This window comes from Trifolium pratense, linkage group LG7 (genome assembly GCF_020283565.1).
Source record: "Trifolium pratense cultivar HEN17-A07 linkage group LG7, ARS_RC_1.1, whole genome shotgun sequence".
In the NCBI taxonomy this organism is placed as follows: Eukaryota; Viridiplantae; Streptophyta; class Magnoliopsida; order Fabales; family Fabaceae; genus Trifolium; species Trifolium pratense.
In genome coordinates this window covers 39,876,062-40,020,240 of record NC_060065.1, presented here as the reverse complement: position 1 = coordinate 40,020,240, position 144,179 = coordinate 39,876,062, and the positions used below count along the sequence as shown (strand labels likewise).

Sequence of the window (144,179 nt, the reverse complement as noted above, 5' to 3'; positions counted from 1 at the left end):
TAGCTAAGTGACAAATTACAGTTTCATTATATATTTTTTAGTAGTAATATTAAATTATTAAATTTCTTGGGACGTTAATGGAGATGCAAGAGAGGAAATGACTCTCTGGCTAAGTGGTCGGTGGTCCAAACCTGAGATGTTAATGGAAGATTGAATTGAGTGGGACAAGTTCCTCTTCTTTTAATCAAAATGTGTACTTTGATTGGGGACATAGTATGAGTTCCCAGAAGGGATTATCAATCTTCAATCAATTATTTAATTCAATTTCTCTTTTAAGTTTTTTCTCTTTGGTTGGGAAAGAACATCCACAAATGAGGTCGACACCGGACTCAAGTGGTTAATTTAATTTTTTTAAGATGAATTGTTCGGGAGAATCTGAGTTTAATTAATTGTGAGAACAATTCTTAATTATAGTATACTTTACTTACTTGTGACAGAATCTAAATTATTAAATTTTTTGGGACGTTAATGGGAGATGCAAGAGAGGAAATGACTCTCTGGCTAAGTGGTTGGTGGTCCAAACCTGAGATGTTAATGGAAGATTGAATTGAGTAGGACAAGTTTCTCTTCTTTTAATCAAAATGTGTGTACTTTCATTGGGGACATAGTATGAGTTCCCAGAAAGGGATTATCAATCTTCAATCAATTATTTAATTCAATTTCTCTATTAAGTTTTTTTCTCTTTGGTTGGGAAAGAACATCTACAAATGAGGTCATAAGACACTGGACTCAAGTAATTAACGAGTCATTCTAAAATGAATTGTTTGAGAGAATCCAAATTTGATTCATAATCAGAACAATTTTTAGTTATACTTTACTTACCTGCAACCGAATCTAAATTATCAGGTCTCCTTCTCTAGACAGAGGATTAAAAACTCATAAAAAGAAAAACGAGGTCATATCTTTGTCCTCACAACAACACCCTTTTTGTTGGGGATGAAGTAATCTTCTTTCAATTCTTCTTCTATTTCATTCATTCAAGTGAAAATATTTTTCCATTATAGACATGATTTATTCATGTATACGGGTCCGTCTTTAATTAGATATATGGTAGGTCCATTTCCTATTTGTTGTAAACAATTTGATGTGTTAAACCAAAGTGCATAATTGAAGGAATGATTTTCTCAAAAGTTCATTGCCTTTGGACCCCTTTTTACATATTTTTATCGTATTCTCTCTTATACAGTGATAGATATGTTTCTAGTTCCGTGGTACTATATGTATATAGACACAACCCCTACTCTCATGGAAACGTTACTATCTCATCAAACTACTAACTTGATATTAAACCCAATTCGTTAGCCGACTCGGTGACTCGGTTTATGTATGTTTGGACTAGCGATAAATTTGACAAAATCACAGTGACGTTATAATTTTGTAGGAAACTTGACGTGATTCTAACGAATTTACCATCAATTCAAGCATGCACTTATTTTCATTGCAAACATAAATCCAACAACTCATTAGAAATAAGAGAAGATGAGAATATGAACTACTATAAGCTATAGGAATAGATTATTTTATTGAAATAGAAGATTAAGATATGGTGAAAGCATGTGATTAACATCAAGTTGGCATAATAAGTACTTTTGAGGTTGCCAATGGCAACCATAAAATCCAAATTCCATGTGAGAGCGTGGTTTTTTAGTTGCCTTACTTGATTAAACAAATGAGTAGTCTCGTGTCTGGACTTTGGTAGTGTAACGGATGGAGATGGGACGAGACAAGTTATTTTCCAATTAATTTAATGATAATACAACTACTAGGTCATGCTAAATAATAATTAATGTATCTTAGACCTTCGTTAAGAAAATAACAATAAAAAATTAACTGTTTTAAATAACATTTTTTATAATTTTAAAAAATTAATTATATAAATTTTAAGATAATTTTATCATTTTTTTATTTATTTATTAAATAGCATTTGTCTAAGATTGATTGAACATATGCAACACACTTGGCGTGGAGGTAATATTCCAGCTCATAGTGACTTTTTATTTTTTGCTAATAAGTTCATAGTGACTTTGTTGTCTTCTATGAAGGCCTCATAACATATCATCATAAATTATTATAGGTGTGAGCAAATGTGTTAAAAATTTGAGTTAGACTAAATTCAATTTTATAAAATAAAATAAGCTTGTAGCGTAAGAATTATCATCACTTTTAAATATATTTTTAAATCAATTTTTTTCAATAAAATGAGATTCTTAATATATCGTGTATGTTTAATACGATTGAGTTTGATTCATAGATATAAATAGCATGTTGATCCAAGGTCACACATTCCTGCTTAACGACCACAAAAATTGTCACTTATGTAATAGCCGACATCAATATATTCTTCCCATGCAGAAAGGTCAAATATTATATTCTCAAATCTCTCATTTCACACATACACTAACTTAAGCATTGAAGTATCTTATGGATAATATCCTTCTTCACCACCACTGTAAAGAAGAGATGTTTCAGCGACCACAATTGTCCTGATCAAATAATATCACATATTTTAAGTCATCACTTATTCTATTTTAATGCGGGACTCTTATGAGATGCAATATAATATAAGCCTAAGTTTGTTTGAGTATACTCCCTCCGATTCTCAATATAAGAGAGATTTCAATGATCTAGATATATTAAATTTTTAATGAATCTAAAAAGTAAAATATCTCTTATATTAAGGACCGAATGAAGTAGTTGAGACCTCTTCCTTTTTTATTTTGTTTATTCTTCTATTCCCTTTTATATTTATAATAATAAGTCTTTACGGGTTAAAATGAATTTCCCAAATTTGCATTAAAAATATCTTATGATTTGGCAAATACTACACGGAGGTTTATCCTGCAGAAATTATAGTTGTCGTTGTCGACTGAGTGGCGGGGGTTTGTCGTGGCAAAGTTCCGTCCCGTCCCGTCCCATCTTCTCTATCACGCAGCCAGACTTTGGGTTTGGAGCTGTACCTTATCCTATATTATTGATTTGCCACTTTCTCCTATTTTTCTTACCCAAAAAATAAATAACTTCCTATATTTTTTTTTTCTTTTTAGATTCACAATCAGTTTTATTTTCTAGCCTCCAAACAACTTGATAAAAAGAAAAGTTTTGCATGAATCCCTTAATGGTATCTTCGCTAGCCAAAAAGTCTCATCTATTAATATTTGACTCATATTTTATTATATGTAATCGATGTGAGACTCTAGTGACAAATACAAGCTTAACATAGTGTTACCAGTAGGATTTGCAAATGTTAAAATCATATACTTTTTAATTTTAAGTTCACTTAACAAGTGAAATTACTACTTCTATTTGGTTAAATCATCAAAACTTATGTTGAGATTAAGTGTTCAATGTAATTTAATTTATGGTGTAACTTCTGACTACTTGTATAGTAAATATGTCTTAAACTTTCGACTACTTTTTTTTCTTTTCATAAATATTATGAAAAGCTTATTGAAATTGGCGGTTTATGAACATGTATGAAACTATTTTATACTAACATTGATGCTTATGATAAAAGATTAGTCTAACTAAAGTGCCATAAGCAAATATTAGCCAAATATTATACGGGACAAAATTCAAAAAATTATAAAATACGAGGGTTACAATTCGTTATTTTAAAATAGGGGGATAAAATTCCGATTCAATCAAAATAGCGGTAAAACTGTATTTAAGCCTATTATTTAAATTTTAAATATTTAATCTTTTAGTCACAAAGGATACCGTTGGATTTTTTAAGTGTATTATATCTAAAGTGAACCACCACCGACAAATTTTCTTACTTTGCTTCATTTTTTCTTTCTTCGTTTTCATCAAGGAAAATTCTATGGTACATTCCTTAGTTGGAATGTATCAAAACATTCCTAATCTGACCAATCAGAATACAGTGTTGACTAGCTTTGAATTATATGATACAAACAACATATATGGTACTTACCATGTATCCTTACATCTATTAATATTTCAACTAAGTCCCTAACATATTAAAAGTTACAAAATTATCCCAATATTTAATTCATTTTTAATTAAAACAAAATTACAACTAGAATTAAATCAAAAAACAACAACTTCACAAAATCATGGTTCTTTTCTTTTTTTTAAGCAAACATCGTGATTTTCAATTTCTGAACTTCTGTTCATCATGTTCATCACCAAAAAAAAAAGTTCAAATGGCTTCTTCCACTCATATTACAAAAAAAAAAAAAAAAAAAAAAAACTTGTCTTCTACCATCATAATCATTGATATGGGTTTACAAATAAATCAAAAGAATATTTCTTCATCCTCATCCTAATTGATTGGATCTGATTTATTAAAGGAAAAGTTCATGGTGTAGATCTAATAATCCAACTAGTTGTAAAAAAAACGTAAAAGAAAGTTACACAAAATAGATTTGAGTTTATTATAACATAACAGATCTGGATTTAAAGTTGCAAAATAAGAACGAACATATCACTGCATCAACAAATCAAATGCAACAACTTTGTTAATGTTTGGGTAACTTCTGAGTTGTTTTCAAGTTTTTGAAAAATATGATTTTAGGTTTTTTATTTTAGACCATTTGAATTAAAATTAAAATCATAAATATATTGTAAATGATTTTTGTGATGCTTATGGGTAATTAATTGTTATTTTTGACGTTTAAATGAACATGAAATCGTCGGGTTAAATATTGGATTCGCGGGTCCGATACTGGGTCAGAGTGACCCGGCTGGAGGTTGAAGATGATGATAAATATTTCTATCAATACTAGTTGTGTATATAACACATATCGCAAATAATGTGAATATATATCATGCGGCCGAGTGGTTCACAACCTTGCCAATTGCACACCATGTGCAGGGTTCGAGTCCCTGTTGCAATATTTTTTGAATTAATTTTTTTTAACTAGCCTTCAAATTACAGAAAAAGAAAAAAATCGTAACAAGGGCTTTGAACCCATGACCATTAGAAATTGGGCAAATAACACAAACACTTAGCTATGATCACTTTTTTTTAATTTAGAACATATATATATCTCTTTACTAGAACTTTGACCCATGCGATGCATGAGTCTAATTAGGTGTAATATGTAACAATAAAAAATAAAATACAAAAATTTTAAGAGCATTTTCAATAAGAGTAGTATAGGAAATTTCATGGACTAATTATTCTATATTTGTTAATGTGCTTATTTTATATTTTATATATTTTTTAAATAGTTTTGGAACCCCATCATTTTGTTTACTTATTAAAAAAAAATTGCTGATAACTAAAGGTTAAAAAATTGATGATAATTAAAGGTTAAAAAAAATTAAAGACATAATCAAGAACATAAACTTAAGTAGACATCCATAAATAAATAAAAATTGTGATTAATTCCGCCGTTCAAATTTATTGAAAACAGGGTTAACATATTAGGATTCCTAAATTCTTTCATAATTGAAGCACATGTTTTAGCGGTTGAAAGGTTTTATTGTAAGTAAGGGATGCAGGTTCGATGACAAATCTGTATTTTTTTAATATAAAGCTACAATAAAAAGAAAGAGAAAATGAGAGGGGGAAAAATTTGGTTTAGGGTTAGCTTATGTTAGCAAGTTTATAATATAAGAGATTATCGGTTTTTAATTGTTTAAATTGTGCAATGAAAATTGATGGTGCTTAATTGTCGTATGAAATCTTTCCTATGAAAGTTGATGGAGCTTAACACTTTGTGGACATAATTTAAATCACAATTGGTCTGCTAGTGCATATTGTATCAATTGATCATCGGTTAATATTAAATCTGCAATGTTAAAATCAAAATAATGAATGTGATTAGTGACATGACTATGGTTGTGTTTGGTTGTATTGCAAAAAAAAATTGATTTAGCAGAATTGAGTTTGATAATAACTTTCTAAATTACACGTGATAATAACTTTCCAAATCTCACATGATAATTATTCTCTAAATTTATGATCCGGTAGAAAAAAAATCATTGATCAAGAAAGACATAAAAATATTTCGTGATGAAAAATATAGTCAACAATAATTTTGATATGATATACTTTTAAAATTGATGGTGCTTATCAATTATTGCACACAATTTTAATCACAATTGATATACTTGTCATAATGGTTGAAAATATTGCCTTGCACCGAAGGGTTGCGGGTTCGAATCATAGTCAAGACAAAATTGTATTATTTTTTAATAAAAATTGGAAAATAAAATGGAGGGAAAACATGGAAAACAAATTAGGGTTTAAAGTTTGCTTATGTATACAAACTTATAATATAAAAGATATGTGGTGTTATCATTTTAATAATGTATAATTATATGAATTAAAGTTTTTTTTGAAGGAATTATATGAATTAAAGTTAATTGTTGTTAATATTTATGCAATTTAATTATCTATCTACATCTAATATAATAAAATCAATTACTATCAAATTTACTAATTTATCTTTAGTAGTTTTAACCACGTTTAAAGTTTTATATTGTAATTTTACTAAAACAATATTTAAAAAAAAAATATAGAAAGAATATAAGATCAATACAACAAAAAAATGATATGCTTAAAAATGAGAATAAAATAGATTATAAATAAGAACAAAATAGAACAATCTATATGCGTAAAGATTTTATTTTTTTTTATAAAAAAAATAAATATAGAAAAATATAGATATATACAATAAAATTGATTACTACCACCTGACAAAAAAAAATTGATTACTACCAAATTTATTAATTTGTCCATATCAGTTTTAATATATTCCAAATTTTTAATCATTCATCACAATTTTACAAAAAGAAAAAAAAACTACAACACAAATGTAGAAAGAATAAAATAAATACAACAAAAAGATTATATATTAATCTATGCATAAAAATATGAACAAAACAGAAATAATAAAAAAAATTATATAAAGTTTAGTTAATAAATTTTTTTATAGAAAGAATAAGATGAATACAACAATTTTTTTTTACTTGAGATTATACTTTGATTTAACTTAAATGATTAAAGAGTAGCCGCAACAATTTTAATTAAATAAAATTATTCTGAAGCACTATTAATTGTGGTTTTCGATCGAGAGTTATCTACTTCTAATATATTAAAATTAATTACTATCAAATTTATTAATTTTTTTTTTTAGTTTTAATCACGTTCCAAGTTGTATATCCTTAATTGTAATTTCACAAAAAAAATATTAAAAAAATAAAAAATATAAGATAAATACAATAAAAAATAGGATATGCTTAAAAATTAGAATAAAACATAGGAACAAAATATAAAAACCTATTAACTATAGTCTTTGACTGAAGATTGTATTCAGGTTCAACTGAAGCACTATTAACCATAGTCTTTGACTGAGGGTAATACTTGGTTGAAGTTAATGACTTATGAATCATATAAAAAAAATTAAAAATAAAGTATAATTTGAGTTAGATTATACTCCAATTCGATTGAAACACTATTAACTACAGTCTTTGATTGAAGATTATATTTTGGTTCAATTGAAGTAGTGTTAACCATAGTTTTTGACTCGGGGTAATACTCCGGCTGAAGTTAAAAAATAAAGCATAATTTGATTTTAGATTATACTTCAATTCAGTTGAAACACTATTAATCCTAGTATTTGATTAAAGACTATACTCTGTTTCAACTGAAGTACTATTAATCATAGTCTTTGATTGAGTGTTTTACACCGGTTGAAGTTAATAACTTAAAATTTTTAAACATAAAGTATAATTAAGCTTAAGATTATACTCCAGTTCAATTGAAACACTATTAACCCTAATATTTGTCTAAATATTATTATCAGGTTCAACTGAAGTACTATTAAGCCTAGGAGTTATACTCCACTTAAAGTTAAGGACTTAAATTATAAAAATTAAGTAAAACTTATAAACCTTAAAAATTAAGTATAGTTTGACCTAAGATTATACTCACGTTTAACTGAAACACTATTAACCTTAGTCTTTTAACTTTTAATTTTTTTTAAAATATCAAATTTACATTTTAATTAATTAAATTTAAACTTTTACTCTATTTATATAATTTGTAAGTCATTAACTTCAACTGAAATATAACCCTTAGGGTTAATAGTGTTTGAGTTCAACCGGTGTATATTCTTAAGTCTGACATATAATTCAGAATAATTAAATTGCATAAACAATAAGCAAATAATTTTAATCCATATAATAAGTATTATTACAGCCAGATAAACTGAAATATATAATAAGGCAATGTAACAAATAGTAAGAAATTGTCATAGCCCAGTGGTTAAGTTACCCTTTACGTGCTACACTACAGCCTACAAGTATTGTGTTCGAAACTTGGCAATGTGCTTTTAATTTTTTTTTGCATTTTCAATTCTGTTTTTATAAAATATAATCGACAAAAACTTGCTGCAAATGGGATTCGAACCCACAACATGATAGGTAAAGATATAACCATCAACCGCTACGACCGATTAACGAATTGTAATTACTTGTGCGTTATAAAATGTTTATGCAATTTAATTATCCATCTACATCTAATATAATAAAATCAATTACTACCAACTTTACTAATTTATTCTTAATAATTTTAACTACGTTTCAAGTTTTATATTGTAATTTTACTAAAAAAAAATATATAAAGAATATAAGATCAATACAACAAAAACACTATTAACCCTAGTTATTGAGTAAAGCTAATACTCTGGTTGAAGTTAATGACTTTAAAATTACATAAATAAAGTAAAATTTAAAAATAAAGTATAATTTGACTTAAGATTATACGTCGGTACATTTGAAGCACTATTAATCCTAATGTTTGATTGAAGATTATAATGCGGTTCAATTGAAGCACTATTAACCTTAGTCTTTGATTGCGTGTTTTACTCCGTGTGAAGCTAATACCATAAAAATAAATTAAAATTTAAAAATAAAGCATAATTTGACTGAAGATCGTACTTTTGTTCTACTGAAGCACTATTAACCCTAGTTTTTGACTAGAAGTAATACCTGGTTGAAGTTAATGACTTTAAATTTACATAAATAAAGTAAAATTTAAAAATAAAGTATAATTTGACTTAAGATTATACGTTGGTACATTTGAAGCACTATTAATCCTAATGTTTGATCGAAGATTATATTGCGGTTCAATTGAAGCACTATTAACCCTAGTCTTTGATTGCGTGTTTTACTCCGTGTGAAGCTAATAACATAAAAATTATAAAAATAAATTAAAATTTAAAAATAAAGCATAATTTGACTGAAGATCGTACTTCTGTTCTACTGAAGCACTATTAACCCTTGTTTTTGACTAGAAGTAATACCTGGTTGAAGTTAATGACTTTAAATTTACATAAATAAAGTAAAATTTAAAAATAAAGTATAATTTGACTTAAGATTATACGTTGGTACATTTGAAGCACTATTAATCCTAATGTTTCATCGAAGATTATATTGCGGTTCAATTGAAGCACTATTAACCCTAGTCTTTGATTGCGTGTTTTACTCCGTGTGAAGTTAATAACATAAAAATTATAAAAATAAGTTAAAATTTAAAAATAAAGCATAATTTGACTTAAGATTATACTCTGTTTCAACTGAAACACTATTAACCTTATTATTTGACTGAAGATTGTACTCCAGTTCAACTAAAGCACTATTAACCCCAGTCTTTAATTAAGTGTTTTACTCCGGTGGAAGTTAATGACTTAAAAATTATAAAAATACCTGAAAATTTTAAAATAAAGTATAATTTTTTTGAAAACTAAAAATAAAGTATAATTAGGCTTAAGATTATACTCCAATTCAAATGAAGCACCGTTAACTATAGTATTTATCTGAAAGATTATACTCAAGTTCAAATGAAGTACTATTAACCCTAACGGGTTATACTCTAGTTAAAGGTAATGACTTAAAAATTATAAAAACTAATCAAATAATTTTAATTCATATAATACAAATTATTACATCAACCAAAAAAAAAAATTACAGCATGATAAACCGAAATATATAATTAGGGAGTGCAATAAATAACATGAAAGTATCATAGCTCAGCGGTTAAATGTTTATTTATGGCTCGTTGGTAGTGTGTTCGAATCCTGTGTATGTGGCTTTTATTTTTTTTAGTTTTTCTGTATTTTCAAGGCTGTTTATATGAAATTCAGTATTTTTCACAAAAAGTTGGAGAAAATGGGATTCGAACCCACGACGTGATAACAATAGAATAAAGTCTCAACCACTACGACACATTAGCAAGTTGTGATTATGTGTGCGTTATATGATATTTATAAAACAAGTGTTGATAAAAATATATTAAACCGGCCTTCATCTTCAACCTTCAGCCGGGTAGATGCGACCCGGTTTCATACCCGCGATTTTTATTATAAAACCCGACGGTTTCTGGCCATTTAAACGTCGATAATAACGATTACTTACCCAGAAACATCACAAAAACGATTTGGAATATATTTATGATTTTAATTTTGATTTAAATGATCTAAAACAAAATACCTAAACTTAAAATTTTTAGAAACTTCAAAACGAGATCTTGCTACCGCCGCATATTCCACCAATAATACTACTCGATTTAGATGAATCAAATCCATTAATACTACTCGATTTTATTACTCTGTTTCAAAATCTTATGAGTTTGATAAAATTTTCTGGAAACAATGAATTCTGAGATTGAAATTTTGAGTTTGAAATCTTATGGGTTTAAGATTTTCTGGTATTATACAGCAAAGTTGGGTGTTGAGGTTTGATTTATTTAAGATTTTGCTTGGTGTTAAGGTGCTAGTTTATGTAATTGTCTTAGATTTTTTGTTACCTGCTTGTGTTTCTCCTGTGTATAATGTATCGCTGCTTCTAAAAGAAAACAATTACAATATATACTTAATATTAACTTAATGAAGGACTGATGTGCAATAAATTAAAGTTTCATAGGGTTCACCATGGACTTGCGCTGATGTGGTATAAGTTGATATTCTATTGGTCAATTAAATGGACTGCACCAAAACATTCCAAAACAGGAATGCACCATAGAAGCTCCCTTTCATCAATCATCCCTCTCTCCATCCAAAAAACTCATAAAATTAAGAAATTTAGAAATAAAATTTTGGATTTCTTTTTGGATGAAAAATTAAGTATTTGTATCTAAGAAAATCCCATCCAAATTCATCGCAACGAGGAACAACAACATCAAGTCTAAACTTAACTCCATTTAAGTTCTACTCAAAACAGGGCTTTGATTGCTCCATCAATTTTACTATATTGAGTTTCTTTAACTAGAGTTCTAGGGACATTAGTCAGCATTTTTTGCCTTCTAACTTTTAAAATAATATATTTGGCTCTCAAACTATCACAAATTGCGAGTTTGACCCCTAACTTTAGCCCCTTTTACAAAATGTCGGTTCCCACTTATTTTGACCAAGTCAATGCACATGTGGCAAGTGACTCACATGTCACGTCAGCATTTTTTGCCACGTGGACAATGACTAGATCACATGTCATGTTAGCATGACTTCTCACATATATGTTGATGCGGAAGGTTAATCATTGTCCATGTGGCAAGACATCCTGACATGGCATGCGTGTGAGTCATTTGCCACATGTGTGTTGACTTGGTAACTGAGTTAAAATCGCAAGTTTGTGAAAGTTAGGATGTCAAAAGTGTTATTTTAAAAGTTAAGGGGTCAAAATTGCAAGTTTGTGAAAATTAAGGTGTTAAAAATACTTTTATTTTAATTTTTAATTTTGTTTTTACAAGAATTTTTTCAATAGTACAAATAACTTGTTGGTATTTCAAGTGTGAGTTGAGTCCCACATCGGATGATACAGTGAATTTTGAATGGTTTATAAGTGAGAGAACTCATAAACCTAATGGCTTAAGGTTTTGAGTTAAAGTCTGGGGTTCAACTCACTTGTGTAGTTGTTCAAGGCTCGATGTGATGATCCCCCAGACCCTGTTATGACCCAACATAACTTGCATTTATCTTCCATCAGAGTTGCATAAAAGGCCGCCACTACCTGAAGACTCTTCACATCCTTTGTAAGCACCATTGTTGTTGAGCTTTATCCAACCTTCAGGGTTTTTTTTTCAGCCTACGTAGATCGTCTCTTTTATCTGATGATTTTGATGGAGTAATTGGGTTGAACACAAGTCCATCCCTCTAATAAAATTCTGTATTGTCAAAATAGGGTCGTTTGGCTCTTGAAAATAATATTTATAGATTTGTTTGTCCACTTCCATAGAAACGAGCAAGTGATCGTGAAAGTTGTCTTTTAGCTCGCAATAATAGCTTTAATCTCAAGCTTGTTAGTGTTATTAAAATTCCAATTCCTGCAATCAAAGGTAAGAAAATCAGTGATAAAATTAAATAGAACCAAACATAACAATACTTTAGTAGCATAGACACAACCACAAAGCATGTGGATTGTAGTATCGTCACCTCTCCCACATCTAGTGCATAACGGGGATATGCCCACCCCTACTTGCTTCTTCGAAAATTGGTAAGGATGCTTTCTTGGACTACCAACCAAATGAAAGTTCGTATACAACGAGATCCTTTCCAGTTCAACATTGACTTCCAATCTCCCTCTTGGACATGGATCTCCCCATATTGTAAAATATAAGCACTATGAATTGTAAACTTGAGAGTATTAGTGCCTTCACATCCCATGGAATCAGACCTATCAGCATCTTTGCAGGTCGGTAAAGCTAACACCCGATTTACCATATTAGTTGGCAAATTATCACACATAAAACCAAGGTTCAAATTCCCCTTTGTATTTATGGCATCTCTAAAAGAAAAGAGTGGTAACAATGAGGTTTTGGGAGGCCTGGCTAAAAACACGTCCCATCGAAAACCTATTTATCCAACCAAAAATTAGTTTATCTATCATCTCATATTTGCCAAAACACATGGCGTTGAAATTTTTCCCAAACTCCGGCAATAGGTTTCCATAAAGGTGAATCATACGATCGAATGAAGAGAATTTACTTTCGGTTTTTAATAAATTTATGACAAGGATTACTTACCCAAAAAAAAAACGACATATTCATGAAGGTGAATGAGTAAATACAAGAAAAAGAATTTGAATTTTGTTTACTATTTTTAAACGTTTTTCATTTCTTTCTAATATTGAAACACTTATTTAAATAATAAATAAAATAGTTTTTTTTTAATGTCTTTCTCTTCCTCACATTAATCCATCTCAAAATTCATCATTGCATCTAAACCCATAAAGAACGCATAAGAAGAAAATAAAATTTTCAGAATCCATTAAATCAACACCCTTTATTGATGCATTTTCCATCGTCACTACAGTTGAAGGAACAACGAACAAGAAAGATCCCTCACCTCTCTTCCTAGAAGAGGAGGCGGGTGTGAGAACTCCTCATCACCCCATAGAAGAGGCGATGGTCGTGGAGGGTCCCCATCCCCTTTTAGTGGAGGACATGGATATGAGAGCGACTTTTTTTTGAAGCAAAGACAATCTCATGATCCGAGAGGTCTTGAGAGTTTATAGTTTATAAATTGTCATTTTTTCTTTCAATTTTAACTGTCATCTTATCTGAAAAAATTAAATATTAATTAAACATGTCTTTTTTACGTCATTTCATACTTATAAACTAATTTAAGCACTAATTTTATCAAACACTATAGATTAAATCAACTAATTTATTTGCTATAAATTCATCCATCATAAACTAACTATTCAGTTATCCACTATTATTTATCCTCTATTATTTAGGATACTCTTAATCCATATACTCAAATTTCATTTTTATTTTTTTAATGTTTTTCAGTTCGGATTTTGATGCATATTATGAAATTGTCACATTGTGATATGATGTGGTGTTTGACCAGTCTTTGAATAGGTAATCCCTCCCATAAGAGTTTGGGTTTTGTGACTACGTGGAAATGGATGCACATCACAACTTTTTCTTGACATACTCACTCTTATGCTGACCTGTTCAATGTGTTAAGACAACTGTGCAAGGGCATTTACGTCTTTTCATTTTGTATTGTGTGGCTTTTGTAGGGTCATGTACCCCAAAATGATTCCCTAAAATCCAAATAATCCCCGGATTCTTGCTGCTAATTAATTGAAGATTTTAATTGACGATCTTGCCATGTTCAAAAATAAATAAATTATTTTTTTAAGAACCTAAAGAATTGAATTAAAACATTCTAGTACAAAATGTGCCTAAAATGACAAGGATACAAGAGTTCAAACACAATACTCCCTCCGTCCCAAATTATAAGGGAAAATAAAAAAATCACACTTATTAAGAAAAAGTAAAACATGAGAATTTGAAGTATGATTTTGTGGGTTTTCCTTGGAATAAGTTGCATAGGAAGATGTAAAAATAATTTTTATTGGTTGTTGTTTATTGAGAAAATGAGAGAGAGAAGAAATTAAATGCAATTTGCATTTAATTTTATGAAAATAAGGAAAAAACATTCTTGAAAATGATTTTTTCTCTTATAATTTGGGACAAAAAAAATGGCATTTTTTCCCTTATAATTTGGGACGGAGGGAGTAGGTAACTAAAACATATACAAACAAAATAACTAACAAATTAAGGTGTAAAGCTAGCAAAACACCGGATGAGTCTATCACATATTAGCATCATAATTGAAATTTGGTTTCTTAGTTTTGAGCCTTCATCAAACAATAATCTTAACTTTGTCCAACAATTGAGCCTGAGATAACATTTGATTATTGAAGATAAGATTATTTCTTAATCTCTTTCCCAAACATATGAACACCCCCAAACTAAAGAGCATGCTCTTTAAGATTAATCGGTAAAGCACAACAAATACCCAACCAATTTAACACTTTAACCCGACAAAAAAGTAAATAAATAAATAAATAAGAGTTCTTGGAACACTTGCAAAAATAGTCATAAATTGTATTGAAAAAAAAAATTGTACTACTATGGAAGCCATGTTGCTAGAGATAGAGTGATGTTTATTTATCAATGAGTTGATTCTAAAATTTTAATGGTAGGAGATTTGAACCTCTTGAATAAAAATCAATGAGTAAAAATCAATGAGTTCTATTATGATTTTTGTGTATGGAAAAAATAATTGGTTGAAAGATGAGAGCTCATTTTTTTATGTGTTTCACATTTTTTTTTTAACTTTGTAAAAGAAATGTTTATTTACTCTGTCAATTATTCTTTATCTTAAACATAAGTAAATAACTCAATTTTACTCCGAGATACTCCTCTGGTCCTTTTTATAAGAGATAATTGACTTTTTAGATTCATTCAATAATTAATGTACTTGGGTTATAATATGGACCTAATACATTAGTTATTTAATTATTCTAAAAAGTTAATTGTCTCTTATAAAAAGGAGCAGAGGGAATACAAAGAAATATGAAAAATGTTAATCAGCGCTTCTGGAATACTAGTTAAGAAACTAAATATAGTAAAATAATCTTGGAACATGTGGAATTAGCCTTTTTTTTACTAAAAAAGATAATGATATTCATTCATTCCAATAATCGACAGAGTACATCAGATCCAAATACAAATTCAACATCGCTAAAAACAAAAAGGATGAATCTGCGAACAAACTCACAACATCCGTGTTAATAGCATACAATGGTAAAATGCCTACAAATAATAATATGATAAAATTAAAGTCACCGAAATGTCCATGCTTCCGGATCTGCAACGTTGATGCCCAAATCATTGATTGAATCTGCAATTGATTGAAGAGGATCTTTCAATATGAACTAAACGAACACCGTAACAAGACGGAGAAAATCAACAACGTCGTAACAAGACGACCACCAACACAAACACCGCACTCAAACAACGATATCACAAATAGAAAAGAAAAACAACTAAAAGATTCAATCTATGTGAAAAATCAACTTATTTAGATTAAAAACAACAATAAAAAAGATGCAGAGGGGTGATTTTAGGCCAAATATGACCTAAAATCACCCCTAACTGATAGAGGAAAAAGAAACTCAAAGAAAAAAAAAAATAGAATATTAGGGCCAGCGGGGGGTTTTTTTTTTTTTTTTTAGCCTTTTAAAAATATAAAAAACACAATTTTCAATACAAAATTTACTTGTTTTTCTTAACTAATTATCCCACCGATTATCATGACCAATTTAGTACTCTCTCCTTTCTTTTATTGTCAATTACTCCTTCCGGTCTTATATATAAGAAACATTTAACTTTTTAGGTTTATTGTAAAATTTATATATTTAGACTATATTATTGTCTAAATACATCAATTCTACAATGAATCTAAAAAATGACATGTTTCTTATATATAGAACCGGATGGGGTATTATGGTAGTTTTTTACACATTTCAATATAATTAATAAATTTTGCTATTTTTAATAGAATTATTTATCATTTTTATAATATTTTTTTTATTATCTCATTTCATCTAATTTTATTTCTCCAATAAATAATAATAATTAAGAGTACATCAACTTTAAAATAACAAATAAATAGAAATAAATTTTTCTAAATGTGTCAATTAATTAATTCATAATTTAAGATTTAAATAATATTTACTTTCATAAAACCAGTTCAAACCAAAGATAGCTTAAACAATCAAAATATTTTTTTACTAATTTCTTTATTGGCACAAATAATTTTTTTATTAATAGATTAAAAAAAACCTTATTTAACAATTTCTTCTTTAAAAAAATGCATGCTTATTAGTACTCCATCCGATCTTTAATATAAGAAAAAATTTATTTTTTAGATATATTAAAAAATTGATGTATCTAAACTATATTATAGATTAGATACATTCACTTTTCAATGTATGTATAAAATGAGCAGGAGTTTTGGTTGTTTTTGGTTAATGAGCTCAACTTTGTCATTACTTTCTCTTCACTTTATATAGGTTTGAGGAAACGTGCAATCATTTCTATCTAGAGGTAAATCAGCTGAAAAGCAAGTATCATGTTAATTAATGAGCACAATTAAAAGCCTACTAATAAAATATTCAAATTAGCCAGTTGAATTGAATAAATATTGAGACATTGTTGTTGGTGTTGTAGTATTTAAAGCATGATCTTATTGATTTGATTTTCTGTGTCTTAAAAAAGAAAACAATTTTTGTTTGTTGATGAATAATGAGAGAGAGCCTCTGCAAAAGACTGAGGGAAGTTTTGGGGCATCAAAGAAAGAACGTGCTTATGTACAGTAGGGACTCTGAATAGATTCCTCTTCATCCAATCCCTTTAATCTTTATCATATGCAAATGCTACACCCTTCAACCTCTCTCTCTCTTGGTATAGGGAGCAGTGGGTCAGTGCACAAAAAGGGATGAAAAAGGGTAGGGTGCTCTTGCCAAAATGCTAACGGCTAAGAAAAGTTGGTGTTGTGTTGGTATGTATGTGATGAGATGAGGGGGGCACATAAAAGTAACAAAGATTTTATCCATAGTAAAGTACACTATGTAGAAAATGAGCTGTGAGTAAATAAACTAATCATTCACTTTTTTTTACTTGTAAAAAACTCCAAGTTGGTTCCTCTGAAATTTTAAGAGGATGATGGATTAAATTGAACCTTTTTTAACATGTGTAAATTTGCATGCACATGATAGGAAAATCCTAGATCATATTATTGTCGTCTATTAGTAAATATTTCAAATTGGTCTATTAAAGTTGAATATTTTCAAAGGGGTTATTAGAAACACTTTATCTAACCCGTAACTTTTTTTTGTTACATGAGATAAAGCGAAAGAGAAAAGAAAGATAGGAGTAAATAAAAAAGAATAATTAAGCCTATGTTTGGTATTTACGTTTGATACGCCTGAATCACAATGATTCACCGTGATTTCACAGAAGTTATACTCTATAACTTTTAAAAAATCACAGCGAACGCCATGATTCTGACATATTTACCATGATATCAAACATAGGCAAAATATGATGGTAGAAAACACTGATAACATCTTCAAGAGTTGAGCAAAACTCAACTATCAGTGTTAGTAACATATTTCTACTTTTTAATCAAAAGAAAGTGTTGATCAAAATGGTACTACCTAAAAAATTACTCCTACCAATGAATATGAAATTAATGGTATACTGTAATTTTCTAACAAACTCAAAATGTTACTCAGATGATAAATTTGACTAAATGATTGAGAATTTCAAAAACCATCATGATGATAGCACACTACTATAACCCTACAATTTCAAGAAACAACAAAATAGGTATGACTCTACTTTTACATTAACTAGCAGGATACCTTACTTTGCAAAAACTTTTAGACCTAAAACTTGAGGCTAGGACATGGCTGACTTAGGAAAATATCTATATGCAGGCATCATAATCTACATACAGTGTCTTGTTATAAAGATTCAAGGCTAGGTTGCATAGATGAATGTTTATAGAATAGAATAATGGTGGTATATGGAGTACTACGTACTACAGTGTGGGGGCATGTGATCACACTACAAGAGAGTTCACATCACAATATCTATATGAGCTGGACTGGGAAGGATAATTTGTTGTTGTTATGTTAGACTATGTCATAAACTTCAATAGGGTTTGTATTATTCATTTTGGAATTTAGTACTGTCATGACAACAGCTTTTTTACGGTTTTACTGTAGCTCAACTAGAAGGTTTGGAGCTTTGATCTCAATATAGCATTTTCCTTCCATTTTTCTTTACTTGTGCAACAAAAGGACAACAGAAAACCAAGATATGATTTGGGCCAATTGATTCGGGTACAAAGTGTTGGTAATAATGCTTGGGAAAATTAGTTCGTGTCACCAAATCGTTCACATATTTGGCGTTTATGTATACACTATATACAGTGTGTGCATTAATAATACACATAATTACAAATAGGGAGTCATGTATTATTGAGTTTATACCAACCAAACAGTTTCTCTCTTGTAACAAAAAAAAAAAATACCAACCAAACAGTGAGCCTAAAATAAGTGAGATCTAAGAATGTAAAAATTAATAATGTGACTAGTTGTTTGAATAGTGGAAGGAATAAAAGAAAGAATGTTGAGGGGTGAAAGTAGGAGGAAAGAAAAGCATTATATTCTCTTATTTGAATAGAAAGCGTGGAAAAAATGTGTACTATAAAATGATATACATATCCTTTTATTTATATCAAAAGAGGGTCTAAACAAGATTACAACGAGATTAAATGGGAAAAAAAAAAATCCTCAATAACAATACATAAACAAGCAACAAGTCACCAAAAGCAACCGGACACTCATAAAAAACACAACTAAAGCCCATCGAACAACCAAGATTAGCTAATGCATCAGCAAATTGTTAGGAGTGGATTCTTGGTTTAACTAGATGAACTACCGATTGGGAAATGATATTTATAGAGCCCACCCCTCTGTTTAAGACTATCCTTCTTCCATAATAACATTTCAAAGAAAGCAGAATCTCTCCCAATTTTTCAGCTTTCCATCCATTCTCCCATATATCTTTATTCTCCCTTTCTCAGCATTTAAACACAACACTAAAGTTAACATAAGAGTAACTTTTTTACTTTACAGTAAATGAACTCTAGGTTGGATCCTAAGTGAGAGACATCGTTTTACATTCACATCGCAAAAATTCACTTTTTATATAACTAATCTACTATCTCATTAGACGAGATATATCAATTATTCAATGACCTAAAAAATAATTTTTTTTGCTTATGGTAAACCAGAGGGATTATTAAGAAACTTTTTTTAGACCTCAAGTCATTATTTCAATAGCCTTATGACTAGGACAGGGAGTTGAGTGGACCCAAAGAGTTTGATGGAACTGGGCTGCTGTGCCACTTTTTTCCTCAGAAGTTTCAGAAAATTAATGGGCCAACTTACTACTACAAACCAACCAACAAGGATTGCTACTTTAGATGGGGCAAGTGCATATATAGCCCCACTGTGCTATGGCTTTATTGTTGTCCTAATATCTGTTCATTTTCCAAATATAGGGTGGCTCCTTGTTGATGTAGTAGTTTTGTAGTATATATAGAAAAGCATAAATTTAAAATCAGCAGTTCAAAATAAAAAGCATAAATTTAAAATAAAATGATTTCTCCTGTAAAAGTAAATTAAAATGACATTGATTATAAAATAAAAAAAATAAAAAACTATCCTTGTAAAAAAAATTGACAATTTATAAATCATAAAAGAAACTTTTATCCTTTTCAAAAAAATAAAAGTAACTTTTTTGGGTGAATAAATTGTTTTATTCCCTCATTTTCCAGAAGTTTAAAAGTTACAACAAGAATTCAGTGGGGGTTGATTTTTGTTTTTTTGATTTCAAACAAAAGTTAAATGATGATTAAAAATAACCTTTAATACAGCTAGTAACTGGATGCCAAATTTGATGTCCTGAACTGTGACACCAAGCAAATTTGATTTTTTAGGGCTCAAGGGTGCATTGCATGGTAGTGGTACATACACGAGGAAAAAGTGGAAGTTGATTGAGCTGATGATAATTCACCCAGAACCTTCGGTGGTTGCTTTCTCTGCAAATTTATATAAAAAACTTTGTCATAATAGTATGAACAGAAAAAGGGTTAGAAGTAGAACCACCAAAGTATTAATCAAATCTATGCAAACTAGGATTAAGATGATAGATAGTCCATATTTTCAAGTTATTAGATGTGATACGAACTTCTTATCATTGCTTGAATCAGTGTCTGTAATTACTAACCATCATAACAGCAAATAGTATCACTATTTCATCTGATTGTTAGAAAATATCGCATGCATGCTTGATTCTCTTGTGATCTAAAAGGCATAGCATCATACACTTTGGCCAGCTATAGATATTCTAAATCAGATTACCATCTCTGATAAGTTTGTCTAGTAGTCAACCCTTGCTGCAAGTAATATACCTCCAATCCTTTGGTTCTCATTAGAATCGTATCTTAGACAATTTTAACTATAATAGGGTTGTCAAATTCTTCTACGGCCCTAGCAGCAGATTTGGCTTGTTTGGTTTTGCATTTGGTAAGCTAAAATCCCATTTGAAGAATGAACTTACCTTGGATACTGCATAGCATGTTTGACATTATTGAGGCGAAACAAGTCTGGTTTCCAAACTTGATTTTAACATCCTAAACATGAAAGCAATAATTTGTTTCTTTTGAGGTGATAAACTAATAAAAATATGACCGTTTCACAAATATAAACTGAAAACTCACATCTTTCTTGGTAATTATATATCGAAATCTATAAAAGTCATTTTCATTAATACCAACTAAATAATATTCATTACGTCAAAATTAATTGACAAAATTTCACTTTGAATCAAAACCAAGTTTCCATATCAAATATCAAATTTATTCAAAATCAAATTTTCAAAATAACACAAACACACATTCCATATCAAGCCACATCAGCCATGATACTTCTGGGCAACCTGATAAGATAAGTGTTTTGATATGCAGCATGCCAGCTAGAATGATTGATTTCAATGTTTTGTACTAGTGGGAAGTGCATGTGGGTTCAAGAGTGTCCTTAAAGGATAAAACATAATTGTTGAGCACTGAGTAGTGAAAAAAGTTGACAATGTACTTTCTCCAAAAGGAAGTCAATCAGGTCAAGGTTGGCTAAGAAGAGAAGTCTCTGAAATTGTCCATGACGATGCACTGATGCAGTTCTGCTAATTAGCATGCATGTGATGGAAGACATGAATAATAAATAGTATTAATTAAAGCACAAAATATGGTTTTCCAGCAGTATTTGTACGGAAGGAGTATAAATGATTTATTTGGTACACTACACAGAAACTCATAGTATTAAGTTCCAACGTAGCTGGCAGGCTTGTAAAATCCAAACATCTTATTCAACTTGGTTATACAACACAAGCACAAATGCTGTATCCAGTTGAGATGATACAAGCAATTAACAGTCAGAACCAAACTACAAATAACAATGTAACTTGCAAAACAAAAAGAACAAATATGCCAATATATACAATATTAGAATAAAATTAAAATCATTTTACCAGAGTCACTTGCCCACAATTAAAACAAAGGGGGAAAATTATAATAGATTGCTCAGGTAATCAGAGCTTATGTGCCATAGTTTTAGACATTTTCCATAATTAAATACATGTAACAGCAAGCGACTACTTTTTTTAATCACGTAACAGTGACTACTTATTAAATCTAGAACTGTACAGCCGATGAGATGTTAGCTCAGTGGTAAGAGTTTGACCTTATAACCTCAAGGGATGGAATCTAAATCCCCTTGGGGACAGTTGTAAAATGATTGTTAATGTCACTTTATTTAATAATAATTTTTCCCTTCCCCAAAATTTTTAAAAATAAAAATCTAAGAACTGTACAAGAATAGATCAATCACAACAAAACAGAACAGACAGCTGATCAAAGGAAATTCAATTTTAACTCTGCAGAGTAATAAAACTGTGTACTGGCTAAACAGAGACCACTGGAAGGGGAGGGGGTGGAATTCCAACACCAGCATGTTAGACCTCTAATTAGTACTGTTATTAGGCTGCAGTTATTGTTTGATTAGGCAGCAGTTAATATTAGGCAGTGCTTGAACATATAGGTAAATGGAAGGATAAGTCAGTAGGCATTTATTTGGAATTGGATATTGATAGGAGACCAAGCTCTCTAATTCTTAGGGGAGGAGAGACCAAGACTCTCAAATTTCTTGGATAGGAATCCTTTATCTTTTAATATTTATGTCAAGATTGTGAGTGTTTTGTCTGTATATTGTACTACAACTTCCTCTGTTTTTGAGAATCATTCTCCAGAGAGTTTTTTGAAAACACGTTTCGCCGTCCAGTAGCAACAACGGTCTATCTTAACCCATTTAAAAAACTGAATGGGAGGACTAAAACAATGATACCAAATAGGAGAAAGAGGAAGAGATCAGATAATCAAAGTTAAAACACAATTTATCCAGCTACCGAAGAACTTAGAAACCTTATAAGTATAAAACAGGTTAGGATAGCTCAACTTATTAGATATGCAAGAAATAAACCACTAGAGTTCCTATATTTCTTTCTCATTTGTTTCTTAAGTCAATTGGATTGAACTGCTTGAGCAGGAGCTTTTGACTCGTCGTCCGCTAATAGCCTATGCTGCTGGCCCCAACAATTGTTGGACTGGCGACCCGGACGAGCGGCTCTTACGGGCTGTGGACAAAAAGTTGTCCCGTATAAGGGAAAAACTAAATGCCTTATCCGAAAAGGTTTTTCGTGTCATTCCAATTTAGGTCCAATTCGGATCCCTTCGTTGTTTTCTTTTCCTCCTGCACCTTTTCCTCGAATTAAGAAAGAAGTTGGTACACTCGAATTGTATTATTTAGTGCTTTTTGCTTGCCAAAGATCCTACGTCTACAATTGGTAGGTCACCAGGTTATTAAAATAAGTTGTGTTTTATGTGGTTTTCCCATGTCACAACTTCCGTACCAATTCGGTTGATCCGGAATGGATCGGTTAAACATTCTATTAGGCAGCCTGGTCTTTACTCTTCAGTGTAGTATTGATTCTCGTTTGGCTCTTGGAAGTAATAAATTCTGTGATTATTCATTTATTTTCTGAACCATAGATACCAGTTTCTATCTTAATTAACAGTAACTATTAGAAAAAAATATAATATTAAGCCTTTGGAGACATGTCTATACCCTGAGTAGTGCCAGTTGACATAATGCGGTCTATATTATCAATCCGCCCTTGTATGGATTTTAGAAGTGAATTCAGGGATGAAACTCTTTTCCTAACACTGGATATCTTGGCTGCATGTTGCATTATGAATGGCAAAGGTGCATCTTCTAGTAACTGATCAAGTTCTGCCCAAAAAACACAAATTTCAAGTTACCTAATTGTAGACCTGGAGTAATTAGAAATTATAACATCCTCGAGTTATAGGAGAAACTTTAGCAAAGACATTAATATTAGGCATAACTGAACTGAAATTTTAGCAAGTTAACAAAGGCAACCCATATTAGCACACTACAGCAGCAATAATATTTTTATTTTTATTGTATAGCTCGCAGAATATCTATGAAGCTCTATGGTGCACCAAACTTTTGGATCCAGCACTCTCACTTCATGGTAACACACTCTTTGGTGGAGGCTAATAAATGGCACTTTCATAAAATTTGCTACACTAGACCATATGGTAGCCAACTATCTTATTCAACAGATATGAATGGAATGTGTCATTGTATTTTCAAATAAAATGGTTAAAGCAATTTGTTTGTTCAAACTAATATTCACACTTCCTGGTAAAACACTATCAAGCCAGGAGGCTAAGATGCGGACCATAATAGAACTTGCCCCTCTGGACCATATAACTTACTCCCATATGTGATTCTTTTATGAGGGTTAAACCAAAGGTATCATAGAAAATTAATACCATAATCATGAACTGCAATAGCCAATTGAAAGCCTCCCACTGAATGTGGCAGCACCATAGAGAAAAGCTTCTTCTAAGTTGAGAGAATTATATAATTGTATCCAGTTTTTTTCCTTAGGGTTGAATATTCTTATATAGGAAAAGAAATGGAAAAGCAAGATAATGGCAATAAAAGCTTTACTTATTTAACCTTAAATTAGCAATATAAGGTTACCAGAGCTACAAGAAAGAAAAGAGTAAAGACTACAACTGCTACTTGCCCAATGGTACAAACACTCTTTTCAACTTTATATTCCAGCTGCAAGAAATCCATTGTACAAATGTTTATGAGGAGAACAAAACCTCTAACCACAGAAAGCAAAATCTTCCTGGTACACCTTAAGTCACGAATTTCACATTTTTCTTTCTTTCCAATATAGAATAAGTAACAACATCTTATATCATCTTTTTAAGCATTTTCTGCTTTCCCTTGGTTTTATAGTAGGTTAAACAGAATAGTCCCAATGTCACTACCTGCTTCACCGGTTTAAAGAGTAGCACACAAAGTAACTCCTTATTGTAACAAGATGACAAACCTAGAAGATCTTGGACCTTATGGTCTATCTATAAACTTATAAGGACTTTTCAGCAAGTGAAGAACCATGAAATTATTTTAATTAAGAAGTTCCTGACCTAAACTCAGCCATAGATTATTTTGGCAACTTCATAAAATAATTATTATTTCCACACAAAAAAACTATTAGCATGTAGGTAAAGTCTACGCTCAGTCAAACTTCATCAGATTTCAGAAACCATAACAAAACTCACCCTTATGAACCAAACGTGGTAAACATTCCTACCCAGTAAGGTAGCACCAGCCTGACTAGAATCACTATAGAAGGACAAATATGGAAAAGAGATCATGACATTTAGAGGGCACATCCTACCTTTTTGGCTTGACGGGTCATTGGTAGCCTCAAGCCGAACTCCCCCCCCCCCCCCCCCCCAAACACTTCAATGCAAGACTAGTTTGTATAAGACCACCTCCAATAGTGCAACCTATCATCAGTGGTTTAAGTGGACTCCACAGTGTCACATCACTTTCAAGTAACTCGTTCATTTTTTAGCAACCCTTGAGAACTCATGATGAGTCCAGCAACTTACACAACATATTGCTAAGGACAAGTTGCTTCAGCAAGCAATTGTCCTTGCAAGTTGTCGCCACATCAATCTTCTCCAAACTAATTAAATACACACCTTTTGAACTTAAGAACTCTCTAAGGACTACTGTTTGAGGTTCTCTAAGGACCTCAGCCTCCTAATGTGCACTATCTCATAAACTCCTACTCTTAATTAAAACACTCTCACTAACTTGCGTCGGAGTGCTTTCGCAATTACATATCACGGCATACCATCCAACGACCCTACGGAGGAGGTACCATCACTGTAGTTGGACGATCCTACATTCCTACCCGTTTGGATTTCACAGAGCATTAATAATGGAAAACACAACAACAAATTCATCCAATATTAATAATAATAACAACAACACAATGACGATCAATAATAAACAAAAACAAAATCTACTTGCAAATTGCATCACAAAACATATACATAATTTGAGTCGCTTTTTGGCAATTTTGGTATCAGGCACGAAAATTTTCTCAAAAACCAAACAACACAACAGTTAATTTTGAAATTCGAGCACAATGTTGTGAAATCAGCAACAGAGAGAAAAGAGTAACCAAAAGATATACCTCCGGTGAGACGATCGATAGAGGAAGAGAGATGGTTTTGGCTGATGAGAGTTTGTTGAGCTCTGAAATCGAAATCCCTAATTACGGAAGAGAGGATCGACGACAAGCCTTTAGCCAACACATCGGAGCTTTTCGTGAGGGGATCGGCGGCGTTATCGGTTTCAGAACCGTTCTCGCCGGCGTGAGAAGTTGAAGGTTCCGTTTGAACAACGACGGTGTCGTTTTCATTTGCTGAAGTGGAGTGAGTGTCACTCGAAGTTTCCATTGTCGTTGGGTTCAGTTAATTCATCGAGCTTTTCACGACTAAACTGAATTTAGGTCTCCATTTTGAACCAAGATCCTCTTTTTTTTTTTACTTTATCCATTTTAAGTTTTTTACAATTATTATTAAAGTTTTTAATGAAATTTCGGTAAAAAAAAAAAGGAATGCAATTATTTAATAGGTCCAATTATTTATTGGTGAACACTCCGACACATATCATGTGGATATATACCGATACACGGCTTAGATGGATGATTGTGATGTGTCCACAAATAGTATTTAATATAGAAAAATTAAGGCTTAATTAGTAAAATGGTCTCTTAAAGACATTTTTGGTTTCATGTTGTTGGTCCTTTAAAGAAAAAAAAGTCTGAATAGATCCTTTAAAGACAAATTTGTTAACAGGTTTAGTCTTATTCAAACCTTTTTTTAGGGACCGAACTGATTAACGGAGATGTCTTTAAGGGACCTATTCGGACCTTTTTTCCTTTAATTGACCTATTTGGACATTTTTTTTCTTTAAGGGACCAATCTGAAACCAAAAATGTCTTTAAAGAGACCATTTTACTAATTAGGCCAAAAATTAATAAATATTATTTATAACCTAATCAGAATCATTCACCTCAATAAATGTATATACCGGTACATATTCACGTAATATATAAATGAAAGAATTCACTTTATTTAATATATATTGTAAAACTTTTCAAAGATATAGTAATGGATAGAGAAAATAAATAGTAAAAATGGAGAGCATCCAAATTCCTCCATTTTCTACTCGTATGCTATTATACTGTTTATGGGTTTAAAGGTACGTTTGATTTACAAATACCGAACAAAACAATACAAGTGTTTTCGCATTTTTATAGTTTTACTAGTCCCACACCCGTGCGATGCACGGGTGTTATGCGGTATTTTATATTATAATGTTGAAAAATCATTCGTATAAATTGAAACAATATGTATTATGAAAATTATAATAATAACATCAACAACAACAAAATAATAATAATAATAATAATAAAAAAAAAAAATGATGTAAATATAAGATAGATATTAAAGATATGTTTATACATTTCAAAAAGATTACAATGGATCATATTGCATCTACCAAAATAAGTTGGTAATCCATAAATTGTTATGTCACTATGAAAACAGTTTGTGTTCATACTACTCATACATTGTGGTTAGATTAGTGGTTGCACAACTATCTAGGAATTATATATATAGATGTTTATATATTTAAAAAACTTATTTATACATGACATTTGAAGTTACTTTGGTATCTTCTTCATTAACATTGATTAACAATATCTTTAACTCATTTTTCAAAATAACTATGGAAATGACAATATATCATTGACCATGGAAAACAATCGATGTTGAAACATAAGTTTTTATTTATATTATAAAAAAATAAACCAACTTAACTCATACTCAAATATCGAATATGAAAAAGATCATACAGGGCATAACAACCATTAGTAAATTTTATTTTATCTATTTTTTTTTACTAACATTAGAAAGTAGTCCTGACAATCGACCAACTCCTTGTATTTACAAAGATTGGACAAAAGATTATTAGCAAAAACATTAACTTTTTTGAAAAAAAAAATAATAAAATACACAAAATAATAAAATGAACAAAAAAATTTAAAATAAATAATAACCCAAAACAACAACAACAACAATAATAATAATAATAATAATAATATTAATAATAATAATAATAATAATAATTACAAATAGTACCCCACATTAAATGGATGTAAGTGGATAATGTGGCTAAATGAAAAGTTTTAATTGGTTTGTGGATTAGGGTTTAGATAGACAATTCCACAACTATCTAGGATTTATATATATAGATTATGAAGCGAAAAAAAAAAAGTTATCTTATGTGAGAGACAAAAAATCTTATTTTTGTTTGGTCGCTTACTACGTATTTTGTTCAGTTTCATGACTAGTTTCTAAATCAAACAAAGTAATAAAAGTTGTTCGGTCCCCATTTTTTAGCGGATCAAACACACGCTTAATGTAACTAAATTATTTAATATTTATTTTTTCTCTTTTGTGTGTGCCCCTAAATGTATTTTTTTGGGTTGTGTCAAACTAACAACTGATCAATAAATAAATATTGTGATTTTAATTTGAAAAGTTGTTATTAAATTTGAAAAATAAATAAATGTTGTGCTTTTAATTTGGAAAGTTGTTATTAAGCTTGGGAAATAAATAAATTCATCAGTGACCGGTTTGGTTTTAGTCACAATATTTTAGTCTCTAAATCCGCGTCTAAAAAACTTTAGTGGCCGTTTTGGTTTTGCTCACAATATTTCAGTTTTCAGACTAGTCACTAAAAAAAAAATAGCAACCGATTTAGTTTTGGTCACAACATTTTAATTAATCTCCAAATTGGTCACTAAAAATCATATTCTAAAAGTTCATCAAATTACTCTCTAACAACACAAATATATCGACTAAAAAGTTCATCAAATTACTCTAACTTTTAAACCCGTGACACCTCTTCGATATATTTTATTCAATTCAATAAATAAATGGCAAGTCTCCATTAAATCTAAAAATACACCTTAGATTACATGTATGTGTGGGTGTAGATTGAAGATTTCAAGGGTTATATGCGTGAGTGTAGATTGGAGATTTGAAGGGTTATAGCGATTTTTTATTTTTTTTAAATAAGGGTTATAGTGAACTTAGTTAAGTTGATTAAGAAATTACATTATATATAGAGTTTGGGATTTTAGCCACTAAATTACTTTACTTATACATTTTAAAGGTGAAATTTTAGCCACTAAATTACTTTTAAAAACAAAACATTGAAGATTAGTAATAAAAAAATAGACTTAATTATACTTTTGGTCCACTAGTTTATTAAACTCACAAAAATAGTCCCCTTATTTTAAAATTAAACGTTTTTGTCCTCCCATTTTCACATTTGTTGCAATTTTGGTCCTAACTCGTTTTTGTTTTCCTTTTTTTGCCTTAAAAATGTCAACTTTTAATGCCTAAAAAGGTTGAATTTTGGTCTCAAATGTAATTTTTTATATTTAGATTAAATGTTAAAGACAATAAATCACTTTTTACTATGACGCTAAAAAACACAATTTTTAGATTAAAAATATGGGTTGAGAGCAAAATTGCAACAAATATGAAATAGAGGACCGAAAAGTTCAATTTTAAAATAGGGGACTATTTTCGTGAGTTTGATAAATTAGAGGGATCAAAAAAAGTGCAATTAAGCCTAAAAAATAAAAGAACTCTCATGAACCAAAGGTGAAATTTTAGCCATATGGACTACTTTAAAAAATAAAACATTGAAGATTTGTAACAAAAAATAAAGAACTCTCGGGGCCAAAAGTGAAATTTTAGCCACTATACTACTTAGAAAAACAAAACACTTACAATTTATAATATAAATAAAGAACTCTCATGACCAAAACTAATTTTACATGTTATCTTTTTTTATCGTCAAGTAGCCTAGTGGCTAAAAATTTCACCTTAAAGGTGAATAAGTGGAGTGTCTGAAATTCGAACTACGGCTCATGCACATATAGTATGACATCCCTACGAACTAAGCCGCCGAACTATTAGACCCAAAAAATTAAAAAAATTCAATATGAAAAAATAGCACAACTCCTGCATTTGATATACATTGATTTTGATCTAAGATACTTTTAATTCTAACATAAATTTGTCATCATTTAATTCACGAGAGTTATTCATAAAACTATATTTTCCACCGTTCATCACTATTACATCCCTTGGGATGTTTCCATACTCTCATGAAAGGATAAAAAAGAAGGAAAAAAAAAAATCATAATAGAGTGTCTGTATTAAAAAATAATGAACTCTCATGACCAAACATATTTTTATTTCATCTTTTTACTATATGTGATCAATTGAGTGAGTTAAAGATACATATGATACATCAATGTGTTTAAGAAACAATATTTATTATTTTACTAATAATTTTTATTGTGAAGGAAATTTCTGACAACATTGTACGTACTAAAACTATTTAATGGGTGTAAACGTTTATAAAAAGATCATACAATTTTCAATTTGTTACATGCTAAAAGGAAAAAGTATGACTAAACTTATATGTTGTGTTTATGTTATAATCCTCTTTCTTTCTGTATTACTTGCTGTTAGTGGTAAGACATTTTTTTTTTCTCGTATTTTTAAAATTTTATCTTTGAATTTTACATTTAAGCAACACTCATTTATTCTTGTTTTAAATTACAGCTGATTTTTGTGAGGAACACTATGATTGCATATATAAGGAGTGTTCTCATAGTTTTGCGAAGTGCATTTATAATAAGTGCCAATGCATGTAGTGAATCAGTTAAGTTTAAATTAGTGTTTTATGTTACTTCTAATTCTATAATAATTTTATTTTCACATCATAAAGATATTCATATGATTAACGATTTCTCATGCTCTTGAATATATTTCTTTGACAGACTCAAAAGCATATTAATTATATCATGCAAATGTGATGACGATAAATCAAGAGCATGGAAAGAATTCATATTTTAAATATATTAGAATGGACTTTACTTTTTATTTTAATGTGGTTGTAATAATTCTTAGTTTGTTTTTAATTTAGTTGATGTCATGTGAAAGTGAAAGAACATTGATTCATTATATTTAGTTTATTTTAGAAAAAGATATGTATGTCCAATATGAGACTATAATGGTGTCACTTATGACCTATTTAAATTTATGGTAAATTTTGCATTAAGTAATCATTTGTAATCTCATTTGAAACAATTTTTAAAGAAAATAAAATTGTTCTCTTGTGAGAATGATGAGTGAGTTAGGTTTTCTCCTCTATTTGGTTTTTGGATTGAAATCTTTATTGGACTTATAAATGACATTCCCATTATGACAAATCGTTAGTGGTTTATCAGCCACCCATAGTTGTGGTGTCTTTTTCTATCTTCTCAATATAATTCATTTTTTGTTTATTTCTTTTCTCCTTTTACTTGTTATTGTTACTTTGTTTGAAGAAATCACTGGATTATATAATTTTATAATATGGAATCAACTATTGTGATGTCCATATCATTTGATATTTATATCTTGTCACATCATGCTAATTCAATCTCAATCATTAATTTTTATTTTAACTTTTTTGTATTTTTTATGTTCTTGAGAATTTTAGTTTTTTTTTTTTCCATTCAAATTTGTGTGAAATCTTAAGTTGTTAATTAATTATAAGGGTTATAATATGCGTGAGAAAAATTAGTTTTCTCCCCAAATAAGGCAATTAACATTGCAACATTGTAAATGGCAACAGTTTTTTTCATCATATTTTGTAGCAATTTTTGTGCTCCGCAAAAATGGTTGGAGTATCTTGCAAATTTTGATGTCATAAATATTTTTTTTATTCTCACGTCTGATTAACATCGAGAGACTTTCAACACATAAGTTGAATAAATAGAGCAACAAAGGGTATGTTTGATGAAGACCTCTCCCTAGAATGATAGGTCCCACCATATCACCATTAACAATGACTAAATAATTCGTCTTAACACAAAGAATGATCTAACCTATCCACTTATGAGATGACCCTATATTTACCAAAACATATATAAGGTACTTCCAATTAATTATATAATAAAATTTGCTAAGATCCAGCTTAAGAGCCACAAGTTCGTATAATGTACAAGTTCAATAACTGCCAAAGGTGTTGCAGACCACTTGTAAAGGAAGTAAATAATTTTACTATTTTCCTTGTAGTTGCAGCAATATGGAAGTAATGAGTATTTAAATCATCATCCCTATACCGGAAAGTATTTTCTCTTTGCTTTCATAACATATCATCTTTAACGAAACTAGATGTCAATCGGTTTCTAAGTGAAACAAGAGTGGTCTGTTGCTCGTACGTATCTCCCGGTGTGATGGAGAAATCAAAGCTACGTAGTTTTTGGGTAGAAAATGCTTGTACGTTGGTTTTTTTTTAAAAGGTTTGTGTTTCAATGATCGCGAGAGAAAAAAATGTGAGTTTGATTAACTAAAAGGTAATGAATACGAAAAGTTGATTGCGATGATTTGAAAATGAGTTTGAGAACAATCAAGTTGTACAACTTGTGTCCTACTAACTTGAGGATTAAAAATATGTCACATCTAGTTAACCCTGTTAAAATGATTTGTTTTGATGAAAGCGAGTTTTATAACTATCAAGTTGTCACAACGTGTGTCCCAAAGACTTGATAAAAGATATGTGAAAGATACTCTAATATTCTAGATCTATTTTAATTCATACTTCTTATCAACTTGATCTATTATTGTTTTTGAATTTACAAATTTAAAACAAATCAACTGCATCTTACCCTCTTTGTTGTTCATTTATATGACCTGATACCCGAATAAACCGAAGATATAGACGATCAGAACTGAGTCAAGATTAAGTGGTTGCAATCTTTTATATTATAAGCTTGTATACACAAGCAAACCTTAAACCCTAATTTGTTTTCCCTGATTTCCCTCCATTTTATCTTGCAGTTTTTATTAAAAAATAATACAATTTTGTCTTGACAAGAATTCGAACCTGTAACCCTTCAGTGAAAGGCAATATTTTCAACCACTATGACAAGTATACCAATTGTGATTAAAATTATGTGCAATAATTGATAAGCACCATCAATTTTAAAAGTATATCATATCAAAATTATTGTTGACTATATTATTCATCACGAAATATTTTTATGTCTTTCCTGATCAAAGATTTTTTTTCTACCGGATCATAAATTTAGAGAATAATTATCATGTGATATTTGGAAAGTTATTATCACGTGTGATTTGGAAAGTTATTTTTTTTGCAATACAACCAAACAAAATCATAATCATGTCACTAATCACATTCATTATTTTGATTTTAACATTGCAGATTTAATATTAACCGATGATCAATTGATACAATATGCACTGACAGATATTGAGATGATGTTACGTAGTTGTGGGAAGAGTTTAAAATATTATCCTCCAATGCCTAGAGCAGCCACATCATTAGTTCATGATATACAAAATAGTTTAATACACAACAAATTGAATTATAACAGACAATCATTAGCTGAGAAACATGTTAGATTGATGTCAACTATGACTTCAGAGCAACGTAAAGTATATGACACAATCATGACAAGAGTAAACGAAAACAAACCTGATATGTTTTTTCTTTATGGTTATGGCGGTATAGGGGAGACATTTATCTTGAGGGCCATGTCAGCCGCATTACGCTCAAAAGATGAGATAGTTTTAACAGTTGCCTCAAGTGGGAACGCTGCATTGCTTATACCTGGCGGTAGAACAGCACATTCAAGATTTTATATTCATCTAAATGTTGACGAGTTTTCAACATGTACCATAGTTCCTAAAAGCCCTTTGGTGCTATTAATACAAGAGGCAAAGCTCATTATATGGGATGAAGCACCAATTATGCACAAACACTATTTCGAAGCTGTTGATCAAACTTTAAAAGATATTCTCAAATCTGTTGATGAAAAAAATAAACACATTCCCTTCGGTTGAAAAATTGTTGTTTTTGGCGGAGATTTTAGAAAAATTCTACATGTAATACCCAAAGGTACAAGGCCAGAAGTTGTTCATGCTAAATTCTTCGGTTCTTTGGAATTTTTGTGAAGTTTTAACATTGAGTAAAAACATTAGGCTTCTCGGTGGTGCTTCGAGAGTAGACGTTGAACAAAGAAGATTGTTTTTTGAATGAGTTTTGGGTTTTGGCGATGGAGAAATTAGAGATGAAAACGACGATGATTCAGAACTTGACATTCCATCAGATTTATTGATTCCAAATTCAGATGATCCTCTTGCCTCTATCGTTGAAAGCACCTATCCTCAACTTTTACAAAACATGAACGATATAACGTATTTCCAAAATAGAGCTATACTGGCTCCTAAAAATTTAATAGTCGACACAATAAATGATTATATGTTGGATTTCATTCCTGGTGAAGAAAAAACATATTTGAGTTATGATATTCCACTCACACAAAATGTAGACGGTCAAATAGTGGATGATGTTCATACTCCCGAATTTTTGAACACGATTTCTACGTCTGGACTTTCAAATCACAAGTTGAGACTTAAAGTTGGAGTTCGAGTTATGCTATTAAGGAATTTGAATAAAAAATTAGGATTATGCAATGGAACAAGACTTATTATTACGAGATTGAAAAAACATGTTTTTGAAGGAAAAATTATTTCATGAAGTAACATTGGTGATCAAGTTTGCATACCTAGATTTTCTCTGACACCATCTGACGTGAGAATTCATTTTAACTTTTAACGGAGACAATTTCCTATAATGATTTCTTTTAAGATGACTATTAATAAGAGTCAGGGATAATCTTTAAAGCATGTTGGGATATATCATATGTCGCCAGTGTTTTCACATGGTCAGTTTTATGTTGCAATTTCAAGAGTTACTTTTAGAAAAGGATTAAAAATATTGATCATCGATGATGACGGTGAAGATACAACTAAGACTTCGAATGTGGTATACAAGGAAGTCTTCCGTAATAAAACATAATTTTCTTTGTATGAATATTTATCCAAAATTATTGTTGAACTATCGTTTAATGTTACTAAATTTTTTTCATATTATATTATTTCAATTATCATATCGTAATTTATAATTACATATCTTACAGCTAATTAGACCCGTGCACCGCATGAGTTGATGTTATAGTTTTTAATGGTTTGGTGATTTTCGAGCCAAGTTGACTGAAACCAACCAAAACCAAGTGATGCTCAACCCTACTTTTCACATGTATTCATGTTTCAAAACTTTCATTATGTTATAAATAAATAATATAATGAATTAACTTGTGTATATTATAAACCCACTTGGGGTTGGTCGAGTGGTGTTGGCTTGGGCCCTTGGAGTATGCTCCTCTCAAGGTCTCAGGTTCGATTCCCACTGGTGCCAATTTCGGTGGGCTAAGTCCATACAGAGCAAAAAAAACTCTGGCTTTAAATGGGGCCCCCGCAAGTGGGCGGTGGGATTGGTCCCCTTGGATTAGTCGGTCCTAAGGTCGGATACCAAGTTTTTTTTTTAAAAAAAAAACTTGTGTATATTATAAATATAAAAAACCTGTATGAAAAAAATAAAAATGAAGAATGAATATGGAGTAATTAGTCAATTTAATCCCTAAACTATCACTCTCTCACCAACTTAGTCCCTAAACTATTAAAACCAACTAAAAGGTCCCTAAACTATATTCACATCCTTCAATTTAGTCCCTAAACTATTAAAACCAACTAAAAGGTCCCTAAACTATATTCACATCTTTCAATTTAGTCCCTCGGTTAACTTTTCCGTTAAGTGACTGTTAGTAGTCCCTAAACTATAAAAAATACTTCAATTTAGTCCCTAAACTATCTTAAAAAACAACAAAATAGTAACAACACTGCTAAATCATTACTGCTAAATCAAATTACTGCTAAAACAAATAGTCTCTAAACCATACTGTTAAATCAAATTCATTTTTAACATAATTCATTACTGCTAAATCATCCTTTGTCTCGTTCACTACCTAGTAACAACACAAATTCGTTAGTGCTAAACCAAATGAAACATTACTACTAAATCAACAAAAACCAAAAATCAAACTTAACCATAATTTAAACCATAAACCATAATTGTCCTCCAAAATAACCCTTTAAAAAACAACCATCCATTCAATTCCAACTTCTCAATAACCCACTTTCTATCAGCCTGACTATTCGTGAATGTTCCTGGACATGAGTGAGTTGTATTTTCAAAAGTCTTGATTTGAAAGCTATTTGTTATACTACTACACGAACAAAGTATCTCCCATTTGCAATGCTCAAACACACATTTTGCTCTTGCTCTTACCTTGTCATTCTTTATCCATTTGATTTGTCTTCCAATATGGATGGTATAGTCTTTCACAGCTTTTTTAAATTCAGCCAAAGTTGCAAACTCCATCTCTACAGCCAACCTAACTTCCCCAAATTGAGCTTCAGCATTGAATTGTGGATATATAACTCTCACTGATTCATTCTTTTCATCAGATGAACTAATAGACCCTCTAAGTTCTTCTAAGTGATAAGAGAACCTTCCTCCATCACTTGTATCATCATCACTTTCAGCCATCTAATATAATATAATGTATAGTATTAACAAGGAGCACAAATTGAGAAAACATTGAGGAGACAAAATAGGGACCACAATAGGACCACTATAGAGAGGCAATTGCATAAAAAAGAAACAAATTAGGACCACTATAATACTTAAACAAATTAGGACCACAAAGCAACATAAACAATAATATAGATGGTAATAATATAAGAGATACAAAAGCTTCAAAATAGCAGCAACATGAATAAGCCAAAAAGGAAGCAACAACAACATGGTTCACGCTAAAACAAATTTGGTTCAAGCTAAAACAACACGGTTCGTTGCACTAAAAAACACAAATTTCATTCCTGAAAATTAACAAGTGAGAATAAACCCTTACAAATTTATAAAAGTTAGAACGAAAAACAGTGAAAAACGTACCTTAAAACAACGACGACAACCGGAATTGGAGCGTATAGGTGGCGCTAGGGTTTTCAGATTGAGATGATTTGAGAGAGTTGATCGAGAAGAGAGATATAAGCGTAAAAGTAGCTTTTGGATTTTAGGGTTTTAAAGAACAGTTAACGGAAAAGATAACGGAGGACTAAATTGATGGATGGAAAATAGTTTAGGGACCTAATTGATGGATGAAAAATAGTTTAGGGACCTTTTAATTAGTTTTAATAGTTTAGGGACTGAGTTGGTGAGAGAGTGATAGTTTAAGGACTAAATTGACTGATTACTCAATAAATATGTTACAACTAAATAAAATAAATGCCATAAAAAAAACCTAAATAAAATAAAAGACCTCCGGTGTGTATATATATATATTTACTTTTTTTTTATTTTGTAGGCGAGGGATAAAAAACAATTTATTTAATATTTTTATTGTTGCTAATTACCAATTGGCCCCGGTCATAACCCGACCCATATATTGAGATTATTAGGGTTCCGCGTTTTAGCACTATAAATACCCAAACGAGGATTTTGTATTCTCAGATTCAGTTCTCTGCTGCGGAGGAAAATTGCCACTGTTTCTTGAGAGCGTAGCGTTTATCAATCATCCAACATGAGAGCCAAGGTAATTCATCTTTCTTCGATTGCTTCTCGTTTCATTGTTCTTGCAGATTAGATACAATTATGATATGGTTTAGGTTTAATGTTTAATCTGGAACTGGAAATGTTTTTTATTTTTATTTTTTCAATGTTAGATTTTCATCAGTGAAATTATTTGAATAATTGGTGTGTTTGTTGTAAATGGTACAAGCATGATTGTTGTCTAATTTTGTTTGTGCCAATTTGATGATTTTTGTACGCTTAAATATACTTTGTTTTATGTTTTATTTTTACAACCTAGGTTTTTAGAATCCAAAATGGATTAAAATTTTAGTAATTAATGATTTCATGCTGTTGATTTTGGTTTTGGAAATTGATCTTGTTCTTAATCAGAGTTGCATTGGTCTTGGTCAGAAATGTAGTGCAAATTATTTTAAAATTGATTTGTTAAGTTTGCCAGCAAGATGGTGGTGTAATTCTGTGATTTCTTAAGGAATCAAACTAAGGGTGTGTTTGTTTAAGCTTTAAAAAAATGATTTTGTTTTGAAAATATCTAGGATTCTTTTTTAGAGATTTTTAAGCTCCTCTTTCTGTTTGTTTACTATGATATTTTTTTTTTAAATGTGAAGCTACTAAGGTTCTTTAGTTTTAAAAAAATAGATTCTGGAGAAGCTATTTGGATTAACTTTTCATTTTGAGATTAAAAATGATTTTTTTACTAATAATTTTTAAAAAAAATCTATAACAAACACTATTAAAATGACTATAAAATTGTTTTGTTTTGTTTTTTTTTTTAAATGTAAAACAAACCGATCATGTCATTTATTAAGGAATTTTGTGATCTATAACAAACACTACTAAGTTCATCTCTGATAATAACTAGTAAGGAATTTTGGGATTTATTAAGGAATGAAATTAGGTCCATCTCTGAATAATATAATATTTACTTGTTTTAATGTAATCAAGTTGAAACATCCTTGAATGATACTATGATTTGGTTGAACCTTATGTCATGTACTTTGACGACATCATGCTGTCACAACCCTGTAGAGCCTGATTTATGCAGTGCTGTGGATAGAATATGAATGATGATTTATTTTTGTTTGAGTTAGCATTGCTTGGCTTTTAAGTAAGGGTAGTGGCATAGAAGATAATGCAGAAAAATGTAACTTTCTTGATAGTCATTCTTAGTGTAGTAAGTTTGTGTGCATAAACTATGAACATTGCTTCATCAAGAGTATCGTGTTTAGCAAATGATGTTATATATTCTTTTCCATTGTGGTTGTGTTGAGTTTTTGTTTTTCATGTTAGTCTAACTCAATGATGTTATGTATCAGTGGAAGAAGAAGCGCATGAGGAGGTTGAAGAGGAAGCGCCGAAAGATGAGACAGAGATCTAAGTAGGTGCATGGGCAGGAGACTAGCTTTCCATCTTGCTTGATGGCTTCATGACATTTTAGCCAGTTCTGGTGTAATGATCTCGAGGTTTGATTGAGAGGGGAAGTTTCTATCGAGACATAGTTTAGCTGTGTTGGTCTAAGACAATCTTTTTTGAGTGTTTTGTAGTATCAGTGCATGTACTGGTTTGGTATACTTACTGATATTTATATTTATGTCTTATATATAAGCATTTTAAGACTTGCATGAAAATGTTATCCTTCTATTTATGCTTCAGTTTGCCCTTTACCCTTGATCATTAGGCATATCAAATATCAAATCATGTTTTATGACATCCTATATAATATGATATGCCTTCACTGTGTTTGCTTAAAACATGACTTTTCTTTCTCACTTTTGTGATTAAATTGATGAAAGTCATGTGGATGAGGGGTATAACTTGGTAGTTGTGAGACCATTTTTATGTGATTTTGGTTACATATAGGAAATTATGTGCTCAAGCTTTGCCTCCCTCTTCCTATGGAAAAAGTAAAGCCCTGATGAGCATTTTTTGCACCTTGTCCACTTTGGTGATAATACAACCAACTCTAGTAGATGTAGGATTTGCAACAGGCGTAGGTGTTCCTTGTCTCTTTTTTATACTTTCAAACTAAAGAAAATGATAGTCACAAATATTTTTCTTTCATCTTATGAAAAAAATACTTTCAAAATCGGTGAAATTGACATTTAGACCAACCATTCTTTGTCAACTCTTCTAAATAGTTTTAACTTTGGTAATGTTCCAAAATTCTTGGTTGATAGAGAATCAAAGTAGATTTAGCAATGAATCACGGAATATGGTTTGTGAGATCATTTTTATGTGAATTTTGAAATATATATGAAAGAATGAATTATGTGCTCACACTTTGCCACGCCATCCTCTTCGTGTCGAGGGACAGTTTTGCACCTTGTCCCGTTGTTGTGATACAATTAACTCTAGTAGATGCGGGATTTGAAACAGGCTTAGGGTTCCCCATCTCTTGATAATACTTTCAATCTAAAGAAAATGTTAGTCATAAGTATTTCCTCTAACCCTATGCAAACAATACCCGCTCTTAATCCTGATATGGTGTAAGCTTTTTTTTCTTATATATATGTAGCTCTTAAGGATATGCAAGGTTGTTGGGGTGATATAAGCATGTGGTTTTTTGTTTTTTTTTCATCAAGGCATGAGAAAAATTTAATAGGAGGCTAATTTCAAAACATTTATTTATAATTGACACTTGGACCAAACATTCTTTGGTAACCCTTAAAAATGTTTTTTTTAACAAAATTTTCTAAAATATCTATAACAAACACTATTAAAATAATAAAATATTTTTTCTTTAATAAAATCTAAAACAAACGCATTCTGATTGAATTGAATTTTATTAGCTTTTCATAAATAAGAAAAGCTAATTTTTTTTTTTTTTTTTTTACTAAAACCAATGGGTTAGTTAACCCTTACTTTCCTGTTCAAAGCCAAACAAGCACTCTTGCGAGCAATGACCCTTCCATCTAAGCCATGAACTGAAAAATTTGGAGGACAAACTTTGTTGATTGTTCACAACTTCACATCTTTAGGACAACTAGTTGCTTTACACTCCCTAGAACCACCTTGTGGCATTACCGAAACTGGTAGGTTAAAACCATCAACAAGACTAACATCACAGAAATCTTGTCCATTGTTTGATGCAAGAGTGAATTCAATTAATGCAACAGTGACTAACATCATAGAAACCATCAATAAGACTGAGTTTTTTTCAAATAAAAGGAGGACTTGCTCTTATTGCTCTATCGCCTTTCATGTAGCAGGATACATGTGAATTTTATACTTTTCACAAGACATTGGGATCCATCATCACCATGTAGCTAAGAAAATCTAAATGAGTCAGATCCATTGGACAGCTATGTTGGCAGATATATGGATTCACAAAAATCAGTGACTCGATGTCAAGATCCTGCTCCTGTGCCCGATTTCTGCTGTGCATAATAATCACTCAATATGTCTCTCTTTTGTGAAAGTCCAAAAAAGGGATTTAAAAAGCTAACTTGCTAAGTAGTACTTCTGTTTACAATTTAGTAGCATTTTAAGTCACATTAAGGTCTAACTTATCAAATTAGCTATGTATTAAGTGCTTAAGATATTTCCAAAGCACTTCTGAGAAAATAAAAGTAAGGGTTAATAACATGCCAGATTTGAGCATTGTAATTGCCTTAAATGATATATATTTGAACAGGAAAGTGTAATAATATGCTAATAGCAGATGAGATAAGAAATTTTTATTCCAAGAAGCAAATAAACCAATGACAAAATTATGTTAAGAATCCTCAATTAACAAAGGCTGTGTTAAATTTAAAGCATAAGAAAAAGCACGGTCAGCATAAAATTCTCTGCATTGAAACTTTCATACTTTCATAACTCATCTCTAAATTATAAATTCAACAAAAATTTCAGCATTCAAGAACTTAGTTTCACTAACAAATAAACAATATATAAGAAGTTCAAGTACGGAAGCTGAGAAAACTACTTTCATATCTGAAAGAGGTAAAATCCCTACTTTGATTGTGTATATTTCTCTACCCTGTTAACTCCTTGAGGTCGTATAACATAGAAAGTCTTTCGACAGTACTTTGACTCAGAACCCCTTTCGAATACAACTCTTTCAACAGGTTAGCTGCTAAATCCATTTCTTCTTCAAAACAAAGCCCTTCAACAAGAATGGTATAGGTTATCTCATTTGGCATGCATCTTTTCTTGACCATCATCTGAAATATCTCTATTGAAAGGTCTACTTGTTGAGATTTGCTAAATCCAAGTATAAGTGTATTGTAGTTATCAACATCAGGAACATAGTGATGTTCTACCAAAATCCCGAATATCTCGAGAGCCTCATCAAGCATTCCTTCTCTACACAATCCTCTTATCAAAGACGAGTAAGTATAGGAATCTGGTGTAAATCCATGCATTGTCATTTGATATAATAACTGAAAAGCTGGATAAGTTTGGCTTTGCCTACACAACAATGTAATCACTTTGTTGTAGAAATCATTAATAGGGTAGTTTAGTTTTTTACCCAATTTTTCAAATATTAAGAAAGCCTCCTTCACCTTCCCTTGCTCACAAAGCAAGGCAATAGCACAGTACGTTACTCCGGTATGACGAATGCGCCGATTAGTCATTTCGTCTAGACACTGAACTACAAGACCCACCTTCCCTTCCTTGCAGAGACTGGCAATAATCGGATTATAGCTATAAGCACTCAACTTGAATCCACTTCCTGTCATTTCATCTAAAACTTTGAAAGCTTGTTCAATTCTTCCTTCGATAGAAAGAAAAGTGATTAATATATTGTAAGTAATGTCAGAAGGAGCCTGACCCTCTTTATCCATCACTGCTAAAAGCTCGTACGCTTCCTCCCATCGCCCTTCAGAGCATAAACTCCTTAGCAAAATGTTATGACTCACAACTGAAGGTTTAAACCCTTTTTCCGGCAATTCTTTAAAAAGCTTAATAGCTTCTTCGGTTCTACCTTCCTTACACAACCCCGTCAACAACACATTGTAGCTAAACAAATCAGGCTTACCACCCTTCGCAATTATATCATCTAGCAGATTCATTGCTTCATCTACTCCCCTTTCCTTGTAAGCAACTTCGAGGAAGATAGAATATGTAACTTCATTCGGTACAAGACCCTTCTTTATCAACCTATCTAAAATCTGCATACACTGATTCAATTTCCCGTGCCTACAAAGCCCTTTAACCAAAGTGTTATAGGTAGCAGTATTAGTTGGATAACCATTCCCTTCCATTTTTTCAACCAATTGGATTGCATACCCAACATTACCTCTCCTACACAAATAATTAATAAAAAATGTATATGAAGCAGGATCAGGTCTAGTACCTGAACTTACCATAATCTCCATAACCCTAATAGCTTTTTTAGCTTTACCAGACTTGCAAAGATCATACAAAAGATGAGTTGCTTGAGTCACCTCAGGCTTATGACCCTTACCAACCATGTGTTCTAAATGAAGAAATGCTTCATTCAGTTTATTTCCTTTTCCCTTTAGGTCATTCTTCCCAGCTTTCCAATTGGGCAGGTTAAAAACTGAATCTTTTGAAGGAATAGTGTTGTGGGTCGAAACCAAATCTCTAGAAAAACAATTTTTCTTGAAATGGAAAGTGTGAAGATTTGGAAAACTGGTATATAAGAAACTGTAACCATTTATCGTTGACTTTGCATGTAAATTTGAAGTTGGAGAAACTGAATTTAGTAGTGTAGCCATGGTTTAAGGATTATGTAATGTAATGATGCTAAAGTTACAATACATTAATCATTTCATGTACTACTTGATAATGATGAATTGAGTGAGAATATAGAGAGAGAATGAAAGAGAGATATACCAGTGAGGAAATTTTCTAACGAACATCAGAGACAAAGATTCTGTGTTGCGAAATGAATTCTGCCAACGTTTTTATTTTATGGTTTATTTTATCCTAACATCTCATAATGTTGTAATGAAACATGTTGATTGATTTGTGAAGGCGATTCCGGATGACAATCTCCTTTTCCATTCATAAGCAATTGACATGTGGCAAAATAAAAATGAACGGCTCCGATTTAACAATAATTAATAGTAAAATAGTAGAAGGAACTTCTTAATATTGTTGGGCTATCTATGATTTTTTCACCACAAAAAAAAAAAAAACTCCAATTTTTCTTTTTTTACTCGTTAATTAATTATGAGCGGTTCAATATAATGAAAAATGTCAATTAGATCACGGATGTCAATTTCATCCGAAAATGAGGAGAATAGATCCTTTCGATTAATTTTTCTTATCTCTTATAATATAAGCTTAGATACACAAGCAATGAAATCCTAAACCTAATTTTTTTTCCCTCAGCAGGATTCGAACTCATGACGCTTTAGTTACACTTTATATTACATTTATCACTAAGTCATATCAATTAATTTAATATATTTTATAAACAACACATAATCAATATAAGTTAAATGTACAATTGCAAACCCAAAACCTCGTTTTATTTGTTACTTCTCCCTTTTTCTTTTCTTTCTTTCTTTTATCCTCAAACTCCCACGTTTTTGTTATTCATGTTATTTACAAATTCAATTTTTTGTATGTAACCAAAATTCAAATGACATCACTTTATTTGTTACTTCTCGCACGTTATTTTTTTTTTATCTATAAATCCAACTTTTTGCATGTAGCTAGATTCAATTTTCTTTTATACAAATTCAATTTTTTTATTAAATGAGAATCAATTATTAAAAACACATCAATATATATATATATATATATATATATATATATATATATATATATATATATATATATATTTATTGTCTTATATCATCTATCTTTCATCTATATATGCCTGATCAAAATATCGAAACTCAACTTGCGATACGTTGTTTAAAAGGTTGTTATTGCTTTATTATCTCTTTTATATGTTCTAACTAATCATTTTCGCCACGTTTTATATTTATTGACATTTTTATTGTATTTATTAAACAAATTGACTTATGATGAGTTGAATTATGACAAACAATCTCTAAAAAATTAGCATCATAAATTGATGTCGACAATGACTGTTGAACAAAGAAGTATATACGAGAAAATTATGAAAAGGGTTGAGGAAAAAAGACCGGGTCTTTTTTTTTCTTTATGGATAGGAGGAACTGAAAAAACATACATTTAGAGAGCTATGTCTGCAGCATTAGGATCAAAGGGCGAGATTGTTCTAACTGTAGCGTTAAGTGGGATAGCTGCTTTGCTAATTCCTGAAGGTAGAACTGCACACTCAAGGTTTACAATCCCTATAAATGGACTGCTCAGATTTAATAATAATTAATAGTAAAAATAGTAGTAGTTAGTAGATTGAATTTCTTATTGTTGGGCTATCTATAATTTTTTCACAAAAAAAAAACTCTGATTTTTTTTTAAGCAAATATACTTATAGCATCGTTAATTAATTAAGTGGTGTTCAAAATAATGAGAAATGTCAATTAAGATTTGGCTAGGGATGTCGATTTCATCTGAAAATAGGGATCTTTACGGGAATTGTCTCGTTCGAGGATTTGAAATGGAGAATTTTTTCCCGTGAGGATGGGGATAGAGGAGAAAGTCCCCCGAGAGAGGTTTCAGAATAGGGATGAATTTTTCTCCCTAGAAATAGGCTTTTAAACAGGCTAACATACCACATTAGGCTTTCAAAATGTCAGACTTATGTCTAAAAGATTAGCCTATGATAGGCCACAGGTTAGGCTCATGCCTTCTATTTTTGACAGGCTAGGCTCAAGCCTGGCAAAACCTAACTCGGCCTAACCTATTCTCACCTCTATGCCCCGCATAGACTTCGTCCCTGAAAACTTTATTAAAATTATATTTATAAATGTGTATTTAATTAAGTACTTTATAAATTATTTTTAATTATATTTTCACACAATATGTGTATACATTTGTTTATATATAATGTTTATTAATGTCACAAGACTCACAATAATATTTTCTGTAAAAAAAAAATCACAATAATGTTTATTGATAATTAAACTTTACTATTTTTTTTCAACTAGTTTGATTGAAAATAATATAAATTTGATACTTTTTTTAATGTTGCTAGAGCTCCGCGGGAACTGGCCCTCCTCTCCAATCACTAATTAAATAAAAAACCAATCAAAGCGCGCTTAAGGTAACGCTGGCTGTTAGCTATCGATTCGGTAATAGGAAAAGCAAGACCTTTCTGAGTAACTTTCTCTCTCATAGCAAAGAAAGAAGTAAAACAATGCTTGTCAAACGTTAAACGTTAGAGAAGGAAAGGAGCTGGCCTGTATAGGACATCAGTAGCTTCAACTAAAGAATCAGTCGAAACAGACACTTGAGCTAAATCTGCAACTGTCTTGAATCGAGGATTTATTTCCTTCCCTCCCTCCAACTCTCTAGTTCCTTTGCCTTTGGCTCTCTTTTAAGGTATTCCACTGGTGTCTATTCACTCATCTCTTAAAAAGTATAACTCGGGGAAGGAAATAATAAATTTAAGAAGAAGCCTAGAATAGGATCCTATCCGCTCATGGAAGCTAGTCACACAGCTCTAAAACCAAGAACTCCAGAAAGAATGAATAGGGATCTGCGGGGATAAGAATGGACGAAGAATACTCCTCGAAGGAGGAATTGAGACGGGGATGAGGAACATTTTAGATGGTGGGGCAACAAGTGGTAAAGTATACATTGACCATCTAGTTAAATTATAGACAACCTCATTTGTCTATCGCTGAATAAATTTAACACTAGTTATATTATAAAAAATAGAAAAAAGTTGTCTACAATGTCAACTAATATCTCTAAGCTAAGTAACACCACATTTGTTGGAATGAAAACTATCTACCACAACTTTCGAGTCAAGTTTAAAATCAACAGGCCCTAAATTAAATTCATGCACCTAATTGAGAGCTGAAAGTAGGCCAAGAGATTCGTCAATCCGCCCATCACATAAAAGTGAGAATTGCTCATATTTTGCCAATACATAAATTAAGCATCGTCCTCATCTCTAAAACATATATACCTGTTGTGACAATTTTGATGTGAGTTAAGTCTCATATTGCTTAGAAAGATGAAGATTGAGTATTTTATAAATGAGAAGACCCATAAACCTAATGCCTTAAAGTTTTAAGTAAATAATGTGGTGTTCAACTCACTTGTATAGTTGCTCTTAAGCCCATGTGGAAGATCTATGTGTGGCCTCCTCATGACCCAACAATTGTATCAGAGCCGATGGTTCAATCGGCTCTACGGCGGTGCATGTGGCGTATCTCGTTGACTGTAGCGATAACGGCGGTGCAAGTGTGAATGAATAAAAAAGAAAGCTTCCGCTTGAGGGGGAACAATATTGAATTGAATGACTCACACTTGAGAGGGAGATAGTTGTGGCAAGAGTGAGGTGGGTTAAGTCCCACGTTTAGAAAATGTGGAAGTTGAGTACTTTATAAGTGAGATGACCCATAAACTTAATGCCTTAATTTTTTGGGTGAAAGTGTGATTTTTAACTCACTTGTATGATTACTCTTAAGTTCATTGTAAATTATCCATCTGACTTACACATGATGAAAACGCAACATCAATATTGCATTTTATCCACCCCTCAACGGTTTCTTCCATCTATTAACTTGTGTAACATGTTGGTTGAAGCACATCAATCATTTTAGATATGATTGTTTCTTTGCTTATAAGCTCCAAATGATGCAGGCCAAAAGAAAAGAACCACTTGCATTAAGCTGCTGGGTTATCTATGTTTGACTAGTTTATGTTTGTTGGTTTATCCATACATAACAGCATAAGTCGTTTATGTTTGCTGTCATTTACTTGTCTTGGGTTTGAACTTTGAAGAACAACATTCTTAGAATAGTGGCGAATGTATGTAGAGTAGTATGAAGGTACTGCACAAAGTTTTCATAATTTTTTGAGTAGTATATATGTCACATTGAGTAGTATAGATTTTACCATGAAGAAGCATATGCCTAATGCCCTCACACCCTTCATAAAACCTTTCTATCTTGATTTGGCCAATCATACAAGTTGAGCTCTACATGTTGCTTCCCAATATAAAAATAGCTTATTCAAATAAAAATAAATTGTCAATTTAATCTCTAAACTATCATTTTTTTTTAAAAAAATTTAGTCCCTAAATTATTGTATACAGAGTAAGTATAATAAATTGACTCTTTGAGCTTGGTAGGGACATCGCACTATATGTGCAGGAGCCCGGGTTCGAACCTGGGACACTCCATTTATTCACCTTTAAGGTGGATTTTCTAGCCACTAGGTTAATTGACAAAAAAAACATTTGTCTCTAAAAAGCTATAACTTGCTGAGTAGTACTTCTGTTTACAATTCAGTAGCATTTTAAGTCACATTGAGGTCTAACTTATCAAGTTAGCTATGTATGCATTAAGTGTATTTCCAAAGCACTTCTAAGAAAATAAAAGGTAAGGGTTAATAACATGCCAGATTTGAGTATTTGTAGTTGCGTTAAATGATACTATATTAGAACAGGGGAGTGTAATAATATGCTAATAGCAGATAAGAAATTTGAGTTCCAAGAAGCAAATAAACCAATGGCAAAATGTACGTATATTACAAAATCCTCAATTAATAAAAGCTGTGTTAAATTTAAAGCATGAGAGAGAGCACAGTCAGCATCAAAATCTCAGGCTCTCAGAATTGAAACTTTCGTTGTTCATCTCTAAATTTCAAATTCAACAAAAATTTCAAGCATTCAGGAACTAGTTTCACTGGAAAATCAACAATCTTGAAAACATCCATGTACTCAAGCCGAGAAAGGTACTTTCATAACTGAGGAGGTAAAATCCCAAATAACATTCTTTTGTTATATATAATTTGATTGTATATATCTCTCTACGCGATTAACTCCTTGAGGTCGTATTGCATATAAAGTCTTTCGACAGTACTTTCACTCAGAACCCCTTTCAAATACAACTCTTTCAACAGGTTAGCTGCTAAATCCATTTCTTCTTCATAACAAAGCCCTTCAACAAGAATGGTATAGGTTATCTCATTAGGCATGCATCCTTTGTTGACCATCATCTGAAATATCTCTATTGACAAGCCTATTCGTTGAGATTTGCAAAATCCAAGTATAAGTGTATTGTAGTTATCAACATCAGGAACATAGTGATGTTCTTCCAAAATCCCAAATAACTCGAGAGCCTCGTCAAACATTCCTTCCCTACACATTCCTCTTATGAAAAACGAGTAAGTATAGGAATCAGGTGTAAATCCATGCATTGTCATTTCATATAATAACTGAAAAGCTGGATAAGTATTCCCTCTCCAACACAAGAGTGCAATCACGTTTTTGTAGAAATCCTTAATAGGGCTGTTTTGTTTTTTACCCAATCTTTCAAATATTAAGAAAGCCTCCTTCACCATCCCTTGCTCACAAAGCAAGGCAATAGCATTGTACGTTCCTCCATTAAGATGCAAATGCTGATTAATCATTTTGTCTAGACATTGAACTACAAGATCCACCTTCCTTTCCTTGCAGAGACGGGCAATAATCGAATTATAGCTAATAACACTCGCCTTCAATCCACTTCTTGTCATTTCATCTAAAACTTTGAAAGCTTGTTCAATTCTTCCATCAACAGAAAGAGAAATGATAAATATGTTGTAAGTATCTACAGAAGGAGCTTGACCCAGTCTATCCATCTGTGCTAAAAGCTCGTACGCTTCCTCCCATCTCCCTTCATAGCACAAACTCCTTAGCAAAATGTTATGACTCACAACTGAAGGTCTAAACCCTTTTTCTGGCAATTCTTTAAAAAGCATAATAGCTTCTTCGGTTCTACTTTCCTTACACAACCCTTTCAACAACACATTGTAGCTAACCAATTTAGGTTTGCCACCCATCGCAATTATATCATCTAGCAGATTCATTGCTTCATCTACTCCCCTTTCCTTGTACGCAGCTTTAAGCAAGATAGAATATGTAACTTCATTCGGAACAGGACCCTTCTTTATCAACCTATCTAAAATCTGCATACACTGATTCAATTTCCCGTGCCTATAAAGCCCTATAAGCAAAGTGCCATATGTAGCAGTATAAGTTGGAAAACCATTGTCTTCCATTTTTTCAACCAATTGCATTGCATACCCAACATTACCTCTCCTACACAAATAATTAATCAAAAATGTATATGAAGCAGCATCAGGTCTAGTGCCTGAACTTACCATAATCTCCATAACCCTAACAGCTTTTTTAGCTTTACCAGACTTACAAAGATCATACAAAAGCTGAGTTGCTTGAGTAACCTCAGGTTTATGACCCTTACCAACCATGTGCTCTAAATGAAGAAATACTCCATTCAGTTTATTTCCTTTGCTCTTTAGGTCATTCTTCCCAGATTTCCAATTGGGCAGGTTAAAAACTGAATCTTTTGAAGGAATAGTGACATGGGTCGAAACCAAATCTCTAGAAAAACTTAATCTTTTGAGGGAAGTGTGACTGTGAAGATTTGGAACATGGGTATACAAGAAACTGCAACTGTTTCTTGTTGACTTTGAATGTAAAATTGAAGTTGGAGAAACTGAATTCAGTAGTGTGGCCATGGTTTAAGGATTATGTAATGTAATGATGCTAAAGTTACAATACATAAATCAACATTATTGAATTGTTCTACTTGGCAATTTTACAAACACTTAGAGTGCGCTTTAACTATGATGATGAAGCTAAAGATTGGTACTACTTGACAATGATGAATTGAGTGAGAATATAGAGAGAATGAAAGAGAGATACCAGTGAGGAAATTGTCCAATGAACATGGGAGACACAGATTCTGTGTTGCGAGACGAATTTAGCAGCGTCTGCCACGTTTTTAAGGTTATCCTAACTTGTCATCATGTTGAAATGAAACTGTGAATTTGTGGATTGAAGGCGCGATTCAAATCACTTATATATTATATTTATTTATATTTTCACATGATATATGTATAAATTTTTTTTTTTTTGAAGGAGTATAAATTTTGTTTATGTCTCTATCAATTATCAAAAGCCCAAAATATATATTTTTTGTTTATGATTAAGCTTTAATATTTTGAACAATAAAATTGATTAAAAATAATTGAATTTTTACATTTACTTTAATAATGTCAATAGATCTCGCCGTAATTGTGGAGATTCGCAAGGATGAGGATGAGGAAATAATTTTCTTCAAATTGTGGAATGAAGACGAAGATGAGGAGTATTTTAGATGTTGCGAAGGGAGTAAAAAAATACAATTTGCTCGATTTCCGCCTCGTTGACATCCCTGGTATATAATAAGATTCACAATAATTTTCTAAGCTTTTTTTTTTTTTTTTATGATTAAGCTTTAATATTTTGAACAACAAACTTGATTAAAAATAATTGAATTTTGATATTTACTTTAATCATGTTAATAGATCCTCGCTGTAACTGTGGTGATTCACGGAGATGAGGATGAGGAAAGAATTTTTTTTCAAATTGTGGAATGAAGACGGAGATGATGATTTTTTTTTTCAAATTGTACAAAATTCTAAAATTGTGTGATATGTTTTTGAGATTGATCAAGATTAGCAGTATTCAATAAAAAAACCTAAACCATTAATTTTGTCGAGTCTCAAAAACATATCAAATGATTTTAAATTTTTATAAAATTTAAAATGGATGATCTATATGATATAATCTTTCAATCCAACGGTGGATTTTGTAAAATTTCAATTCGTTAAAGCGTTATTGAGCAGTGTAACATTACTCAAACGATACACCGGTGTAATTTGATCCCTCCCCATATATATATATATATATATATATATATATATATATATATATATATATATATATATATATATATATATATATATATATATATATATATATATCTTTACTACTTAATTTTTTTTAAAAAAAAACTACATATTGTTATTTCTTTGAATATAAAAAATTAGTTTCTAAAATTAAATTGCATTTTTTTTTTAAAATACACTATCAGTTTTTAATGAATATTAGCTCGAATGCGTATTTTGTTATTAATTGTTAGAATATGGCTATTTTTTTCCTAAAATAAAAATAGAATATGCCTATTTTTTTTATATTATTGATGTTATTTATATTTTAAATAAAAGATTATATTTTAAGAAAACATGTATTAATTTTTTTGTAAAAAAAACATGTATTAATTTTATGAAATTCTTTTCCTCTTTATTGAATTCACCTTGGGCCTCCAAATGTACATAGGAACGACCCTGGACAACAGTCACGTATTTAAAGGGTGTTGACTTGACAAATTACATGGACGAAAACTAAAATTCGCTCAAATTATAGGGATGAAATTTAAAATTCAAAAATGTGAAAATCCATTCTCCAAGTTTTCATGTTCTACCTTGCCACCACCACCATTAGAGAATTCTTCTCACCTTCTTCAAACTACATACCCCATAAATTCTAAGGGAAAGAGAAATTAATTTTATTACAAAGCAAAAATTATTTATTTACTTCTCTATTTTTTAATTTTTTTTTTTACTTTTCCTTCTTGTTTTTGAGTTAATTTGTTTAAACTTTTATATGAGGATAAAATCAATATAATGTTTTATATGAGGATAAACTTTTATTAAAAATCATATGTTGAAGAGATTGTAAGATTTTTTCAAAATGATACTATAATTTTATTTTTTTTCAAAAATTGTCTTTTGAAGAGAAGAATTTATGGGGTTTGTAGGTTTAAAAAAGTGAGAATAGTTCTTTAATGGTGGTGGTGGCATGGTAGAAGATGAAGAATTACAAAATAGGGTTTTCACATTTCTAGATTTTAAATTTAGTCCCCGCCATTTGAGCGAATTTTGATTTCCGTCCTTGTAATTTGCCACATCAGCACCCTATGAACATGTGGCAGTGGTCCAATCAAAAGATTCTGGCCATGCAACGTTTTTTTGTGACATGATCACATTAGGGACTAAAACGAAAATAATTTGAAATTACAGGGGCAAATTGAAATGACTTTTTCAGGGACTAAAACTAAAATTTGCTAACATTACAGGGACTAAAAGCACATTTTACCCAATAATATATTCAACCACTCTATAAGAAGACAACAATCAGTGGGATGTCAACCAAAATAAGCGGGACCATCCCTTCTCCACCATATAAAATGATCCTCATTTCCGTTTTTCGCTTTGGTGAGTATTCTTCATTCATCATCATTCCCAGATATCACCACAGTTTTTGGGGGGATCCCATAACATTAACAAATATACTAAATTTCTATTATTATTATTATTATTATTATTTAAAAACAAGGCAATGGTGCCTTTTTATATTTAATTAAAATAAAAATAGAAATTATAAGAAATGGGGGACTAGGTCACAACCCACATTAAGAGTCAAAAGCAAATTTCTATTATTTTAAATCAAATTAGTTCTAAAATAAATAAAAGTTTAATCATAAAACAATTACAAAATTAAGGCATTATTGTGAGTCTTATGATAATAGTAATAAACATCACATATACACAAATTTATATACATATTGTGTGAAAATATAAATAAATATAATATATAAATTACTTGAATATGTACACATATAAATATATTATTTTCATCGAGTGTTTGGGACGGAGTCACCACATGGCGTGGGATAAAATTTTGTCCCCATCACCAAATCTCCCTCGTAGGAACATTCTCCTACATCCCCATCCTCATGTGGAAAAATCCCCGCCTTCAAGCTCCCAAACGGGACAATCCCCAATAGAATTCCAATTTACTGATCAAATTGACATCTCTATAAGTGACTCAATGTCAAGATCCTGCTCGGGTGCCCCATTTCTGCTCAATATTGTCAACTGTCTCATTCGTAAAAGTCCAAAAGGGGATTTAAAAAGCTAACTTGCTAAGTAGCACTTCTGTTGACAATTGAGTGGCATTTTAAGCCACATTGAGGTCTAACTAAAAAAGCACTTCTAAAAAAACAAAAGGTAAGGGTTAATAACATGCCAGATTGGAGCATTTGTAGTTGCGTTAAATGATTATATTTGAACAGGAGAGTGTAATAATATGCTAATAGGAGATAAGAAATTTGAGTTCCAAGCAGCAAATGAACCAATGACAAAATGAACCTATATTACAAAATTATTGAATATCTAAGAATCTAATATGCTAATAAAAGCTGTGTTAAATTTAAAGCGTGAGAGAGAACACAGTCAGCATCAAATTCTCTGCATTGAAACTTTCATTATTCATCTATAAATTATAACTTCAACGAAAATTTCAACAATTCAGGAACTTAGTTTCACTAATAAATCAATAATAAATAAGAAATCTACTTCCATAACTGAATGAGGCAAAATCCCTACTTACATTCTTTTGTTATATATACTTTGATTGTATATATCTCTCTACCCTGTTAACTCCTTGAGGTCGAATTGTATAGAAAGTCTTTCGACAGTACTTTGACTCAGAACCCCTTTCGAATACAACTCTTTCATCAGGTTAGCTGCTAAATCCACTTCTTCTTCAAAACAAAGCCCTTCAACAAGAATGGTATAGGTTATCTCATTAGGCATGCATCCTTTGTTGACCATCATCTGAAATATCTCTATCGACAAGTCTATTTGTTGAGATTTGCAAAATCCAAGTATAAGTGTATTGTAGTTATCAACATCAGGAACATAATGATGTTCTTCCAAAATCCTGAATATCTCGAGAGCCTCATCAAGCATTCCTCTTCTACACAATCCTCTTATCAAAGATGAGTAAGTAAGGGAATCTGGTGTAAATCCATGCATTGTCAATTCATATAATAACTGAAAAGCTGGATAAGTATTCCCTTTCCAACACAAGAGTCCAATCACGTCTTTGTAGAAATCATTAATAGGGCAGTTTCGTTTTTTACCCAATGTTTCAAATATTAAGAAAGCCTCCTTTACCTTCCCTTGCTCACAAAGCAAGGAAATAGCATTGTACGTTCCTACATTAAGGAAAAACCGCTGACTAATCATTTGGTCTAGACACTGAACTACAAGATCCACCTTCCCTTCCTTGCAGAGACGGGCAATAATCGGATTATAGCAATTAGCAGTCACCTTGAATCCACTTCTGGTCATTTCATCTAAAATGTTGAAAGCTTGTTCAATTCTTCCATCGTAAGAAAGAGAGGAGATCAATATGTTGACTGTAACTACCGAAGGAGTCTGACCCTCTCTATCCATCTGTGCTAAAAGCTCGTACGCTTCCTCCCATCGCCCTTCATAGCACAAACTCCTTAATAAAATGTTATGACTGACAACACTAGGCTTAAACCCTTTTTCCGGCAACTCTCGGAAAAACTTAATAGCTTCTTCGGTTCTACCTTCCTTACACAACCCCGTCAACAACACATTGTAGCTAAACAAATTAGGCTTACCACCCTTCGCAATTATATCATCTAGCAGATTCATTGCTTCATCTACTCCCCTTTCCTTGTAAGCAACTTCGAGCAAGATAGAAAATGTAACTTCATTCGGAACAAGACCCTTCTTTATCAACCTATCTGAAAGCTGCATACACTGATTGAATTTCCCATGCACAGAAAACCCTTTAACCAAAGTGTTATAAGTAGCATTATTAGTTGGAAAACCACCCCCTTCCATTTTTTCAACCAATTGCATTGCATACCCAACATTACCTGTCCTACACAAATAATTAATCAAAAATGAATATGAAGCATCATCATGTCTAGTACCTGAACTTACCATAATCTCCATAACCTTAATAGCTTTTAAAGATTGACCAGACTTACAAAGATCATACAAAAGCTGAGTTGCTTGAGTCACCTCAGGCTTATAACCCTTACCAGCCATGTGTTCTAAATGAAGAAATGCATCATTGAGTTTATTTCCTCTGCTCTTTTGGTCATTGCTCCCAGCTTTCCAATTGGGCAGGTTAAAAACTGAATCTTTTGAGGGAATTGTGATATGGGTTGAAGCCAAAACTCTAGAAAAACAAATTTTCTTGAAAGGGAAAGTGTGATTGTGAAGATATGGAACATGGGTATAGATGAAACTGCAATCATTTCTTGATGACTTTGCATGTAAATTTGAAGTTGGTTTAACTGAATTCAGTAGTGTGGCCATTGTTTAAGGATTTTGTAAGGTAATGCAATGATGCTAAAGTTACAATACATAAATCAACATAACTGAATTGTTCTCTTTGGCAATTTTACAAATACTTTGTGTGCGCTTTAACTATGATGATGAAACTAAAGACATTTCTTGTACAACAATACATAAATCATTTCATGTACTACAATACATAATGATGAATTGAGTGAGAATATAGAGAGAGAATGAAAGAGAGATATACCAGTGAGGAAATTTTCGAACGAACATCAGAGACACAGATTCTGTGTTCCGAGATAAATTCAGCAGCGTCTGCCACGTTTTTATGGTTATCCTAACATCACGTGGAAATGAAATTGTGAAATGGGCTTCCCTTTACACAAGACACACAAGCTCATGGGCCATGTCAAATGGGCTTTTTCTACTTTAAATAGTTGAGAGTTTCTTTTGGCGCCCTCTGTACTTTTCACGCGCCTTTTTAATTTTTTTATTTTATTTTTTCGCTACTTAAATAAAGAATGTTATAAAAATCATAAGTTTGAAGGGAAAAAAACACTTTATAACATGATTTTTTCAAAATTTTACACCGTTTGTGTCTGCAACTTAAGTAACGAACTGAAAAGAGACATTTTGGTGATTTCAAGAGGCGCGCAAGAAAACTCAGAGCATCAAAAGAAGCTCTCTAAATTGTAGAGTAGTTTGTGTTTAGGGCACTTTCAAGATACGTAAGTTGAATTGAGAAAAATTATAGGATTTAGACTTGAACAAAAAAAATAAAATGGATTTAGATAAATACAACTCTCAAATGATGCATGGAAATATAGATTTCAAATAAAACATCAATCGTATGTCAAAAAATAAATCGTATGTCAAGAGGCGCGCAAGAAAACTCAGGGCATCAAAAGAAGCTCTCTAAATTGTAGAGTAGTTTGTGTTTAGGGCACTTTCAAGATACGTAAGTTGAATTGAGAAAATTTATAGGATTTAGACTTGAACAAAAAAAATAAAATGGATTTAGATAAATACAACTCTCAAATGATGCATGGAAAGATAGATTTCAAATAAAACATCAATCGTATGTCAAAAAATAAAACATCAATCGTGATTTAAGGTTGCTATTGCATCAGTAGCTACTAATCTTGTGGCTTCTGTGAGTTCTGTCGTTAGAAAAAAAAAAACATAGCAATTAATATTCACCATTCTGGCACATGGCTTTATTGCTAACCGGAAACCGGATAAAAAAAATTATAGATCAATTATATATATTTTTTGTCATAAGTGTAGCTCAAATAATAGCTACCATGAACATTATTGGAGTGGCCTGGTTCGAACCCCGGATACCATATTTCTTCACATTTATATGTGTGAGAGTCTAGCCACTAGGCTACTTGACCAAATTTTTATTTTTCTTGAGTTTTCACCACCAATATCCGGCCCACTGGACCGCCTAACCTGGTTCGAAGTCAGTTCTGACATTAAATAATTTCAGCTTCCTCTCGATCGCAGTTACGGAGGATTGAACTGTGATCCTCCAAATCAAGTTGAGCGTCAATCATCTCGCTACCAAGTAACTTAGATCAATTATATTTTAAACACATGCACCTCTAACTAACCAAAAGAGTTGAGCTTTGCTCCATTTACATTTGCATGTAAGGATTTATCCACACTTAATCTAATTTAAAGTATCATTTACTACGTACACATGTAATTTTGATAATAGATTTTTCTTTATTTTTTAATCACATCATACCATACATCAAAATGCATTAATATTAAGAAGCATCAAATAATTTCTTTCATATATGGAGAAATTTCCTATCTAGTAGTTATGGTACCTAGATAGTTCTTTTTCTATCTCACATATTGGTTCAAGGGCAAAATGTAATGGAATAATTTCCCCCACCAGAACAAGTAAAAGTGCTAGATTTATCATCATAAGCATAACTATAAGCTTGAGGACATTGATTCTTAAAAATCATTGAATAAGCATTTGGTGGACACTTATCAGGTGAAGCATAATCTCCAGTGCAACAATACTCAGGTTGATTCAAAGCCAAACAAGCACTCTTACAAGCAATGACACTTCCATCTGAACCATGAACCGAAAAATTCGTAGGACAAACTTTATTCACGTCATTAGGACAACTAGTTGCTTTACACTCCCCGGAACCACCTTGCGGCGTTACTGAAACCGGTAGGTTAAAACCATCAACAAGACTAACATCATAGAAATCTTGCCCATTGTTTGATGCAAGAGTGAATTCAACTAATGTAACCGGTGGGATTCCACCGGTTCCATTGCAAGATATTTGACCAGATCCACAATCACCGGTCGCACAAGTGAATTTGCCAGTTGTGTCTGTTGAACATTGTGATCTTCCCCAAAATCTACCTGACCATGGAGCCATGATGTTGAGAGTGGTTGAAGCTTTCGAGGCTAGCTCGAAACCTGTTGAAGTTGACTGTGAGCCTCCACCTCCGGTTAGTGTAGCTGGCCATATGTTGAATGCACAATTGTTTGTGATTGTGAATGTTGTTGAGTGAGCCACTGCATCCATGAAAATTTGTTAATAAGTTATTCAAAATCTAAAATTCTCTAATATATATAGAGAAGATGTGTTAGAAAAATTAGAGCTTAATTACCTGAGAGGAAAAGGGTTGATAATAAAAGCATAAGCATACCAATTTCCATTGTGAATTATATTGATTTGCTACTTGGGTGTGATAGACTTTTAATTCAATGTGTATGTATATATAGAACTTTCTTGATGGTTTGATGGTTTTAGAGTATTTGCCCAACAACCAATAAGAACAAGTCACATAAGTAAATTTACACGTGGTACCCACAACTAACTTGTAATCAACTTTTATTTCACATGTATATAGATTATTCTTATTGAATTATGGGTAAATTACTCCAAATTATCAAGGGTAAATTAAATTAGAAAAAACTTTTTTCAATTCATTGTAAAAGCAAATTATTATTCATATTTTATATTAAAATATTATTTTATTTGCAAAACTTTATATTAAATTATATTTTGACAGGTAAATAAAAAATGATGTAATACTTTGTCAAAAAGAAAAGAATTCTTTTTGACTAAAAGAAAGGAATGTTGTAATATTATAATGATAAATATGTATTCATTGTAATTGCAAATTTATAATTATTAAATTTAATAGTACATAATTGTTTTGGGTACATAATATATATTATGTAAATGTAAATAAAATGGACTTGATCATTTGTACAAGAAAAAAAAGTGAACTTGATCATAAATTCGTAAGCTTCTTTTTTAATAGGTTGAATCGTTTTGCAAGTTCTTCCATTGAAAGTTTGAAATGAAACAAACGCCGCCATGACAAAATAGGACAGACGGAGACATATTGTTTTGGGCGTTGATGGGATAATGGATGGTCATGGCGACAAGAAGGTAAGAGGGTGAAGCAAAGAAGACCGAAAAACAAGGGTTGTTGTTGTTGTATTCTCTATGACAATAAATATTTGGTATTTTTAATCTCAACGGTTGGAAAACTAAACTGTCACGTGTCATCCATCGGTGAAAAAACTGGAAGAAAAGGAGGATAATAAAATGGAGTGGATCTGAACTCCATAACTTCATAAACTTCTCTTTTCTTTTCTTTGTAATTAATGCCGCAACATATCATAATAATGAATTGATTTTTTTTAAGAAAATAGTTTGTTTTGGATAGAAAACTTGAGAAAATAGATTTAAAAAAAGTATTTACAAACTTAATTGGTAATTAATTAAACGTAGTTAATATTTATTACAACAATTTAGGAATGTTTTTTTTACTAAATAAACAACTTTTCTTTTGAGGGAAATATTTTACTAAACAACCATTTTTTTACTAAACTAAACAACTTTGTAATATTGAGTTATTAGATATTTGACAAATTATTAATATCTTGTTGGATATACACGTGAAATTAGATAACATTTCAATTTTATATTTTTATAATTCATAATATTAATGTTTTTTCAGATTTTATTTATAAGAAAATAAATATTTTATTTGAATATATTTATATATGTTTAATATATTACTTAAAATATATTTTTATTTCTTTTCTATTTTCTTTTATTTTATGTGCGGTTCCCACCTGAGAAGGGATCCATCGGACAAGGGATTTTGAACAAGTCTTATTAATATTAATGTTATAGACAATAAATTTATATAGAATATAACTAAACACTAAAATATTCATAACTTTCTCATCAAAAATTGATTTCAATTTCATTTGTTGTTGAATGATCATAGAAACAAAAGTTAGAATTTAATAAGCCACTAGATTTAGTCTAGTGGTAAGGGGTTTGGATAATACGTTATAGGTCCTGGTTCGATTCTCAGCTCATTGTAAATAAATAAAAAATGTTAGAATTTAATGTATTTATTTATTTATTCGTTTTTCAAAATTTATTTGTTAAGACAAAAAGAAGTTAGAATCCACCGAATTTAATGTATTTATTCATTTTTCAACTCGTATACATGATTCCTCCAATGTCTCTAATTTTTTCTTAGAAACTTTGTCCTAACCACCGTTATTATTTCATCATTGTTTGAGGTTCAAATATCAAGTATCATTCTCTTCCTTGATCATCGTTCGAGAATCGTGCACACTATTTTTGTAATCTACTTTGATCGTAATTTTTTTATTATAATATATAAAAATAAATATAAGATATTCAATTTGTCTCGACAAATATTTTCAAAATTTAAAATTTTTAAAATTTTTTATAATTGATAATAATATATTAGTGATCAAAGTTATACATTAACCCATAAAACGACACTTAAAAAGAAAATAACAAGTATTCTTGTGGAACATATTTCTCTTCATTTCCACAATCAAGCACTTGTCACCACCATAGAACATCCTCAACCTTGCTCATGCACACTTGTCACTTCATTACGCATCACATTACCCTCTATAGCCTATAAAAGTCCACACCCTTTTTCATCTTCATCACTCAAAATTCCACTCCCAAAAAACATAAAGACTTGAACTAAAATCAACAATGGCAAAAAGCAAGGATGATATAAAATATGGAACATCACAAGCAAGATTATCAGAAGATGAAGCAGTGAGAGTAGTTTATAAACATGGTACACCACTTGAAGGAGGAAAAATATCAGATTCTGAAAAAGTTGATTTGTTTTCAAGTGCACAAAATATTTCAAAGAGTGATCAACAACAACAAAGTGTAGATTCTAATCAATCTCAGTTGCAACATGATAATGATGATACAAAAGGAGAAGAAGATTTCACTACTGGTGCTCCTTCTTTACCACACAAGAATAAGCCTCCAACACTTGGTCATAAATTTTGATTTTAAAATAAGAATAGAGAGAAATAGTAATAGTGATTACTTTTTTGAACGGGCAGTTATAGTCTTCTATAATGTTGAAGTATCCCTTGTACTCGAAGTTAATAAAAAAATAAATTATGTTTTCTATGTATATTAATTTTAACTTTTGTGTTTTCTACTTTAGTTGTTTCCTATATGTTCTCTATGTGGCATGGCAGATATTATGTAGCAATACTGAAATTTTATCTAATACTCCTTAATTTTGTTGTTTAGGATTGAGTTAAAACATAGATTAAAAATATAATAATTGATATATATCTGTATTAAAATGCTTTCATTTTATTCCTATACATCATCTTTGTTAACACCTAGGAAAAAAACATTTCCTATAAATTATATGCCTAACATTATTTATTCCATGCTTAAATGATTAATTCGTTCCCGTAAGTTCGTAAGATTTTGGTATTCGTCCCTCTTAAGTGTCGTTTAAGAAATGATGACATGGCAAACGGAGACTGACGTGGTAATGTGTGAGTGGCAAACGAGAATGATGTGCCAATGATGCTCTGTAATCAAAAGACCATATTAATTTCCTAATATCATCATCTTCAAAATTTGACATGAATAATTTTTAATCAAACTTTATATTGTTAAATTTGAGTTCCATTATATCCTCAAATGTCAACCAAAAACTTCACAAACTTTTAAAATAAAATGACTTGTTTAATCTCTCAAATCACATCTATTGAAACATGTTTTGCAATTTATGGGTTTAGAGAAATATGAGTCATTTCCGAGTTTAGAGAAAAAAGAAGAAAAATATGTTTTTGAGTTTAATTTTGTTTTTTGGTTTTGTTCTCTCTTTACAATTTTATTTTTGGATTTGGTCCATCTAAGTACATGGTCGGGCATCATCGTTGAAACATCATCCTTATTTACCATGTCACGTGTTGTCACGTCAGCCTCTGTTTACCACGTCATCATTTTTTAAACGACATTTAACATTAGACTATATACAATGGGGTGTTGAATATGAGATTCAACAGTTTAAACCATTGCATGTGCCATGTTGAAACCTATGTGGAAGAAAGAGATGTTGAACAAGTTCAACATGTTGAAACCTGAAAAAATCTGACGCAGGAGGGACACTTGCTGGCTTGCGGTTGGTCCAGCACAGCGCGTGCATCACACGCACCCAACTGTGAGAGTTGCCTTTGAATCACGCGGAGAGAGAAGGATGAATGGGAAAAGTGGCAGATTCTGATTGGTTCCTGCGATTTTTATCTTATCAAAACTTTGAACTCAATTATCTCATTGCAAATTAATTTTTATTTTTTTATTTTTTTACCAAAATTCGTGATTTTTTTTTCTCTATAAATAGAGACTTGGTTCATTTCATTTGGACACAGAAAAAAAAACCAAGTTTTTCACTATCTTAATCTATTATTATCTTTCTAATTAGTGTTTCTTTTGAAGTTTTAATCTTTTTTTAGTGAAATGAATCTCAACAATTCTTCTAATTATCCCAACAATTCTCAAAATCCCAACAATTATCAAAACTCTAACAATTATCAAAACCCCAACAATTATCAAAATTATCAAAATCTCAACAATTATCAAAATTCAAATCAATTTTTCAATCAACATCCTCAAAACACACCTAATTTTGGTTTAACACCAAATTTCAACCTAATTTTGTGTGATGTATTGCATTTTAAATTAAGAAAATAAAAAAAATATTTAAATACATTTTGTTAAGTGTATTATTTTAATTTAATTTTAATCGATAATTATAATGTTATTTAATCATAAAAACAAAAATTAAAATTTAAATAAGAATATGAAATAGAAAGTGGTGGGGTAGAGAAAGTGGTGGGGTATGGTGTTGAATATAAAAACCATTGGAGAGGGTAAAAGTTGAATGTGTGTTGAATGATTAGGTGAAAGAAAGAGAAAATGATGTGGAGTGAAAAAGTGGGTGTTGAATATTTTTTTGTGTTGAAACCATTGTATGTAGTCTTAGAGACTAAAACCAAAAGAATTTAGAAGGAACTATTTTAAAACCAACAAAAAATACAGGAATGAAAACCAACCAAAAACTTGCAAATTTACACGAATGAATTGATCATTTGAGCCTTTATTCCATGATAAAAAAAATTGACCGTTTGTTAAAAATGACATGAGATTACTATGATGGTTGATGCACTTGCATCATCACAATTTCCAAACCCAAATTTAACCGGAGGAGTAGAGTCAATACGCGACAATCATCAATCACCGTTTTTTGAGTTTGGATTATTTTGAATTACTACTTCGTATAAGCGATTATTGTGTTGTGGCGGTGTTCAAAACTTGTTCAACTTAGCTTCTCCTCCACAACAACGAAATCATCATGATTCATACGACGACGACGACGAAATCATCAGCAAGAGAGAAAGAAAACGATCGGAGCTTGAGTTCGCACATCCTCACCCTCCACCGCCGTCTTCTCCACGCCTTAAACCTTGGCACCAGGTATCGCTTTTCGATTATACTTTTCTCTTTCAGATTTCCACAAACTATCTATTGATTTTTTTTTTGTTAATTTCTAAAATTTTCACAGATATTTTGATGACAAGACAAATCAATGGAAATGGCAGTGCGTTAACATTGAAGTGCAGAAAAATGTACTTCGATCAATTACTGCTTTTCTTCATTCTATATCTTCTGATGCACGTGCCACACGTCATACCATTGTTAAGGTACATTTTATTTTTGCAGCTTTTTTTTCTTTCCAATTTATAAACATTATTGCATAGAACCTAAATTTCGAGGTGTGTGTAGTTTTTTAGTGTATGAAGGATATAAATTTAACAAATTATTACTTGGACTTAATACACTAAAATCATAGTAATGACATTTTTTTTTTCTTTTATGAAATGAAGAAGTTCTGTACTGGTATAATTTTATAAATTTATTGTTGGAATTTTAAATATGTAACCTGCTATTTAAGTTGTCACGCCATTAATATATACTCCCACTTCACTTTTAGATGTGATTGGTTCGAGTAGTAAGGGACTCGGACAACTTAATCAAGTGGTCAGGGGTTCGGCCAATCACTCTTGCTCTGGAGAAAACCTTATTGGGAGGGGTTTGACCCTGGCGGAGATTAGCCATTGCTTAACTGTTGTGGATACTTCGTACCTCTAACAAAGTTAACAAAAAAAGAGTATGTTAGTAAGTTACATACAATTTTGAATTTGTCAACTTTCCTACTAATAGTGTAACCTGTTAACAAACTGATTTTAAAAAAAAAAGTGGGAGTATATAAGCAATCACACACATTTACATATAGAGAGAGGAGAGAGAGAGAGAGAGAGAGAGAGAGAGAGAGAGAGAGAGAGCGGGGGGGGGGGGGGGAAGGGACTTATATAGATGAATTGACCTTTTTGTCAGATTTAATGGCATTGGAATATGTGTTTTACTTCATTGTTTTAATTCATCAGGAATCTGCTGCTGATATTTTGGGAGCATTGTTATGGATTCTTCAATGCAAAAATGAGCCCTTGTTAAGCATGGCATCAAATGTGGCAGTGAAGTTAGTTAGCGTTTTACCTAGTTCACTATTACAATTGCGTATGTTGGATCTTGTCTATTGTCTATCATCCTTGCTATCTTCACATCAAGTAGAAGTTGCAATACCCTGTGCTACTGCTTTGAATTCGATTATCTCGGGTCTGAGTGCTACAAGCGAGAAGGCAGTTATTGAAGCATTGAAAGAAACAGAGATTTCCATTTGCATAGTTCGAAATATAAAAGACTGCAGTGCGAAGAAAATCGAATATTTTGTCGAGATGGCTTCACTTTTAAGCACAATTCTGTTAAGGTGGCCTTCATCTAGGTTCCCTGTTTGTAATGATGTTGAACTTATGAAAGTTTTAGCAAACATGCATACAAAGACAGATAGTTCTATTAAACTTGTTCTTCTAAAGCTGTACACATCTTTAGGTATTAAAATATCCATCTCTTACCATCCCCCCTCTTGTTATCTTCCACATATTTTGTCAATTATTTAAACCAACTAATATATCATTTTTGTTACTAGCTTTATGTGATTCGGTAGCGCAAAAACTTATAGAGGATGGAAAAGTGTTTCTACAAATGATTGTGCAGGCGATGGGAAAATCAAACCCTCATGATGTTCGAATAGAGGGGTTTCGACTTGCTCAATGTCTATTGGTAAGAGTTGTTTTATATGATAAACATTGCATATATATAGCTTTGTACTAACCAACATTACTTTTATTTTATCTACTTAGAGATCCCAAGAAAATTGTTTAAAAGTGATGGATTTGTGTGGTGAAGCTCTTGTTGATGCCATAATATGTGGGATGAGAGAGACAGGGCCGTGTTCCAAAAAAATTGAGAACAATTATGGTTCTGTATTAGTGGAAGCATGCAAGTTGGCTCTAATTACTCGTTGGGCTGGCGATCATCATATCAAGTTTTGGAAACAAGGAATTGATAAAGTCCTCCTTAATCTTCTGATTGAAAATATTCATGACCAATCGTCTGAATTTGTCTTGTCATTGGAAAAACAAATATCCATGGTGAAGGAGGGACTGAAAGTCAATTATCATGTTGCTCTGAGGAGTTATGTGTGGGACATTCTTGGGTGGCTTACAATTCATTGTGGAGAAAATTCAAACCCTTATGGTAATACACAGGAGAGTGAACTCCACATCAACTTACTAATTCTGTGTGCATGGTAAGTTGTATTTCTTCCATTATCATTTTTCTACGACTTCAAATGTGTGTATACATCGGTATTATGATGTATTCTATGGCATAGTTTCTTACTACCACTCTGATTATATTCTAAAATTTCATAGCTGAACATTTATTACACCGTCATAGCATTGATGTTGTGCAAATTTCTCCTTTTTCTACAGCTTCACTTTTGTGGATGTAATTCAAAAATGGTGCCGGATATGTCTAAATGATTTTGATGATAATTTTCAAAGTGAACCAGTATCAAGGACTGTTCTAATGATGATATATTCTCCATGTAATTATATTTCCTCACATGCTAGATTTGTATTATCTGATATACTGAAGGTCAAAGGAGATCCGTGCTTGAAAAACTCACTACATACCCTAGATTATATATCATCCCTGAAAAGCTATAGTTCATTTGATAAACTTCAACTTGTTATCAACTTAATTGGGTTAACTTGTTTTTCAAGTTTACCACAGTATCAAAGATGTATCATAGAAAGCAGAGGGATACAGGCTGTTGTTCGTCTCGTGCAACGATGCTTAAGTAATGATATTCATGTAGAAAGGCCTGAAGTTGCTCCTCATTTGCATACTGTATTCCATAAAAGGTCTTGTTGCTGGATTTGTAAAGGAGACTGGGAAGGTTCCAATGTTCTCTTATTTTATGGTCTGTGGGGATTAGCTGAATTTCTTCATCAGTGTGGCCTTTTACTAGACAACCCTCAGCAATTTACTAGAGAGGTGACAAACATTAAAACTCAGCTAGTTAACAAACTTCATGAGATCTGTAGTAACACCTCTTTCAGTCCTGGAGTGAAATGGTATGTTTCTTATATTCTAAGTTATTTTGGATTTTACGGTTTCCCAAATGAATATTCCAAAAGGATTGGGATGGCTTTTAATAAGGAAGAATATGCAGATTTGCGACTCATTGTAGCAAATGGGGATTCTGTGGGTGTTCATGGTGTTATTCTTGCTGTTCGATGTCCATCAATTCTACCTTCTAAAATGTTATCTGGTAGTAAGAGTTCTAAACAAATAACAAATAATTTTGTTGGAGAGACCATGCGAGAAGTTCGCTATTCTTCCCACGTTGATTATGAAGCATTGTTGTTATTGTTGGAATATGTATATCTGGGGCGCTTGCATGCAGCAGAAGAAGAAACTGTGAAGAAGCTCAAAATTCTTGCTAAGCGTTGCAATCTACAGCCTCTCTTGCAAATGCTTTGCAGACAATCTCCAAAGTGGGGCATACCTTTCCCCGGCTTTACTCTTACTTCATCTCTTGATTCAGCTGGAAGTTATTTTTCGTACGGTTTTCTTCTTGACCAGATTTCTTCTAGATATCTAGAGGCTGCATGTGATTGTGGACTTTGTGTTTTCTTGTTGATCCATATTTATTTCATTTCATATACTTGAGTAGCTTCCTTGACTTTGATATTTTACTAGGTTCATTCCGTATTTTTCAAATGAGAGTTACTTTTCTGAAAGGAGTAAAGGACTATAAAACTTGGAAACTTTTGCTGTGATTTGCTGTTTTCCATTGTATTATCCAGCTTATAGTAAAACAACTGTTAGTTAAATCCTTATTGATTGGAGCTTCCTTATTGATTAGGAATTTATTGACTTGTCGTTTTGGGAAAGTAGAAGGTTTTTACGCAATGAAAAATGTTACCAGTGATTTTGCAAACATTTGCTTAAGTAGTTTGGGAGAGAAATTCTGATTTTGTTAATTTCTGTTTTCAGAGATGTCATAATGGAAGCTAAATTGAATGAGCCTGTTGGATGGGCATGTAATATCTGTTCTCATCCAGTACCACATTTGCATGTTCACAAAGTCATATTGCAGTCTGGCTGTGACTATTTACAGGGTTTGTTTCGATCAGGAATGCAAGAAAGGTGATTATGATTTAAAAAATTGTTAGTTTATGTAGTTTACAGTTTTCCTGATACACAAGTGATGAAGAGGACACCTAGATGTTCAAATTAAAAGCTGGAACTCATGAAAATTGAAGAACATTGTCAAAAGACAAACGTGCATGTTTGTTTATATCTTATCTTAATCAACGTCTATGTAACCTGTTGTGGTTAAATTGTGATTAAGGCCCAAGATTCAAATCTTCTCTTTACAAGCTTGATTTGATGAAGTATTTGTTTGGAAACTCATTGGTGCATGTTCTTGAGTCTTGATTTCCAAACTTAATCTAAGAATTGGTTGAAAGCTACCTGGAACCAAGTCCATCTTTATGAAATGTTAAATGTGTTTAATTTCTCCATTTTTTATGGAAACTGTCCATCCCTTATCTGTTTCCCTTGTTATTTATTTTTGCAGTCATTCACAAGTCATAAAGGTTGATATTAGCTGGGAAGCATTGACTAAACTGGCACATTGGTTTTATTCTGATGAGCTGCCGAATCCCCCTTCTGGTTGTTTGTGGTTTAACATGGATGATCAAGAAAAGCTATTCAATTTGCAACCATATGTGGAGCTTTGTTGGCTTGGTGAGTTCTGGATTATGGAAAGTATTCAGGAAGCCTGCTGGAATGTGATTATGTCTTGTCTTGACTCTTCTAAGCAGTTGTCCATTAAAATAATCAAAATGGCTTATAAGCTCTCCTTGTGGAAGTTGGTTGACATCGCCGCAAATCTCATGGCTCCTTCATATAGGCAATTACGGGATTCAGGTGAACTTGAAGAATTTGATGATGCACTAGTTCACTTCATTTATTCTGCTTCTATTGAACTTAACCACGAAGGTGAAAAACGCTTTACATGATGTAATACCCTTCAAGACGATTTACAGTACAGGAGATTCAGGTGTGTTGTAAAATTTTGTAGGAGCTGAACATTTTTTGGTCATGTTACTTTTTCTGACATTTCAAAATTATTTTAGTTTTAAGATTTAGTAGACCTAGAATATGAAGTTTTTCAAAGCAACCCTTACTTTGAGCTGTTAGACTCTGTTACAGTTTTTGTTAGGTAACTGTTACAGTTAGTTAGGAGTTTTAATGTTGTAGTTCTGCAAAGTCCTGTCGGTAGGCTGCACGAAAAGCTTTGGATTCATGTATAGATACGGTTGTAAACTCAAAAATCATTATAGAACGAAAATATTATTTTGAAGTGAAACTTTTATGCTTTGTTGATTATTAGTACTTAGAAGTATATTTTTCTTGTGTTTCACATGAAGTTATGGGTTTGCCAAGCACCCTGACCAACACTCAATGTCCATCCTGCAATCATAGTATACACAAACAGAAAAACACAAATGTTCCCATAATTAGTTGTAATTGAAAGTGTGCCTCGATATCCAAACAAGTAACATTACAATTATTGAATAATCGACTTGCACTGATTAAGTGGATCTCAATAATGTGATGACAATCACAAACTCTTCAGTTTTAAGTTTATATACCAAACCTTTAATTGCAGTTCATGTACTGTAGTCACCTTGAAATATGGTATAAGATTCAGTCTAGTCATGTGGCACCCGAACTATTGATTTTTTTTCTTCCTTTATTGCCTTATAAGAGATTTTACACCTAAATTGACTGATATTGTCTCTTAGGTTATATCAATGATAATGAGATTGATGATCCTTTGCTCACATAAAGGATGTCAATCCACTTATTTGATTTCTTTGGTAAGATCGTCTTCACCTGTCATGGACAACCTTTTATAACAGTTTATGGACTTCATATTTAATATCGTTGGCTTCAATTCAATAACAGAAAGCATGTAAATCTCTTATTTAGCAATGCAATATATTAGATACAATTTCTAACCTATTTATAATACCAAATCAGATATGGGGATACCAACTTGGCCTTCAGACATTATGTGGTTCTTTATTTCATTTTAACAGTATATTACTCTATTGGAAGTTACAATTTTTAGATAAAATAATGAGAGAAATAATAAGAACTTGGATATTATTGGTAATAAGAGCTTGAAACAAAAACTTCAGCATGCAGTTTTCAGAACTAGACACTTGATGTTATTTTATGCTTAGTGCAAGTGGGAAATGAGGTTCTAAGGGAATCCTTGATGTGTTCAAGTTAATGATGGATCTAAATTATGTCTATGTGAAAATGAGCTTAATTCTTCTCTGGTCTGTGTAAGTCCTTTGTCTTTTGACCATTCAGTTGTTATCCTATTAGTTAATAGTACTCGATCAATTTAGAGTTTTGACCTTAAGCTTTTTTAAGGTTTTGAATTTTGATTATATTCGTTGATTTGGAATTAAGAGAAGATCCAATCAATTTGAACTGGCTCCAATGTGAAGAGTTTTGTCAAGATATGGTAACTCGTAATTGTTTGCCTCATTCGATGGAACCAAAACTCAGAATAAATGCCCCAAATAATTGATATGCTATGTTCTGTATATTTTAATTTATCACTATGTTGTCAATAGTGCCGCTATAGCAAAATAGCATAGCGGTCAGTTGTAGGGTTTGGTGAGATGCTTTTGACCTGCGAGCCTCTGCCAGCAATAGCAGTTGTTGCGGCCGCTGATTGCATCAAAATTGTGGCCCCAGAGTTCTATCACGTCCACCCACTGAGATAATATTTCTCAACCAGACCCCACAACTTGTTCAACCATGATTTCAACTTTAACCACTCATGGACTTCCAAATGAGACTATTATAAAGATCTATGCTTTGTTGCAGGCCTGTGGGATCAAACCCCACAAACCTGTGTTCAGGGATGATGTCAAGGTTTGTGCTGTTTCTGGTGATGCCTTGCGAGCCAAAGAAGTTCATGATGATGCAACTTGGTGCGGGTGATATCTGATGTTTTCCTTGGCAATGCATTAATTCACGCCTATGGTAAATGTAAATACATTGAGGGTGTGAGATGTGTTTTTGATGATTTGGTTGTTAAGATGTGGTTACTTGGAACTCGTGTTCCTCGTGCTATGTTAATTGTGGATTTCCCCTGAAGGGTCTGACCGTTATTCGCGAAATGGGTTGGAAGGGGATGAAACCGGATCCGGCGACTGTGTCTAGCATCTTGCCTGCGTTCTCAGAACTGAAAGATTTGAAATCGGGTAAAGCAATTCATGGATTTGCAGTGAGACAAGGGATGGTAAAAAATGTGTTTGTTTGCAATGCCCTTGTGACCTTGTATTCAAAATGTCTGTGTAAGAGAAGCTCAAGCAGTATTTGATTTGATGCCTCATCGAGAAGCTGTGTCTTGGAATGGTGTTTTAACGGCAAACTTCACAAACAGAGATGTGGTTACTGGGACCTCGTTGGTCTCATGCTATGTCAAATGTGGATTTCCCCAGAAGGGTCTGACTGTTTTTCGAAAAATGAGACGGAATGGGGTGAAACCAAATCTTGTGACTGTGTCTACTATCTTGCCTGCGTGCTCAAAATTGAAAGATTTGAAATCAGGTAAGGCAATTCATGGATTTGCAGTGAGACATGAGATGGTAGAAAATGTGTTTGTTTGCAATGCCCTTGTGAGCTTGTATGCAAAATGTCTATGCATAAGAGAAGCTCAAGCAATATTTGATTTGATGCCTCATCGAGATTGTGTCTTGGAATGGAGTTTTAACTGCACACTTCACAAACAGAGAATACGAGAAAGGTCCTTCCCCTCTTTTCTCAGATGAGCAGAGGTGGAGTCAGAGCAGATAAATCCACGTGGAATGTTGTTATTGGTGGATGCGTGGAGAATAGGTGAACAGAGGAGGCAATGGATATGAATAGGAAGATGCAAAGTATGGGATTTAAGCTTGATGAAATTACAATTAGTATCTTAAAAGCTTGTTCTCTTTAAGATGATATGTCTTCAGCCATTGAAAAGTTGGGGACTTGACAAGCACAACAGCTCTAGTAGATATGCATGACAAATGCGGTGATTTGAGTGTTTCAAGGAATGTCTTCAGTATGATGCCTATAAAAGATGTTGTTACTTGGAGCACAATGAGCTTTGCAAATGTGATGCACGGCTATGGAAAAGAATCACTTTTCTCTTGGAGAAGATGCTACTATCAAGGGTCAAGCCCAATTATGTTACTTTTACTTGTGTCCTATCTGGTTGTAGCCATTCAGGGCTGAAAGAGGAAGGAGTCCAGATATTCAATTCAATGAGTAGGGATCATCTTGTTGAACCTGATGTTAAACACTATTCATGTGTGATAGCCATGCTGGTCACATCGACGAATCATGAGTTTATTCAGAGAATGCCTATGGAACCAAATGCTTGTTCTTGGGGAACACTCCTTAGTGGCTGTAGGGTTTATAAGAATGTGAAGTTTGCGAAAATTTCAGCGAAAAAACTATTTGAGATTCTGCCAAAAGTCCCAGGATATTATGTTACTTTATTCAACATTCTTGTTACAGCCAAATTATGGGGTGAAACTTCAAAAATCAGAATGTTGATGAAAGAGAGGGGAATTACAAATACCCCAGGATGTATTTGGCTTCAAGTGGGAAATAGAGTTCACAATTTTGTTGTTGGAGACAAAAGTAATAGAGTGTTAAAATCAATAACTTTTTGGATGAGTTGGTTGAGAAAATATAAGCCTGGTACTGATCATGTTCTGCATGATATTTTCACCATGGAGTAGTCTCTCCCGGTGTTGTTGGTTGTTTCTTTTTCCTTTTCTCTTCATGTAACCAAAAAAAGTCATCTTAGTTGAATCGTGTATAACTTTGATTAGATGCCACTACTTCATTATTATCCATATTTCTTTTTTTTTCGTTGACTAACAATTTGACAAAACTTGCAATTATTTTCAAAAATTTCTTTTTCAAGATAAGCCAATTTAATTAGTAAGGTACTGTTTGATCTAGCCTTTTTAGGTGTAGAAACTATTTTAATCATAAAGCTAAAAATAATAGCTTTAAAACTAAAATTAAAGTTGTTTGGTAAATCTTACTTTTTTTATAAAAAAAAAATTAAAAGGCTTTTTTTATTATTATAAATAGGGTTAAAAGATATGTTTGATAATATATTATAATTTTTCTTAAAATATAAAAGCTGTTTTTTTTCTTACTAGAACTTTTAAAAATTGTTGTTTGGCATAGCTTCTTCCTTCTATAGAAAAAGAAGAAAAAAAAAGTTAGGCCAAATCATACATGAGTATAATTCACTTAGTAGTTATTAATAACATTATTATAGTGTTGAAAATCAAACTTTGGATTTTCTTTTTTTTTTACACTTAAAATGTGCAATTACTAAGCCCCTTAAAAAAAATTAGGGTTAAATAAAATGTTTGGTCCCAAAAAATATCTTCAATTTTGTTTTTAATTCCTATAAAAAATTTCAACAATTTTTAGTCCCTCAAATATTTTCTATCACAACTTTTGATCCTACTTTTAATCAAACTCTTGTGTATGTTCATATTTTTGAATGGGTTTTCAATTCATGTTTCTAATATTATAAGAACATCTCCCATAAAAATTTATAATTTTTTAATATAAGATGAATTATTTAAGAATTTTTATGTGCAAAAAACTTTAAAAAATCATATTTAATTTATCTTTTGTTAAAAAAATTAAACTTTTGCAAGAGAGATTCCTATAATGTAATAAACATGTCCGCGAAAAAAAAAATTAAAAATTTCAATGATATGCACAAGTTGACTAAATTTTATAGGAAATATTTTAGGAACCAAAAGTTGTTGAAAAATTTTATAGGGACTAAAAACGAAATTTGAGATACTTATAATGGAGACCAAAAATATATTTTACACAAAAAACTATGAGATTAAAGGATATAAGCAGACAAAGTTAAAGAATGATACACAAACAACCAATAATATTTTATCTTTCTGTCACATCACCTCACTCATGTATGGTTATTTTAAAACTACTTATATGACATGAAAGAGTGGTGATTTCTCATTGGATATATGTGTAAACTTTCATTACACTGACTGCTTACCATCTTTAAACTCAAAAACTATTACCGATACTTTTACAAGATAAAGGTTTTTTTTTTGTCCAAAGATAATGCTTATTGATTGTTCTCCTTCATTTTCTTTAAAATTTTGGAAATTATTATTGTTTCGTAAGTGTAATTCAGTTAATAGCTATCACTAACATATTATAAGGTCCCGTTTGGCCCTACTTATTTTCTATTTTTCTGCTTCTCCTTCAAAGAAATGGATAAGTAAAAAATTGTATTTGACCATATTTCTCCTTAAAAGAATTAGAAAAATAAAGTAAAGAATTAGAAAATAAGGTGAAGTTTGGTCAAACACAATTTTTTACCTCTTTACTGCTTTTAAGGAGAGGAAAAAAGTAGAAAAAAAGGAGGGTCAAAGGGACCCTAAGACTGAAATCGAACTTCGGATTTTTCACTATTTTACACTTAAAATGTGTGAATCTAATCACTAAACTAAAAAATAAAAAAACTATTTTTGAATATTTCTACTAAGATAATACTTTATTTTTTTGTTCCAGAGATAATACTTATCGATCGTTCTCCTTTATTTTCTTTAAAATTTTGGGAATTGTTTTTCTGTCAATCACTAAGTGGACTTTTCATAAGACCAACTATACCCTTGATTTTTTTTTTAGCTGCAAAAAAAATTTATTAACAAATTCAGATTCACCATAATATAAGGCATGTCCTGTCTGGCCGCTAGATTTTTTATTCGTCTTTAGCAGCAAATTTTTTTTATTACCAACCATAATATTTTATTTTTTATATAAATTTCCATAATAGACACAAACAGGCGCAGAACGCGCCCTGTTTGGCTGCTAGTTTTTTATAAATAAACTAAGCGCATCTAAATTGACATATCTAGAAATTCTCATTGTCTACCTATAATTTATAATAATATATAAAAAAGAGGGGGGGAAAATATGTACAAAAGAGACTTGGCCTTATCCCAAAAAACAAGGAAAAATAAAGTAAAACAAACGGGCAAGATATAGCTGAATAGCCTTCGGTGGAGTGGATTTACAGTATCCCCTCCCCTCCTCTCTCTTAGAGTGCCTGCCAAAACCAAGAGCAATTGACTGACCCACGAGAAAAGGCGTAGGAAGCACTGGTCAAAGAACCAGCACTCGCCTTGGAGATCGAACAGGTTGATTCAAGTCTAAGTGCTTGTTTGGATGAGCTTTTGAACACATCAAACGTGCGTCTACGGGCTTAACGTGATTTTACTCATTTATAAAGTTGTTTGGTTTGCAAAATTTAAAGCAATTCTATAGCTCAAAACGTGATTCTAAGTGAAGCTGGAATATGGAGCTTCTGCGTCATTTACAATCGATTCCAATAAATTTATTGGTGTGTGGGACATCTATATTTCCTTTATTCCGTAATTATCCTCAATATCTTCAATGCATATTGCTTATTTCTCCTAAAGTATTTGTTGACCTTTGATGTGTTATATATAGCTTGAATAAATGAGTACTTTTTTACAATAATTAGTATGACTATTAGTGCATTATTAATTTTTTTTTACGTAATATTTGTGGATTAATAAGTGTTGCATAATTATTGTCAAAAGAAAAATAAGTTTTGTATAATTCTTTTTTAACGAAAAATATATTATTAATGAGTTCGTCAAAAAAAAATTTATTAATGAGATCTCTGCACAAGACGAACAGAGATCGGTATAAAATTAAATATATAATAGGGCGCCGTATATATACGGAACGCCAAAAATAAGTGTTGCATAATTTTGTACAATATGTAATTTTTGTGGACCGCTTCGATGTCTTTATTTTATTTTTTTTTTATCAATTTGTCTTGTGGCTAGAATTTTACCTTTTAAGGTGAATTAGTAGGAGTATCATGATTCGAACTCTCGTCCTTGCAATGTCCCTTTTCAATTGAGCTATACTTACGAAGATATGTCTCTACTTATTATTTATAAGGGTCTGATTATAATTAAATATTTAACTATTAGTAATTTAGTTTTATGTTTTATGAAAATATACATATTAAAACCCAATATGGTAATTATACATACAAAAGCAATTTTGGTTCAAATTGTCCAAACAACATCAAATTTTGAGAATCACTTCTACATTAATGTAACCAAACATAAATCAATTATGTTCAACTCACTTTTAATCAAACTCAATTATGTCAAACTCAATTCTATCAAAATCAATTCTATCCACCACAGAACCAAACACATACTAAGTAGCATAAAAAAAAAGTGAGATGCAGTGGTTTATCCCCATTGACCGAGTGAAGTAACGGTTTGTCTATATTCAATTTTCAAAATAGCAGCTGCAATAAAAAGAATTACAAATGCAATAAAAAATAGATTGTTTATTATAAAGTGTGTATGATTTCCGAAAGATAAATACTAAAGTTTAAAATATTGAATAACTCTCTTATAAGATATTTAATGGATAAAAAATTATATTGATATTTTAGATAACTTATATTTGAAACAAAAAGTTGCCTTTGCAAACAAGCGAGGGATGAAAATTTCAATTTTTGTTCAAATTCTTGCCCTCTGGATTTGCTTAGTTTCAGAAACAATTTAAATTAAAAAAAAAAAAAAAAGAGTCAAATACATCTAAGTAAAATTTTCCGTTTATAACAGTTACGTCATTTACAAATAGATCCTTTAAATTTTTTAGCTAATAAATTGATCATTTAAGTTTCTATATTATTGCAATGTTACTCTTCTTCCGGTTACCCTCCCTTTCAGTCGGCCTCAATTGTCTAAGCCCCATGGTTCATATCAGATTGAACCTTAAATTTTTATTTTTATTTTTTTGAACAGTAAAATGATTGAACCTCAAATTCATCAGAGTTAACACTAAAATTAACATTCATGTAAGTGTTTTGTAAACAGAAAATAACTGAAAGGGTAACAATGCAACAAATTAAAAATTTAAATGACTTATTTGTCACCTAAAAAACTTAAATGACCTAATTGTTACAAACGCAAAACTTAAACACCCCATAATATATTTGACTAATAAAAAACAATACAACTATAAATTATTCTTTCTAATCTCTTATTTTACTCTTGGATGCATCAAACATCAAGGAATAAGAAAAATATACATCTACAAATATTCAAAATATTTCCTCTCAAATTTCCATCGAGAATATGCAATCGAATGTACCAAAATAATATAAATCAACTGGATTTAATTGACATACACCGCCAATCATAACGATCATTACAAGTATTTAACTTTAATCTTGTCTACCTTAAAAGTCATACAACTGAAGATTTGTAATTATTCAACTTGACAGTGTATAGTTTTACAATGACAGCGCGCATTAAAATTAATCTCTAAATCAAATAACTAAATCAATCCAAGCCAATTTAATCTATTGGTTTACAAGATATAAAATAAACTCGCCATTCAATAAATTAACAATAGGATCATGTACTATTACTAATCATAGCATCTCCAAAACAACATTTGCATTATTTCCAATGATATCAAAATTCCCTACATTGCTTAAATATACCTAGCAAATGCATTATCAAACTGCCACATTTTCTGTTTAACATGAGATGAAATCTATGAAAAACTAAAGCAGAGACAAGAAAGATATACCGATTAATAGTCAAATAGACTGAGAACAAGAAATGGTACAAAACTAAACCGTGTATAGCAATTGAATAGTGTCAAGAGACGACCAGACGAAACGAAACTAAAACCATAACACCAGGAAACAAGGTTGACATAACTTATTATTAGGCATGCCAATACCACCTTGTCCGATGGTTAAATTGGCCTACCCCACAATGCTACATCAATTTGGACATGTGAAAGTGAAACCTATTAAGGTAAATATTGAGGAATAATAGACAAAATCAATCCCATGCCTGTATGATAATAGTAAAGGAACATTAGGATTAAGCTTAAACCTAACCCTAGACATTCTACCCACTAAAGTTCCCTAGAAACAACAAACTGAGTAACAAAATGCTCCCGCTGTCAAAAGAAAATAAAAGACAAGAGGAACAGATCAAGCCAAGTCTATCATAATACACAATGGGCCTGATTGCAAGTTTCTCACAAAGCTACATGGCATTAACAAGTAAAAAGATATGAAGGTGCTAAAAAATTTCAAGGTAGATGCACCTGATACTTCCACATAAAACTGCTCCAAAGTAACCAGAAACATAAGGCTGTTGTGAAATTTACTGTCATTCTAATTTGTAAACAGACCCATAGATGAATGCCTCTCGTTATCTAATTATCTCATCACTGACTGGACTGTGAGTTTACTTGGTGACCATTACCACCAGAATTACTATTATATCCAACTACAGAGCGCTGAGCAAAGTCGAGTAATATTTTTTTCTGGCGATCATCAGTGTGAGGTAGACTTGCACGCAAGAGATCAACTGGTATCTCACTGCTAATAGCTCTAGCAAAATCAGGCCCAATGACCGCCATATTTGATGCCCCTTGAGCAAGGAATGCTTGCACGATGCTATCATATTTACTGAAACAATACTTGGCGAGAAGAGCAAAGAATTCATCAAATGAAGCTTGCCAAAGAGAACGATTTCTAATGGTATAGTTGCTAGCCGCATGAGGATCAGTTAAAAGTTGAGTAGCCCTCTGAAGCACTGATACTAAAATAAGGGAAGTCCCATCTCCAGCAGCGCTTCCAAGGGGACGCAGAGGCGGTGGCTCAGAAGAACAAACAACTGAAGCAAGGCAAACACTAAGTGCAACAAGATCCATCTCACAGATGCAATTTGAAACCACCTTAGCAAGGTTAATTACAGTTTCTGATGCAGTTGGATCAGAGGGAAGACTGCCAAATAAGAATCTTAAATGACGACAAATGGCCATGCAGACTACCCGCATAAGATCCCCACCTGGAAAAAGTAGTTGAAGGTACCTAGCAAGTAGTTTTCGACCTTTGGGTAGAGAAACTATCCTGAGAAAAACAAAATCATCTTTTGCAGCAAGTTCAACTGTATGTCCATTTCTTCCAAGTGGATCAACTAACTGAAGTGTGGCTGAAAGACCTTCCAAAAGACCCTGCCTTTTACGTTTTAAATGATCTCCACCATCTTGAAGCTGCTTATTAAACTGTAGGAAACGGTCAATATCATCTACATCCAGAAGAACACAAAGACCATCCTCAATTGTGACCCTTGATACCAACATTGGCTCCTGTTCAAGGGGCTTTTCTGAAATCTTTTGCTCAGGATCACCAGCACGTGAGGAGTTAGGTGGATCAACTTCCAGTAGAGGACGTGGCCTGCGAATTGATGAGAATGGAACCCTCCCTAGAGCATCAACCTGAAGAAAAGCATGTGGTTCATTAGAAGAAGCCCGCTGAGGGATTTCCCTTATTTGAGCTGGTGAAAAGTGACGCCTATCACTTGAATCTTTTTTTGCACGACAGCCTTGGTTATAATAATCATCTACATATGGATCATTAGTATGGGTCGCTGCAAGCTGCAATCTAAATATATTCTCAAGTTCCTCAGTCGACATATACTTAGACCTAAATCGGGGAAATCCATTATTGAATTTTTGGTTACTCATATCAAAACCCTGAGGAGAAAATCGGATATTCTGTCTACCCATTTGGGCAGATTTTGGCATCTGATCCCTCAGTTCCATCATCCCAAGCATCTGATCATATTTGTTGATCATGGCTAAACCAGAAGAAATATTGGGATGAACTCCATTATTATATAGGCCTGCCTGATTGACCAATTGATTCGGTATTCGTTGATTAAGAGGGGAACCCATAGGATATTGGCGCATGTTTCCACCAACAGGTGATCCATGGTTTAATCCACCCAACTGTAGTGCAGAATTGGATAGATGAGAACGGTTTTGAGGAGACAGTGCCATCTGAGCTCCTACAGCATGATAAGGAATGTTTAAGGGACCTGTATTATGACTTGGAGAAGCCTGCTGAGATCTACCACCGGGTGGAGGAAAAGAAGTAAATGAAGAATTTGGTGCCAAAATAGAATCATTAGAAAAATGAAGAAGCTCCTGTGGTTTCTCAGGATATAGAGAAGTACTGTACAAGGACTTCGATTCTTCTACGTTTGCAATGGAGGAATGTGGCTGTGATGACCATCGTTTGGCATCCTGTGTTCCAGAATCACGAAAAGGCTGATCAAACCAGTTTGAAATTGATTCACTTGAGCCATGTTGGATGTAGGGTTGTTGTTGTTGCGGCCTTGGCTGCTCAGGATATGAATAAGTTCTATACAAAGAATTTGATTCTTGTAAAGGGGCAAGAGAAGAATAAGGCTGTGATGACAGTCTTCTACCATCCAGAGAACCTTCACTATCATAAGGATTCTGGTCAAACCAGTTAAGATCATCATTCCTTCGTGTCCATTCAGCCGTAGAATCTGAGTATAATAAAACAATAAATAATTCAGTCAAGTGAGAAAAAAATATCAAACAGTAATAAAGGATGAATGCTCGAATAGAGCAGCTAAAATGTGAATACAGTAACTTTTAAGACAAAAAACAACACCTCGTCTTAATCCATCAAACTTCAGAAATGGATTATACACACACAAGTAAACAACCAATTGTTATAAAACGGCAGCAGTCATGACATGTGGGAATTGCATTCACCTGCCATAAACTCTGCCCTGTGTAACAGCTTTCTACGGAAGGGATTATTATCCCTGTGGATAAAAAAACCTATAATGCTGTACCAATCCCTTTAGCAGGAGCCTCCTATGCTGCATTCTTCATTGCTCTCTTCTCTCCACCTATTATCATTGGCAATTTTATATGCCCTTCTTTCATTACATACCTACTCCAACAACCTCTATTTCCAAGCAAGCTTTCCTCTCAAAGTGAACAATCTCTTATCTACATTTGTTTTACATCCTCTCCTATTTGCTCTCCAATGACCTCTTTTTAACTTTCTTCTCTTACTTTATCATCTCCATTTCACTTTTTCCATTTTTTGTTCTATTCCATTTTATCTCCTCACTTATGATGTCACCTTTTTATCCCTGTGGTCATTACACGTTCCGAATTGTCATTCTTATTATCTTTTTCCTTCCATATCTCAAGTTCTCAAAAACATTAGCTTTCCTATTTATTCTCTGCAGCTTTTTGTTATATTAGTTTGAGAGTGTATGTGTGTATAAATTTTATTTTTACTATAACTGCCACGCTTCCACCATATGCCACAATGCCATCTTCCATATTTATGAAGTAATTCAGAAAATTTATCCCTTTCTAAAGCATTAATCCATAATACAAACTGCTAGATTATATTGAATAAATAATTAAATAAAATTCAGAAAGTGAACAACATTTAGTTTTGATAAAATGCAAAATGGTGAAATGTTTAATTTTGTTATACTCACTTTCTCTTGATCCCCGTTCACTGATAATTGCTGTGCTTTGTGGTCCAATTTCAACCTTGTTCAACTGAAATCAAATGAGAAAATATTAAACCACATATTTGTATATATACATAGGGAAAACACTCACCGAGAAAAGCATCATTATAAAAACAACGACTATATATATATATATATATATATATATATATATATATATATATATATATATATATATATATATATATATATATATATATATATATATATATATATAGAGAGAGAGAGAGAGAGAGAGAGACACACACAGAGAGCAAGCAATATAAAAGTACTGGCTACTGTGTTTGAGACAACTTTTAGGTTTAGTTGATGACAAATATTGAAATAAGCCAGAAATGCCAAAGGAACAATCAAATAACCTTCAATTCGAACTAGATTTTCCCTCCAACTTTCTTTTTTGTATTGCCATTACAGAAGGAATTATGAAAGAGATTGTCGAAATATTTTCATAAATAATGATGGAACTACCACCATTAATGCAGTTTCAAAACCAAAATTCATTGATAAATAGCGGATCAAAGAAAATAGTGGAGGGTTGAAAATTCACTATGTAAAATACGATAAATTTGCGAGCAAATAGTGTAAGCCACATAACGGTTTAAAGAAATCAGTTATGTAAAAGGTATGCTACGTACAAATAAAAAGCTGCATAATTTTTTTAAAAAGAAAAATGAACAATGAATTGAGGAATAAAAGTAGCTCATGTGTAGCTCACATGCTGCATCTATAAAAATAAAGTGAATTGAGTGGATTATCGTCCTTGCTGGATATGGAGGACGTGTGTTTAAAGGCGATGGAAGCAAAGCACAGCTTACATATAGAGAAGTTAACATTTTAGGTTGATTATAAGAGTAATAATAGTTTAACTGTCTAGTTTTCTATTGTAAAAGTTGGTCACGTGAAACTCACATGATGCCTCTTCAGTTTTATTATTTGAAAAGAAAAGAAAAAACTAAATCCGTTTTCAATGCTATTACCGCTATGGACAAAACTGTAATAACGCTGATGTTGCCCCAATGGCGAAACTAGGATATCATCACGGTTTTCATGGTGGACTCATCAAAATCTGCTACACTATACCACTGCCTATGGCCACCATTTGACAACACTGCCAAGAATCCTTTGAAATTAAGGCGCCCCACAAGTCTAAAATCCCAATACATTCGATATAATCATATGTAATGGGATTCAATGAATGATGTGTTTGTCATGGTGATTCAAATTGACCAAAAACAGAGTGACATAAGAACTATTGAGCTAAATCTTAACGATACTCCATTCAATTGAGCGGATTATGGATCTTATGGATAGGGATGATCTGGACATTGAAAATCTATATCAACACAACTCAGATTTGGATACTCCATATGAAGAATGGGATGTTATTGACCTCCATTTGACTGCATTTGATATCAATAACTGGAAATTCATTCTCAACTCTTCTTCACCGCATCTTAACACATGGAATGCATAATTACATGACAAAATCATTAAATTTGCAGAAACATATCATTTTATTTTATAAATATATATATATATATTTTAAATACGTAATTTATTAACTGTTAAACTAATGCGTGCAAATTAAGATGTTGTCATCATCACAATACTCGGTCACATGCCCAATTATAAGTCCAAACATTCAAGAGCATGAAAAACCATAATTTAGTAGCCTTACCTTCCAAAAATCGGTGCTGAGATCATCAATATCAGAAAGAGATTTTACATCCTCAACCTTCAAGTTAAATAATAAAAGAATTAGTCGACACAAACTTCTAGCATTGTACTCCTAATATTCAAATGGTGGTAGAAAGTGAATAACATGTTTACATTTCAAAAAATTGTGCGCCAAAACAATTAAAAATAAAAGAATAAGCAATTGTGGCAAGAAAAATGAAAATTAACCTCTTCTCTATTAAGAAGGAACTCCTCCTCATTAGACTCAGGCAAACAGTCATCATCTTCTAACCCTCCCAACTCAACTTCTTCTACACAAGCATCTTGACCGAAAAATGCATATTGTGTCGCATCAAAAACTTCACCTTCTGCAAGAATAAAGAAAAAGCTTCAGTCAAAACCCTAGCACCAATCTCTTAAAACTAATTCACATTGAATAAAAAAATACAAATTCCAATGATATAAATAGCAAAGTAAAACATAAATTAATATCATTTGAAGTGCAACAACAAGTCTTACACTAAAAAAAAAAAAAAAAAAAACAAGTTAATTCAAATCAATACACTATTATGTAGAAAAACTATACTGACCCAACAAATGAAACACTATTGTAATCAACTAGAACAGCCAAAAATATCACAAAATCAAAGATAAAAATAAAAAATTAAATTCATAAGTAAAAATCAACAATAAAATTTTCAAATTTTAACAAAATTCTACAAAACTATAAACTATAACTGATGATTATGCTAAAACTAAATCACTATATAAAACAAACCAGATCTAAATAAACAATATGAATCATAAAAACACAAAATTAAAATTAAACACCAAAAAATCAAAAATGAAAACAGTTGAACCTAAAAAATCAAAAGAAGTAAACCTTTAGGAATAGGAATATCCCCAAATTGATCTAGTTTGTTAGAAATTCCTCGAACATCATCCCCACCACCAAATCCATCCATATCGACCATAAAAATGCAAAACCCCGGGAAGAGAAAAACGATTCAAAAAATTGAAAGAAAAAAACGAAAACGATTGAAGGAAAATGAAACAGTGTTTATTTGATGATATTTTTTTGTTGAGAGTGAAAAATTGAAGAAAAAATTGAAGATTTGTGAGTTAATAATTGAGGGATTTGGATCGGGGGAAAAGGGAAGAGGTATTTATGAAGAACCCTAAAACGATTCGTCGATTATTGTATTTGTTGCTGTAGAATAGAATAGATAAATCTAGATATAAATAAATAAATAAATTATGTGTTGGTGAATTTTAAAAATTAATCAAACGATGATTAACATTTTTTTCATTTTTCGGATAGGAATGTGATGTTTGTTGTATTTTATTTTTGTATTAAAAAATTAAAGTTTTTGTGAGTTTACCCAAATTTTTTATTTTATTAAATTTTGAGTACTGCATTTTTTTTTACTAAGAATACTTTTTTTTTTTTTGGATTAATACTCTATTTTTTTGTTTACAAAGAGTGGGAGGGGTTTCGATAGTATGTTATAGGTCTATTTATTTAGCTAAATAGACCTATTTCTAACTTCTTGCATAGCTAAAAATAAAGTTCATGCTTCCCCCTCTATAGTTTACATCACAGTCTGTTGTCATTGTGTCATACCAACCATTACTATCACGAAAACACAATCTCAGTGAGGTCTTCCCAGAGCCAGTAGCAAAAGCGACATCAACGTTGCATTTTACCCAGTCTGGGGATGGTTTTTCCCACCGTACCTGGCCTGGTTTTGTAGCCATACTCACATTGTTACGTTGTAGTTTATGAACTGTGTACTAACCGTTCCAAGCATCAAAGGCATGCCTACTGTACGGTTAAAGAACACATGAAGGTCATCCTCAATCTCCTCATCACACACTGGACAGTTGAGAGTACACTCTACTCATCTTTGTGACAACCGATAGCGAGTCGAGAGACATCCTCCACATAAACCCCAAAGTAAATGGCGTGCTTTGTGCGAGGGTTGAGCTTTCGATATACCATTTCAGGGACCCACAACATGATATCTGTCACTGCGTATAATATACCGCATAGCTAACTTATAACCGGATTTCACTGAGTAACATCAATTTCTTTCCTCCTCCCAAACAACTTTATATTCTCTAAACAATTAAATATATATTTTGTATTTACAAAATCACGAGTTTTCAATTTTAATCTTTTAAATAAACCTATTCAGATATATATAGTCTCTATTTCCATTTTATATGGACTATTCTGAAAAATATCTGGTTTTTATAAAAGGTTTTAAAGATACGAATTATTCATACAAGTTACAATATTACGGAAGACTAAAATTCCCATTATAATTTAGTAGAGACTAAACTTGAAACTCATAATTCTGTATGGATTGAAAACATACTTAATCTTAAATAAATTTGTAAATATAGTCATGTTATAACCATGATTCATGAGACTTATTTTTGCTTTTCTTCGTCATTGTGTGATAAGTTAAAAAATAAAAATTCATTGAACAACAAAAAACATAAGAAATTAGATCTCTCACCTTCATTTATCCTCTACATGTCTCTCCTAACTTTCAGTTTGGAGAAAGATATATTATAGAGCATAAATGAAAGAGTGATTCAAATCCCACAAAATAACCCCAAAACATGTAAAACCAACTCCACCATAACCTAACTATAACAACAATGAGCCTCCATCCAACAAATTCTACCTCAATAGTGTTATAGGAGCCTTCAAATTTCAATTAAGCTCTACGGTGAAGATCCTTTAACTATCAACTATTCAACATCAATAGCATGCAAACCTTTTAATTTCGACTAAGTTATGCAGTCCATGGCATGCAAATAATGCGAATGATGACGGCATGGCGCTGAAGGCGTGGAAGAAGGAAGATTTGTGGTGTAAAATGGTGGAGTAAGAAAGAAGGAAGATAAACGATAGTGGACAAGGCACCTTGAGGAACAAAACAATTGAGGGAGAGAAAGGAACATGCATATATGGACTATAGTGATAGTGATGATGTAGAAACATGACTAGCGAGAGATTTAAAGTTGTATTTTGTGCATTTTGTTTTTCTCACAAAACCAACATTTCATATTCTCTTCGTTCTTCATTTATGCATTTTGAGACTTTTTATTTATTTTTGTAGTTCATTCTCATATATGAACTCTCAAGAAACGAGATGGTGAGAATTTAATTTTATTGGTCAAAAAAAGATATAAGGTGTAAAGATGAATCAGACGGTCTGGTAAAAGTAAAACTAGGACCGATACACCATCGATTTTCAATATTTTTTTGGGTTTTTTTTTCTTCAGACCAATGCTAGGTCTAACTCTCGATTGAATCGAATTCGGTCCGATCTAGTTTTTAAACATTGCTTCTAACACCATTGGTCTCTATCGTCTCACTCTCTCTCCCCATCACAAAATAATTTTATAATTAAGAGAGAGGGGGAGGGGGGGATCCAGGGTGTGTTTGATCTGCTAAAAAATAAGGAATTGGATAGTACAACTTCTATTTGCTTTTAAAGCTGTTTCTGGAATTGGACAAACTGCGGAGCAAAGAACTGGATAAAAAAAATAAAAAAATAAAAAAAACTAAACTTTTTGTTGCTCGTTAAACCATACGACAACTTTTTGTCTCGAGTACGGTTATCTAAAATTCCCAAATAACATTTTGTTTACTAGACATCGTCCTAGACAACAAGTTAAGATTATTACTTATTTTTTGTAAATCAAACGTACTAGGGAGTTAGGATAGAGATGGGGAAATTAATGTATGGAATATGGAAATGAACCAATTTGTTTGTTTTCTGGTATATGTTGACGTAGAGATATATGATATAGAGAAACATTATATGAACATAATTAGTGATGTCTAACAACGTATTTTTATAAGATTAGGATTTAGATACAATGTTATTTTTTACGCTTAAATATGTTTTTGGTCTCTATAATTTTTAAGCATTTTGCTTTTAGTCCTTATAGATTTTTTTCGTACTTTTTGATCCCTAAAAAATTTTCTATCACAACTTTTGGTATCTACTTTTAATCAAACTCTTGTATACTTTCAAATTTTTGAATGATTTTTTGTATTCAGGTCTATAATATTATAAGAACATCTCCGATAAAAATTTAAATTTTTTTTAACATAAAATAATTTATTTATGAATTTTTATGTGCAAAAATAAAATTCATCTCTTATTAAAAAAAATTTAAACTTTTGCAAGAGAGATTTATATAATAATGTATTAAACATGACCAAAGAAAAGTTTTTAAAATTTCAAATAATATGCACAACTTGAATGAAAAGTAGAGAAAAAAATCATGACAAGAAATACTCCAAGGACTAAAACAAAATTATGGAAAACTATAGCGGCAAAAAACATATTAACCCTATTTTTTATTTTTTTTTATCTCTTCTCATGTCACATCAGCAATTATAAATTTTTTTTTTTTAAAGTGTTAGGTACGATATTCAAATAACAATATTCATTTACCTATGACATGTATGTTATGTTATGTTATGTTTCTTTTTTATAAACATGTATGTTATCTTTTTTCTAGATAATATATATGTTTTTTATTTTTGTGAAATAGTCTAGTGACAAAACTTACATGTATTAAGTGTGAAAAATTGAAGAATCCCAAATTTAAACCCAAGCACCTGCATATCAATGTTTTTACAACCATCAACTTACCTTAATTACAAGGCAAACATGTATACAGTATACTATTTTATTTTATGAACAAAAGGGGAAAAATGTCAAAGGAAAGAAACTAAAATAGCTTAGGTAAGTTGATCGCAGCAGCACCACTCATCAAGGGAATAGACAGAAAAGTAGAAATTACATCAAAATAATGAAAGGAATGAAACACGTTTGTTATCTATTTTTTACTGTAACTTTAAATTATTGTAAAAGTACTATTACAAAAGTTAATATAAAAATAATAGATTTAACTAAACATTTGATCTCTTACCTTTATTTGAGATTTTAATTTGGTCTCTTGCGTTTAAAAAGTATAAATTTAATCACTTACGTTTTTATTATGTTTCAATTTAGTCATTTTCATTAGTTTTGTCACTAACACCGTTTGAACTATACATGTGTCAGTGTGTCAAAGTGTTCACGTGTTTGTCCACATATGCAAACTGGCTACCACATGTGACAAAACTGACGGAAAGGACTAACTAATCCAAATTGATACTTTTTAAACGTAAAAGACCAAATTGAAACCTAAAATAAACGTAAGGACTAAATGTGTAGTTAAACCAAGATAATATTAAGATTTATTTTGACTATATAAAAAAAACATTTTGAAATTTGAAAAAAGTCAAAAAACACTAAAATTTGAAAAAAAAATAATAAAAGGATATTTACATGAACTTAAATACTCCGTCAAAAAAAAATGTGAACTTAAATAATAAATATTACAAAATATAAATTTGCTATGGATTCTTCTATTTTATGAATTTATACCATAAATATCATTTGAGGAAAAAAAACATATTTAACTCATATTTAACCCTATATTTCAACATGATTCTTGTGCTCCTATTCTAAAAAATTTGATGTGTAAATCACTAAGTTTGGTCTAATGGTGAGAGATTTAATAGTATACTAGAGCTCTTAGATTCGAACTTCAGCTTTATTGTAAACAAAAAATTCGGTGTGAATTTTCGTTTTGGATTCTAAAATCCCAAGAGGGAGACTACAATGCAAAGCATAAATATTCTATTAGGATAAATTCAACAACATTTACACATGTCCACTTTAGAGACTGTATCATAATCATGTCTAGAAAACCAAGGTGAAAAGAGTTATCCGTTAATGGAAATGATGAAATAGAGCATAGTTTGGCATATTTGGCATCAATATAAGAGAAACTCTTATTCACGTAACTCAAAGAGTTTGTTCAATCATATTGTTCCCGAACATCATGAGACAACAGTCTTTGTTGATGAACATATCATCCTCACACCTCATCATCAAAGAACAATGTTGAGAACAATATGATTGATCGACCAACAAATAGACGATGCAGCCGATCATCCATGAATGAAAAGAACAATCAAAAAGATAAATAAATTATATAAATTTAGTTTAGAAAATGTGATATTTATAAGCGTACGCAAGATAGGTGTAATGATTGGTGGCCGGTGGCCATTAATATCACAACACGTGAACTAAACACGCAGTTCAATCGACTGTATATATGAAGTGCTCGAATTCTAGAATTCGAACACTTAAAAAAAATACTGCAAATTTTATAATCCAAACCGGATGACAATGTCCCTCATTTTCTCCTGTCTCACAAAGCACAACTCAATTTTCTTCCATCTTAGCTTGACAGAAATGAAAAGTGAAGCAACATAACTCAAAGATGAAACAGAGAGGAGTAACACACACAAAAGTGTTGTTGATTGAGGTTTACGATCTATATATAGTTCATATAACCCCTTTACATTTTTTTTTAAAAAAGAAGTATAAACAAAAAAAAATGTTTTTTGCAAACTGTTTGAAAGGGGTTCGACCAGATTTGTACACTTTTTGGCTGATTCATGGTGCCAAGTCCAGTTTCTCACAAATGATTCTAAGGTACGTTCAGACCGAATGGCTCTCCGACTATATGATTTAGTTTATAAACATAAATGGTCACTGTCCGCATGCGCACACACACACACATAGGCATAGAACTCTAATGCAAGAACAATATACACATTATGAACAATGAGAAGAAACCAAGCCGCCTAAACTATTGCTGTCAAAATCAAATTCCATTCAGGAGGAATGGACACATTTTCAACCATTAATTCATGCTAAAAAGTAGAATGAACCTCAACAAAATCCAAAGCAAAGCATGCCAAACTCAAATATTCTCACTAGTTGGGTAATACATAAGGAACACATATATACAAATTGACAATTGTAATATGTATCATAAGAAAAAGATAAAATTATGCAGCAGGTTCAACATAACTTATTTTTTACTACAGTGTTCCTTTGAGTTCAGCATGCTAAATTGTCAACCTGTTTCTTTGCGAAGTTTACACATTGCCAATAGCCCATACCATTTTTTGAATAGAACAGTTCTCTGACAGATACGACGCAAGTACAACCCACCCTTTTTCACCCTTCTATATATAATAATAAGAAAGGAAACATGGGAATCATATATTACCTAAACCTGTACATACTAAAAACTATTCTGTTCCTACCAGCCACACATAGTAACAAAATAAAAATAAGCTCCCTTGTCAAGAGAAAAATAAAAGACAAGAGGAACAAATCAAGCCAAGCACATCATAAAATAAAGGGCCTGATCATATATTTGTTTCACGATGCTGCACATTTTCTCTGCATCATGACAACTAGTAGAAAATTAAGAGTGAGGAAGAAGCCTCCATCCATCATATAGATACACTTCCATTTAAGATTTGCTCCAGAAGTACTTGAGCACTAAATGTATTTGAACAGATGAAGGGTTGTCCTTATGATATTTGACATGACTTTTCAACCCAAAAACCATTATGGAGAACTTCTCTTAAAGCTATCTTTCAACTTAGCACTGTCTCTGAATTCACAAGACCTCCGCTTCCCCCAGAATTACTGTTAAATCCAACCACGGGAACAGATCGCTGAGCAAAGTCCAGTAATAACTTCCTTTGGCGGTCATCAGTGTGAGGGAGGCTTGCACGCAAGAGTTCAACAGGCATTTCTGTACTAATAGCTTTAGCAGCATCTGATCCAATGTCATCCACATTTGGTGAATTTGGTATATGCAGGGACTGCATGATACTCTGGAATTTATTCATGCAATACTTAGTAAGAAGGCCAAAGAATTCATCAAATGAGGCCTGCCAAAACGAACGATTACCCATCTTATAGTTGCAGGCTGCATGTGGATCGGTTAGAAGCTCGGTAGCCCTCTGAAGAACAGATACCAAAATAAGGGAAGCACCATCTCCAGCAGTGCTTCCAACAGGGCGTAGAGGAGGATGCTCTGCAGAACAAACAACTGCAGCAAGACAGGCACTAAGAGCACCAAGATCCATTCCTCGGACACATTGGCAAACAACCTCAGCAAGTCTGCATGTAGTCACTGCAGCTGCCGGATCTGAGGGGAGCCCACCAAATAAGAATCTTAAATGCCGAAGGACGGTCATGCACACTATCCGCATGAGCTCACTACCAGGAAGAAGCAATTGAAGATATTTCGCAAGGAGCTTGCGTCCCTTAGGGACAGATACTATCCGTAAGAAAACAATGTCATCCTTAGCTGCAAGTCCAACCTTGTGCCCATTCTTTCCCAGCGGGTCAACCAGTTTAAGTGAAGTAGCTAGTCCTTCTAACAGGACCTGCCTTCTTCGTCTTAATTGCGTTCCACCATCTTGTGGCTGATTAGACTGTAAGAAACGATCAATATCATCTACATCAAGAAGAAGACAAAGACCGTCCTCAATTGTGACTCTGGCAGCAAATGTAGGCTCCTGTTCAAGAGGCTTCTCTGAAATCTTCAGCTCGGAGCTACCAGGAACAGAAGAGATTGGAGGATCAACCTCAAGAAGAGGGCGAGGTCGACGAATAGACGAAAATGAAACCCTCCCTAGGGAATCAACCTGAAGAAATGCATGTGGATCATTACTAGAACGTGTTCGTGAAGGAAGATCCTTTATTTGGGTTGGGCAGAACGGATGTTTTAACTTAACCACGGAAGGTTTTTTCGCAAGACGACCTTGGTGGTAATAGTCATCTATGTATGGATCATTACTATGAGTGACAGCAAGCTGCATTCTAAGAATACTCTCAATTTCATCACTCGTCATATACTTGGACCGAAACTGTAATGAACTGCTTTCACTCTTCTGGCTACTGGCATCAGAACCTTGATGCGATAAACGATGACTATGTTTACCTTTTTGAGTTGATTTCGGTCTGTGATCATACTTGCTACTGCCAGAGGAGCTGGAGGAAAGGTGGGGATTAAATAAATGGGACTGGAAACCAGACAAGTAGCCTGCAGATTGCTGAACAGGATGATGGACTCTATGCTGTTGCTGTTGCAATTGAGTCATCAAGTGAGGAGAAACTGATCCACTATGAAGGTGTAACTGTTGCTGCAACATATTACTAAGGAGGTTGGAACGATCTCCTGGATATAACCCTCCTTGGTTGACCAGTTGGTTCTGTATTCGTTGACTAAGAGGGGAGGAAGCAGTTGGAAATTGGCGTGTGTTTCCACCAAAATGTGACCCAAGGCTTAATCCACTCAACTGTAGTGCAGAATTGGAGAAATGTGAACGATTTTGAGATGATAGTGCCATCTGAGCTGCTGTTCCAGTGTGATAAGGAATGTTTAAGTGGCCTGTACTATGACTTGGAGAACCCTGCTGAGATCGACCACCCGGCGGAGGATAAGAAGTGAACGAAGACTTCTGTACCAATATTGGCTCACTAGAAAAACGAGTAAGCTCCTGTTGTTTGTCGGGATATGAAGATGTTCTGTACAAGGATGTTGATTCATGTAAGTGTGGAATGGAGTTATGTGGCTGAGATGACCATCGTTTGTCATCATGAGCTGTTTCAATATCATAAATATGCTGATCAAGCCAGTTGTGAACCGGCTCACTGGAGCAATGTTGGAGGTGGTAGTTTTGATCCTGCCTTAGCTGCTCAGGATATGAAGATGTTCTGTACAAGGACTTTGAGTTTTGTAAATGGGCAAGAGAAGATTGGGGCTGTGATGACCATCTTTTTCCATCAATTGAACCTTCACTATCATAAGCATTCTGATCAAACCAGGTATGAACATCGTCTCTTTGTGCCAAATCAGATGTAGAGTCTGGATAGTAGATACAACAAAAACAAAAAAAATCAGTCGACTTGAAATAAGACATTGTCTACAGAGAGGGGGGGGGGGGGGGGGGGGGGGGGAATAAAGCTGCTAAAACCCAGCATTACATAGTCCTTTGAACACAAGAGACACATAACATCATAACCTCATCTTAAAATATTCAGATGTGGATTTTAAACAGACAAGACCAGACCTGAAAAATCATATACTAGAGACAACCCCTCAGATGAAACTGGTGTTTTTCCTCAATCATTAGTTTTACGACTACATGATGCAAGACAAAACTGAATGGACTCAACACAATTAAGTTATCACTTTCATTGCACTCAATTTCTTGAATAGAGGAAGATTTCTATTTAAAAACCATCAAGTTATGAATAAACTTGTAGCTAAAACTATGGTCATCAATCTCTCGGAACAAAGATTATCAGAGTATAATGGAAAGATATTAGAAATGTTAAGAGTGAATAGGAAAAATTTTGAGCATCGATCAAAATAATTCGTGTATCTTGCGAATTGGCATATACATCCTTTAAATTATAATCGTCAAGTCAAAACTGTCCCTCCATAAACTTCTTCTGCAGGAAGCTGTGACGTGGCACACTAAATAAACATGTGGCCTTCCACATGGATCTAATCAATGAATGAATTTAACGTGACGCATAAGGCTCTATTTACTTTGTGAAAATATTTTCTATTTTTATTTTCTAACATTTGTGTTAATTTTACTTGCTACGAAGGAGATAATAGATTTTGAAGTGAACAATTGTGTGCATTTTTTTTTGGAAACAATGAAAACACCAAAATAACCGTTTTCATCATTTCCAGAAATGCACCACCCCTGGCTAGCATTTCAACTTCTCTCCATCACAATGATTGACTTTAAAAGTCACACATCTTATTAGAGAGTTAAAATAAACATTTTAGAAAATGAAAACAAGAAATGTTTTGACAAAGTAAATGGGGCCTAAGTTTTCAGTGATGTGGCATTGATGTGGGATCTATGAGGAAGAACCCATGTTCATTTAACATGTCATGTCAATCATAGCCTTTAACAATAGAAGTTCACATGGAACGATCTTGAATGATGCTTACAATTTCATAAATGCATTTACCATTTCGTTAAATTCAAGGACTACTTTGACTAATAATGCTCACAATTTCGAAGACCGATTTGCCCATCTACATTCTACTCAATTTTAAAAAGATAAACAAAATGAATGCAAAAATTTGACATAATTTATTTCGATAAAAGAAAATTGGTGGGTGAAATAGAATTGATTTACTCACTTTCTCTTGATCCTCGTTCACCAATAACACCTGGGTTTCTTGGTCCACTGACAACCTTGTTCAACTGAAATTAAATTTTAAAATAAAAAAGAAGCTTAGTATTCATATTGATGAGCAAAGCAGAAGCAATGTCTATTTACAGAGACAAAGAAACAAATATGATCAAAATCAATAGGAGTTAGAAATTGAATCACAAAATTGCACATATAGGTAGGTCACATATCAAGAAAAGATCAAACAGATAACTTCTGTTTTGAGACAGAACTAGTTAGGTTGATGCAAATAACTTCCAAATGTGTTTGAAATGCCAAAGCAAGCTAATCAGATTAATCTGTCATTATGTTTTTCTTTTATGGATGAGATAATAGCTAATTGTCAAAACTAATGGACTTAGCAACCATGGGAATTAAGCTCCAAGGAAAGGCAAAAAGGAAAATCTAATATATAGTGCTGAGAAAATGGGTAGTGCACAATTACATTGACAAGCTCAAATAATGCAGTACCAGTAATACCTTTTACCAACAATCTTTTAAATGTAGAAGTCCCAAAAGGTTAAAATCATTAACAAAATAGTTGCAAATTGCAGTAACAATTTTATCCATCATCTCTGAATCACAAGCAATATGACAGACCTACTTCGTGCACACTAACTACTCCAAAAGAAACATAGATACACATACGCCACAATTTAAAAGAGAACAATCTTGCACACAAAACATGCCATGAACACCAGCCATGGGAAGAAAACCTTCATAACTGGTGATTTTTTTGCGAAGACTTTAAAGTTGCATGATCTACATACTATTGATTCAGTTATTACACGGGTTTTTTCAACTGGACAAACTGGCCTATCACTTATAATGGGTTTTTCTCGTTTGCCAAGAAAAGCTTTTTAAAGAGACTTGGGTACTGTTAGAATATAAGAAACAAAAAGATAATGTAAGATTCTCGAGCATAATATCAAAGACATTATAAGATATTTTCTTATATTCTAAAAGAATCTCCAATTGTTATTTTTTAAAGAACCAACTTTGGATTCCATATATACTACTAACAAGGGGTCCCCATGATGCCACGTCATACTTATGCAACTCATACACATTTTCCGACAAAAATTATGCGACTCTTAGCAACCCACACTTTTTATTTATTTTATCTGTACTCAATGATGTCTCAATTAAAATATTTATTTTATTGTGTCTTTCAACAGTAATCAGTGGTGTTAAATAGCTGCTATAGTGGCGCTATTGTTCCGGGAAACACTATTTAGTACTCCCGGCAGTACAAAATATTGTCAAATAGCGGATATGGTGGCCCGATAGCACTACTGTGTAGCAGAATTTTAACAACCCGCTATCCAGGATTGACAATATTGACGGTAATAGGTTTTTGCTAGCTTTTGTTGACGCACAAATTCCTTCTTCACACCCACGCACAAACAGACCCATTGCCTCTTTCTCTCGCAAACACACAAATCCAAATTCCAAACTGTGTTTTTCAGCTTTGAAAAAACACTGTTTCGCACCTCCACCCAAACCTATCCCCACACTCAGTTTCTCGCCTCCATATCTCTTTCTTCAACCATCCATGTCTCTTTCTTTCTCAAACACACAAACCCAGACCCACACATCTCTGTTTCTCCCCTCCAAATGACCAACCCTCCATCTCTTTTTCTTCTCACAAACTCGTTTGTTCTCTTTTCCAAACAACAAACACAGATTGTGCCTCTCTTATCTCTTTATTCAAACCACCAAACTCAGATTGTGCGACAGCATACAGACGGAGGACATGCAGCAACCCCGAGATGGTGATAACGAAGAATGGTGGAATATTCTCTCAAAACTTCTTCTGGTGGAGGAAACGAAGAATGGTTACTGATTTTTTTTCTGCGGTTTGTATTTATGTTTTATGTGGTTTGTATTTTATTTGATTTCTTCATTTCTCGATTTCGGTTCAGATGTGTGTAATTTTCTGGTTTATGATACAGTGCCATATCTTATTTAAGGTATTTCAACAATTTCAATTTTACCCACTTTGCGACATCAAGTTCCTCCAAAGGGGATAAAAGATAGGGAACAGGTTCATCCTTCTATGAAATTCACTTAGAGACCTCCATTGAAGATGCTCTAATAGGTATTATCAGGTACCTAAGCATCACATCGTCGAGAGGCTCAATGGAGTAGTTAAGGTTACCAAAAGAACTTGGAGAGGCTGGCCAAAAAAAGGCCGAGGGGAGCATTATCGAGTACAGCTGCCAAGACGTCAACTTTGAAGGGAAGCTCTATGATAGAGACATGGTTTTGTTTGGTTTGTCTAAGTCAAACATCAAGTAGAATGGGATACTCGGAGGAGCACTTACGTGGATTGGTTCTCCCCATTATAACCTAGAAACAACACTTTCGCGTGTCAAAGGATCTTCCGCTCTCTGGCATAATGGCATTGACAACAATGATAAAAACTCTAACTTAGATAGCATACAACAAGGGGGGGGACATACTCAGACATAGGATTAAGCTCCTTACTTTATACCCTGAACTAACTTAATTGCATGATTCTCTCTTAGTTAACAACTCTGGACCAAACCTGCGGCTTGTTTCAACTCTTTCTCATGGGAAAGTTGAGAAATTTTAATGAAAACAAATGAAACTAAAATCATGGAAAAACAGTGCAGGAATAACTGATTACTGTTGAGCATTCACTTTTCACTCTTTCTCCAGTTCATGACTAAACTCATATTTGAAACATTACATCAATCATATTACAGGAAGTGGGAACACGTGTTTTTATAAAAATATTAATTCAAATATATATATAGCATTTTTGCATTAAGCGTGCAAATTAAACATGGCCATTGGCCACAACACTTGAGTCACTTATCTAATAAAAACCTCCAGAATCCAGAAAAGTGAGATAATCATAGTTTAACATCCTTACCTTCCAAAAGGTGGTTGTAAGATCATCAATATCGGAAAGAGATCTTACATCCTCGTCCTGCAGAGTGAAAGAGAATGTTAGTTGATACAGAATTCAAGAATCATATCTGTGAAATGCGTGAGAAAGGAAGAGACGGGAGATGTTGGTCAGACAAAAGTGTAAACTCAACATGATAACATTTCAAAAACTTTTTTTTTACACAACTTCAAAAACATTTTAGCAACATAAAATCGTGAAATTTTTAATAAAGAAAAACAGACATAAGATTGAAAATGAACCTGTTCTCTATTAAAAAAGAATTCCTCCTCATTAGACTCAAAAGTTGGCAAATGGGCATCATCTTCTAACCCTCCCAACTCAACTTCCTGAACAGCATCTTTACCAAAGAATGCATATTGTGATGCATCAAAAACAGCACCTCCTGCATAACAAAAAAACATCAAATACATTTTAGCAATTTCTTAGAACTACTTAACATGAAAAGTACAGGTAGCAGTGCTCCACTTCCATATAGCAGAGAGTTCCCATGAGACCATTATCCGCACAAAAAACCAAAACAAAATTTAGATAAGCACACCACTGAGTACTAAAAATACATTTAGCTGTTTCAACATGTAAAGCCAAGAAAATGGACAAGAGTAGACAAGTTCATCACACCATGTTCTCCACCCCTCCGCCTCCACACACAAACAGAAAGTCATTATTCAGTCATAAGGGTCATTTTGTATTAAGCTTATTTGAGCTTATCTACTAGCATAAGCACTTGTGAGAGCTTATGACATGCCCATAAGTTGCTTTCACCTTACTTCTATTACCTCTCTATGACAGCTTACGCAAACAATTTATACCATTTATAAAAATAAATAAAAAAAATTGACTTTATTCAATCTTTTGCTTAAATAAATAACTTATACATGAGCACTTACATAAACCCAAACATCACAACAATAATTCACACCAAAAAAAGCTTTTGATTCAGCTGAATTGTATGAAATTCAAAACTGACAATCAAACACCAAATCATGCACCAATTTTCCCAAAAACTCAAAATTAAATCACAATCTAAAACAAAGCAGATCTACATAACGAACATGGATTAAAAAAAAGAACACAAAAAAAATAAGAATTGAATCAGAGAATATGAAGCAAGCAAACCTGTAGGAACATGACCCAATTGCCTAAGATCTCCAGTATTAGGACCTCCTCCACCAATATCACCACCACCCCCACCTCCACCAAATCCATCCATATCCACCATAAAAACGAAGGAAGAAAAACGCTAAAAAATTATAGATTCGATGATGAAGAATTGATGAAAATGAATGTGAGAAAGTTGAAACAGTTTGTTGAGAGTGATTGAGGTGAGAGAAGGAAGAAGGAGAAGAAGATCTGTGTTGGGAATTTAGCAGAGATGAAAAAATGGGTTGGTTCGATTTGGATGAGAAAAGAGAGAGAGAGAAAGAAGAACCCTAGAAAGTAGATATAGGTAAGAATTTTATTACAGAATTTGTTGTTTGTTTGTTTGTTTAGTTTAGAAGGAAAATAATGTCAAACAAAATGAGGAATTTTCGCACGGAAAAAACATGATGGAATGCTGATGTAACAGAAGAAACTTAAAGATATCTTTTTAAGGACATGTTTTGTTTTTTTTTTATATAGAATGAGTATAATTTATTTCTTAATTTCTTAACCATGTGGTTAGCGGTTCGATACTTCGTACATATAAAGAAAATTGGTTGAAGGAGAAAAACACACTTTGTAGATTTTATCACCGTGGGTTTTTCAATAGATATTAGTCGTTGTTAACGGCGGTTGAAACTTTGTACTAATATTATGGAAAAATATTAACATGTGCTTTGAAGATACATGTTTCAATGTAGGGATGTATTCTTGCTTCGGCACAAGCCTAAATGTTTTATATTTAGGCACACACACGAAATTTTAAAAAAATAATAGAAATGATATTGAAGTGATGTTAAATGATGTGACGAATTTATTTTATATTTAAATTTTTTCAATTATGTATGTGGAGAAATTCTTTAATAAGCACAATCATAAATATGATTTGTTGGCCATACACCCAAAAAACATAAACATAAAAATAAAAAATAATTAAAGTAATATAATTTGATGTGGCAATTTTATTTTTCTTTTAATTTTTTAATTTATGTGTATATGTGCCTATATTTTGTGTCCAGACATTTGTGTTCAAGCAAGTGTTGCTCTATGTATGTGTACCCAAATATTTTTTATTTGGGTTTTGTGCCTATATTAGAATTCCTCTCAATATAGAATGGATAACGTCAAATCCAACAACTTTGAGCCACTTTCAAATTTAACTCACTCAAATCCACGATGATTAGTCTCTTTTATAACATGAAATAGAGCTCATGTTTCACCTTCACTACTAAGTAAACAAGTTGCTGCCATTGAGTCAAGTCAGCCACAAACTTTGGTATGGCGAAAACAAATACCCATAGAAGTCACATTGGAACCAACAACAAACGCAACATCAACCTTACATTTTTATCCATCACACTTCTGGTTTCTTCCACCGAATCGGCCCAGGATCCTCAACAGAAGCAACATTGTGATGTTGCAATTGGTGAATAATAAATCACTCGTTCCGACGACGAGCATCATTCTTCCAACGTAGCTTGGTGACTGAGTATTGTCATTTCATATCTTGTCGTTTCATATATGTCAAATGCACCAAAATAATGGTGTTACTCTCCCTACTGTCGCATTATCATCATTTCTGCACATTTCAAACAACTTGTTTGTGGTTGTCAAACGCTACTTTAGTAACGAGAAAATGGAAATAATGAAAAATGGAGAGGATTATAACTCCTCACAAGCACTAGATAATAAACGAAAGATTTTATTTTATTTTTGACTAAAAACAAAAGATTTTTCTTGAAGATTTTATTTGTTTGTTAAATTTTGAATTTTTTTAATACAATTTTTTTTTATTTATCTTTTTAGCTTCTTAATGTTGATAAGACCCGAACTTACAATGTAGTTCTTAAAAAACATTTAAAAAAAGTGTTTATTTTTAGTTTAAAAAATACCGTAAATGATAACATTCTCATTTTGATTTTATTGGATTGAGGTTTTAAATGACTATTTTGACAAAAAAAAGTTTTAAAGATTTTGTAAGATTGTAGTGACTTTAAAAAAAATAACAAACTTTTTTACAATTAAGATTGTCAATTTAGATTTCAATGGATTTGTAACGCGGATTTTTAAGATTTCAATGTAGTTTATAAACTTTTAAGTTTTTTAAAAGGTGCACGTCTTATTTAGATATAATCATATAACAGGTACACCACTCAAGTGAATGAGGTGAATAATTCTAATATGTTTACAAACAGTGTTTATTAACTTGTAGACTTATCAGAGCTATCCACCACAGTGTATACTTACAGATACATATCCTATCCAAATATATATATATATATATATATATATATATATATATATATATATATATATATATATATATATATAAATCCTAGATAGTTGTCCAATTGTCTATCTAAACCTTAATCCACAAACCAATCAAAACCTTTCATTTAGCCACATCACTTACATCCATTTAATGTGTGGTACTAATTATAATAATAATAATAATTATTATTATTATTATTATTATTGTTTTGGGTTTTTATCCATTTTAAATTTTTTAAATTTTATTATTTTGTGTATTTTATTGTTTTTTTTTCAAAATAGTTAATGTTCAAAATTTGTCTATTCTTTGTGTATATAAGGAGTTGGTCGATTGTTAGGACTACTTCCTAATGTTAGTAAAAAAAAAAATACTAATGGTTGGTATGCACCGCATGATTTTTATCATATTCGATTTTGAGTATGAGTTAAGTTGGTTTATCGTTGCTCCAATGAGTTTCAAATTAATATAAATGACAAATTCAATAATAAAGTAGTTTATCCAACTCATAATCATGCCTTATTCAATGTCAATTGTTTTTCATGGTCAATTATATGTTGTCATTTCCAAAGTTATTTTAATGAATGAGTTAAAGATATTGCTAACCAATGTTAACGAAGAAAATACCAAAGTAACTTCAAATGTGATGTATAAATAAATAAGTTTTTTAAATGTATAAACACATATTTAACATCTATATCACATTTAGATAACTTTTATTGTTACTATTATTTTGATAATACCAATTATTTCAATTTGAAATTACTACTTATACAAATAATTTTTTGACATTATAATATAAAATAGAGCATAACATAAGACCCGTATATATATATATATATATATATATATATATATATATATATATATATATATATATATATATATATATATATATATATATATATATATATATATATCATAACATTCACCATCTAAAAAACTCTATTGAATTTATTTATTAGAAGATGTTTAGCAACTCCCTGTTATCCGTTCAAGAGATTCATAGTTTTTTCCCCTGCTATTTTCTTTGTTATTTTCCTATTGTGAAGCCCAAATAAAACAATATCAATATAGATAATAAAACAATGAATCAATAAAATTAAGTAGTAAAACTAATAAATCAATTGATATGTGAATAGTTATTTTTTATTCCTTTTTTGGTACAATTTTTTTTACAACCGAACCAAAACTCTAACATATTACTCAAACAAATATGTACCAAAAAAATATTACTCAAACTCAATATTTTAGACTAAATCTAGTGAGTTAATGTTAATGCCTATTATAATAACTAAGTATTTAAGGATACATTATTTCTCATGTTATTTCCTAAATATTCTTTCTTAACGTATAAGGAACAACTTATAGCCCTTAAAGAATGGTTTGACCTTGGCATTTCAGATCTTGAATTTTCAAATGATTTTTACATGTCCTTTAAAAAAAAGATTTTCATATGTAAATTACAAGTAACTTGCGATATAACTGTATTTTTTTATATTTTGTAAAAAAAAAACTGTATTTTTAATCTTGGTAAAAATAAAGTATTTATAATTTATTTTTATAATTATGATCGGACGGTTAGATCAAGAACCACAATTTTAAAAATAAGTTATGTCCAATGACAACAACTACTATGTAATGTAATACTAAGAAATATTTATGTGAACATAAGTCCAAATAAATAAGTAGTATTTATTAGGCACACTCACATTAAATTAAAAAAATTAAAGATAAAATAGGTTTCGTCTAATGATAAAGAGTTTGGGTAGTATCAGTACGCTATATGTCAGAGAATAATGCTAGAAATACATTTTGTAACACACACATCTCAACACTTTCTCTTTTATTGGTTAAAATTTATGTGGGTCCTATAAATTTTATATGGGATCCATAATTTTTTATGAGACTCATATGAAATTAAACCAATAAAAGAGAACACATTGGTATATGTGTGTAATGTCATATTATTATCTATGTAATACTAATACATGTGTACAATAATTTATTTTTAGGTACAATAATGTGAGTGCTTTTATTGTCATGGTTTAATCACCGAACTAAAAACTATTTAAACCATAAAAATGAAGTCTCACTTTCATATTCATTCATATTGAAAATAAACATACTCCCTCCGGTCCTTTTTATAAGGAACAATTTGGAAAAAAAATTTGGTCCTTTTTATAAGAAACAATCATTAAATTTATTCTTACAATTCCATTTTTACCCTTATTAAATTGTATCCATTCCAAAGTTATGCATTAATTAGAGTGATATATTCCCTAAGGATAAATTAATACACCAAGGTTAGTTTTGGAATAGATTGTAAAATTTTAGAATTTTTATTAAGAAAGATAAGGTTTCTTGGTATGTGTGTTTTTTCCAAATTATTTCTTATAATAAGGACCGGAGGGAGTAATTTTTAAACAAAGTGAGATACACATCCTACTGTCCCACTCTTCGACAAGTTTGATGCTTATCTTAATTGAGATGCAAAAATAAAGATAACAGTGATTATAAGATACTTGACTCAATTTAACAAGACGAAATAAAATAGCATGTTTATTGTGAATTTGACACAGATAATGTATTATAGAAGTTAAATGTATTCATGAATTTTCTAAGTTTTAATTTTGTAACAATTAGGTTCTTCAAGCTTGTGTTTTAGGTAAAAGTTAAGTCCTTCAAGTTTTTTAATTAACAAATAAATTTTTTAAGTTTATAATTAATGCACCATTACTCTTTTAATTATTCTCTGTTACAAAAAATTGCTGCATTGTTACCTTACTAGTTACGTTGTTGCATTGTGGTCGTTAACGTTGACTTCGACATGGTCGATGTTTTGATAAAAAAAACACATATGTCGAAGCAAATTAACTGAAAGGGTAACAACGCAACAAATAAGTTGAAAACTTAAAAGAACTATTTATTAACTAAAAAACTTAAAAGATCTAACTATTACAAACGTAAAACTTAAAAGATATTTGGTTGGAGGTCGGAGTTCAAACTCCAAACATCCCATATATTCACCTTAAGGGTGGAATATGTTCGATAACGATTGAACCTTTTTCTATAAAAAATTGGCATCATTAGTAGATGAATAACCGAAAAAGATCAATACAAAAACAAATCAATCTTTGTTTGAAAAGCCAAATTTTAAATTTATGATTTATAGTTTAAAAATTTTATGTTAATAAAAAAATTACACCACAGGTCCTTTATCATATTTTTTTATAACACTTTGGTCTTTTATCTTTTTTTTGTAACACTTTGGTCCTTTATCTTTTATTTGTAACACTTTAGTCCTTTATTTTTTTTATTTGTAACACTTTAGTCATTTTTTTGTAACAGTTTGGTCCTTTATCTTTTTTTTATTTGTAACACTTTGGTCCTTTATTTTTTATAAATAAATAAGATAAGGACCAGAGTGTTATAAAAAAAAAGATAAAGGACCAAATTGTTACAAAAAAAAATAAAGGACCAAACTGTTACAAAAAACTAAGATAAAAGACCTGTAGTGTAATTTTGCTTAGGTAATATTTTTTTACTTTTTGCTCAGGTTGTAGTTTATTTGTACTAACTTTTAGTTTATTATTGGCTTAACTACATATTTGGTCTCTTACGTTTATTTTAGGTTTCAATTTGGTCTCTTACGTTTAAAAAATATCAATTTGGTCTTTTACGTTTATTTTAAATTTCAAGTTTGTCATTTCCGTTAGTTTTGTCACTAACACCGTTTGAACGGTACACGTGTCAGCGTATCAAAGTGTCACGTGTCAGTCCACATATGCAAATTAGCTGTCACATGTGACAAAATTGACGGAAATGACTAACTTGAAACCTAAAATAAACATAAGGGTCCAAATGTATAACCTTTATTATTTTATCTTCTAAATTTACTTATATCATCTTATTTGGATTTTTTTAAATAGGGTTAAATAATGTTTATCCCCCGTAATGTTAGCAAATTTTGGTTTATTCTCGTGTAATTTTTTTTTATTACCCTCTATAATGTCAAGATTATGTCTTTTAATAGTGATTGAGAATCATCTTTTGGAGGACATGCAATATGAAGATTTGATTGATAAATTTGTTTCAAAAAATGCTAGAAGAATTACTCGTTTTAAGTAGCTAGAAAATATTTTGTTGTTATTGATTTTAATATAAATTTTTTTTTTAATGTTAATTACAAAAATTATTATTTTTTTATGTTATTTACAATTTAAATCATTTTTTTATAAAAAATACATGTCTTTTACTAAAGGGTCGCCTTTAAACTAGTTATTGTAAAAAATTTTACCAAAAATTAAAATGGCAATAAAATAAAAAATATAATTAAAAAAACAATAAAATAAGAACATGCAATCTGTGTCGACACCCCATCACACACTACAAACAGACACTGAACTCATCAGCTGACTTTACTTTACCTCATTTCTATGCAACTTTCCTGTTCATTCATTCATTCACTCTTCAAATTCAACTTCAATCACTCACAAATTCTCAAACTTTTCTACAGATTCTAATGAACTTTCTCTATGTCAATGAAGCTCTTCCACTTTCCTCAACCGATCACTAACATAACACTGTATTTCTCTCTCTTTGATCATCCTTAATTTGATATATATGCTGTTATTTTTTCTGGGTTTTAATGTTTTTTATGGTGTCTGGTTTTTTGGGTATCTGGGTTTCTCTGTAAACCTTCAAAATCTTAGCTTTAAGTGTTTTTGAATGTTAAGCTGAAAAGTTCCCATGTTGAAATTTTCTGAAACAAAGCCATGAATACAATAAGGATAACCCTTTTGTGATTTGAGGATCTTGATTTGTTCATCAGAGTAAACAAAATTGTGTTTTTTAATGGATGAAATATTCTGAACTTGGGTCATGTTGTTTGCAATGTTTTTAGGATGTCTGAAATTTAGATTAGCATGTTTAATTAATATTTTTTATGGTAAATTGATTAATTTAAACATTTTCCATGTGCTTGGATTTGATAATTAGATTGTATAGAATTAGGTTCTGTTCCCAATCACATTGAGGGAATCATTCTTTGTTTATTTATCTATATATTTTGTCATGGTTTGTTAATACTCCCTCCCGTCTCATATATAAGTAAAATTCTTTTCAGTTTCATCGAATAATTGGTGTATCTGGTCCATAATATAGATCAGATACATTAGCTATTCAATGGACCTGAAAAAGATTCTTTGCTTATATATGAGACCAGAGGGAGTATGCGTTTTCTTATATTGAGTGGGGGACATCATAATTATGCTATACTTGAAGTGTATTGTTTTTGTTGTTACTCAACCATATTTGCATGCTTCTGCTATTATTCCTTCTTTCAAACAACCTTTATTTTTAATTAAGTAGCATAGGTTTATTATGTGCTGAATTTACCTCATGAGGGTCCGTTTTTTTATAGAGCACGTTTCTTTTGTACTAAAAAGTAATTGTTAGTTCTTTGTCCTAAATTAATTTTCTTCTTACTGTCATGGATTTTGAACTAAACTAAAGACCCTATGTGCTAAATTGATGTCTATTGTTTTTGTTCGGATAGAACATTGTTTTAGATTAATCAAAAGATGGAGCGCGCAAGACTTAACTCGAGGGTTCGTTGCTCCGGTTCAACTCCCTCAGAAGAATCTTCTTTGGATCTTGAAAGAAATTGTTGTGGTCATTCTAATCTACCTTCACTTAGTCCACAAACACTTCAACCTTTTGCTTCCGCCGGACAACATTGTGAGAGCAATGCTGCTTACTTCTCATGGCCTAGCCGTTTGCCTGATGCCGCCGAAGAGAGAGCAAACTACTTTTTGAATCTACAAAAGGGGGTCCTACCTGAAACCCTTGGCCGGCTACCGAAGGGTCAGCAGGCAACCACATTACTTGAGCTCATGACAATCAGAGCATTTCACAGCAAGATATTGCGTTGCTACAGCCTTGGAACAGCAATTGGTTTTCGTATTCGGCGAGGGGTGTTGACGGATATTCCCGCCATTCTGGTGTTTGTTTCCAGGAAAGTTCACAAGCAATGGCTTAGCCCAATCCAGTGTCTTCCTACTGCTCTTGAGGTACTTGGAGTTGTTCAACTTTAACCTCGTATACATACTCTACAATATATATTGCTTGTGATCTATAGTGTTTACTGCTGCAGTTAAAATAGATGTTTAATTTGTAAATCAGGGACCTGGTGGAGTATGGTGTGATGTAGATGTGGTGGAATTCTCATATTTCGGCGCACCTGAGCCAGTTCCTAAAGAACAGCACTATACGGAGATTGTGGATGACTTGCGTGGAGGTGATCCTTGCATTGGTTCAGGATCTCAGGTGTTTCTTCGCTCTCTTATTTAATGTTTCTGTATGGAAGGACTCTTCTGATTTACAAAAGAATATATTTTCATTCAATTAATATCACATAATGTGATGATTGAAGAAGCATTTTTTTGTAATCAAGAAAAGAAAATAAAAAGAAGCAAGCATTTTTAGCCTAATACTTGTGAATCTCATCTACTTAAAAAACAGTGTGTAATTGCTGTGGTGGTTTTGCTCTAGTAAGCTTAGTCTTGCCTACACGAGTCTAACTTTGCAGGCTGTGTATGTATGCAACATTGCAACTTCAACAAAGCATCTTATGTTATCGCAAGACTCATTTAACTCGACATAAGTTCATCCTGATATTTGTTTCTATAATTCTGTGGATGGACTTGACCTTGTGTGATAGATGCCTGGAGATAGAGATATTTGATTAATGATTTATTTAAATTTCAGACCTTAGATTTCAAGCATCATCATGTTATATGCAGTATCTACTGCTGCCTGTAACCTGTTTGAATTTCCTGTTGTGCACTATTTGATGAATATATTGAATCTCTGACCACTTACTTCCATAATCCAGGTGGCAAGCCAAGAGACATACGGAACTTTGGGTGCCATTGTGAGGAGCCAAACAGGTAGCCGGCAAGTTGGTTTTCTCACAAATCGTCATGTAGCAGTCGATCTCGATTATCCAAATCAAAAGATGTTTCATCCTCTTCCACCCACATTGGGACCCGGGGTTTATCTTGGGGCGGTCGAGAGAGCAACTTCATTTATAACTGATGAACTTTGGTATGGAATATTTGCCGGAATAAACCCAGGTAACAAAATTGTAGGAGTCTGATTGATTTAATCTGGTCACTTCCATTCTTTTCGCAATGCATACTCATCGGGCATCATGATGCGTTTTTCTTGCAGAGACGTTTGTGAGAGCTGATGGAGCATTTATTCCTTTTGCCGATGACTTCGACATGTGCACTGTTACTACCTCAGTGAGAGGCGTTGGAGATATCGGCGATGTGAAAATTATTGACCTACAGTCTCCGATTAGTAGCCTTATTGGAAAACAAGTGGTTAAGGTTGGAAGAAGTTCTGGCTTGACAGCGGGAATTGTTTTGGCATATGCCCTTGAGTACAATGATGAGAAAGGTATATGCTTTCTAACAGATTTTCTTGTCGTTGGTGAGAACCAACAAACTTTTGACCTTGAAGGAGATAGTGGAAGTCTCATCATGTTCAAAGGTGACAATGGTGAGAAGCCACGGCCAATTGGGATCATATGGGGAGGGACTGCTAATAGGGGCCGCCTTAAGTTAAAAGTTGGGCTACCTCCTGAGAATTGGACTAGTGGTGTTGATCTAGGACGGCTTCTCAATCTACTTGAACTTGATTTGATAACAAGTGATGAAGGACTTAGAGGTTTGTATATCCTTCACTCTCATCATTTTAATTTTAATTTATTATTCTCAAAGAAGAGGTTAGAACTTATATTAGGCTGTTTTGTTCTAATTTATGAAATCATGTTAATGCCTATAAGTATAGGGTGGGTTATTGAATGATTTCGTCGGATATGATTTAGTAGGGTTACAGTGTGTTTGGCTATGCATTCCCCAGTTATTTTTTCAATGTTTTAAAAACTGGATTGACCCATCCGGTTCAGTCAAGAACCGGCCAGTTCGCCAGTTGGTTTGATCCCGGTTTTACTATTTTGATTGGTTGATTCAACCTCTTTTTTTTTTTTTGCATTATATATTTATTTATTGGTCATTTGGTTCAACCGTGATTGAACCAATTGAATTATGAACCAGAGGTCTCACCAATTCAATCTCAAGTCGATTTTCTTTATTTTCCTTATCGAAACCAATTAGCATAAAATCATTTTCTTGGGATCTATTATTTACTACCTTCCCGTGTTTCTATCTCCTTGCAATGAAGATAGTATTGAAAATATGGATAATTTATATAGCAATAATATGGATAAATGTTGAAAAGATTGCTCTACGAACTGATTAGGGATATCTAAAGGACGTGAAACTAAAGGTTAAGTACTAATTTTTGTTTGTGTGCTGGTGTTTTGTGTAGTGGCGGTGCAAGAACAAAGGGCTGCTTCAGGTACATTTATGTGCTCTACTGTCGGCGATTCCTCAACTCCTGACGGTATGTTTGCGAAAGATAGAGCCGAAGACAAATTTGAGCCACTTGGTTTTCAAATCCAATCTATTCCTGTAGGAGTTGAACCTAACAGCGAGGAAGTGAAACCATCAATCACAGAGGCTGAATTTAAACTTGAAGACGGAATCAAGGTAGATGGTCCTAGTATCGAACATCAGTTTATTCCGAGTTTCATTGAGAGGTCACCGTTGCACAAAAACACTGTGCATGACAGAGCTGCAGCAGCAGAGAATTTGTCTTCATTGAGGAATGGCCGTGACGAAGATTTATGTGTTTCGCTTCAGCTGGGCGATAATGAAGCAAAGAGAAGGCGTTCCGAGGCATCGACTAGTACTGAGGAACCTTAATGTAACAAATTATTAGCATAAGCTTGAAAAAATGACTTGTTACAAAGTTAATCACCCTAGAATGTGTTGTTTATGACCATTGGGATATTGTATTTATTATTTAGCAGCTTTGACATTGGCAATGATATCGGCGAAACTCACATTAACTATGAAGGTTTAAGTGAATTTGATATTTTTTTTTTTTTTGTATTTTTGGTATTGCGGAATTTGGTGGATATATTTATTTGTTTACACGGAGAAGAAAATTCATTGTTACATGGAGAATACTCTAAAGAGACTTATGGAACTCAGGCTGACTTGTTTGCTTTGCACTAAGCTGGGAAGACGACGGTGCGATTTCGTTGGGGGCGAGTTCGAACACCAAGAGCGGTCTGATCCCTGATTTGATCAAACAGACTGCTCTTAGAGTCGTAAACAAGAACAGCAGAGGCTGAACAAGTCACTTCCTTAGAGCGTGAACAAAACAATAAGTTAGGTCGTTTGATTATAAAATTCCTACAGTTTGTCTATGTTTTTATTTTTCTTTCTCATATATTATTCATAGCTATATGTCTCTATATATAGAGACATAAAAACAAATCATATATATTTTAAATAACAAACTAATTCTATAAATTCTAAACAAATTCTTAAAATTCTAAATCAAAATATAAATCATAAACCCTAATATTATTTTATTTTAAATATAAATCTAAAATATATTTAAATCTGCAAAAAAATATTTAGGCATTATTCTCAACAGAATTATGGTCTTGGACAACCATTCGATTCTTACAATGATTTAGTTTTTACTTTTTATATTGTCAATAATGTGATAGCTCGCATGAAAATCCATGAAAATGCCCTAGGACTGACCTAATACTCCTTTTGTTCTTTATAGACCAAATACATCAATTATTTGGTGAACTTAAAAAATGATTTTTGCTTATAATAAGGAATAAGAGTATGTTTTTATCCTTACTCCAGAATTCATCTGGATTTCAAAATTCGAATGTGAAAAATCATCCAAAAATATGCAAGACCTACAAAATTATGTAAAAGGCAGTGTTATTGAACACCCCTTCAAAATATAAGTAGACAAATACTAAAATTATTTACCTTTCATATGATAAGATTTTGCATAGATCTATCATTGGCAGCTTTAATCCTTGTTGCCTCTTTCACCCTTTGCAGTTCTTCCTCTTGTCACGGTTTCCTATAGTCTACAAGAACCAATATTTAAGCATTTGTTAATGCATAGAAGCGAATTTTGCACACTCGAATTTTAAAATCCGAATGTGTAAATGATTTTTTTTTCACATCCGAATTTTAATATTCAGATGAAAAAAATCATGAAATTTTATTTTCCACGAGAGGGGTTCAAACCATGTACATGGAACTTTCAAATTCTAACATCCGAATGTGTAAAATTGATAATTTGTCATCTGAATTTTAAAATTCGAAAGGAGTGAATTTGATAAAAATAAATACATTTGTGAGGCGCGAAAACTGTGGGAGGTGGAAAAAGAAACAACCCTATTTATTTGTGGGAAATAATTGAGAAATTTTTCCTTGTGTTAGACTACAAATATACTTATTTAATTTTTTTTTTTTACCAAAACTTATTTACATAATGTATTATAAAAAAAATACTGACATAATGTCAATTTTTTAAAACTTGTTCGAAACAAGTTTTTAAAACTTAAAATTTGAGCTTTTTGAAGAATTGAGTGGAAAAAAGTTATATTTTTCAACACCCAAAACAATGTTATATTTTGACAAGTAAAAAAAATTAAAATTAATTTTTAAAAAGGTATTTAGTGACAGTCAAAAATGATTTGGGCGTGACTGCAGGTGGAATCGAGTAATAATTCACACTCCAGGTGTTTAGAATGAGTTCGTATCCATAGAGATCGTGTCAAGTCGATCGATCTTTTTTAGGAATTTAGATAGTTTGCATTCACTTTGGTTTTAAAAAGATTTTGAGACAAGTTTAGATAATAAAAGATAAAAGAGTTAAGTTAGATACTTTCGACTCACTCCTCCACTTCTGCTTAGTAATTCGATGTTATAATTCTTACTATCCCTTTTGTTAACCGGTAGATTAATTTCTATTTAATAATATGTGCTTGAACATATGAATATTATCCTATTGCAATTGAAAACAATATTATTAATCATATTAAGAAAATCCTTGCTAATGTCACATTTCACCCGTTTTAACAAGTTCTCAACATTATCTTACTCTAATTAAATAACGGTAAACATGCAGAATTTAACATAGGTGCAACTCTTAATCAACCCCTAGTTTTGAGTATTTGTGTTAACGTTCCTAGTTTAACTAGTTATATTATCTTTATATGTGTCTGGATTAGTCATGTTGTCACGATATCAGCTAACCTACTAAGTTCATTCAACAATATGACCATTATTATGAATAAAGCGTGTAAAACAAGATAATAATGATTAACAAACTGAATAGTAATTATATTAAACTTTGAGTGAACCAAATTATATAATCTCAAGCATACACAGAGGAGCTCATCTACTTGATCTAACCTAAAGGTACTTAGCTACTAAAAAACATATTAAACAATAAAGAAAATATGTATAAAGAATAACCTCGTAGCCTCGCAGAGGAAGTTTCCTCTCCCTTGTATGAGGAAGACTTACCTTCCCTTGAGAGTCGTTAGCTCTCCCTACCTCACCACCTTGTTTCTCTTTAGAGTCCTTTAGTTCTCTAAATTTCTGAATGAAAAATTGTGGAGGAGGAGAGCTCTATTTATAGTTTTTCAGGCTAAACAGACTTTTCCATCGCAAACTATCGCAGCCCATCGCGCCACGATGGCTTCAGAAAATTGTCATCGTGATATGATATGAACATCGTGGCGCGATACAACTATTACTTGCTTAACAAGTACGCAGATTTGATCCAATTTTATCTCGTTTCCATCGTGATACGATAGTTGCATGGTGGCGTGATAGTCTCGCTTGATTTCTTCATTTTTTTTCTTCTCCTTTTTATGCAATTTCTTCTTTTCTTGCTTCTTGGCCAAGTAACTTCGTACTTTAGGTATTTTGCTTGATTTTGGTCTTCAAAAGCTTAATTAACTACTAAAAACTATCCTAAATATTACCTAAAAATACTATATAATTGACTGTCATCAGGGCGCAATCAACTACGACGCTTAATTTTAAGAAGAAAAAAAATGAATAATTGAATTTTAGGATATTTAAAAATAAATTCATTTTGAAAATTAAAAAAAATGTAGAAAAAGGTTTTAAAATTGAAAATCGAATAGGATTTTCAGAAAAATATAGAGCATATGGAGGAGGATTAAGCGTAGTATTTCAACATGTTTTCTTTTTTGGTAAATCCAAATATTTTTTAAAAAAATATTTTTCTAGTGACAAACAGAGTAAAAATCCAAAAATAAACGTACAAGTGAATCAATTGAGGAACAAAATATCAACTTCTAACAAATGTCTAACAGAACATGAACATAAAAACAAATAACATCATTCAGAGAAATTTTCCTATTAGCTAACACATCAACACATTGGTTAGCATCACGATACGTGTACTGTAGCTCACAACAACATTCCAATCCAGAGCTAAGAGAGATATAATCTTAATCAAAAATTTTCTCATAGGAGCAACTAACAAAGAATATTCAAATATTAACCTCTATAACTCGCAACTCCAAACTTTCTAGCAAAGTTGTAGTCTTTCGTAAACTCCTTAGAACTCTGCTACATACACACTACACACATCAAGATTTTTAACAGACTCTCTTCCCCGATGATTTCACCGCACCCAACACTTTTCACCAATGAAAATAATTAATTGTATATATTTGTGTTTTTCAGTCACTTAATTATTTTAAAAGTTTGGAAATTCACCCGATAAAGCATATCAAGTTAAGACAAGTATAGAAAGTTGCCATCAAATTGCTAAGTTGCCGGCAAGTTGCTCACTTGTTTTTGATAATCTTAATCAAAAACCCTAAATTGGAATGGCCAAAACCAAAATGTGCACAACAATATCATTAACACCTATCATGATTAAAATTAGTTTTTAGCTGGATCTGCCACTAATACAGTGTATTCCAAACAAAAAAAAACAATGTATCGATGCCAAATGCTGCAAGGAAAATATAAGTCCGAGTAGCTAGCTATCTTATAATATAAGGAACCAAAGTCATCCATGTTAATCAACCAAATACACAATGTTTTTCACACATGAATCCAGAAAATTGTTTCTCAAAGGTCCAACCGACCACAATCAGCCCCAAAACGATTTGTATGTTATAAGAAAAATACAAGTCAAAGAATGTATCTTACAAGCAGACGCTAATCAACCAAATACACCATGTTGTTCACATATGAATCCAGAAAATTGTTTCTCACAGGTCCTACCGACCACAATCAGCAACAAAACGATTTGTATGTTATAAGAAAGATACAAGTCAAATAAGTCATCTAACAAGCATACACCATGTTTTTCGTCTCTGTTTCTCACAGGTCCAACCGACCACAATCAACCCCAAAACGATGCAATAAGAGAGAAGGAGATATGGTGGTTGTGATGGGTTTTTAGTATTGAAAAATAAATACAGTAGAAAATTTCAAGAGAATCTATTACGTGATACAGAGGGAGAGAGAGACGGATGAGTTTATGCAAAGACAATTCAAATGTCACATTTGTTGTACGGAGTAAAGGTCTCGTCTCTTGTCAATTTATCTCCTCTTTGAGCTACATCTTCATCATCTTCATAGTTAAGAACCATCTCACTACGCATGTCATCATCCATTATACCTAAACAAACGTATTATAATCATAAATTACTAATTAAAATCATAATAAACATAACGAGATGAGATAAACAAAGGATTATGCAATGTCATATAAAGAAATAAAGGAATGAACCAAAAATCATAACTATCAACAAAATTGAGACCGAAAATATAATGAAAGGAACAAGCAAAATAATAGATTTCATTATCAAGATTATAATTAGAATTAAGGACAAACTGATGAACAAAATCATAACATCAACAGAATTGTAACCGAAAAATCGATAAAGAACAAAATCAACAATGTAAGTGTCATGCAATGAAATAAGGAATGAATTATCAAGATGAAATAGAAAAATCATCCTAACCCAATAAAACTGAAGCACAACCGTGTGAAACCAGTAACAATCAAAATAAACAGAAATCAAGCAAAATAAGAGGCAATTATCAAGATGGAGGATTAAGCGTGGTATTTCAACATGGTTTATTTTTTGGTAAATCCAAAGACTTTTTAAAAAAATTATATTCTTAATTACAAACAGAGTAAAAATCAGAAGAAAAAAAACGTACAAGTGAATCAATCGAGGAACAAAAATCTCAAAAATATCAACTTCTAACAAATGTCTAACTGAACACGATCATAAAAACAACTAACATCATTTACATCAATTTTGCTGTTAGCTAACACCTCAACACATTGGTTAGTATCACAATACGTGTAGCTCACAACAACGTTCCAATCCAAAGCCAAGAAAGATATAATCTTAATCAAATTTTTTTCCATAGAAGCAACTAACAAAGAATCAAATATTAACCTCTATAACTCTCAACTTCAAACCTTATAACAAAGTTGTAGTATTCCGTAAACTCCTTAGAACTCTGCTATATTACACACACTACACACATCATGATTTTTAACAGATTCTCTTCCCCAATGATTTGACCGCGCCCAACACTTTCATCCTCCTTACAAGCTCCATCGAATTCAGTTTATTTTTTAGTTTTTTATCGAGTCATTGACACTCTTTTGTATAAATATAAAAAAATAATAAAAAGAAAATGATTTCTTCATATACATATTTATTTTACTAATTAATTACCAATCAAATTGACACTTGAAGCTCCGATAGTCCCGACCCGACCCGTTTAAACATCCATCACAAAGTGGTAATAATAATAACAAAACTATCGTTCTTTTCTTTGTTCTTATCACTGATTCACTTCAAAGAATCGAACACTCTCTCACACTTCCCTATCAGCTAGGGTTTATCGAGGGTTTCCTCCTCTCTCTCTTCAACAATGGCGAAACCTGGCCGAGCTCGCCGCTCACCACCGTCGGGTTCCGCCTCCGGATCTTCTTCTCTCTCCTCCTCTTCTGGTTCCTCTCGCTCTCGCTCTCGGTCCCGTTCCAGATCTTTCTCTTCCTCCTCATCTCCCTCCCGCAGTTCCAAGAGCCGTAGCCGTAGTCCTCCTCCTCAGAGACGCAAAAGGTATATCCTCCGATTTTCTTTTTTCATCTTTGCAAATTCGTTGAAATTTTGAATCGGTAGACCAAAATCTAAACGCGAAGTCAACTTTTGATGTTTTAGAATTTGTGCTTGTTTATAAATTTGAATCTTGTAGAAGATGCATGAAATTGTTCAAGATGAGAGAATTATTAGGATTTTATTTTTCGGTGTTCGGTTTTGATTTTTGAGTGCGGTTTAGATTTTCAATTAGGTGAAATTGGAAATGGAACTTTGTTGAGTTTTTACCTTTGGACGAAAATTTTGTTCCAATGAGCTTCTTATCTTAATATGATTATGATCCTTGAAGTTCCTATGGTAGATGTGGTTAATACATCATATTGTTGCTTTCAATTGTATTTAGTGCGAAAATCACAGTTCTTTAGTTTGATTATTTGGAAATAATTTAGTGTTTTGTCTGTTTTTTCTTCGGTTTATGTTTGATTATCGTTGCTTTCAATTGTATAAAGTGCAAAAATTAAAGTATTTTTTATTTTTTTGTTCCGTAGTCCTGGTGAATCAGCTAGGCGGGGTCGATCTCCTCCTCTTCCTCCCCCTCCCCAGTTTAAGAGAACTTCTTCTCCCACAAGGTAAACTGATTTCTAATTTGCTATTTCAGTCCTACTTTTTCTCTGATACTTCTTGTATTTGAGTATGTCACTTTTGGAGATGGATACTAAGAATTTTTGTTTCAAGTTATATTTTTTATTTGCTTTATCTTGATGGGGATGTGAAATTTTTCTTTCATTTTATGCTTTATAAGGAAATAATATACAAACTAGTAGTGGAACAGCAAGTTGGCCAATATCTATAGTGGTAGGTCTTAACAGCCTAATATATCTTGAGTTCATCACTGACTAAAGTGATGTATGGAAGTTGGATAGTGAGTTGTGAATGCTGTTGTTATGAATATGGATGATACATAATGTAGTCAAAATTGAGATCCTGCCTAAGATCAGAAGAGGGGGGAAAGATCGTAAAATGTGAGTTCACGAGACAAGGATTGTAAGATCCTACCAAGTATAAGTTCTAAACATATAAACATGATAATAAAATTATTAAAGTTAAGTATTCAAGTCGGAATTTTGATGTTAGTTATTTTAATTTTTTACTTTTTGTGTTGTTAAAATTTCTAATAAAGAAGGAAGATAGTGGGAAATTAAAGTCAAAGATCCAGTTCAAAGTTTATACACAATTGGGAAAAATCCAATTTCCATGTTAGCTTGATATAAGGCCTAAATAGATCTTATAAAACTTGGGCATTCCTAACCTTACAACCTTGTTCTCTAGGGTTGAGTTATGCCCAAAATCTAAGATGGCTTAGATCTGTTGTTGTATCACCCACTTTATTATCCATGCATCAAACTCGATAGTTCTGGCCTGCTGGGCATGAGTTGGTGTATTAGGAAAAGCCACGTCCCAAATTGACTAAAAGCTGTGCTTGATAAAAGCTTACGTAGTATGGACACTCGCACCTTATAAACTAGTTTTGTTGGATTGTGTTCGGCCCAAAAACCTAAGCAGCGTTTTAAAATACAAATGAAGTCCAAAAAAGCCCAACTTCTGAGTTTCAGGGTTAAATGAAAAAAAAAACTAGAAAAGTGTGGGAAACAGTCGTATTAGTTTTAATCAAAATAGTAGCACAGTGGACAAGATTAGCCTTAAACCTGAAATGCAAGGTAGAGAGGTTTTCAACCTGTGGCAGACAAACCAAAGGCTTGAACCAAGAGTTTTGGTGAGGAAAAATCATGATAGTCAATCCCGGATAGCAGCGCGGAGTGTCCGAGCACAAAAGTAGGATAGCGGGATAGCATGCAGTGGGATGTTCACTATTTGATAATTTTTTGAACGAATTACGTGAATATTACTATAAACATACGTTTAATGTAAAAATTGAACAAATAACTCAAAACCCATGTAACATTCATAAATAAAAATAAAAATCTATAAGTCTTGGTCAAAGCATACATTAAATACCAACAAAATTCAAATGAATGCTCTTGCATGGGAATTAAAAAAAGAGAGTAAACAGAGGGAAGTAATAGAAAAAAGAGGAAACAATGGAGGAAATAATGAAACAATATCAAAACAGAGTACATAAAATAGAGTAAAGAAAAAAGAATGGAGGAAAAGAATGTCAAAACAGAGTAAGAAAAAAGAGAGGAAATAAATAAGAAAAAGAAGGAAACAATGGATGGCGAGTTGCACGGTGGCTTGCAGAAAATGAAGAGGGTTAAATTTTTTGCCCGAACTTGGTTACCCAACCCTAATCAGTGTTTTGCTCATAGGCCCAGAACTTAAAAGCACTTTTTGATCCAATGTGTCTAATTTCATCCCACAATCCCTTGAGTCTGTGACTCTTATCTGTATTGGGAACAGGATTGGGATGAATTTGTACATGATTTTGACAATACTGTATATAAATATTGGTATGTTTATGTTATTTTAATATTTCCTCTTTCACATCATATATTTAATTAAACATGCTTTGGATGTGAAGTTCAACAATTGACAAGTTTTCTTTAAATTTGTGACTTTCTAACTTGCTATGTTTATTTCTTATGGCTGATCTCAGGAAACCTTCTCCTGTACGAGAGTCTCTTGTTCTGCACGTAGAAAAACTCAGCAGGAATGTCAATGAAGGCCATCTGAAAGAAATCTTTAGTATGTAAACTTCTGCTTTCATTTTAAACTGTGAATAGAGACACGTCTTTCATCTCAAACTCAAACCAATGTATCTTTAGCATGTAACTGTTACTTTTCATCTTTTATATTTCAATATCAGTATTATTGCTATGAGGAGTGCCAGGAACACTCTATTTTCAAAACTCTCTCCAACAATCATTCTCTAATTGGGTGAAACTAATGTGAGTCTCACCACTTTATGTGGGATTTATTTTTCAAAGTGAGCGACCCACATTGATTCTGACCAATAAGAGAGGGAGTGTTATAGTAAATGTTGAACAGAGTGTGTTGTTGGTACTCATCTTGTTGCTATTATCAACTGTGTGTGAGCATATTAGCTTCATATCTATGCATACATTCTTGAAATATCAATAACTGAGAGACACTTTTAGTAGCCTTGATGAGGTTGCATCGATAATTGGATGAGAAGTGACCCTTATATCTTAAGGAGCTCAAATCGTCTTTTTGTAACCTATTTGCAGGTAATTTTGGTGAGGTGGCAAGTGTGGAGTTGGTGATGGATCGAGTTGTAAGTTTGCATTTAATTTGGCATCATAGCCTTTTTGGAGGAATTTAGTGTTGTTTGGTATTTACAACTTATTTTTTTTATCTTTCCCAGGTTAATCTTCCAAAAGGATATGGGTATGTGCATTTCAAGACAAGAGGCGATGCTGAAAAAGCATTATTGTACATGGATGGAGTAAGTAGCTGTTGACTGAGTAGGATTAACTTTCACAGTGAAGCTTGCTGGCTGTCGCATTTTGATATCGTTGCCTTTATTTTTTTGCATTATGCAGGCGCAGATAGATGGCAACGTCATTAAGGCAAAATTTACTCTGCCTCCAAGGCAGAGAGTTTCACCACCCCCAAAGGCTTCTGCTGTTGTTCCAAAGAGAGAGGCGCCTAGGACTGATATTGCTGGTGCAGATGTTGAAAAAGATGGGCCAAAGCGTCCAATAGAATGTATATTATTGTTATTTGCTGCAACAATTTTTGTTTTGTATCATATTGATGGTTTTATATATGTATTGAACCAATAATTCTTGATACCAGCTTCTCCCCGGAGGAAACCTCTCTCACCACGGAGAAGATCTCCTGTGCCTCGAAGAGCTGGATCTCCAAGACGACCTGAATCTCCTCGCCGCCGTGCAGGTTCTCCTGTCCGTCGTCGATTAGACTCTCCTTATCGCCGTGGAGCTGGAGACACACCTCCTAGGAGGAGACCCGTGTCTCCTGGAAAAGGTCGTTCTCCATCTCCACCACCAAGGCGCTTTAGATCCCCTGGAAGGTTGGCTTGTGATTGCTTAGATGTCTGAATAACAATTTCATTATCAACTCCACTCATTTAACTATCATATTTGTAGGGTCTCACCTAGAAGGATACGTGGAAGCCCAGGTCGGAGACGTTCTCCTCCTCCACCTATAAGACGCCGGTAATCTTATTTTGAGTGCTTATTTTCGTTTACTATTGTTTTCAAGTTGCATTTTATCATACATGGTATTGACTGCCCATTGAAAAAATGAATATTTCTAGTTCACCTCCTAGACGAGCTCGTAGTCCTCCTAGAAGATCTCCGGTTGGTCGTAGGCGTAGTCGCTCTCCAATTCGTAGGTCTGCACGCTCACGCTCTAGATCATTCTCACCTCGCAGGTAATTTCTTGCCTGTTAGTTCTCAGTTCTCTATAAATGATCAATTTGTTTTTTGTGCATTAGAATATTTTGAATGAAGGATAAAAAACACTGGATATTAAAAAGCAATGAACATGTGAACATATGATGCCTGGACCCAATGAATTTTTAGTTATCCATAGTCCCACATTCCTTTGAATGGTCATATATGCAGTCCTAAATAAAGGTTCACTTGATGCTATGTAGAACTGAATTTGTTTCTGAAATAAATAATGGCAGGATAGATCAGGATTACAATCCTGTTGCTTAGGAAGAAGTACCAGCGTACTCAATCCCGCGGGATCCCGGTGGGGCGGTTGCTCGCCGCTATGGGATGGCTGAGAGCGGCACAGTTAGCCTTAGCGGCCGCTATGGCCGGGTTAGCGGCTATCGAGCTATCCCAGTAAAATAACATACCTTTTGTCAAAAAATAATAGAAAAATAATAATAATAATAGTAATATAATTACTTGAGCATTTTTAGTATAAAATATTCAAATAGCGGCTATCCCAGTTTTGAGGTCGGCCGCTCCGCTCTGCTATCTGGGATTGACTACTATGGGAAGAAATGAAAAATTGCTCATTTTACCGAATAGGCGAATACTTCAAGTTTACACTTTGTGTGCATATGCATTTGAAAATACACGAAACATTTTAATGATGTTTATGCATCCATAATCATGTTTTAGTTTATTGAACTTCAAGTGCTAACACTTTGATAATGTTTCAACACCCCCATAAAATTTACTTATTGGCAGAGGTCGACCACCTGTGAGACGTGGAAGGTCATCATCATACTCTGATTCACCAAGTCCTCGCAAGGTTTGTGTCTTTTTTATTTGGCGTAGATGGCATTTTTTTAAATTGGTGAATAACTGTTTTATAACTTTTAACAGGTGTCTCGGAGATCAAAGAGTCGCAGTCCAAGAAGGTAATGTGGAGGGTTTTTGACATAATGGTTTTCTTGTTTATTGTTTTTTACTGTTTTTTTGTTTGTGTTCTTCAACATTCACTGCATTGTTTTCTTCTATCCTGTTTAAAAGCTCTGATGCTTTTTTCTTGGTTACATCTGATCTGACACAGTTATCATCTTTTTCAACTTGTTCAATAATGCAATCATTTATGACCTTAAACAAGATTGCTTTGTATTGAAGAATTTCTACCTGTGAATTCACCTTTTAGGAAAACATTTAAAAAAATCATGTTGATGAAACACTGCTACTAAATTTTTAAAGCTTGAAAATTGTAAAGACCATATGCAATTGAATTAACAAATATCGTTTTGGTACATATCAGACACTCACTTTTCCGCTTCAAACACAGTACAAGGATGTATTCTTAATTAAATGCTTATATGATTAGGATTGTATCATACCAATCTCTTCCTCAAATGACATTTTTGAGCAGTTAGATTTTGGGTTCCAGCAGTTTTTCAATGATATTTTCATGTCTTGTCGGTCACGGATTGTGGAAAATAGCATTTTGTTCAAATTCAGCTATTCTATAGCACTATGGTGCCGTTATAGCCACTACTTTACAATACTGATGGGCATATTGCGGATCGCAAACAATAGTGGTTGTTCAAATTGTGCTATGCTATGGTGCTATGGCACTGCTTTTTGACAACATTGCTTCACATTAGAATATTTGAGCTAGTACTACATTAGTACCTTATTAAAGTGCACATGCGGCAAGGATAAACTCTTAGATATATTTGGATTTGTGATATTGGTTAGAATGAAGTGGAATAGAATAGAATGAGCTAATCAGATTTAAAAAATGGATATTCATCCATTTCATCCAATCCATTTCATCTTACACCACCAAGTCAAATTTACCCTCGTTAAAAGACATTTGTAGATTTTCCTTAAAAGGATGTTTATCATCATTAATTCCGGCTCTAAATTTAACTTGGTAAATTTGCTTAGGATTATTTGATTTTTTGTGAAAAGGGATTGTGTTTGGTTTAATTACATTAATACTGCAGTGCTGTTTCTTTTAATTTTATTTGGTTTTATTGATTTGTATCCTCACTTTGATTGTTTGCTAATGTAAATTTCCGTCTAATTTAGGCCTTTGAAAGGAAGAGCCAGTAGCAACAGTAGCAGCAGCGCTTCACCACCCCCAGCTCGCAAACCATAGATAATTCTTGTATATCTACCGTGTCTGTGTTGATATATTTATCAGCATTCTGTACCAGCAAACAAGAATCGAGTCTAGTTGTAAGGTGTTTGGGGGATATTTGACGCATTTATGGTTGTCTATTATTTGCTAACATGTTTTCAAATTAGCGCTTTAAGTAGTTTGAAAATTCAGCTATACATTAATCTGGGTTTTAATTTTGGCAATACTGTTTTGATCTGAAATACTACAAAATTTGTGAGATAGTATTTTTAGCCCCTTGCAACCCTACAGTTAGAATTGAAAATTGGTTGAATCATTTCTAGAAATTCTGTGGAATTATATGTAACTGACAATTTGAGTATGCAAATAAGGTGTATGTTTGTGGGACAAAAGGGAGTAATTATTAGAGTACATGTTATAATATTTAGACAAATGAAGTAATGCTTTATATGCTTTTGAAATCAAAATAAAAAGAACAAACTACAAGAAAATGTAGGTTTAGTTGTCACCATTTTTATTACATTCCAGTGGTTGTTTAAACCACAAGAAAAAATACTATTGGCGTTTTCAGGGCTGCCAAGAAATACAGCACCACAAACCAGGGTCAGGGTGCTATACTAAAGTAAACAAATTGAGATATGATTACTTGGTTCCTAGTTCATGTAGAATATCTTGAATGATATCAAATATATCAAATAGCAACAAAGTTAACTGCATTGCGCATGTTTTTTTATATTACCAGGCGCACAGGTCGTTCATTACCACACAATTATTCAATTTCAAACAAGTGAGAAATCAATGCTGTTACAAAATTATTTGTCAAGACAAAAAATTGTTTCATGTATGATAATTAAAAATTTATATCTCATTTATGATAGTTCAATTTCATTAGAGACAAATATTAATCTTTAACGATGTCTTATATTTTGATTGGTGTTTTTAATATTTATCAGGGAAAAACCTTTTCTTGTATGTTTGTTAATTCTTTATGATTCAAAAAGTTACTTTTGTTAAATAACTTATGAGGAAATGTGTTAGAGGAAATGAGGCGTGCTGTTAAAAAAGAAAGGTCTTAGTTGTCAATGGCTTGTCAACATGTGGTTCAATTAGTCATCATAGAAATCATATATAACAAATTTGAGCGAATGACTGCAAATATTTTGATCCATAGATGGATGAGATTAAAGACTTTGAATTTCGTATTATTATTGACTTTTGATGGCATACATGAAAGAAATTAGTTTGATTGTTAGGATTTAGTTTCTGGTTTATTAATGCTGCTTATGAAATTTGAATATATATCATTATCAATTATCAATATTGCTGATCTTAAATATGAACGATAAATGTTCCAACTCATGATCTTTTTGATTGTATTTTCTCAATTTTAACATTTGAACAAATGAAACTTTTTTTTACCGTACAAAATGAAACATTTTTTATTTTTTTTATAAATTTTTTGCAAGCATGTTAGGCACACAAAAATAAACTCCCCTACAAAAAATGAAAATTTTCGGGATGAAATAATTATAAATTTTTTGATTACAAGATCGCACAATATGATCCAAGATTAAAAAAAATCTCAAACCAAAATCACTTCCTTTCTAAATCCAACATTTTTCTTTCTTTCTTAAGTTTATGAAGTTGAAATCTAAGAGTTTAGTAAGATCAAAATAAACCATCAATCATTGAAAAAATCATTTATGAAAGACGTTATCACAGTGACAACAGAGTTAAACTCCCTTGATGAGTTAACTTGGTAGTACCATGTTACAAAAACATTTATTTATTTATGTGTTGAAGACAAAAATAATCATCTTTTAACAATTTATTATTATTACTACTAGTAATTAAAACAACAAAACTCAGCAGCTCCATAAAAACAAAAAGCAAAACAAACTAAACCCAGAAACACCGATAAAGTCGGAGCAGAACTCAATTCAACTCAACTGCCCCCACAAAACGCAGCCGGAGTTCATCGTCAGCCGCCAGAACCACCGTTAAAGGTTTTCCTTCTTTTCATTTTCGGATTTTCTTTCTGTACCGATTCCACCACGATTCACAACATAGCTTTTACTATATCAGTTTCTGATCTCAATTTTTTATTTGCTTTTCTTCTAAGCTGAGATTATTTTTTCTTCACCGGTGATTATGAGAATTGTGGATATTTATTTCCATATCATAATAGATAGAAGAAAATATTAATTGTCCCCTGAGCTAAGCTCAGTTGGCAGAGATATCGCATAATATATGCAGGGGTCGGGGTTTCAGACACTCCACTTATTCACTTTAAAGATATAATTTTTAGCTACTAGATTACTTAACCAAAAAAAGAAAGAAGAAAAATTAAGTAATTAATTGTTCTTGATTGACATTGTGATTTTAGAATTTTCTAGAAAAGTGTTATTTTTTGGGGTTTGTATGAATTTACTTATTCGAGCTTATATACCGACATTAACATTTGTGAGACTGTTTGAGAGAGCTTATGGAAACAACTTCTTATATGTTCATAAGTTGTTTTTAGTTAATTTTCAATAAGTTCGTCACGATAGCTTATGAAAATAGCTTATAACTTATATAGTTCTAAAAAAACAGTTTAACTTTATTTCACCCGTTGCTATGAAAATAGCTTATATAATAAGTCATAAGTTGTTTTCAGATAATTTATAATAAGCTGGTCACGATAGCTTATGAAAACAGCTTATAAATTATATAGTTGTAAGTAAACAGTTTGACTTTAAGTTGTTTATCCTAATAGGGCCGCCATGCTATTTTTATAGTGACAAATTTAATTTTCAACTAGATGCATTTGAGTTTGAGTTTCTGATCTGAGATTAATTGCTTTTCTTGTATGCTGATAGTATAGTTGGTTCCATTTGTGTAGGCTAAGGTAGGAGGAAGATTAAAGGATTTCATGGCAGGCACTGGCCTGCCTTCTTTGGGTCGTGTGAAGCTCTCTGATTTAGTTCCTTCAGACGGGTTACCGTCTGATTCCTATAAAATTTCAGTTTCAATTTTGTCACAATCACTAGCTCAGTTTTCAGCTGTGATTGTTCAGTTTCCAGCAACTGATGGGGCACTTCTAAGATCTGGTTTAGAATCTGCTCGTTTGTATTTCCATCAAAGAGAGACATATCCACCTTCTGATATAATCCACCATACTAGTGAGGCGCATGATTGGTGTAAAACTTCTGGTTACTATGCAAATCCTCATTTGTGGCAGGAAACATATGATTATAGACCAGGTTTAACTTCTTCGGAACCGAATAACTCGATTGAGTTGCCTCCGGCTGGTTTGTCTGATATCTTTTCTTTATTTGGAAAAGCAGCAAGGGGTATTCTAGATGCAATTAGCTTTCATTTGAACTTGCGAAGTTCTCCGTTTGTAGAAATATTGGATAATGCTCCCTTGAGAAATCAAGAAATTTCATCTTCGGTTTTGTCTGTTTGCTGTCATGGTAGGCCTTCTTTTCAAGGGCCACAACAGCATCATAATATACCTGCTACTCAAGAAGATGGTCAATTGCTTATGTATCCTGATAATGATCAACAAGTTGATAAAAGTTTGATATCTCTTGTTAAGTCCGACAGGGCAGGTTTACATGTTAGAGATTTTCAAGGTCGGTGGATTCTAGTGGATGGTGATTTGGGGCCTCAAGAAGCTATTGTTTTTCCTGGGCTTGCACTTCATCAAGCAACAGCGGGATATGTAAACCCTGCATTGCACAGAACTGAGATTAATATGGAGGCTAATATGTATGGACGGTGTTCTTTAGGGTTCAAACTTTTGCCTAAATCAATGACTAGTCTTGATTGTTCAGAAATGAGAGCGGCAGGTTATGGAGTTGAAGCTCAGTTTCAGCTTCCTGTTCCTGTGGATGATTTTATGCAAAGATCTCATCCTACCGATCATCTATTTAACAGGCCTGCTTTCCAGTGCTTCAATTTCCAACCAACACATGATGGTATGTATATTATAATTAGATTAAGATTCTGATTGATTATTGTTGGCCAAATATTCTTCAAAACTGAATTTAAATACATATTTGGTTTTGAATGATGCCCATGTCGGTTTCCAATTTCTATTGGCTTTCTACAGTTTTGATGAAAATAAATTTGGGAAAAAATTACCCTGTTTAACTATAAGAATTTTTCCATGTTCAAACAAGATTATGCTAAAACACGTTTATTACATCCATCCCTCCAGTCATTCAAAGAAATATAATGAGAAAATAGAAAAGCTAATGAATTTTTTACCTTTTTGTTCTTCAAACATAAGCAAATGTATTGTTGTTTGTTATCATGACCATATGCTATAGTGCCCCTTTTGGAACGAGACAAAAGTTAAGACGGTAAATTTAATCAGAAAAATGGCCAACCTTTACTACTCATTCCCATTGACAACCAACTTAAAGCTGCTTTTTCCTGGAGAAGAGAAAGTAAGTCCTATGTGCTAATATGATAATGCTACTATGCTTACGAGCAATATATCTTATCACTCATGGATTGTCTCAAGCTTAAATGAGAAAGGGCCTTACTTATAATTTTAGGAAGTGGAATAAAAGACAAAGAAGGCATAAAAGCATAATATGATTTTGACAAACTATGGAAACTTTGGGAACCTATAAATTGGACTAGAATCTTTAGTAGGTAGACTACCTTTTCAAAGACCTGGTTTGTTCAGACAGGTCCGTTGTCTTACTCATATTCTGAACCAGTTTCAGTCTCTGGAGGTTTTGGTTCGGAGGTGAAGCCTTGAAGATGGTTGGAAGAAGGATGGGATACTTTTATCGTGTTTTAAGGGTTTAGGCCTTAGGGATATCCATAACCTGAAAGCTCTTGTATCCATAACCTAAATACTTTTGTTGTGTTTCAGTATGATTAATTATGTGTTCATGATTTTGAATTTTTTATACTAGGAAAACAAGAAAACTAGGAGATTAGGATAATATTACAATTTACAACTCTGTTACTACATAGGATGATAGGACATATTTTGTACAAAAATATATGCCCAATATACTACCCCTAAATAGGAGATATTGGGAGCATTTGGCTAAGAAAAATAACCAGAGGTAATAATGTTCAAAGCTTTCAAACACTTAACCAAAATATTTTTTTTTGCCTATATAAGAATAAAAAGGGCAAAAATTTGTATATTTTGCACTGTGGCCCTAAAGTTTGCTTATCATTTCCGGATACTAAAAATTAAACTTAAATCCCATATTTGGTAGTTCTTGAAAATGTTCACTGTTTTCATAGTTTGACTGTTTTGATGTTGAAATAGTGTCAGTTGTATTTTGAGAGTATTCCTTAGTGGAAAGTTTTTAACAGCAGGTCCTTGGATCGATGAAATGCTGGTACAGGATCTATGAAGAATTTAATACAGAGGAGGAAGCAAAATCCCAAGAGCAAACCTCTGCCACCATCCAAGAGGTTAAGGCTTGAGGCGCAGAGAGTTTTGAAAGAAAGAGTCCAAGACATTGCAGATAAGAAAGGCATCAAGCTGCGCTTCTGTAATCTCAAGGAATGTGAAAGTCACATTCACACCCTAGACAGTCCATGTGCAAATATACGAATGGAGATAGGGTGGCCACCTGGAGTACCATTTGTCCATCCCCATGATTTGCCTAATAAGGCAAAGCTGGGATTTCTTGAAGCATATGAACCTGGTTGGACAGATGCTCACCAAAACATAGACAGGCTAGTCAACACTCTGATATCTTTAACTGTAACTATCCTTTTGCAAGTTGAATAGTTTGTATCTATATCTTTCAAGTCCAATAGTTCGGATCTATACAAAGTTTAGGATATGCATATATTTTGTTTTCAGGGTAATGAAAAAGTTAAGAAAAGATGCAGCTCAACATAAATTACACTTTTAGTAACATTTTGAGAACTCTTTCTTGCACATTAAAAGGACCATGGATGTTAGAAAAGAGTGAAGAGTGAATGAATGGAAACACCATATAGATGGGATAGAAGAATCAGACAAATGTGGTCGTTTAACTGTGATATGCATTTCTTAGATTTATGGAGTTTTTTAGAATTGTGCAAAATAATATTATTGTGATGCATTTAATTTTGTTTGTTTCAGGTCTGCTTAACGTCTGAAAAGTTCAGCCTGTATATTGTTTATGATTAACTTTACAATTAAATTAGGTTTTCTTTCTTGTGATATTAACACATTATGTACATATTCTGGTGTATGCAGGAGTCAGTCTCCCTGAAATCCAGCATATGGACAACATGCAATCAAGTTGTGAAGGTCTTTTGAGGATAGGCCTATAGTTCTCTGTTGGCCTCTGAACCTATTTGTGGTTAGGTTTTAGAGTTTATGCATCGTGAAGCTTCTGAAGCAAATGAAAGAAAGGGAGAAAGAAAGACGCTGCATTGAATTCTGTAGATGTTCTATTATAAGATGTATCAGAACCCCTTAAGATTATGAGATGCTGATCTAATCAACATGAAGCGTAGACTTGGCTGGACTTGAATGCTCATGCTGATGGAGGTCTTACTGTCCAGATCCAGAATCTATAAAATGATGAGAAAACAACAGGTTACAGAATAATAGAACTATTATGAGCTTCTCTCACTCGGTCATGATTATGCACAAATCGTCTATTTTTCGTCTGGAGGAATGCAGTGACTGTACACGGGTCTCTGCGGCATGTTAAATGTAACAGACCTTTTCTCCTCGAGTTATTTTGAGCAGAAAGAAAGTTGTTTAATTTGTGTGAATATCATAGCTTTATGTGGTGAGATAGCATTCCAGCAGGCTTTGTTAGTATGAAAATGTATTTCGTTACAATACTATGTGAAAAAATGGGGTATAATATGTTTTCTTATGCTGTGTAATTGTAAAAATAAATGCTACCTGCATTATACCAGCCAACTACAAAGGAGTGTAATATTTACTTCCTCTGAAATTTGGCCAGATAAGATTTTGTGTCAAAGAACTGCATCATAATTAAGTTAATTGTTCGATTGGTGTGCGGCATATGCCTCTAATTTTGTAGGAGCTGAATTCTTTGCTATTAAACTTGGGATATAGTCATCTTTGTAGTGGACTGTTATGGATGAGAAAACCGAAGAGCAAACAAGATTTCCGCTATCTATAGGCATAAAATTGTTGGATAAAGAAATGTTCATGAATTCAGTTGAATTTAGAACAATCACTTGCCCTAATTTATCAATTTTTTATTCCACTGCTCGTATGAATCATGTAGCGTACATACTTCTATAGTTATCCTTCGAGATTGCTGTTAGGTTTCTTGTAATAGGCGATTGGAATTCAAACTGCCGATTGGAAATCTTTACATTCACACAATTGGCACATTGGTGGCCATTTGATCAAGACATACCAAGTTTGAAATCCGAACCATCCAATCTCAATCCACCACCTGCCACATATGTGCTGATCGTGTGAATGCCGTGAATTACCAAGTGAATCATTCCACCTTTGTTTTTATACCTTGATATTGAAATATCGAACTAGTTGAAACCAAATTTTAGACAAGAATAAAATGTTCAAACTATACAACATAAATATAGATAGATTCACAGAACCAACTGATGAATACAAATAATTGTATTCTAAAATAACTTTTTTAGCAAAGCCAAAAAATCTAAATAAAGGCGCGTGTGACGTCACATGTGGGGTACAACACCAACAGAAGCATAGTGCTATGCTATCATCTCTGTTTCTTCTTCTTCATACTCTCAATTCTATTCCATACAACAAATTATTGCTGCTATTCAACCAAACCACAACAATGTCATTTTCAATTATCACTTGTAATTTTCCAGAAACTCCCAAATTTCAATTACTTACAAACCCTAATTTCATTCCTTCAACTAAATCAACAACAACAACAACAAAACTACTTCCAAACCCTAATTTCATTCCTTCAACTAAATCAACAACAACAACAAAGATATACTCTCAATTGCATCATCAAGATGACCAACACCAACACACTACTCTTGTTTCCTCATTCAATAAATTGCTCCGTCAGAACAAGCCTAAACCAGAGACAATCGTTTTTGGCAAAATCTTAGGTTCTCTTGCCAAGCTGAAACACTACTCAACTGTTATTTCACTTCATCAACAGATGGAATTCAACGGAATTGAGCCAAACATAGTCACTTTCAACATCTTGATCAATTGTTTTTCTCAATTGGGTCAAATTTCTCTTTCATTTGCTGTATTTGCCACTATTCTCAAAAAGGGTTATCACCCAGATGCCATAACCTTTAATACACTCATCAAAGGTTTTTGTCTCAATGGTGAGATCCATAAAGCATTCAACTTTCATCACAACTTGGTTGCACACATATTTCAATTGGATGAAAATAGCTACGCAACTTTGATTAATGGGTTATGTGAAGTTGGAGAAATTAACAAAGCTAAGGATATATTCAACACTATGGCTAAGAATGGAGTGCCTCCTAAGGCTCGGAGCTACAATGTCTTGATTAATGGATTTTGTAAGCTTAAAATGGTAGATGAGGCCGTGAATCTCTTCAATCAAATGCGTGGTAGAATAATTATTCCGGATGTGGTGACTTACACTTCACTTATTGATGGTTTGTGTAAATCAGGAAGAATCGAAAAGGCTTTGGAGCTTGTTGATGAAATGCGTCGTAGCAAAATTATTCCTAATGTGGTGACTTACACTTCACTTATTGGTGGTTTGTGTAAATTAGGAAGAATCGAAAAGGCTTTGGAGCTTGTCGATGAAATGCATCGTAGAAAAATTATTCCTGATGTGGTGACTTACAATTCACTTATTGATGGTTCGTGTAAATCAGGAAGAATCGAAAAGGCTTTGGAGCTTGTTGATCAAATGCGTCGTAGCAAAATTATTCCTAATGTGGTGACTTACACTTCACTTATTGATGGTTCGTGTAAATCGGGAAGAATCGAAAAGGCTTTGGAGCTTGTTGATGAAATGCGTCGTAGCAAAATTATTCCTAACGTGGTGACTTACAATTCACTTATTGATGGTTCGTGTAAATCGGGAAGAATCGAAAAGGCTTTGGAGCTTGTCGATGAAATGCATCGTATCAAAATTATTCCTGATGTGGTGACTTACAATTCACTTATTGATGGTTTGTGTAAATTAGGAAGAATCGAAAAGGCTTTGGAGCTTGTCGATGAAATGCATCGTAGCAAAGTTATTCCTGATGTGGTGACTTACAATTCACTTATTGATGGTTTGTGTAAATTAGGAAGAATCGAAAAGGCTTTGGAGCTTGTCGTTGAAATGCATCGTAGCAAAATTATTCCTAATGTGGTGACTTACAATTCACTTATTGATGGTTTGTGTAAATTAGGAAGAATCGAAAAGGCTTTGGAGCTTGTTGATCAAATGCGTCGTAGCAAAATTATTCCTAATGTGGTGACTTACAATTCACTTATTGATGGTTTCTGTAAATTAGGAAGAATCGAAAAGGCTTTGGAGCTTGTCGATGAAATGCATCGTAGCAAAATTATTCCTGATGTGGTAACTTACAGCTCACTTATTGATGGTTTGTGTAAATCGGGAAGAATTGAATATGCTTTGGAGCTTGTCGATGAAATGCGTTGCAGAGAAGTTATTCCGAATGTGGTAACGTACAATTCACTTATTAATTGTTTGTGCAAATCTGGAAGAATCAAATATGCATTGGAGCTTGTCGATGAAATGCGTTGTAGAAAAATTATTCCTGATGTGGTGACTTACAATTCACTTATTGATGGTTTGTGCAAATTGGGAAGAATCAAATAAGCTTTGGAGCTTGTCAATGAAATGCATGATAGAGGTCAACCGCCTGATATATTTACTTACACTTCTATATTGGATGCTTTGTTCAAAAACCATCGTGTTGACGAGGCAATTGCACTATTAACCAAAATTATGGAGAAGGGTATTCAGCCAAACATGCATTCTTATCAATGGATTGTGTATAGGTGGAAGAATGGAGGATGCAAGAAAGGTTTTTGAAGATCTTTTGGTCAAAGGATACGATCTAAATGTCTATACATATACTGTTATGATCAAGGGATTTTGCAACGACGGCTTGTTTGACGAAGCATTGACCATGCTATCAAAAATGGAAACCAATGGTTGCATTCCTAATGATAAAACTTATGAAACAATTATTCTTTCCGTCTTTGAAAAAGGTGAAAATGATAAAGCAGAGAAACTTGTTCATGAAATGATTGAGAGAGGTCTATTATATGATCAAAACTAGGTAATTTTTTTACAACATATACACATATTCGGTTCGGGCTGGGCATCGATGGTTTCAATTTTCAGCAACCGAGCACGACCACAAATGCCCATCTATAACTGATTTTTTTAAACCCGAAACCCGTTCACCGGTAATGACTCGCCAATTTTGGTTTTCTTTCTCTCGGTTTGCTTGGTTTCGGGTGAGTCCGGTTTTTGTGCTCACCCCTAATTAATGAGTAGTGAGTAGTGAGTAGTGACTATCGAGGTAGTGAGTGTTAGAGAGAGATGGTAGGGAAAAGTTTGTTACGTAGTTGGGTGTGGATATTTTCCCTAAGTAGCATATGCTCTGATCGTTGATGTTCTTGTATGATAAGAAGGGATGAACACATACTCTAGTTGTATATTTTTACAGGATTGATAAGAAAACTAAACAAATATTCTTTCTGTTCGAAAAAGATGAAAACGATAAGGTGGAAAATCTTGTTCCTCTATTTCGACAGCTTTGTGGATCCCTAAAGTGGCTCATTGTTCTCTACAAAATCTCTTTTGCTGCATTGTTCTTATGTCTTCACTTTTTGGACAAAATATATTCTTAGGAAAATGGATTGATTAAGATTTGGCTTGTTGAGCCTATCTATGGCAGACTAAATTTCTTTTTTCTTTCTAATATTTTTACTCTTGCATAATAATTGTAATCTGGCAAAGATTAACTGTTTTAGAATGATAAACTTAAGATTGTTTTGCTAAGACCTGAATTGTACACAACAGGCACAAGCTTGGCATTGCACTTAAGTGAAGTAAGTTGAGAGAATTACTTAAATTACTCTTGTTGTGTTAGAACTTTGTTGTGGGGTTGCTGCAAAATAAAAATAAGAAGATGATGAAGATAATTGTGTTGTTGGTGTTGCATGTATAAAACTCCAATGCAAACAGGTTTACCGGCGAATCCTCTTCTGAATATTTTAGAAACCTTGAAGAGAATTGCACAATCTCTCCAAGCCTATCTTTTATTTTAAAAAGTTACGTTTCCTTCACTTGCTCTCATGCATGCACTAGAGAAGAGAAAGATGGTTTAATGATTGAAAAAATGGTAGAGGGAGAGTTAGAATAATCTTTAGAATCGGATCATTTTCTATCACCAAAGTGTCTCAATTTATAGGGAAACTTGTACCAATCGGTGAAGAGAAGCAACTTGATTATGTACTAATAAATTCCAAAATATATATATTAATACTGTTCTGTTTTATCAGAAAAGTTGCATTGGTTCAGTGGTGAAGGGGTTTTGTACAGAATTTGAAGGTGGGCGCATGACTCAAACCCCAAACCCCTCAATGATAGCAATAGACTCAGGGCTGGCCCAAAGCAAGTGCAACCAGCTCTATCAAGAAAATTTCTCAACGCACCCACTCACTTTCTCCCCCACTCCCCAAAAAATTCGGAAAACGTTTTCCGAATTTTTTATAGTGTAAAGTTTACACTAAAAAACAGTTCGGAACGTATTTTCCGAATTTTTTTAGGTGCGCTAGGGAGTGCGGGAGAAATGTTGAGGTGCGTTGAGAAATTTTCCTCTATCAAGCCGGACCTCAAAATTTTTTGTGTCCAATTATCCAATTTTGAGGGTCCAATGTTTAGTAGTAGGTATTAAATATTAGCTAAAATGAAAATAGTTAATATAAATCTTATGGCCAAGCAGTTATTGTTCTGTTATATTATTAAATAACAAATGGTCTTGGGTTCAACTCTTATGCTGCATAAACAACACTTTACCACTAAACCATTACAACATATATGATTTCTATAACTGAGTGTTACTTTGAAAGAAGAACAGAAAACAAATTTATCAAAAATGAATCTTTTCTATGACATATTTTGTTACTTCTACTAGTTATTACTCGCTCATATTTATCTTATTATCCATATACTTTGTGATATAAGGCTTTAGCCTTGATATGAGCTATTGCTTTTGACCCTAGCGAGGTATGGAAACATGTTGTCCAGAAAGGAGACACGGTCATCGATGCCACATGCGGTAATGGTTTTTGACCCCTTAGCATTGCTTAATTTGGTTGCTGATGATGATTCACATAATGGTTATGTGTAAGCATTGGACATTCAGAAAGATGCTTTAGATAAGACTTCATTGTTGCTGGAGGAATCACTTGATTCCAATGAGGTGAGGCCTATAAAGGAGTGAAGGTTTCAACTTTGATTTGGTTAAGAATTTTGATTCCATTTTTTTCTATTTATACATTAATATTATTTTCACTTTGTTTCAGCATCATTTCATTTATGTAGCTGCTTAACCTAATGGGTAAAAAGGCTTTAGTTATTGTTGTTTCTTTTGTTCAGTATTTTTATAATTGACAAGGTAATGAGTAGTGACTAGAGAGAGATGGTAGGGAAAAGTTTGTTACGTAGTTGGGTATGGATATTTTCCCTAAGGAGCATATGCTCTGGTCGTTGATGTTCTTGTATGATAAGAACGAATAAATACACACTCTCGTTGCATATTTTTACAGGATTGGTAGTGCATATTATCCATGCTCCTCGATGAAAATCGGAGACTTCTGTGTGCATCAGTTAAAAAGACTGTTGGTGAGAGGACTCTTGGTGATATCAGAAAACACTACTACAGAAAAGCTCAAAAAGTTTGTCTCACTTTGATTTTCAATTTTTGTGTGGTTCTTTGTGTGGTTTTTTGGATTACCACTTAACTTTTCTTGTATTTCTGCTACCTTGTTGCGCACACCTTGTGTCAATATCGAGGTAATTTAATATATTATTAACCTTTTTCCGATTCAAAAAAAAATATTAAATGTATGCTGATCATGAAGATTGTTTGCTGTAATCTAGGTATTGATTCCATTTATGTATTATATTGGCTCAAAAAACATTTGTCACCGTTACTATTAACTCAATTTCATGAAAATTTAAGTCTGAGCTCTATCTAAATAAGCTGCATACTTTTAGGCTTGTTGCCTTCAACTTAGGTTGCCTTCCGGCAGGCGACAAACAACTAATAACAAGATCAGAAACAACATTACTGGCTTTGTAAGCTGCAAGAGGGCTCATTAGTATTGTAGTATATATTGGGCACCCCGGTGGAAGGTAATATTTCTGATTCTCTATCTTTTCAAAATATTGCATCTTTGTATTGCTAATGTCCTGATTTTCTATCTATATTTTGAATTATATATATGATGAATATCCAAGTTTCACAGGATTCAATGAAACTTTAGCATGTCAATCTGGTTGATTACGATATATTGAACTAATTTAAGCTTTGTTTCCGTGGAAACGGATTCCCTACCTTTTAACCGAGTCACACATTAGTAAACTAAGCATTGCACATGTGCTTCTAGCTGAACCATTTATTTTAAGTTTCTTAACAACAGTGCATCTAGCTGAATACACTTCTCTTTTCACAAATGATCTTAGAAATTTAGTTCAGCAAATATACAATAAGATTATTAAAATCAAATTATAACTACATATAATGAGTTTGTTATTATTCAAATAAGCATATGAAAATATCATCTCACCAGTGAGAAAGGCCTTTTTGATTTTGCTAAGCTCTCTGGTGGCATCTGCAATATTCATTCTTTCTTTCGGTGATTCCATTGAACAAATAATTCCAATCCTAAAAAGTGAAATTAAGCACTCTTCAATAGTTGGAATAAGATTCTCACGATTTTCATCTTGCATTGCTACTTCTACATCTCTTGATACAAGATGTCGGTCTAAAATCTTCATAAGATTATCAGGAAATGAAATTGCAACAAAATTATGCAAATTTTGACCATCTTCAAAAAATTCATCAGTAGGTCTTCTACCGGTAAGCATTTCCAACATTAGGATTCCAAAGCTATACATGTCGGCCACATGTGGAAACTTCAGAACCCATTCCATACTCTAAAACATGTAGCAAAAGTTTTGTTAATACTATGTCACTAGTAAATTATTATGTCTGCACCAAAACATAGGAGAATTAATAGAAACACTGTATGATTCAAGAATTTTGAACATACCTGGAGGAGCATAACCAAAAATCCCTTTTATTCCAATTGTACTAGTATCCTTCTGAGAGCTGCTGCCAATGGCTAAGACAAGTCTTGCTATTCCAAAATCTAAAATCACTCACATGAGCAACCATGTCATCATCAATAAGGACGTTGTTTGGCTTTAGATCACAATGAAGGACCAATTGCTCACATTCTTGGTGAAGATAATGTAATGCATAAACAACATCGATAATTATGTTTAATCTTTGACCAAGGCCCAATGTTGTTGGATTCTCTTCATTTTCATGTAACCATTGTTCTAAGCTTCCATTTTTCATGTAATCGAAAACTAGAGCTTTGAATTCTTTACCTTTGTACTCTGTACTAGAACATGTTAAAACCTCAACTAAATTTCGGTGTCTAATATTTTTGAGTGCATTACATTCAACAATAAAACTCTTGCGAGCTCCCTTTTTTTGGAGGTTCAAAACCTTTACGGCAACAACATGATCTTCCGACACATGATTTGCTTTGTACACGGAACCAAAACCTCCTGATCCGATCAAGTTTGTAGGTGAGAACCCATTTGTTCCTTGATGCAATTCTTTGTATGAAACCTTAGTTAGTTGTTCAATTGTTGGTGAATCAAAAGATCTTTTTTGATTTCTTTTCCTCATCCAGTACATAGTTATAATAAATGAAAGTATGAGAAGAAAAGAAACAACGCTAACTATCACTGGTATCAACTTAAAAAGCTTTGTGAAATACCTCCACAAAGCTTTTTGCTCTCAATAATTTCTGCTTGGGTTACATTCGCAAAGACACCGTGTGTTGGTACCTCACCTTCCAACATGTTAAAAGAAATATTCAAATGTTTTAAAAAAGAGATTGCCAATATGGGGAGATCAAGATCCATGTAACTTATATCCTTCTAAGTTCAACCTTATAACTCTTTGATGCATAGGGTTGCATGTGATTCCATGCCACTTGCAGAAGTGGATGGAAGAATTCCAAGATTCGAGAGTTTTATATGGATCACTAGATATTGATTCTTTGAATTTGAGCAATGCCACTGCTACAAATTTGTTTGGAGCAGGGAACATAAAAAGAAGATGAAGGTATAATAGGTACAAAAGTATAGGTGGTAAGAAAGAAAAAGGCTTCATTTGGTTGAGTTACTAAGAAGAGGTTTATGCTATATTGCTTTACTTGGGTTTGATAATTGTGTGGGTAGAACCATGCATTTAAATACTGGTATCAAGAAGAGAAACGAAAGAGATTTCTACAAAAAAGAAAAAGAAAGATTATATTTAATTTATTTCATCAACTTTCAGAGAAGATAAAAAATAATATTATTGTGCAAAATAATATTATTGTGATGTATTTAATTTTGTTTGTTTCAGGTCTGCTTAACGTCTGAAAAGTTCATTCTATATATTGTTTATGATTAACTTAACAATTAAATTAGGTTTTCTTTGTTGTGATATTAACAGATTATGTACATATCTGGTGTATGCAGGAGTCAGTCCCCCTGATATCCAGCATATTGACAGCATGCAATCAAGTTGTGAAGGTCTTTTGAGGACAGGCCTATACTTCTCTGTTGACCTCTGAACCTATTTGTGGTTAGGTTTTAGAGTTTATGCATCGTGCAGCTTCTGGAGCAAATGAAAGAAAGGAAGAAAGAAAGACGTGTGCTGCATTGAATTCTGTAGATGTTCTATTATAAGATGTATCAGAACCCCTTAGGATTAGAGATGCGGATCCAATCAACATGAAACGTAGACTCGGCTGGACTTGAATGCTTGGAGGTCTTACTGTCCAATTCCAGAATCTATAAAATGATGAGAAAACAACATGTTACAGAATAATAGAACTATTATGAGCTTCTTTCACTCGGTCATGATTATGCACAAATCGTCTATTTTTCGTCTGGAGGAATGCAGACTGTAACAGGTCTCTGCAGCATGTTTAAATGCAACAGACCTTTTCTCCTCAAGTTATTTTGAGCAGAAAGTTGTTTGTGTGAATATCATAGCTGTATGTGGTGAGATAGCATTCCAGCAGGCTTTGTTAGTTTAGTTTCTTGTCACTATGAAAATGTATTTCGTTACAATGCTATGTGAAAATGTGGTATAATGTGTTTTCTTATGCTCTGTAATTGTAAAAAAAGAAAGGAGTGTAACCTTTTGTTGCTCTGAAATTTGGTCAGATAAGAACAATCATTTTCCCATAATTTATCAATTTTTTTATTCCACTACTTGTATGACTCATGTAGCGTACATGCTTCTATAGTTTTCCTTCGAGATTGCTGTAGGTTTCTTGTAATAAGCGAGTTTGTTTGGAATTCAAATTGCCAATTGGCAATCTTTACATTCACACAATAGGCACATTAGTGGCCATTATATCAAGATTGGACGGTCCAAATTTAATGCAGATTTTATTTTATTTTTTTAATTGAAATACCAAGTTTGAAATCTGAACCATCCAATCTCAATCCACCACCTGCCACCTATGTGCTGATTGTGTGAATGCCGTAGATTACCATGTGAATCATTTCAGCATTGTTTTTATACCTGATATTGAAATATTGAACTTGTTTTTTTGAATCAGAAATATTGAACTTGTTGAAACCAAATTTTAGACAAGAATAAAAAAATCAAACTATACCACATAAATATAGATAGATTCCCAGAACCAGCTGATGAATACAAATAATTATGATCTACTTTTCTAATTTACTACTCCCACCTTCTCCTAAACCCATCTATTACAATTTTCTTAGAGGAATTACCACCACCCTAAGAAATAAATAAAGAAAAAACTGAATGCATTGAATCAATTGAAACTGTCCTTTTCCTTTCTGCAGTGGATTAAGCCTACACTCTCATACAAGCAAAGTCCTGTGTTGAGAAGTGTATTGAGTTGTCTACATCATAGTCATGTAAACAAACCAAAATTGGCGGCAATCATTGGTCTTCTCCAAGCTAACAACTAATCAACTTTCTGCATCATCTAACAAACCATAGGCTCCCTCATTGCGAAATGGTTGTTCGTTTTCAAAAGGCAGCTCTACTAATGTTGCATTACCATAAAACTCTTCCAAATTATAGAAAGCTCTTTGTGGGGGAAGAAATAGGTGGACAACAACATCACCTGTGACCAAAGAAACAATCATAAGGTAAACCTAGATCAGACAGTATTCAAAAACACGACAACCGAACAAGATACATGATAGGACTACAACTCGACATGGACACAGCTATAATATAGCACAAGTTTTGATAAAATTAATTTGAAAACATAAATCCAAAATCAAAAGAAGAGAACTAATATATCAATGTTACCATGAGTCATTGTAGATATAATAAAATGAAATCATTAATCTAACTATTGTGGTATGATCATCTCCAATGGTATAAAAGTTCATAAAATAGATTAAAAATTGTAAATACAATTACAGTCAAGTGTCCGACATGATACATGTAGATACGACAAGATATGTTAGTTTTTGTGTCCGTGTTTCCTTGCCTACACCTATAGCACTTGTGAACTCTAGTCGTGAATGCGGATAAATGTCAAATATAGGCTTTTGGAATTGGAATTCGATACAATTTATGTTGATTGATTTTGAAGGTTTTTGCTGGGGGCAAAGAGGGAAAAATCATGTTGAAGTATGCGGCATTTGTGCTTCTGATTATGCATATTGTTAGAATATAATGTTAAATTTCTAGAAGTTATGTCTATGCTGGTGAATCTTTGGTACATCTTTTACAAGTACCATGGGAAACTTCAAGGGATTTCTTTGATAAAATGCAGAGAACTAGAGGGCTCTATTGTATTGTAAAATCACTTACCGAAGTCCAACAGCATCCATGAGTTAGGTTTTGTGTCTCCGCTTGGAATTTTACCATATTTCTTTTCTGCTCGATCTCTAATTCTCGACCTAAAATTCAATATAAATAAATATAAATTAATTTTTGAGCAAAGCAAAACAACTCCTCAAGCATTCCCAGGTAAACACAAAAAGATCAACAACAGGTTCCATACCCGATAGCGTCAATTTGGGGACGAGAAAATGCTGTAGCTATGATAAAAAATCGAGTCCAATAAACAAGTGGCTTCACAAACAAGACTTTTATATCGCCCGCCTTAACCTCACTTGCAACTGTTGCCAATTCCACAGCAACTACATGCACAACAGTTAACACTCAACCATTAGATAGTTCTTCATAAAGTATAATTGTATATTTGTATAAACAGAAACCGAACAAGTTTTTGTAACTGTTGAGCAAATATAATTACAAAGAAACCTGATATAAGACACAAAAATATTCAAAAAGACAGATTGTAAGAAGAAATGTAAACAAGGTAGAAGCAAATTAACTAACAAAGCTTCTTATCAGCTTACATGATAGGCTTTCGGCATCATCGTCCAGCTCTGCACTTGCAGGCTTTTGGTCTTTTCTCTTATATACCACTTCTCCATAGTTACTTAATAATTCATCATACATATCATCGGTATCTTCACCTACATCCTGAAAATTATATGATTTTTTACTTACGCGCCCTTAATAAGAATCGTCAATCACAAAACGTGTGACAGATATTACAGTGGTCTTCAAAATTTAAATAGAAAAGCAGCAAAGTTAAAATTATACACAAGATCAAACCATTGTGATTATATAAATTCATCCAGCACACAAATAAAATTACTAAAACAAACCCTTAACAGGAACTAGATTCTATTCTCAGTTTTGGTAGTTAAAATTCACGTCTCTGAGAGTCAATATTAACCAAAGTAAAAGAGAGTAATGAAAAAAGAACGACAATTTCTAGACACTACCATCATACTGACTGTGAATACATGCAAAGGGGAATTTTTTGTTGTTGTTGAGAGTTTAAAATCAATGTTTTAAAAACCAAACTAGATAATGAACCGGTGAGAGATCTGGATCATAGTTCAAATACTTTAAACCGGTCAAATTGGAACGAAACCAGGATCAAACTGCCAATAACTGAACCATAGTAAAGACCGCGATCGGAACTATACTTTATATATTTTACATTATGTTCTGCTCCTATATAGTCAACAACCAAATAATGTATAAGAACATTAAAATTGTCTTTAGATATGTACCTAAGCAAAGGGTCTAATCCTATGTTTGGTATCACATTCGATATATCCGAATCACAGCGACCCACCAACCGTGATTTCTCAAAAGCTACACTCAGTAGCTTCTGCAAAATGAAGTTAAGTTGAGGTGATTCTGGTATACTCACCGTGATACCAAACATACACTTAAACATCTTGTTCTGAATCTACATACATATCTGATAAAATATGAATATGTAACAAAGGATCTTATCCATGAAAATCAACTACATAGGAAAAGAGTTCCACCTATGAAGCACGACAGAGACACGCACACCGAACACAACACTGACACATACACACCGGTAATATCCTAGAAAATGGAAGTGATTAAATGTAACTAATGTGTCTATGTTAGACAACAACAATACATCACATGTTGTGTCCTACAAGTACAACAGACAAGCCTTGGATCTATAGTATGCTTTAATTATTCAACTTATAAAATGTTTTTCTCTTCAAAGTTTTCTAAATTACTTAAATAAATATATTTTATATTTAAGTATGCTTTCAAATTTCTTCACTTTCCATGAAACCCAAAATCTAAACTTAACACAAAGAATTTACTTTTGGAAGAAAACAAAAAACTGTGCAAAAATATGAAACTGTACCGAGAAAAAATTGTCATTGGCTTCTTTACCGAATGCAAAGCTCAAAAGTGAGTTTCTTCTCTTGAAATTCAAACCATTGATGCTGTGGCGTTGTAAAGGAAGCAACTTTTTGGAGAAACTACTGAAAACCTTTCTGGGTTTTGGAGAACACTTGGTTTGGGGATGACCCGTTTCGCCGGAAAAAGAGACCGGAACTCCGGGTCCGGCGAGTGATAGGAAAGTGGAAGACGGTGTCATTTTGTCGCGGCAAAAGAAAAGATATTTACGAAACTAAAAGATAGCGAAATGAAATGTGAAACAGGATTGAAATACATTATTTTCACTTTTTAAAATTATATTTTGATATATATCTTTTTTTTCTTTGTCTAAATTATCCATGCATTCATAAATTATTTTTTTACAGAAAAAGTAAATTAACTTTTTTTCGACAAAAAAAAGACAATTAACTTAGTAAAAATATAAGATGACATATATGCAATAAAAATATAAGATGACATATATGATACTGAAATTGGGAGCTAACATTAACATATTTAACAATGATACTTTTGTTAACTTCTTCAAAAGAAAATGATACTTTTGTTAATAAATGGATAATATTATTTTGTTAAGAGAAATTTTACAGTAATTAAGAGAAATTTTACACATACGAGTAAAATGGTTTTTTTTTAAAAAAAAAATCCTAATTGGTACTAATATGTAAGGGTCTATATGGGTTGGGCAAATCCAATCGAACTGACCAAACCCATCCAATTCAACCTAAAAAAATGGGTTGGTTCGAGTCATTGCGAGAATATGAATTTTAGAATGAAACCCATAAAAAAATTGAGTTTCGGGCAAAATCGAACTCATATTCAAAGGACTCACTGACCCACTGATATGGCATTGCATGCTATGGTTTTATTTAAAATATTTTTTATATAAATACTAGAGGTTTTGCTTTTGTAGTTTGATAAAAACTCAAGGTTTAATACTCTAATTTTAAAAAAAAAATTGTATGTGTGTATATTTCAAACAAACGGCAGACACATTAGTTTTCCATACTTCACAATCTCACATTCTCTATTCATTTTCTTCGAGTCTTTGCTATTTGACTTTCTTTCACTATTTAAAAATAGGGATGTTAAAAATAGTTTATTTCTGTGACATGCCTATATATAAGGCATCGTAATCATCAAGAAAAAAAAATACATTTGTTATTCATCAAGTACTCATATTCCATATAACAACACATACAAAAACATTTGGTGCCCGCCGTGGGGGATTTGGATTTACTGCTATACAAAAAGTACGCGGTTTCACGTTGTACTGCATCCTGACTGTTCGATCATGATCCAACGACTTAGATTAAATACAGTAAAAAGAAACCACTATAGGTATTTCACATCAAGTATTTTATTGGTGTGATTTTTTAGACAAATTCACAACAATTGGCGCCCACCATGAGACAATCGAAACAATTTGAAGTGAGCATCATGGGTACCAAGTGGGAAGTCAAAGGACTTTCCGGAGAGAAATTTGAATTGTGGAAAGTGAAGATGGAAGCAATCTTAATGTTCGGGATGATGGATAAAACATAGAGTGTTGTTATTTAGTCTCTCGAAGATAAATAGTTAATGCAGATAGCGAAGAAGGTCGGCTTGGAGAGGCGGTGCTAAGAATACTCGGGTTACGTCTGAAACAACAACTTTATTATGAGGATGTGGAGGCGCTAGTGGTGTGAAGTTCGGAACCAATGGGTATTGAGTGATGGACTTTGGATGCTCCTATCATATGTGTTCAAAGAATGAATACTTTGAAACTCTGGAGTTAGTTGAAGGTGGAGTTGTTCATCTTAGAGACGGGAAAACTTAAGGTTCAAGGTATGGTTTCAGTTTGTTTTACAATGTTTGACAATTGTGGGTTTCTTTTACACAATGTGAGGTATGTTCCTGAACTTTGATGCAAAGTTAGTTGGTTCTACTATTGGTCATGCATCTGTTATTAGCTGTGATTCTCATGATGTGGTTGAGTTGTGGAACTTCGGGTGGGGACTTGCTAGTGACATGGATTTAGTTGGACTAGTGAAACGAGGTTTACTAGGTGATGAAACTAAATTGGAATTGTTGGAAACTAACAAACAATGGTCTGAAGGTTGTTTCAGAGCAGTTTGAAGAGTTTTGTAGGTTACGAGGTGGAAAACATAGTGGAAATACTTTCGAGACTTTGGTGGTGGAAACTCAGTTTGAGGTCGAGTCTTCCGATAGTGGGACTAGAGAAGACAGTCAACATTAGCTTTTGGCTATATAATAAGGAAAGAGGTCCTTAGGGGAAAGTAATCAATACTCAGGATTGCGAAAGAGATTGGACAACTTCCTCTTCATTCGGGTCTTCTACGATGAGAGGTTTTCCCTTGGCCGAAGAAGGTACTAAAGCCATTGTTTAATTCAAAAAGAAGATAGAGTTTTTACTG

At 32.5% G+C, this 144,179-nt stretch overlaps 15 protein-coding genes, 2 long non-coding RNA genes and 1 pseudogene across 20 annotated transcripts; 9 read left to right on the top strand and 9 right to left on the bottom strand.

The window, feature by feature from the left end:
* Window positions 1–20,139: 20,139 nt before the first annotated feature.
* Window positions 20,140–26,421, bottom strand: LOC123898505. The gene is made up of 3 exons (XM_045949482.1): window positions 26,054–26,421; window positions 23,584–23,748; window positions 20,140–20,444 (listed from the first exon to the last, which is right to left on the bottom strand). The coding sequence occupies exons 1-3, from the start codon at window positions 26,316–26,318 to the stop codon at window positions 20,416–20,418; spliced, it is 459 nt and encodes a 152-aa protein (XP_045805438.1). The 5' UTR covers window positions 26,319–26,421; the 3' UTR covers window positions 20,140–20,415.
* A 3,928-nt stretch (window positions 26,422–30,349) lies between these two features.
* LOC123899133 lies at window positions 30,350–31,078 on the top strand. The gene is made up of 3 exons (XR_006805516.1): window positions 30,350–30,484; window positions 30,576–30,674; window positions 30,794–31,078. It is a non-coding gene; the product is annotated as an uncharacterized LOC123899133 (long non-coding RNA).
* Window positions 31,079–37,353: 6,275 nt separating this feature from the next.
* Window positions 37,354–39,167, top strand: LOC123897702. Its single transcript, XR_006805116.1, has 2 exons — window positions 37,354–37,519; window positions 38,832–39,167. It is a non-coding gene; the product is annotated as an uncharacterized LOC123897702 (long non-coding RNA).
* Window positions 39,168–41,304: 2,137 nt separating this feature from the next.
* On the bottom strand, window positions 41,305–43,446 carry LOC123899190 (pentatricopeptide repeat-containing protein At1g79080, chloroplastic-like). The gene has a single exon (XM_045950263.1). The coding sequence runs from the start codon at window positions 43,197–43,199 to the stop codon at window positions 41,490–41,492; it is 1,710 nt and encodes a 569-aa protein (XP_045806219.1). The 5' UTR covers window positions 43,200–43,446; the 3' UTR covers window positions 41,305–41,489.
* Window positions 43,447–48,017: 4,571 nt separating this feature from the next.
* Window positions 48,018–50,397, bottom strand: LOC123898797 (pentatricopeptide repeat-containing protein At1g79080, chloroplastic-like). The gene has a single exon (XM_045949813.1). The coding sequence runs from the start codon at window positions 50,056–50,058 to the stop codon at window positions 48,346–48,348; it is 1,713 nt and encodes a 570-aa protein (XP_045805769.1). The 5' UTR covers window positions 50,059–50,397; the 3' UTR covers window positions 48,018–48,345.
* A 3,264-nt stretch (window positions 50,398–53,661) lies between these two features.
* On the bottom strand, window positions 53,662–55,874 carry LOC123898992 (pentatricopeptide repeat-containing protein At1g79080, chloroplastic-like). Its single transcript, XM_045950047.1, has one exon. It carries the CDS (start codon window positions 55,570–55,572, stop codon window positions 53,857–53,859), a length of 1,716 nt encoding a protein of 571 aa, XP_045806003.1. The 5' UTR covers window positions 55,573–55,874; the 3' UTR covers window positions 53,662–53,856.
* A 1,436-nt stretch (window positions 55,875–57,310) lies between these two features.
* LOC123898507 (thaumatin-like protein 1) lies at window positions 57,311–58,269 on the bottom strand. The gene is made up of 2 exons (XM_045949484.1): window positions 58,201–58,269; window positions 57,311–58,105 (listed from the first exon to the last, which is right to left on the bottom strand). Exons 1-2 carry the CDS (start codon window positions 58,247–58,249, stop codon window positions 57,426–57,428), a joined length of 729 nt encoding a protein of 242 aa, XP_045805440.1. The 5' UTR covers window positions 58,250–58,269; the 3' UTR covers window positions 57,311–57,425.
* A 2,330-nt stretch (window positions 58,270–60,599) lies between these two features.
* Window positions 60,600–60,911, top strand: LOC123896405 (SEED MATURATION PROTEIN 1). The gene has a single exon (XM_045946796.1). The coding sequence runs from the start codon at window positions 60,600–60,602 to the stop codon at window positions 60,909–60,911; it is 312 nt and encodes a 103-aa protein (XP_045802752.1).
* A 2,062-nt stretch (window positions 60,912–62,973) lies between these two features.
* LOC123897496 (BTB/POZ domain-containing protein At1g04390) lies at window positions 62,974–68,795 on the top strand. The gene is made up of 8 exons (XM_045948166.1): window positions 62,974–63,404; window positions 63,493–63,631; window positions 64,376–64,877; window positions 64,975–65,108; window positions 65,189–65,637; window positions 65,822–66,958; window positions 67,395–67,547; window positions 67,981–68,795. The coding sequence occupies exons 1-8, from the start codon at window positions 63,283–63,285 to the stop codon at window positions 68,423–68,425; spliced, it is 3,081 nt and encodes a 1,026-aa protein (XP_045804122.1). The 5' UTR covers window positions 62,974–63,282; the 3' UTR covers window positions 68,426–68,795.
* A 1,541-nt stretch (window positions 68,796–70,336) lies between these two features.
* On the top strand, window positions 70,337–72,341 carry LOC123897498 (annotated as a pseudogene).
* A 4,842-nt stretch (window positions 72,342–77,183) lies between these two features.
* On the bottom strand, window positions 77,184–83,963 carry LOC123894174 (protein PAT1 homolog). Its single transcript, XM_045944092.1, has 5 exons — window positions 83,517–83,963; window positions 82,862–83,001; window positions 82,635–82,691; window positions 80,921–80,984; window positions 77,184–79,939 (listed from the first exon to the last, which is right to left on the bottom strand). The coding sequence occupies exons 1-5, from the start codon at window positions 83,605–83,607 to the stop codon at window positions 77,805–77,807; spliced, it is 2,487 nt and encodes an 828-aa protein (XP_045800048.1). The 5' UTR covers window positions 83,608–83,963; the 3' UTR covers window positions 77,184–77,804.
* A 5,575-nt stretch (window positions 83,964–89,538) lies between these two features.
* Window positions 89,539–98,339, bottom strand: LOC123894176 (protein PAT1 homolog). The gene is made up of 5 exons (XM_045944093.1): window positions 97,853–98,339; window positions 96,976–97,118; window positions 96,698–96,754; window positions 93,764–93,827; window positions 89,539–92,461 (listed from the first exon to the last, which is right to left on the bottom strand). The coding sequence occupies exons 1-5, from the start codon at window positions 97,953–97,955 to the stop codon at window positions 90,177–90,179; spliced, it is 2,652 nt and encodes an 883-aa protein (XP_045800049.1). The 5' UTR covers window positions 97,956–98,339; the 3' UTR covers window positions 89,539–90,176.
* Window positions 98,340–104,498: 6,159 nt separating this feature from the next.
* On the top strand, window positions 104,499–109,163 carry LOC123897349 (protein NARROW LEAF 1). The gene is made up of 6 exons (XM_045947949.1): window positions 104,499–104,733; window positions 105,706–106,219; window positions 106,332–106,475; window positions 107,044–107,284; window positions 107,382–107,882; window positions 108,546–109,163. Exons 2-6 carry the CDS (start codon window positions 105,731–105,733, stop codon window positions 108,980–108,982), a joined length of 1,812 nt encoding a protein of 603 aa, XP_045803905.1. The 5' UTR covers window positions 104,499–104,733; window positions 105,706–105,730; the 3' UTR covers window positions 108,983–109,163.
* Window positions 109,164–114,934: 5,771 nt separating this feature from the next.
* On the top strand, window positions 114,935–122,132 carry LOC123895998 (serine/arginine-rich splicing factor SR45-like). Its single transcript, XM_045946458.1, has 12 exons — window positions 114,935–115,248; window positions 115,773–115,853; window positions 117,839–117,927; window positions 118,431–118,477; window positions 118,568–118,648; window positions 118,746–118,911; window positions 119,002–119,236; window positions 119,313–119,381; window positions 119,483–119,599; window positions 120,375–120,438; window positions 120,513–120,547; window positions 121,689–122,132. The coding sequence occupies exons 1-12, from the start codon at window positions 115,058–115,060 to the stop codon at window positions 121,756–121,758; spliced, it is 1,245 nt and encodes a 414-aa protein (XP_045802414.1). The 5' UTR covers window positions 114,935–115,057; the 3' UTR covers window positions 121,759–122,132.
* Window positions 122,133–123,420: 1,288 nt separating this feature from the next.
* LOC123894626 lies at window positions 123,421–128,740 on the top strand. 2 transcript variants are annotated; one of them, XM_045944682.1, is made up of 4 exons: window positions 123,421–123,746; window positions 124,625–125,705; window positions 127,107–127,443; window positions 127,955–128,740. In XM_045944682.1, the coding sequence occupies exons 2-4, from the start codon at window positions 124,655–124,657 to the stop codon at window positions 127,968–127,970; spliced, it is 1,404 nt and encodes a 467-aa protein (XP_045800638.1). In that variant the 5' UTR covers window positions 123,421–123,746; window positions 124,625–124,654; the 3' UTR covers window positions 127,971–128,740. The 2 variants fall into 2 exon arrangements, with proteins under 2 accessions (XP_045800638.1, XP_045800639.1); XM_045944683.1 differs by lacking the exon at window positions 127,107–127,443 and having other exon boundaries at window positions 123,604–123,746.
* Window positions 128,741–129,321: 581 nt separating this feature from the next.
* Window positions 129,322–138,227, top strand: LOC123894625 (pentatricopeptide repeat-containing protein At1g63330-like). 3 transcript variants are annotated; one of them, XM_045944681.1, is made up of 4 exons: window positions 129,322–131,979; window positions 133,934–134,133; window positions 134,931–135,068; window positions 137,481–138,227. In XM_045944681.1, exon 1 carries the CDS (start codon window positions 129,429–129,431, stop codon window positions 131,511–131,513), a length of 2,085 nt encoding a protein of 694 aa, XP_045800637.1. In that variant the 5' UTR covers window positions 129,322–129,428; the 3' UTR covers window positions 131,514–131,979; window positions 133,934–134,133; window positions 134,931–135,068; window positions 137,481–138,227. The 3 variants fall into 3 exon arrangements, with proteins under 3 accessions (XP_045800637.1, XP_045800636.1, XP_045800635.1); XM_045944680.1 differs by having other exon boundaries at window positions 134,480–135,068; XM_045944679.1 differs by having other exon boundaries at window positions 133,934–135,068.
* Window positions 135,078–137,928, bottom strand: LOC123894627 (probable LRR receptor-like serine/threonine-protein kinase At3g47570). Its single transcript, XM_045944684.1, has one exon. It carries the CDS (start codon window positions 136,645–136,647, stop codon window positions 136,030–136,032), a length of 618 nt encoding a protein of 205 aa, XP_045800640.1. The 5' UTR covers window positions 136,648–137,928; the 3' UTR covers window positions 135,078–136,029.
* Window positions 138,228–138,612: 385 nt separating the features above from the next.
* On the bottom strand, window positions 138,613–142,042 carry LOC123894624 (protein Iojap, chloroplastic). Its single transcript, XM_045944678.1, has 5 exons — window positions 141,728–142,042; window positions 140,373–140,499; window positions 140,012–140,150; window positions 139,819–139,907; window positions 138,613–139,117 (listed from the first exon to the last, which is right to left on the bottom strand). The coding sequence occupies exons 1-5, from the start codon at window positions 141,962–141,964 to the stop codon at window positions 138,960–138,962; spliced, it is 750 nt and encodes a 249-aa protein (XP_045800634.1). The 5' UTR covers window positions 141,965–142,042; the 3' UTR covers window positions 138,613–138,959.
* Between the last annotated feature and the right edge of the window lie 2,137 nt (window positions 142,043–144,179).

Coding starts and splice junctions, on each gene's coding strand:
- LOC123898505 (XM_045949482.1), bottom strand. CDS start 26,318: ATGGAAACTTCGAGTGACACTCACTCCACTTCAGCAAATGAAAACGAC. Junction 23,749..26,053: donor TATCGATCGTCTCACCGGAG/GTATATCTTTTG, acceptor TTTTTTGGGCAG/AACTTGATCAGTTACTAGAA. Junction 20,445..23,583: donor GTCAACTGGCACTACTCAGG/GTATAGACATGT, acceptor ATAAATTTGCAG/AGAAAGCAACCACCGAAGGT.
- LOC123899190 (XM_045950263.1), bottom strand. CDS start 43,199: ATGGCTACACTACTAAATTCAGTTTCTCCAACTTCAAATTTACATGCA.
- LOC123898797 (XM_045949813.1), bottom strand. CDS start 50,058: ATGGCCACACTACTGAATTCAGTTTCTCCAACTTCAATTTTACATTCA.
- LOC123898992 (XM_045950047.1), bottom strand. CDS start 55,572: ATGGCCACACTACTGAATTCAGTTAAACCAACTTCAAATTTACATGCA.
- LOC123898507 (XM_045949484.1), bottom strand. CDS start 58,249: ATGGAAATTGGTATGCTTATGCTTTTATTATCAACCCTTTTCCTCTCA. Junction 58,106..58,200: donor ATCAACCCTTTTCCTCTCAG/GTAATTAAGCTC, acceptor TCATGGATGCAG/TGGCTCACTCAACAACATTC.
- LOC123896405 (XM_045946796.1), top strand. CDS start 60,600: ATGGCAAAAAGCAAGGATGATATAAAATATGGAACATCACAAGCAAGA.
- LOC123897496 (XM_045948166.1), top strand. CDS start 63,283: ATGATTCATACGACGACGACGACGAAATCATCAGCAAGAGAGAAAGAA. Junction 63,405..63,492: donor GCCTTAAACCTTGGCACCAG/GTATCGCTTTTC, acceptor AAATTTTCACAG/ATATTTTGATGACAAGACAA. Junction 63,632..64,375: donor CACGTCATACCATTGTTAAG/GTACATTTTATT, acceptor TTAATTCATCAG/GAATCTGCTGCTGATATTTT.
- LOC123894174 (XM_045944092.1), bottom strand. CDS start 83,607: ATGGTCGATATGGATGGATTTGGTGGTGGGGATGATGTTCGAGGAATT. Junction 83,002..83,516: donor GGATATTCCTATTCCTAAAG/GTTTACTTCTTT, acceptor TTATTCTTGCAG/AAGGTGAAGTTTTTGATGCG. Junction 79,940..80,920: donor TGAACGGGGATCAAGAGAAA/GTGAGTATAACA, acceptor TATTATACTCAG/ATTCTACGGCTGAATGGACA.
- LOC123894176 (XM_045944093.1), bottom strand. CDS start 97,955: ATGGTGGATATGGATGGATTTGGTGGAGGTGGGGGTGGTGGTGATATT. Junction 97,119..97,852: donor ATTGGGTCATGTTCCTACAG/GTTTGCTTGCTT, acceptor TTTGTTATGCAG/GAGGTGCTGTTTTTGATGCA. Junction 92,462..93,763: donor TGAACGAGGATCAAGAGAAA/GTGAGTAAATCA, acceptor TCTACTATCCAG/ACTCTACATCTGATTTGGCA.
- LOC123897349 (XM_045947949.1), top strand. CDS start 105,731: ATGGAGCGCGCAAGACTTAACTCGAGGGTTCGTTGCTCCGGTTCAACT. Junction 106,476..107,043: donor GCATTGGTTCAGGATCTCAG/GTGTTTCTTCGC, acceptor TCCATAATCCAG/GTGGCAAGCCAAGAGACATA. Junction 107,285..107,381: donor ATTTGCCGGAATAAACCCAG/GTAACAAAATTG, acceptor TTTTTCTTGCAG/AGACGTTTGTGAGAGCTGAT.
- LOC123895998 (XM_045946458.1), top strand. CDS start 115,058: ATGGCGAAACCTGGCCGAGCTCGCCGCTCACCACCGTCGGGTTCCGCC. Junction 118,649..118,745: donor CATTATTGTACATGGATGGA/GTAAGTAGCTGT, acceptor TGCATTATGCAG/GCGCAGATAGATGGCAACGT. Junction 119,237..119,312: donor CGCTTTAGATCCCCTGGAAG/GTTGGCTTGTGA, acceptor TCATATTTGTAG/GGTCTCACCTAGAAGGATAC.
- LOC123894626 (XM_045944682.1), top strand. CDS start 124,655: ATGGCAGGCACTGGCCTGCCTTCTTTGGGTCGTGTGAAGCTCTCTGAT. Junction 125,706..127,106: donor TTTCCAACCAACACATGATG/GTATGTATATTA, acceptor ATGCTGGTACAG/GATCTATGAAGAATTTAATA.
- LOC123894625 (XM_045944681.1), top strand. CDS start 129,429: ATGCTATCATCTCTGTTTCTTCTTCTTCATACTCTCAATTCTATTCCA.
- LOC123894627 (XM_045944684.1), bottom strand. CDS start 136,647: ATGTACTGGATGAGGAAAAGAAATCAAAAAAGATCTTTTGATTCACCA.
- LOC123894624 (XM_045944678.1), bottom strand. CDS start 141,964: ATGACACCGTCTTCCACTTTCCTATCACTCGCCGGACCCGGAGTTCCG. Junction 140,500..141,727: donor CCAATGACAATTTTTTCTCG/GTACAGTTTCAT, acceptor TATAATTTTCAG/GATGTAGGTGAAGATACCGA. Junction 139,908..140,011: donor CCCCAAATTGACGCTATCGG/GTATGGAACCTG, acceptor ATTGAATTTTAG/GTCGAGAATTAGAGATCGAG.